This window comes from Hemitrygon akajei, chromosome 16 (assembly GCF_048418815.1).
Source record: "Hemitrygon akajei chromosome 16, sHemAka1.3, whole genome shotgun sequence".
NCBI classification, from domain to species: Eukaryota; Metazoa; Chordata; class Chondrichthyes; order Myliobatiformes; family Dasyatidae; genus Hemitrygon; species Hemitrygon akajei.
This window is the reverse complement of record NC_133139.1, coordinates 32757110-32901288: the sequence shown is the minus strand read 5'-3', so window position 1 is coordinate 32901288 and position 144179 is coordinate 32757110. Positions and strand designations below refer to the sequence as shown.

Here is a 144179-nt window from a genome sequence, read left to right as displayed (position 1 = left end):
GGAGGAACTCAGCAAATCAAGCAGCTACATCAGATTTCAAGCGATGACAGGGAGATGAATTCAATTTGTTAACATGCACACTTGCTGCATACGGAATAAATACCCTTGATGATTTGCAATAGGCAGCATTTCAATCAACACTGCTTCAAGAAAGGAGACCAAACCCAACAATAGTCCAAGGTCTCCCCTCACCATTTATGTACTGAAACGTTAAAAATGTAGACCTAATTAACATGTGTATAGAAACTTGTATATTAAAGCAAAGAAGATGGCAACTCTATTGGAATTATTTCAAAATAAATTAGCGGAACCCTCGATTAAACCGCCAAGGCAGGGAACCACACCAGACCCCACCCACGCCACTATCATCGGCTGAATCACCGTGCTAATATAAAGACAGGCGCCTGAATATGTAGCGGAAATACACATACATTGATGATAAATTTATTTTTTATAAGTCTCTTAAGATTTTTGCAAAATCGGTAGCGAAGCAGAGGCAGCTAATTCGTTCTTATAATTTACACTCGCCGCTCATCTAGAACATAAACGTACAGTGTTGATGGGAAAGCATCCGAAGACGGTGTGAACTACAGTCGTTTCCGCACGCCAGGTCAAAAGGAATTATGAATGGGTTTAAGGGAGAATGCACGGATATTAATATCTCACCTTTGAATAAATAGTCATATTCATCCTCTCGGCTCCCCATCGCACTACCCCCGCTCGCTCACTCGGCTCTGCGCAATGGGTGAAGAAATTACCAAGATCCTGTATTAGGAAGGAAGCGGAGACCTTCCGAGATCAAGCAGGAGGAGCTAGCGCCACGTTTAAAGCTGTACTGTTCCCTACCCACTTACTGTGCAGTACCACAAATCATGGGAACATATTGGCATTGCCTCGGCATTTCTAGCCCTAGAGAGTGTACCCAGAATGTTCACAAATCATCATGAAAGGGTAAATGGATCAACTCTTGAATAGTTATTTCTACTCTTAGCGATGATATTATAGTCAATGTCGAATATTGACTTATGCTCCCCATCTCGATGAACGAAGAGCCAGACAAATCCCTAGGATCATCATAATCTTTAACAATATCCTGGCGTCAGGTTCCCTAAACTGATAACAGTTCTCCCCACCATCATCAAACCCCAAGAACACCTTAGTTTTCTGACCGACTCACTACTATCGGTCTTCAATGAACCAAAATGTCCACTGCCTGTGTACTGGAAGAACAAAGTCAAAGCCTTCATCCCATACAAGTTCCATATTGTGATCACTAATTCCTGAGTCTTCCCCAGAAACACCTCAGGCTTTTCTAGATTGTTTGCAGCTTCACTGTGCATTTTATTGCAGATTGCACATTCTCTTAAATGTGGCTTCCTGCTAAAACGTGGCTGTACAGCAGCACTGCACTGAATAGTGCTGCAACCTCAGAACTCCAGGGATTGACTTAGAATTGGACATACTATGCTTAATTATTCCATATATCTTGTTGGAAGGCATCATTCTGGGTTGTGAAGGTTTTGTCATCATTGTGAAACAGTTCAATATATATTATTACAGTTTGAAGCATATAAGGTTGCAAGAAATCAAATGTAGGCTTCATTACTATCTTTGGGGTTGATAGTTTTCATTTAGAAAACTTTGTTAAGTTATGGGGGTGACTTTAATTTAATTCACAGTATTGTCTTTCACTACTTACAATCTGTAGGGCTTTTTAGGATAATTTTGCTTTCATTTGAAAAGTAGTAAGGGTTTTTCCTCATTCTCTACACCACACTCCAGTCCAGTTGGTGGCAGTAATGTGCCTCTAAATTGGACTGCCAACTGCCACTATAAGTCAAAAGAAGAACTCCAAGGATCTCAGTTCAGTTCTGACCTTGAGCGGGAGAAGTTAGTGTATAGTTTGCATGTTCCTGTTGCGGTTGTGTGTGTTTCTGCCTATATTCCAGTTTCCCTCCACATGTTGATAGATTAACTAGTAACTGTAACCTATGTCTTACTATCAAAGTGGGAAAAAGATCATAGGAAATCAATTGCTATTCACATCATTTGTAAGGCTGCAGGGAAATAGAGGGGTCTAAGATTGAAAAGTTTGCATTGCTTTAAGCTAACATAGATCTAATAAGTCAACTAGTCTTCTATTTTATCATAAAAGATATTTTATAATATATATAATTTTGTCAATCTCTTTTTAAAATTATTCTGTACCTATCTCTTCAAATGAGGTGCTTCCTGAGTAAATGAGCCAAGTAAAGAACTGGTCACAATTTGTCAGAATTCTTAGATATACAGGTACCAAGAGTTAGGAGGATTGCAGATATTACACTACTCAAGATCAAAGAGGCAAGTACAATACAGTCCACCTAATATTGGTGGTGGGAAAACAATTGGTGATTGGGAGCCTTTAACCTTTAATGAAGTCCATTAAAGAGAGTAGAAATAGATATACATGAAACAAGAAGCTCAAATAAAGTGTATGCATTACATTTAAGGATTCTTCACAGATTGTCTATGTACTCAGCATGCCCATAATACATCAAAATGCTATGACATATTTACAAATATTGCACTGCTTTCACTCCTAGTAAAACATTAAACTGATTTAACATTTATGAATTTTACAAATTTGCAAAGTACAAATGTTCACACTCTCTGTGATCTTTGCAGTAGAGGTGGTATTATTTGTATTGATCTTAGTTTCATCAGGTACTTTATCAGGATGTTCTATGTCTAGATGAAAGAATATTGTCTTATTTGTTGAGAACATTACATGTTGACTCTTCTTGAACAATTGTGGGGTTTACATCATGTACATCTTTGATCTCATGGTCTTGCTATTCACCTCTGAATTGTCAGTGAGGAACAAATGATCCTTGTGAACTTTTCTGAACGCTTGCTAATCCTTGCAAGATAATTCTTAGAACAACCTATGACTACATCTTTTTCAATAAGCCAACTTTTTATTTTTGGTAGCTGGAGAGTCGTTATATAATTCCATCATGTAAATCGCACCACTGTAATAGTTACTTTGATTGATCTGCATTTCTTTCAGCTTTCTTTTCAAATTGGACTGAACAAGACTCAGTCACATCCTGAATCTTCACTGTGTCAGCATTCTGCAGGAATTTACCAGCCTCTGTCTGGAGTGTGTCATTGTTTTATAGCTTACAAGAAGCATGTGAGGGTATGGTTTAATGGTGATGTTTGATCATCCTTTCATGGCCTGTTTCTCCAATGCCTCATTAACTATCATGTCTCCCTAATCTAAAGTTATCACTAATGTTGTCTTCAACCATATACAGTGGCATATTGTATGAAACAGATACCAAATGTTTTGCCATCCAGTAATACATAAATTCAAAACAACATACACAAAATGCTGGAGGAACTCAATAGGTCAGGTCAGGCAGCATCCATGGAAACAGTCGATCTTTCAGGTCAAGACCCTTCTTCGGTGTCCTCCTGCATTTTGAGTATGTTGCTGTGGATTTCCTCCATCTGCAGAATTTCTTGCATATATATAAATGGCTCAAAGGGCCAGAAGGGCCTATTACATGCTGTATCTCAAATAAATAAATAAACAAACAAACAAACAACACATTTAGTATTAATCTACTCCCTCTGCAGCATTATTGGTTTCCTTTTTCTTACACCCCCTTTTGTATCTTTATTGAAAGTTCTAAATATTGACTTAATTAATAGTCCAAACTTACTCAACTTTAAAGATTACAATTATGTTAGACAAACCTTTCACCTAAGTGGGTTGAAATTTCAGTGGTCTAACCTATTTCATCTTCCATTTCTTAACATCCTCATCAAATTCTTAATTAGATGTATGGAGGGGTGTATGGGGTGTGTTGGGAGGGATAGCACCTCATGTCTATTCAGGAGGGGTTCACTCACCTTTGGGCCCCACCGGAAACTCAGCTCTCATCTATGGCTCCAAGTAGCAGTTTGTATGTAACAGCACCCACAATCCGGTACAACGCTTCAATAGGCAGGATAAACCAGGTGAGGGCACATACCCCAGTGAGATAGGGACATGCCTGTCCTAGCATGTGAAGTCAGCACCAGTAGACTGGGTGGATAAGATCAACAGTGAGATCCAATGGCTAAGAAGGTAGATCCATGAAGCTTCGTGGAGAGTGGAGAGCACGACAAGATACAGAAGTCATGGTCAGTGATTGGAACAAGGAAAACCCCAGTTTGAGATAACTACTTGTACCACTGGCCCCAGACCTCCGAGGGCAAGAGTGGAATTGCCTCAATGCAATGGCTTTTCCACTTTAAAAAATTTCCTGCACAGGTCTCCTGTAATTGTTGGATACAATACACAACAATATTTGGATACAATACTTAGGGAACACATTTTTGGCCTAGACTTTGTTTTGGCTTTGAGAATGGAATAGTAATTTATTTAATCTACTAAGTATCTGATCTATAGCATAAAATTTATCAAAAGGAACAGAACACCATCAATACTCTCAGAAGTAATCACAGATGAATTTCAGAATTTGCCTTGAACTTTTAAATCTTTAGCTTGTCTTTTTATTCAATGAATTGATAATAATTACTGACTGTAAGGTTAAATACAACATAGAATATTCGTACATCTAATATGATAAAATAATAATGGTCATACAACATTGAAAGAAGCCTTTCAGCCCACTAAGTTTGTGTTATCAATCCAACATGAAGCTCAACTTATTTTTCCTGGATTTCATGAACTTTTACAGTTTTGTTAACTTCTGACTATCAACTCTCATTTGTAGGTTAGCATATCAGAAATATTTCAGCAATTAATTATGTCATATTAAATTATTATATCAAGACTTTTGCTTTTTCTCCTGATGGATCTAATAAATAAAACATCATTCTCAGCTGTCTTTCCAGAATTGCACAACCCTCAACTACACATAAGGATAGTGTGTGGATGTTTTTTGTACAAAGGATAAATCAAATGTGAAATAATTAACATTTAACACAAACTTTATTTAAAGAATCCCATAAAATTATCTGCAAAAATCCTAGCATTCTATGATTGCATATGGTAATGTAGCAACATTATATATAATTATAGTTTTTCCTACTTCTTGATATTTCTTCCATCTGTTAGAAGCCATGTCTTCTTTTGTTTAATGGTAAGTTTGCATGTAAAATGTGGCTAATGCAAAATAACTGTAGGTATAATTTTTGTGAATGTGAAGTGCATTCATAAGAAATAGAGAGGCCTCTATACTATTGATTACTTGCTAACATTTTCATAATTACTTTCCATCAATGCAGAGGTGATTTTCTTTTGAACTGACAATAGCAACTTCTCATCTATTTGCCGACTTAAATAAATTGCTTCTTTCTGCCCAGAGGCAAAATGATCTTTTTTAGGCTTGATGTTATGATGATGAAAATAGTTTAAACACTTCTTCAAATATCCAAATGTTTTGCTCTTCCTTTATTGTTTCAATTCGAATGTCAACCCGATTGGTAAATAATTCTGGCCCTCTGCAGTGACTTGTTCATTGTCATCTAGAATATTTATAAGGATTACTTTATCACATATGGTGGTTTGGTTTACAGTAAAATCTCTTGTGGGTATTGATTGTAAAGTAGTATTAGATTCCCTTGTCTACATTAAGTTGGGTATAGGTACAACAAAGCTGTACCATAGGAAAGACCTTAGCTCTTGTCATTTCAGTATACAAATCTTGAGATGTGTGCTAAAGATACTGCTTGTTGTACACCTGCCCAATCTTTCCATCACACTTCCACTAATATCTTCTGTTGTTCCAGCTTATTTAGCCTTTCTTTTACCTGAGTTTTAGTGTATACTGTGCTGGCCTAGGTTTACAATAGATCAGCTTGACATTTGGCTTAATGCATGTGAGTTTACTGCCCTGTATGGTCTATGTATGATTCCTCAAATATATCCTCAAAATCTTCCATAAGCCTCTTTAAACATAATTGTAAAGTATTCATATCAAATATAATTTTTCAATAGTTTCTCGACCTTGGAAAAGTGGTCTGTTCCCATAATCAGCAAATATAATTGACAATTTTGCCTTTTAACCACTATGGAGGACTATAAATTTCATTTGTCCTACTGTTTTCAGTCTTTCCAGAATACATTCTTAACTTCAATGTGCTTCTTGCTACTGACACCTTGTTGAGCTTGTAGCTAACCTGGCCATATCTGTACGAAATCAGAAGCTGTGACAATATCCATAACAATGTTATAGAAACATAGAAAACCTACAGCAGAATACAGGCCCTTCGGCCCACAAAGTTGTGCCGAACATGTCCCTACCTCAGAAATTACTAGGCTTACCTATAGCCCTCTATTTTTCTAAGCTCCATGTACCTATACAAAAGTCTCTTAAAAGACCTTATCGTATCCGCTTCCACCACCATTGCCGGCAGCCCATTCCACTCACTCACCACTCTCTGAGTAAAAAACTTACAATAGACAATAGGAGCAGGAGTAGGCTATTCGGCCCTTCAAGCCAGCACCACCATTCACTGTGATCATGGCTGATCATCTACAATCATTACCCTGTGCCTGCCTTCTCCCCATATCCCTTGATTCTGCTGTCTTTAAGAGCTCTATCCATCTCTTTCTTGAAAGAATCCAGAGAATTGGCCTCCACTGCCTTCTGAGGCAGAGCATTCCACAGATCCACAACTCTCTGGGTGAAAAAGTTTTTCCTCAACCCCGTTCTAAATGGCCTACCCCTTATTCTTAAACTGTGGCCTCTAGTTCTGGACTCCCCCAACATCGGAAACGTTTCCTGCCTCTAGTGTGTCCAGTCCCTTAATAATCTTGTGTTTCAATCAGATCCCCTCTCATCCTTCTAAATTCCAGTGTATATAAGCCCAGTCACTCCAATCTTTCAACATATGAGAGTCCCGCCATCCTGGGAATTAACCTCGTGAACTTATGCTGCACTCCCTCAATAGCAAGAATGTCCTTCCTCAAATTTGGAGACCAAAACTGTACACAATACTCCAGGTGTGGTTTCACCAGGGCCCTGTACAACTGCAGAAGGACCTCTTTGCTCCTATACTCAACTCTCCTTGTTATGAAGGCCAACATGTCATTAGCTTTCTTCACTGCCTGCTGTACCTGCATGCTTACTTTCAGTGACTGATGAAATTCCCTCTGTACCTACCCCTGACATCTCCTCTGTACCTACTCCCCAGCACCTTAAACCTGTGTCTTCTTGTGGCAACCATTTCAGCCCTGGGAAAAAGCCTCTGACTACCACACGATCAATGCCTCTCATCATCTTATACACCTCTATCAGGTCACCTCTCATCCTCTGTCGCTCCAAGGAAAAAAGGCTGAGTTCACTCAACCTATTCTCATGAGCAATGCTCCCCAATCCAAGCAATATCCTTGCAAATCTCCTATGCACCCTTTCTATGGCTTCCACACCCTTCCTGTAGTGAGGCGACCAGAACTGAGAACAGTACTCCAAGTGTCAATATAGCTGCAACATTACCTCTCGGCTCCTAAATTCAATTCTAAGATTGATGAAGGCCAATACACCGTACGCCTTCTTAACCACAGCGCAGCTGCTTTGAGCGTCCTATGGACTCAGACCCCAAGATCCCTCTGATCCCCCACACTGCCAAGAGTCTTACCATTAATACTATATTCTGCCATCATATTTAGCCTACCAAAATGAACCACTTCACACTTACCTGGGTTGAACTCCATCTGCCACTTCTCAGTCCAGTTTTGCATCCTATCAATGTCCTGCTGTAACCTCTGACAGCCCTCCACACTATCCACAACACCCCCAACCTGCGTGTCATCAGCAAATTTACTAACCCATCCCTCCACTTCCTCATCCAGGTCATTTATAAAAATCACAAAGAGTAGGGGTCCCAGAACAGATCCCTGAGGCACACCACTAGTCACCGGCCTCCATGCAGAATATGACCCGCCTACAACCACTCTTTGCCTTCTGTGAGCAAACCAGTTCTGGATCCACAAAGCAACGTCCCCTTGGATCCCATGCCTCCTTACTTTCTCAATAAGCCTTGCATGGGGTACCTTATCAAATGCCTTGCTAAAATCCATATACACTACATCTACTGCTCTTCCTTCATCAACGTGTTTAATCACATCCTCAAAAAATTCAATCAAGCTCGTACAGCACGACCTGCCCTTGACAAAGCCATGCTGACTATTCCTAAGCATATTATACCTCTCCAAATGTTCATAAATCCTGCCTCTCAGGATCTTCTCCATCAACTTCCAACCACTGAGGTAAGACTCACTGGTCTATAATTTTCTGCATTACCTGTACTCTCTTTCTTGAATAAAGGAACAACATCTGCAACCCTCCAATCCTCCGGAACCTCTCCCATCCCCATTGATGGTGCAAAGATCATCACCAGAGGCTCAGCAATATCCTCCCTTGCCTCCCACAGTAGAGAGGGGTACACCTCCTCTGGTCCCGGCATCTTATCCAACTTGATGCTTTCCAAGAACTCCAGCACATCCTATTGTCGTATCTTCGGGCAGCACTTTACAAAATGTAAAATCCACTCCCTCATCTCTGTGTTCTGCCTCTCCACATCTCAGTTGATCTCTGTTGAATTTTCGACCTCTTCTTGGCTGTCCTCTCTTGCCTCTCGAATTCTACTTCCTTAGTATCTTCCTGTACTCCGCTGATCTCACATCCATGGACCTCCTTCGTTTAAATATTGGCCTTCCTCCTACAAATTCAAGTCTTCTGCTCAACGGTGCTCTTCCCTCTCCCATCAGCACCATTGGGGCGTCACCTGACCCACAAACTGGGCTCTCTTCATCGTTCTGCACTTATTCTTCACCACCCACTGCTTAATCCTTACTTTCACATCTCACTTTCTCTTCTGTGACAATTACATTGTCTTTGTTTTCATTTTCCACTTTCTTCACTGCAACCATTCCTTCTTTGTGGCTTCCATTTATCATATTCTTATCCCAGGTATTCTCATTTTCACCCACTTGGGTTGTTGTTGGGCTGGCCACCTCTGGAAGAAAATTCCCGAGAGCTGGCTCAGGACCTGGCTTTCCATCTGGCTGTTCCTGAGGACTAATTCCATGCTGCTTTCCTTCGTCCCTTTCTACCATATTATCAGCCCCAATATTCTGGCTCCCCAATTCTGTATTCAGATTCCCAGTGCTGAGCTCTGAATAATCTGCCTGTAAATCCAGGTTACTCTCACTTGGACACAGATTTCCCATTTCATGTTCTGACTCTCTAACCTCTGGATCTGAGCTTCCAGCCTCCAGCTCTGTCTTGATTATGACTACTAGACCACAGCATCTCCAGCTATCAGCCTCCATTCACTCAACACTGGGCACCATTCCCTAAATTTCCTGCAGGGCTGCGTCTGCTCCTAGTTCAGCTGCTCCTGTGAGGGGGTCCTTCCTGGCATTTTTCCTGCGGGCCCACAGGCTGAAGGCAACTGCAGCCCCAGCAGCCGACAAGCCGAGGAGTAGCAGTGCAGAGAGTTTACAGTGGTTCATTAGGATGTTCCGAGGGAAAACAGTTATGCTGTACGTTAACTTCATACTGGCTGATTTTACCTCTACTAGCATAGTGGGTGCAATTTAGGAGGTGTTTCTCACAATGCTCATCCATCTATAAACCTGACTTCTGTGGTTTTTAGCTGGCAATTGTTTTCCTACTAGGGCACAACTTGACTATGGATTCCAATACCTTATTTAACTCTGCATATTAAGGCTTTGGGCTCGTTTTCTGTAATTAAATAATCCTGCTGCTCTGACATTTGTATTGAGTAATACCTGTTATGATGGTGGGAAGGTTTCCTTCCAGGACTTCTTTTTTTTGTCAGCCATGCTCACTTGACTCAGCCTCTTGCCATTATTCCTGCCATTGGTCCATATACCATGCTTAGACTATTGTTCTATAAGAGAAAAACCCTTCACATTTTCACTGGATTAGGTTCTTAAATATTAGATTTACTGTGTTTAGTAACAGACTAGACTGCTTATCAGTTAGTCTGTACACAAACTTATCTTGCAGTTTACAACTGAAACAGGCCAGATCTGAAATGTCATAACAGATTTTTCACAATTCTGCAACAGTAATTGATTTAACTGATCTTATTTACTGAGTTTGAGACATGAAGCTTTCTAGGATCTTTGATGGTGTTGAATTAAAATAGTTTTGTAGTTTTGATGTTATTTCATTAAAGACTACATCCTTTATCCCATGAAGTTACGTAAGTGTTTGTGCTTTTTCTATTGACTTCCTTGCACTCGCATGCGGCCTGATTCTTGGAATCTACGTCTTTACCCTTTATTTTTACAATGATATTTGCTCTAAAATGAAACAATGCATTCAACATATGAAATGAAGAAATCCTGTTTTTTGTAACTAGCAAAATCACAAATATAGATGGTTTGAGACTGGATTGCCATGTTGTGCTGTTTTCTATTAGTATAGCATACTTGGCTTTCTATTAGGAGAACATTTTGTGCTATACTTTTCATTTGTCTTCCTTGGTTTAAAATTGGTGCCTAAGGCTTGCCAGGATTAACTGTGAATTTGCTGGACTTACTCAACCAACATAGTCATGTAGGATGATATCTTCATTAATTTTGCCACTTCATGCCCTTGTTTACAGAGTACCATGTGCACATTAAGTTCTTAACCTCATTGTCAATGGACTTCATTGTCCAGTATATGGGTTATTAGAAGCTCCAGGATTCTTCACTGATTCCCAGGTAAACAATACTATATGTATATTTACTTATATGTTGTCCGTTCTACATTTGTAAGATTTCATGGAGACAGTGTTACTGATACTCACATAGATTGTCTTCTTTTGCATATTGGTTGTTTGTCAGTCTTTGTCTGTTTATCTACAGTTTTTCATAAATTCTATTGTACTTCTTTTTTCCCTGTAAATGCCTGCAAAAAATTAATCTCAAGACAGTATGTGGTAACAAACACTCAGCGGCAACTTTATTAGGTTCACCTGCTTGTTAATGCAAATATCCAATCAGCCAATCATGTTACAGCAACTCAAAGCATGCAGACTTGGTCAAGAGGTTCAGTTGTTTTTCAGACCAAGGATCAGAATGGAGAAAAAATGGCTTTGATTAAATGATTGTTGGTGCCATATAGGGTGGTTTGAGTGCCTTCGAAACTGCTGATCTCCTGGTATTTTCACACATAAGTCTCAGAAGAGCATCCCTGTACTCACATGTTGAAACTTAAAATGGATGGGCTACAGCAGCAGAAGACCACAAATATAACCCCACTAGCCACTTTACTATGTGTAGGAGGTACATAATAAAGTGGCCACTGAACGTATGTGTACTTTGATATTAAATTTACTTTGGACTTTGGTGCTTTAAAATGCTTACTTCAAAAAAATGTCTCTAAAGCATATAGGAGACCAGGGGCTGATGGTGCTTTGTGCCTTTTCATTGGCTGCCCAAGTGCCAAATTTCTTCAGTGACATCTGTTTCTGTTGTAACTCCCAAAATATAGTAAGTGACTTCACATTGTGGATCTTAATTTTTGATTGGGGGTCATGTTGAATAGGAGGGGATAGATTAGTCAAGAACCTTTCACATCCAGATATTTAGTGTAAGACTCATTTAGTGTATGCTTCACTAAGAGAGTTAAAAATGACTTGGAGCTCATCATCCAAAAATGCACACACACAAGTATTATCAACTTGTTATAATTCAATGGCTGGGATTGGGTGACCCTGATTCTGGTGTAGGTCTGTCCTGCAGATTAACTCCACTAATGGGAAATCCACTAGCCATGAAGTATAGCACCTCAGTGAAAAACCTGGTAGTGTCAATTGGAATCAGGCGAGGCTATGTCATAGAATATGAAGTGATAGACCAACACAGCATAGATACAGGCCCTTTGGCTTAACCAGTCCATGCCATCCACAGTTCCCTCCCAGCTAGTCCCAATTTGCTGCATTCAGACCATATCCCTCCAAACCCCACCACTCCATGTGCCTATATTTTCAGTCGACACACCAAATGCTGGAAGAACTCATCTATGGAGAAGAGTAAACAGTTGACTTCCAGGCTGAAACCAAAGTGAAAAGGAAAAGGTCAGAAGCCAGGGCAAGAAGGTTGGGGGGGGGGGGGAAGGGGAGAGTGAAAGAAGGTGATAGGTGTGGGTGGTAGAGGAGGGTAGCTGGAGTAAGATTTGGCCTGAAATGTTGACTGTTTAATCCTTTAGGATTCTGATGTTTTAATCCAAGATTCTTTCAGAAGTTGAAAAGAGGCACAAAACATGCTGCTTCATGATCATTTTATTAAGTGCTAATAGAACAAAGAGAGAGTTGAAAATTAACAGTGATAGAGGTTTACTAGTTGAAGAGAGTGTGTGTCAAAAGATCTAAGATGGCACTGTCTCATGGTGCAGCTTTTTACACTACAGGTATATAGAAAAGGAAAATGTCATTCAAATTCATAGATTTAACCAATGAGAAAGCTCTTATTCAAATAATGTATTACCAAGCGAAGATTTCAGAACTTTCCAGAATTACACTAAAATAACCACTAGCGAACACATTGAATAACTGCAGATACATACTGTGGCCATTAGGGAGCATAATAAACTGTTCCACGTATATAAAATACAAGCAGGACAATTAATTGTTAAACTGCAAAGAAAATAACAGTTCAACAGTCTAACAGTCTAATCTTAAGAATTAAACAGTTGGGTCCAACATTACCCTCCATTGATGCTGCCTAACTTGCCGAGTTCCTGTAGCAGTTTGTGTGTGTTGCTCAAGATGTCCAACATCTGCAAAATCTCTTGTTTTTTTATCTTTTTGGTCACCTGTTATGTGAAAGATATGGTTAAACTGGAAAGAGTACAGAGGCTTATGAAGATGTTGTCAAGACTCCATGGCCTGAATTTTCAGGACTAGTTGGCCAGGCTAGATTTTATTCTGTAGACTTTAGGAGCTTATACAAATGTTCAAAATTATGGGAGGCACAGATAAGGTGATGATAGAAGTCTTTTTTCTTAGGGTAGGGGAGTCCAAAACTAAGGGGCATAGTTCTAGGGTGAGAGGAGAAAGATTTTAAAGGGACCCAAGGAGCAACTTTTTCACCCAGAAAAACAAGGAGGCAGGGGCAGTGATTGAGGAAGGTACACTGCAATGTTGTTACTTCATCAAAGCCTTCAGCAACAGGGCTGGCATGATTTACCTTCAATAATCTATGCTATAATTTAATTATTTGGCCTTATTTAAAATGCTAATTATTTACCCAAGGTCAGGTTCACAGCTCAATAATTCCTCCCCCTGTTCTGCATAGTTAAGTATTGCCTGCATATGACACAATCCTCATATCAATGAAGAATTAGATGACTTCTTACAGCATTTAACATCCTTTTATAACAGATGAATATAATTCAGACTGAGAATCTTCTCTACATTGAGAATGTCCATGCTTTTAAGTACAAATAGATCTAGTCCTGGACCAATTGCCAGATCAAGCAGCAGCAATTCTGCTTAAAGGTAATCGACTGAAACATGAATGACTTTTAAATGCACACACCTCACAAATCATGGTGAGTATTTTTTAGTATTATATTTTATTTCCAATTACCAGATCTACAGTGCTTTATTTCTGTAACATTTCAAGTACCTGCTCTTTATTTCTAATGTATCCATGGTCACTTCCATTTCCTCCTTCACCGCTACATTGTCAACAAAGATTGACAACTACTTCAATAAAGATACAAAGTACCCATTCAGCACTGCATCATATCCCTATCCTCCACAAGAATATATATTTTTGCTCCATTTGGCCTCATCCTTCGACTACAAAATCAGATGCAAGATGAGTGAGGAAGTTGAATGATCTCTAGTCTTGACATGGTCCATAACTGCCTGTCTGTATTTTTGTCCGAATATGAGTAATTCTGGAGAAGCAGAATATAGTCTCTGTGACACTTGAGACCTTCCCTGAAACGTGGCTGCTGCCAAGATTAAAGCTTGCAGTTAATGCTAGAGGTACTACTAGTTAACTAGTTACATTTTGTTTACCACCTTAATCATAGGATTTTATTAGATATGCTTAAACATGAGATCTGTTGCAATTGGCAAAAGATAGTTCATGAACAATATTGAAACTATGGCAACTTCCGCACTTCCTCATGTGAGCCTTTCCATGCTTTGAATGTCTCTTTCTGCCTCAAGAAGGAAGGCCTAAAGTGTTGGCTGCAATGTGCTTTTTCAGAATGCACCAGCCACCACTCAGTGACTATTTCAAACATAGAGAAACCAGGAGGTGACCTGATTGCTCACATGTTGCATTTGATACATACAAAAATGTATTTATACCTTTTGTTGAGTTCATCTATTTTTATGTACAGTATCTCTATAACACTCTACTGTATAGTTACCTTTAGAAGGCAACTAAAAAGCAATTAGGAAAGAAAAGATAAAAAATGAAGTAAGCTAGCCATTAATATAAAAGAGGATACAAAAAGTTTTTTTCAGATATATAAAAAGTAAAAGAGAGGGAAGAGTGGATATTGGACTGCTGGAAAATGATGCTGGAGAGGTAGTGATGGGGAGGGGGAAGAACAAAGAAATGGCATTCAAACTCAGTAAGTCTTTTGCATCAGTCTTCATTGTAGAAGACACTAGCCGCATGTCAGAAATTCGAGGGTAACTGGGCAGAAATGACTGTGGCCACATTGTTAAGAAGGTGCTTGAGAAGCTGAAAGGTCTGTAGGTAAATAAGTCACCTGGACGTCACCCTAGGGTTTTGAAAGACGTAGCTGATGGGATTGTAGAGACATTAATAGTGATCTTTTAGGAATCAACAGATTTTAGAATAGTTCTGGAGGACTGAAAAATTGCATATGTCACTCCAGGGAGACAAAAGACATAAAGTTATAAGCCAGTTAGCCTAATTTCAGTGGTTGGGAAGATGTTGGAGTCTATTATTTAGGATGAGGTTTTGGGATACTCAGAAACAAACAATAAAATGGACTGAAGTCAGCACGTTTTCTTTAAGGGGGAAATCTTCCCTGATAAATCTGTTGGAATTCTTTGAGGAAATAACAGGCAGGATGACAAAGGAGACTCAGTGGATGTTGTTTACTTAGATTTTCTGAAAGCCTTTGACAAGGTGCCACACATGAGGCTGCTAAACAAAATAGGAATTTATGCTAGTATAGGAATGAGTATAGCATTGGCTGACTGGCAGGAGGCAAAGAGTGGGTATAGAAGAGGCCTAAAGTAGTGCTACTGCATCAAGGTACCAGAGAACCAGGTTCAATTATAACCTCAGGTGCTGTCTGCTTGGAGTCTGTATGTTCTCCCTGTGACTGGATGGGTTTCCTCTCTGTGCTGTTTTTCTTCCACATCCCAAAGACATGTTAATTGGCCATTACAAATTGCCTGTACATGTACGTAGGTGGAGTAGGGGTGGATTTGAAGGCACTGTGCAGTAAATAAAAAATGTAAGATTAATATAAAACGGGCGTGGAATCAATGGTACAGCCCGTTTCTGCGCCATTTCCACCCATAGGGCTAAAAGAGTAGAGATAAATGGTTCCTTCTAAGATTTGCAGTTTATAACACAAGGTACGGAGAGACTTAATTAGGCTCCACCTACTCACAATTATTATCAACATATTGGCTGAGGGCAGCAAAGAAACATATTTCTAACTCTGCTGAAAAACTAAGTGGGAATGCAAGAAGTACAGAGAATGAAGAGATTTCAAAGGGATATAGGCAAACCAATTGAGTGGATAATATCATGGCAGATGGAGGGGATGAAGATACAATGTGGAAAAATGACTAAGTATTCACTTCCAGGTAAGCTGATATGTTTTTTTAATGATGATGTACAAAGATATGGAAGCGCTCTTGTACACCTCAGTATAGGCATACACATAAGTGCAACAGATATGTAGGAAAGCAAAGGGTATGCTGGCCATTGTAGCTCTCACCTAAATACAGATGTATTATCATGATTACAAAGGGTGTTGGTGAGACCAAAGTTGATTCTTAAAGGTTATAATAGAGAGGCTGTTTCCCTACACTAGCGAGTCTGGAGTAAGAGACTCAGAACAGCAACAAGCCATTTAAGAGTGAGGAGAAATTGTTTCACTCTGATCGTAGTAGCCTCTCTACCCTAGATAGATTTGGTGGGTTAGTCATTGTGTATAAGACAAGGATTGATAACTTGTGGATATTAAAGGCATCGAGTGACACCGTACAAGTAGGCGGTGCTTGAGACAGAAATCGACCATAATCTTGTTGAGTGGCGGAGTTACTAGTCCGCATGTTAAATACCCGTGTAATGTGGGTCTCATGGTCAGCTACATGCAAGGCCCCACCGAAGGAAGGGAGCAACTTTGTAACCCAGCTACCGATGCACATTGCTCGATCTCTTACTGCATTGCGGACACCCCCACCTGTCGCCTTCGGTTGTCAGGTAGACGAGACGTGCGCACGTGGGATAGTCGCCGCGGCAATTTGGCGCTGAAACCCAGTATGTCGTCACTTGAGTGAAAGACGGTGGGGGAAGGGGAGGGGCGGGGCTTACAGCGCGGCAGTACCCAGAAACCTTCACGCGTCACTACGCGGCGGCCATTTGGACTTCAGCAGCGCGAGTTGGTCGTTTTGTTCCTGCGTCGATGGCGGAATTGGAGCCTACGTCCCAAGAACCTGCGATCGCCAACATTGAGTTGGAAGAAAAGCAAGAGGAGAACATCCCAAGCGGTGGCGATGAAGATCAGAACCAGAGGTGCGTATTTGTGAGGAAAAAACTCGGCCCAAGAAGGCCGTGTGTCTATGGCAACGGTACAGGCTTCAACAAGGATGTAGGCCGCGGCCTTGGCGCCGAACAAAAGGGCGGCGCGGCGCTTATGATTCGGAGTCAACTCCGGTAGCTCTTCAAACCAAGAGAAAAGTCTATTTCCTTCCTAAAGAGAATGGAATTGGAACTAATAATTAAAGGCATGCCAACGTAATTTAGTTTTGTAGATTTCTTTTATAGTTCAATTTTTTGTATATTTTTATTTTCCACACTATCGAGATACTTGAGGTTAATCTACACATGAGGCAATAAAACCTCGCTGTTTATCTTCCTTGCGTGAAATAATTGTATTACAATTTATTGTTTTGTCCTCCTGTCTGGTTCACTTAGAGCCTCATCGTTCCCATTTAAACCATGCCGGTACTGTTCCACCGCATGTTAATCGTCTCCTACTCTTTGTGTGTTGAGCTTCGATTTTTTAATCGGTGCTATATTTTCTAAACCCGCTAGTACTGGAGTCTCATTCCCAACCGCATGCTTCCCTTTAACCAGCTAAATGCTAGCACCGGATCTTTGCATTTCTCGACGGCGCCCCTCATTTCTCTTTGCACATCAAACCCGCGTATCTCTTTCTTGCTGAGATTTTCTCTTTCCCACTCACTACGTGCAGCATCCCACCCCAAGACTGGTACCATATCTTGCCTTAAGGCACTTCCTACCTTTTCTTCGTCCTCCAAAAGAACTTAACTGTTTTCTTTATTTCTTGCCCCTTTCCCCTAAAACTTGAGTATTTTTCATTACGCTGTTCCTTTTAGTCACTTAATTGAAACCGATCATTTTTCTACTCGCCCACCAACAAATCAGCCTTTCAGGTTAAAAGTAAATATTCTTTAAACATCTGTCATGATTTTTAATAAGTTCTTGCTTTCTCTAAAAAGATATTTAAATTTTTCAGTATTGATGCAATGTGCCATGGGTAAAGTTCGTTAAATCTTTGCAGAGGTAGCTTTGGGCAAAATGTACGAATGCAAAATAAATTAATATTGAAATTGATTTTTTTTCCTACAGTGAAACAAATGAAGCTCCACTTAAGAGTGATAAAAATGATAAGCTAAAGGAAAAAAGCAGCAAGCGTGGAGGAAACCGTTTTGAGCCATATTCAACCAACCGAAATGCAAGATTCCGGGTTTTTGTGAGCAATATTCCATTTGAAATGAAATGGCAGACACTTAAAGATTTAATGAGAGAGAAAGGTAAAGTCAGGTGTAATGTGTACTCATTGGAAATTAAAATTAGTTTCAGTTGTTTCATTGATCAGTATTACATGTACTAACTAAATTTGCTTTTATTTTTACTTCAATCCTTGATGCTGAGTATGGATCGTCTTGAAGAACCTCTTTTGTCCAGAGGAAATGTTTGTTGAATTTTAACTAAATGTCTCTTTACAGCATTTCTGAGGAGTAATTGTGAATCAAATTTAGCAGAATGTTGTTGATTACAAAAAATTTGGCATCAAGGGCAGGTGACTTCATCCTTTTAAGCCTCTTTCACCATTCCACAAAATCATCACAGATCAAATTGTAAATTCATTTTATGAGGTGGGAGAAACACAATTTTTGTGGCTTTTTTGCCTTGTTATTGAAAGTTTAGGTGTGTGGACATGTGAACTAATCAAACATAACTTTTTTTTCTACTGTGGACCCAGATTGGTAGGTCAAATACAGGATGTGTTCGTTTTTTTTCCTTCCTGAATGTTCCTGTCAGTTTTATTTGGGGGAGGCAAGATTATTGCGGTAGAAAACAAATGTTACTTCTATTTAATCTTCCCTGGGCCATGCCAGTTCATTTTGTTGCCGATAAGTAATTTGTATTTGATAAACAATTTGTGCCAGTCAATTAAATTACATGCATATTTTGCACTTTGTCTTCTGCCAACTAGGAGGAAATCAATCATGAGACTGGTCGATAGTATTTAGATTTAGGTGATTGTGAAATTGGTATAAATGAAAATTGGCACCATAATATTTAAGACTTTTAAGGATGTTACCCTAAATTGTCTGATGTTTCAGTGACTTTCTAGGTATTCTCCAATGCTTCTAACTAGCTGATTTACTTAGAAAGTGTGCAAACCATTTCTATTCTTTTGTGTGAATGTAACTTTAATTTGAGAGAATTAGTTGAGATTGTGAGGAACCATGGGTATGAACCCTCATCCCATTTGCAATACTTTGGAAATATTCAAACATGGACAATACTCAATTTGCTGTTCTGATTGCTGTTTTTCTACTGTAACACCATGATACAAATATTGGAAATGTAACAAAATGGATAAAGTTTAAATTAGCATGTCATTCTTTGTGGGGAGGATGGACTTAAACATTTTAGAGGTGTTCGTTTTTTTCAAACCACCTTTTTTTTCTGTTTTAAAATATCTAATTGTGGTAAAGGTGCACCCCTGAAATAATAGCTTGACCTTCCTTAACTACAGGTGCCAGTTTGACTGTGTTAAGAGGGGTTGATGCCTTTGTTGCATTCAATACCCACTAATGTTCATTAGTATAGTATGTTAAAATAAACAGATGGATCTGATCTTGATATTGTTGTTCATTGAAAGAGACATAACAGATTTGGGTGTAAGGCTTCAATTATCAGTTAAATCAGCACTAAATGTAACCTAGTACTAGAATTTGTTTTTTTTAAACTACTTGTGTATATTGCAGCAAGTTTGCATTTAACAATTTTTCAAGCACTCCACAATTCTATTGGTTAGGAATGGCTTTTTAAAAGAGCATCCCCTGAACTTGGAACCTATTTTAGTTGGGTAATAGTGTAGTTGAGAGAGATTTCTAGTTTTAAAATTTGTTCTTTACAAATTACACAATAGTCTTTGTACTTTCACAGACACATGCATTGTACTTTTTAGAATCTTTTTGCTTGTTTAACCAATAGAGGTTGGAGTACCTGTGCTGGATAGAACCAGTTTAATTCCATGATTCCATTGAATTGATGGCTGACAGGAAATTTGATCCTGAAAGTGCAAACTCTATCAAGGCTGCATTATAAAATTGTTGAGCATACTTTGCTTTAAAGAAATCACACCCTGTATCTGAGAATCTTGCGTGTTGATTGTTTTATCCTATAAGATCGTATTTCTCAATCCCCATTAACAGCTAAACCAGATTTCCTGAATCAGTGGTTGCAATGTGCATATTACTGTGATTTTATTTATTGTTAAAAGTATCATTGCTTTAAGAATAATTTGTGGGTGCACTTAATTACATGATTGTTTTGCACATTTGGAGTTTTGTTAACTTGTAACTTTTCTGAAACAGTAGCAATGCTGAAGAAAATATTTTGTCATTTTGCAATTTAGTTGAAGGTCAGTGAGGAAATGCCATCATTTCGTAAGTTCACAAATTTGGTAAGGAGTTGGTGTTATATACAAAGTGATGCATTGAATGTTTGAAGATTGGTAATTTGAACAGCCTGACACAATGGATATTGTCTTAACATTTGGAACTCGGGAGTAAAGTTGAACAAAGTTTCGAACATATGTCCTTAAGTTGAGGAAAGTGTTTTGACCATTGAACTACATTTAGCTCATTAAAATGAGTTGTCACTACAGCAAGAAGTCTTAACTAGCTGAAAGTGTTGCTGCATCCATGGAAGAGACAGAAGTGCTACTTTGTCTCATCTACCACAACCACACTTCCTTCCTACTGCCCCATCAGCCCTATGAATATCTGATCATTTGCTTTAGAGTTGGACAGTGCAAGCTTACTAAATTGTGGGCAGAAGTTCCATTTACTTGATTATATGCTTTCTGCTGTTTGGAGTAAATATTTTAAACAAAATGTTTAACATCGCCTCATTTTTGGTATATTAACGAAATTCTATAATTCTTCCAATAACCATCTGATTCACTTGACTCTGGAAAGCCATTCTTGACTTTTCCTTGAAATTGACATTCAATTGTGTGTTCAGCAACTGCGTAAAAAAGGATTATTGGTCATTCAGAACAGAAGTGTGAACAGTCCACCATGGTGCATGCTGCTGCTGAATAGCACTACTTGATGTTACCAGTATTTAGTAGTCTGACAGGAAAGAAGCATCAGCAGACTTTGTTTTACATGTGAAATCACAAAGTGTCAATTTTAGGTTTGTGTAGACTCCTGCCTTTCTTGATGTAGTGATGGCTTCAAGCGGTAAGACTCAAAAGTTGGTGGCCTAAAATTGGTGTAATACTGGGAATGTGCCCATTCAGTTTCACATGTCTTTGGTATTGTAGATTACTGATGATGTCTAAATGATTTAGATAGTAGAATGATGGGATTATTGTGGTACAGGTGTGTAGGAAACCTAACTCTGTATTCAGCCTAAATGTAGTCTTTGTACTGCACTAAGCCAAGTTAAGAACAGTTGAGACCCACTGCCTAGTGCAGGAGAGTTATTAGAGTGCAGGCAATTCTTTTTAAAAGCAAGTTTGACTCTACACATTTTTTCATTTGGGAAATACTTAAATTTCTTAATAGCATTATGATGCAGGGTGGATTTACAGTTTAATTCCCTGCTTCGGCATGTTGCCACGATTACAGTAATTGTAGATGTTTTTTCAAAAAGAAAGTAACATTGAAGGAAATCTTATGGAATTGATTGCTGCTTAGTCTCCATCATACGTTCAGATTTATGTACTTAACTCATGAGAATAGATTATAGTTATTTGTACTAGCTCCTGCCCTTTTTTTTGTGCCTCTTCATCCCTTTTCCAGTCCAAGTGAAGTTTTATCCCATTAGTATTAACAGAACATAAACATGGGATGTATTCTGGGTTCAGTGTAAGTGTTAATATCCCTGCAGTACTGTCTTAATTGCTGAGTGGATACATCTAGGAAACAGTATTCTTAGTTTTTATATGTATAAAGTAACCTATTCAAAATTGATCATTGCAAAATTAAAATTTTGTAAATCTTAAGAATTCTCATCTTGCATGAACAGAAAGACAGTACAAATTGATTGCAGCAATATTTGTTTTCTCTTACTGGTCCTTTGTTCTATTCAAGAAAGCTTGGCTTCCTTTATTTTTGTCAGAATAAGAATAATGAATTAAAATTAAATTGTGAAGGTATATTTTGATATCCTGTGAAGCTGAGAAATATACCGTTCAAAGTCTGAGGGTTGGGGTAGAGGTAAAGGAAAGGACCTTGATGGCAGCAAACATTTTGAAACCTCAGCTTGCTATTAACAGGGACTGTCTGTGCTAAAAGTTGTCTTGGCTGATGGCTTAGTGTTTGTACGTGTAAATGGATACTAGTCATGTAGCAGGTGGGAACTCTTGAGATCAGATCTAATTAGGTTTATTTTTAAAAAAGAACTTGGTCATATAACAGATTGATTCTTATCACAGTTGATTAAAAGTCATGAAGGTGATAATGGAAGCAGACTCTGCTGCTATTGGTGGTTGCTGGTGGGGATGTCACAATATATAATGCAATAGTTTGTTTATCAATATTATAAACCTCAATTTGTTGAATGTTTATGGCTTTCATGTTTGATTTTTGATCATTTTGTTATTTAATTGGTTGTGGATTAGGGAGAGAGGAAGATGTGTATTTTGCATATTATAACGTGACATCCTTATTGGCTGGGCACACTTGAGAAGAGTTCCAGTTTGGGAAGTATGTGTTCAGAACACTGGGCAGACGTAAAAGGGCTTGTTGTATGTAATATTGTTAGTAACTGGTAACAATGTTATTAAGGGTTGTAGTTTAATATGACCATTCTAGATTGGGTTAGACTTGGGATCACTGCACACCTGTACATAGCATAGTAAGAAGGTTTAGGAATGTGGAATGATATTCTGGGCTTTTAGAGGGCTCAGGTTACTACATAACGTTGTCAATGTTTTTGCTGAATTCCAATTGTTTTCTTGGCTTTTCTCCTTCCGTGTATGTTTCGTCTGGGATCTGGTTTGTAGTTGGTGAGGTTACTTACGTGGAACTCTTTATGGATGCGGATGGAAAGTCGAGGGTAAGTGATAAAGAATGAGTTCTTCTGTGGTTTCATTGCAAATGTAAAATGCACAGGATATGGAATACTGGAAGTGGGCTTTGTTAGACTTTGAATTTTGAAGCTTAGAAATGTGATGTGGTTAGGTGGGGGTGGGGGGAGAGAAGAGGATGTGAATGTAAAGCTATTGACTATAGCAGGCATATTTGGTGCTATTTTGTCAAAGTTGAACTAATTAGTGCATTTTAATATTTTGGTTGTCTTTGATAGTTTCCATGTTTTTCAAAAGTACTTGAAAATGTGATACAGTATGTTAAGTAGTCAAAGGTTTATGCAATGGATTTATTATTTTCCCCTCACCAACATTACATTTGCTCCTATGCCTTCTGAACGCAGTGATAAGGTAGACAATCATTTTGCTACAGCTGGCACCAGTCTGGTGCCTGCCAAAATTGTATATGTGTACGCCTTGACAGTAAGTCATTTGATTGGAAAGCCTCGTAGTGAAGTCTGAAATGTCCATTGTATCATATCTGCACTTTTCAACTGGAATTGTTGTAGTTGTCAGAGGTGATTGATTTTCCCCCCTAACTTTTTTGACATTGTCCCCTCCAGTTAGTTCAACACTTGATCAGAATCTGGACCTTTATGCTTGTATGGCTAAGCATTGTGCTATATTCGCTTTTTGCCCACCACAAAATGTGGTTTATGAACCTTAAAGGTTTATAAGACGACCCCTGTGCATTATGTAAAGTGAATGGATTATCCGTAATGTTGTTTGCCCCCCTGAATCATTGTAGCCTTTATTTGGCACTTTGAATTTAGTGTGGGAAGATTGAAGGATGTTCACTTTGTCAAATAATGTCAAAAAGAAACATTACCAAATATATCTGCTATACAGCTTAAACAAGCAACTGTTCAGGGATGTCAGGTATTTTTGTCTTTCCTGATGTTATGCTAACCAGGGCTGTAATCGTCAAAACGGGGAATATTTTGGTTCTGATCCTTAATGGTGTTAAGCATAGAATGGGATGTTGAATAAGTTGTCAATGGAAATGTGAAAGTGGATGGATTTTAGACACATGGTGGAAGTGAGTTTGATGTAAGGTTTATGAAAATCATGTATATTTGGTTAATGCTGTAGAGCTGCCACTATCCACAATATGAAGTCTTGCTTGGAATAATTTTTAAAGTATCTTAGTTTGAGAGTTAAATCAGGAATTTTTCTGTATAGTCCCCATTTTGAAATAACTGGGTTTAGATGGGAAAACGATGACATTTCAATCAGAACTTTAATATATACACCAGTATGTTTTTCTCTGAATTTACCCATGGGTCCTAGTGAGTTGAAGGCTGGAAATGTTTAAAAGAGCCTGGCAAAATACCATGAGTTATTTTTGGAGAGATCATTTAGTGTCTCACTTTCTGATCTGTGTGCAAATTTATTAACATACAACCTGCTCCCAGGTCTCTTAAATCAGCCATTGGGTGCTCTAAAGAGTGGCCTGTGGCGGTGGTTTTACAAAATTTGCTTCCGGCTCTGAGTGGTGATGTCCAGCTTGTGCTTGGTATGTCCCACCTATTATGCCCATTGTTGGGTATTTGGTGGGATTGTATTGGTTCTCTGGAACCTCTGTTCCTTGTGCATTGTTACTAGCTCATGATCTTCCTTTTGCATTACACGATGCAAGAACAAATTTTAGAGGGTACACAGCAGAGGACCAATCTTTAGTCAAATGGTGATGAAGTTACTCCCCCTGTATTGTCAATATAGGTTATTTCAATTTTGTATGGATATCAATATTCTTTATTTAATTTTTACATTTTTTTCCTTCTTTACATGCTATCATCTGTGACCAAAGGGATGTGGGTAAGTTTCCCTTCAGTCTTCTCAGTTCTCTTTCCTAATAAGATATTTAAACCAAGTTTGATCCATACATGTGTTGTGTAAGAATGCTGCTGGGAGATGGAATGGGTATTAATAGTTGCCATGTTTCTGTGATGAGACAAAAATGTTCCTGTGGTTTCTGGTGCTAATACCCATTCTTTGATTACTGGCTAAACTGCATGTTTTTAGATTTTGAATATAGATGTATGAGTTCGGTTGTGAAACTCCCTGCATATTATCTATTACTAGATTTGAATAAGGATTTGAAATGTATGAAAGGAACAGGTGCATGGATATGTAAGCTTAAGTTAAGCCCTAACTGGGTGGTGGGTGAATTTGAGAAATACAAAACTGATTGGGAAGGTGGCAAAGAGATTCGAGATGCTGGAATCTGGACAAAGTAAACAGTTGAAAGAACTGTGGGTCAAACAGCATGCTACATACTAGAAAGCAAGTATATTGAATTGAGGCAGGGAATGAGAAAAGAGCCTGGTAGGTGGATACATGTTTGGGGCGGGGGAATTGTTAAAGTAGACTGGTGACAGGTGGAGCTGGATTGGGGAGGGAGTATTCAGGCCATGTGTGAGTGGGGATGGGTGAACCAAGGCTATACCAGTGTTAAACCGCAGGTAGATAAGAATGTTGGTTTTGGGCAGTCACAAGCAACTATGTAGGTGAGGTAATGGGTTTACATGGGGGGGGGTTGAACAAAAGGGAGGAGAATCTGGGGTTCCCGCATCATCCTTCTGAACTCCCAAGTACAGAGCCAGAGCTATCAAATGCTCCTCAAACGTTAATTTGTACTCTTGTGTTCTTTACTACTGCTGGCGGTCCACCCAGGTTCTCTCTCCTTGTTCACTTTATCTCTTTCCACCTTCCCTGCCCTGTGTTAAACAGTGATCATTCTCCCTTGATCTGGTTCCCATTGTTATCTACTGACCCCCCCCCCCCCCCCCCCCCCCATCTCACCTTTCTTCATTTCTATTCTGACTGTCATCCCTCAACAGCCTCAATCCTGAAGCTGGGTACAATCTGAAATTGAGACTATCCCTTTGCCTCAGCAGATGCTGCTTGACCTATTAATTTTTTCCAGTTGTTTTATAATTTTTTGGACAGGCTGCTGCATAGTAATTACCGCATTTACAAGCAGTGATGGAAAGGTTAACTAGATGTATAGTTCCAAGCCAAAGTATTGTCTGGAAGGATTTGTGTAATGTGCACTTCTCTTTCAGTGTTGTGGAGTTCAAAAGTGAAGATAACATGAAGAAGGCTGTAGAGGTAATGGACAAGCAGAGTTTTAGTGGAAGACCTCTTAAAGTAAAAGAGGTAAGTGATTCAAATTTGAAGCAGATTTAAGTGGGGATGGGCTGTATCAGTTGGGACAATTGACCTTGGGAAAAGATGGGTCTAAAAGATTAGCATTACAGTTGCATCATTGCTGCTCCCACATTAGTTATGAAGTAGTATTTATATTTATTATCTCATTTTGTTCTGTTCTACCTACAGTGGACCATTCTATGGTACTTTTAATTCACAGCTTAGCCTGTAAGCAAGCCTTTTTTGTGCTGTCAAAATAGGGCCAAGGAAGTACCTATTTATTTGGCTGCATTATTAAGATTCAAGATTGTTTACTGTCCATTCCAGTATTCAAGGGCAAAGGAGACCTGATGCAGCTCAATAAAATACAATAAGATAAAAAAAACTATAAATATAAATACATAAAATGTTTTATATAAACAGATTAATTGTATGTGCAGTTGCAAGAAAAAGTTTGTGAACCCTTTGCAATTACTTGGTTTTCTGCATTAAATATAAAATGTCAGATCTTCATCTAGGTCACAAAAATAGACATACACAATCTGCCTAAACTAATAATGCACAATCGTTTTTTTTCCCAAGTCTTTATTAAACACATTGCTTACTCATTCACAGTCCAGACTGGAAAAAGTATGTGCACCCTTGTATTTAATAATTGGTAGAAACTCCTTTAGCAGCAATAACCACACTAAACGTTCCTTGCCGCTGCTAATCAGACTTGCACAACGGTGAGGAGGAATTTTAGACCATATCTCCATTCAAGTTGTTTCATTTAAGGTCTGGATTCTGACTCGGGCCATTCCAAACCACAATTATTTTTCTTTTTAAACTATTGTGTTGATTTACTCGTGTGTTTCAGATTATTGTTGCATCGTCCCGCTTCTATTAGCTTCAGATGACAGACTGCTACCCCAATATTCTCCTGTCTTAATAATAAAATGTCTTAATACAATTTTGAATTCATTGTTCCCTCAACGATTGCAAGCTGTCTGAAGCAGCAAAGCAGCCCCAAATCATGAGGTTCTTGCCACCTTGCTTCACAGTTGGGATAAGGTTTTGGTGTTAGTGTGCGGTGCCCTTCTTCCTCCAAACATAGTGGTGCGCATTTCTGCCAAAGTTCAACTCTTGTCTCATTTGTCCACAGAACTTTGTCCCAGAAGCATTGTGGAACATCCAGGTGGTCTTTTGCAAACTTGAGACGTGCAGCAATGTTTATTTTTTTTGGAGAACACTAGTTTCCTCTGTGGTGTCCTTCCATGAACACCATTCAGTGTTTTTCCTATAGTGGACACATGAACAGACTTCAGCAAATTCTAGAGATTTCTGCAGGTCTTTTGCTGTTATCGTTGGGTTCTTTTTTTGCCGCCTTTAACATTGCATGTTATGCTTTTGGTGTGATCTTTGCAGGATGCCTGCTCTTAGGGAGAATAGCAACAGTATTGAATTTCTTCTATTTAAAGACATTTTCTCTTACTGTGGACTGTACATTCAGGTCTTTAGACATGCTTTTGTAGCCTTTACCAGCTTCATGCATCTCTTCAATTCTTCTAAGGTCCTCTGAAAATGGTTTTGATTGAGGCATGGTCCACATAAATAGATCTTTCTTGAGAACAGCAGGCTTTGTCAGTAAACTAATTTTGTGTAACCTGTCTTTTTTTAATAGAGCAGGATCACCTGGCTCCAAATAGCTTTTGTAGAGGGCATTACCCCAGAGGTTCACTTTTTTTGAACCTGGGCTGTGATAGCTTAAATGGTGTACTCCGTGTTGATGAGGAATAGTGCAATTGTGTTGTTAGTTTAGGCAGATTTTTTTGTCTGTTTTTGCGATTAGACCACAATTTGAGTAATTAATGCAGAAAGCAATGTAATTGCAAAGGGTTCACAAGCTTTGTTGCAGCTCTAAATAAAGTGACCAGTATGTTGCTTTATATTAAATATACTGGAGTGTCTGTCCATAAGGTGTCTCTGACAGATATAAGTAGTGGTGGTAGGGGGTGTTGTGGGGTGGTTTAGTAGGCGGAGGAACAGATCATAAACACAACAGATTTTGTAGAAATCGCCATGATATTGCTGGACTTTATTTTGTTCCTTTCTGTCCTTGATAGCTGGTGATGCGGTGAACGATTTTGACTACCTTTGCAGAGCCTTCCTCTCTGCTATAGTACAACTTCTGTAGTATTCAGTGATGTAGCATGTTATGATGCTTTACTGCACATTTGTAGAAGGTTGTGAGTATTGGTGCATTAGGTCCAGCTCTCCAGCCTCAGAAACTAGAGGCATCGATGAGATTTGATTGTATAGGATGTGTTCTGGAGCCATGTGAAGTTTCTGCAGTTGTGCCGCCAATGTACAAAAGACTGTGAGTGGTGAGAGTTCTTCTTTCTCTTGAGATTCAGAGACTATTTGCCTGGCACCAATTCACACAACATAGTAATGTAACCCAAGGCCTTGTTGGTCTCTTTTTTTAAAAAAAAAAGCCATGATGTAAAGGAATGTTAACAGTTTTTTTTAGATGAATGTTGACTGTTTATTCAGTAGTTTAACTTCATTTATGCTTAGGATCTGGATGGTGAGCATGCAAGACGGATGATGCAGAAGTTTGGTGGCTTCGACAGGATGGGAATGGTTGGAGGTGGCATTGGAGGTGGTCCTGGAATGAATATCCCTCCAGCTCTCTTGAATAACCCTAATGTCCCCAGGGATGTTCTCAGTGCACTGCAAGCTGGCAGACTTGGAAGCACCATCTTTATTGTTAATGTGAGTTAAAATTAAAATGTTTATCTGCTAAATTATGTTGTAGGTAACAGCATTAATGAAATTATTTTTGTAAACATTTGACCTTTTCTTAAACGTGCATAAGTTGTAGTACAATTAATTGTTTGATGTACCAGTCATAAGTGCAGTAGTTTTCAGTTATAATTTTTAAATATGTAGTATGCTAAATATAGTTTGTTTTAAAAACGCTAAACACAACACTCTAGCTTTTTAAAAATGTTGCTTGTGGTTTGAGTTTTTTTTGTGTGAAGAGATATAGGGAGCTCTTGTTGCTTAAGTATGATTTGTGGTTTCATTTGCGATTAGCGATCACTTACATCGGGTTTAAGTGTATAAGATTATTTTAATTGAGCTAGTTTGAGAAAGGTTGTAATAATTTCCTTTGTGGCAGAGAATGCTATAAACAGTACTGACTTTGGTAGCATAATGAATCACTAACAGCAGCTTCAAACAGTTCAATGATCTTTGCATCACCAATGAGAACGGGAGAGGTTCCGGAGGATTGGAGGGATGCGGATGTTCCCTTATTCAAGAAAAGGAGTAGGGATAGCCCAGGAAATTATAGACCAGTGAGTCTTACTTCAGTGGTTGGTAAGTTGATGGAGAAGATCCTGAGAGGCAGGATTTATGAACATTTGCAGAGGCATAATATGATTAGGAATAGTCAGCATGGCTTTGTGAAAGGCAGATCGTGCCTTATGAGCCTGATTGAATTTTTTGAGGATGTGACTAAACACATTGATGAAGGTAGAGCTGTAGATGTAGTGTGTATGGATTTTAGCAAGGCATTTGATAAGGTACCCCATGCAAGGCTGATTGAGAAAGTAAGGAGGCATGGGATCCAAGGGGATGTTGCTTTGTGGATCCAGAACTGGCTTACTCACAGAAGGCAAAGAGTGGTTGTGGACGGGTCATATTCTGCATGGAGGCCGGTGACTAGTGGTGTGCCTCGGGGATCTGTTCTGGGACCCCTTCTCCTTGTGATTTTTATAAATGACCTGGATGAGGAATTGGAGGGATGAGATACTGATGACACGCAGGTTGGGAGTGTTGTGGATAGTGTGGAGGGCTGTCAGAGGTTACAGCAGGTCATTGATAGGATGCAAAACTGGGCTGAGAAGTGGCAGATGGAGTTCAATCCAGATAAGTGTGGGGTGGTTCATCTTGGTAGTTCAAATATGGTAGAATGTAGTATTAATGATAAGACTCTTAGCAGTGTGGAGGATCAGAGTGATCTTGGGGTCCATGTCTATATGACACTCAAAGCTGCTGCACAGGTTGACTGTGGTTAAGAAGGCATACGGTGCATTGGCCTTCATCGATCATGGGATTTAGCCGAGAGGAAAATCCCACTTGGAGTACTTTACTCAATTCTGGTCGCCTCTCTATAGGAAGGACGTGGAAACCAAAGAAAGGGTGCAGAGGAGATCTACAAGGATCTCCCTAGGGCTGAAATGGCTAGCACGAGAGGGCATAGTTTTAAGGTGCTTGGAAGTAGGTACAGAGGAGATGTCAGGGGTAAGTTTTTTTTACGCAGAGAGTGGTGAGTGCATGGAATGGGCTACTGGTGGAGGTGGAAACAATAGGGTTTTTTAAGACTCCTGGATGGCTACATGGAGCTTGGAAAAAGGGCTATGTGTAAAGCCTAGGTAGTTCTAAGGTAGGGACATGTGTGGCACAGCTTTGTGGGCCGAAAGGCCTGTATTGTGCTGTATGTTTTCTGCTTCTGTGTTATATTACCATACCTAACAATCTTGCAGTTGGTGTTTAATTTGAGGATTATTAAGAATTAATATAATCTTCTCTTCGTTAGTATAAAATGTGTACCATTGGAGATAATATAGGAATTTGTGATTGGCAACAGCGTCTCCTCCACCATCTCCATTAGTACAAGAGAACCACAAGACTGTGCTTAGCCCTCTGCTCTACTCACTTCATACCTGTGAGGTTAAGTACAGCTCCAATGCCATATTTAAGTTTGCTGATGACTATGCTATTATTGGACAAATCAGTGGTGGTGACAAGTCAGCATATTGGAGGGAGATTGAAAATCTGGCTGAATAGTGCCGCATTGACTGGTTGTACATTGGCCTGATATGGAAACACCAATGCCCTTGAATGGAAAAGCCTGCAAAAGGTAGTGGATATCGCCCAACCCATCATGGGTAAACCCATTGGCCTTTGATATTAGGAAAAATTATTTTGGCTAAGTGCTATCCAGGATTCAAGTATTTTTATTCAGCCTAGCCCCCAGAATTAGATTTACAAAGTTTTGGGGTAAATACTGCAACACTTTTAGGTGTTTCATTCTAAGTAGATTATACTGAATACTGTTCAGTGAAAGCTATTATCTGCCAATAAATCTTTGCATTACTTTTACTCAAGGAAAAATTCTTGCTTTTGACATTTTTTGAAATTGTATTTAGTCATGATTGAAATGTATGCATGGCAGCATTTTGAGATCAATTCTAGTATATCCTGAAACTTTAAACGTTGATTTAAGATTAAATTCCACCACCTATCTCTGAGATAAATTGATAAGATGGGTGTAATCTTAAATCTGTGTACAGTAAGTCTATTCCAGAAGTAGTAGTAATTCAAAAATTAATTTAAGCAAAACAGCTAACTATATTCTGAACAGTTGGTAGTTGACGATATTGGCCACATGAAAACTCGTAAATTACCCAATGGAGCATTCTTTGTCATTGGATAGGAAAAGCATATTTATATAGAATCCTTACCTTTTTTATTTGAGGCATGCTAATTTCATGATTATTTTACAGCTTGATTTCAAAGTTGGGTGGAAGAAGTTGAAAGAAGTATTTTCCATGGCAGGCAATGTAGTACGGGCTGATATTGTTGAAGACAAAGATGGGAAGAGCCGTGGAATGGGCACAGTAACCTTTGAACGTCCAATTGAATCAGTTCAAGCTCTTTGTATCCTTTATGAAACTCTGTCTTGGTTGGTTAGATTTGCAGTAGGGATTTTCAACTGCTCGGCCATTTTGTTTCTTGATTATAAAATAACTTTACTGGGATCTTAGTTCATGAAGTCTTAAAATTATAAACCCAAGAGCAATTTGTTGTTACATCTGAATCTTTTAAGTGATGCATATTTTGGAAATATTTGAGGTTGATAAAACCTGCGTATTCTCAAGATATATATAATGTTTAAGATTCCTTAATTGTTTTCAGCAATGTTCAATGGACAGCTTTTGTTCGACAGGCCAATGCACATCAAAATGGTTAGTTTGGATTATGGTGTGTGAAATCTGAATGATCAAGCTTGCTTTCACAGTATTAATGTTGGGCATGATTTTAAGGTTATCTTTGAAGGATTATTTTAAAAATAATTTAAAGTATTAATTTTAAGTAGTGTGATTACAATTAAGGCTGCTGAAATTTGGCTTCTACTTTTCCCACTCCTTTTCTTACAATGTATTGGATTGAATTTCATTGAGAATTTGGTGTGGGGTCTTGGTAATCTGGTGACTTGTATGAAGCTTTGCTATTGGGTGTGTTCTCGGCATGTTTTTTCACTGTTAAACCGAATAGAAAAGTCAACTGGTACAATTCATCTAAATCAGGGGTTCCTAACCTTTTTTTGTGCCATGGATCAATACCATTCAGCAGTGCTCCATGGACCACCAGGTTGGGAATCCCTGATCTAAATTAAGAAACTCACTTCCTCAGAAAGACCTGGCTTACTAAGACCAATAGTTGCAATGGCTCTGAGTTGGCTAGCTTCGCATATGATTGTGACCATATAGTCTTATGTGGAGTAATATGTACAGTACCTCTAAGTCAGATCTTACTTAATAGTTGTTTGCAAACCATCTGCTGTTACAGTTAGCTCCAAAGTTTTGATACTTGTTTGTTTTTACAGGATGACAAATCCATGCCCAAGAATAACTTCTATGCTGGAGATCGTTCTCCGCAACTTCCTAGTATGTATTGTTTTTTGACTAAGCACTATAAACTTGCATTTCAATGGTCAAGGAAATGCTAACATAAAACGATCTTTAGTAGTATATACTGGAATTGTAGCTTAAAAAAATCCCAATTTAGCAATGTTCCTTGCCTAAAGCTAAAAAAAAACTACCCTATATTTTTTTTAGTTACTCCTTTCCATATTGTTGGCAATTGCATTTGGAAGTGTCTTCCACAGGCTAATATTCTAAAATATGTTGCTCTTAAATCATGTTCATGGTCATATAATTGGAACACTTCTATTACTGGATGTTGAAAATGCAAATTTTCTGTCTAACCCCATCTTTGATTTACTTAATGTCTATTGCCCCGCAGTCTGCTTGTACAAACAGTTTTTTAAAAACTTCATTTTCAGTTAAAAACAGTCATTTGACACTGATTTTTTTGATGCTGTAATGGGCAAAGTGCCTGTTGTGTAAGTAATCATAGTGATAATCATGACTTTGCTATTCTGATGTGTTTGGAGACCAAATTTAGTGATACCTCTGTCATGTTGCCAAGTTTAAAAGTATTCAACAGAGGGATTGTTCTGATGGCTTGTTGTAATACTGGAGGCTAGTAGATACTGTAATAAATTAATAAATTGAAGTCTGAATTGAACTGTAATCCTTGCATTGTTAATTCATTCAATGCAATAATTATGACTGAGGGGAGATGTTAGTAGTGCTATACTGTTGCTTGTAATGTGAGGGTCTGGATGTGTTCAAAAATACTTTGCAAATATTGGACATGGGGCCAATATCAAGGGATCTATGAAAAGAGATTTTTTAATTATTTAAAAGCTGCAGCCTCCCAAAGTGAAAATTTGTAGTAAATCAGGGCTTAAAATGAAGATCTCATTGTTGAACTATGAATATTTTATATCATATTTTTTCACTACAATGGCCCTGTTGCAATTTGGTAATAAATAGCACTTTAAATTTGGGATAAGAAGGAAATTAACAAAATATAGTTCAATTTCCTAATAATTGAATTTGAACATTCAGAATAACTGAGTTTAAATTTTTGCTATTATTTTACACTTGTGAAATTGGTTAAATGGAATGATTTGGAGAATGCTATTGTCATTATAAAAGCTCTTGTACAATTGCAAAATGCATTGAAAACTTAAGTGCCAGTGTTCTTAAGTAATGCAATTGGTAAATTAATGAAAACCAATTTAGCAAACTGGATGTATTAGGAGTTTAGATTCTAACGAGGAATCTGTAAAAAGATGTTACACTAAATGAAGATGGATGCATTTATTAAATTTTCAGACTATTGCATACTTACTCTGCTTTTGAAGGCACGGTGTTGCAAAGATTAAATTGAGGCTTTAGATGATTCTTGTGAACCTTTGTAAATAATAGAATTTGCATGCTCACTAATATTGTGGAATATTTTATGGTTGTGCTATTACCCAAGTTATAGTTTTACATTAATAATACTTGAATCTGGTAGTAAATTTTCCAGAAGTATCAGTTCCTGAGTATTTTTTCACTTTCTGGAAAATATGTTTGTGAACTTAAACTTTTCTTCTCTCTTTTCCCCCTCCCCCAATAGAGGGACTTGGTGGGGTGGGTATGGGCTTGGGACCTGGTGGCCAACCTCTTGATGCCAGAGATCTGAACACAGGAATGGGGAATGCTCGACCTAGGGATATGGGCCCTGGAATGGGAGGTAAGAACAGTAATTTTCAAAGCTTGTAGAGATAATTGAATATAGCTGCTTTCTTCCTAAAATACGCTGACGTTGATATTTTGAACCTTTTGGTAGATATGTTCTCTTCCCCCCCCCCCCCCCCCCCCCCTCCAGATTTAGTACAAGCTGGCCACCACAAACCTAGAATAATTGGGACCTGTACAGTGCAGGATTAGTGATTTTTTTTCAGAATCATCGGTGATTGGTTTAGGATTAAATAAACATCTCTAACCCACTTGATGATCACCTCACTAGTAGGTAATGAAGGAAAAAAGAAACAAAGTGAAATTTATTGAGTTACAGTACAGGCAAAATATTCTGAGGTATCTATTTCCATCAGAAGATTGGTTACTGCCACTTCCAAAGTAAAGAGTTGGATTATACAAATAAGCAGAGGGACATGTCTGAAAGTGGGGTTATCGGGACTTGTGTTGTCGTGTTTCATCTCCCCAATGGGCATTCGGCTACCTATTCTTTGTTTTTTATCAACTTTCTCCTCCACTGTCTTTTGTGTCTGGACTTAATCTTCTGCACAATTTCAGCAAGGAATTTTGTATTATGTTGCTGCTTGAAATGCTGAAGCCACCCTTCACTGTAATCACACTTTTAATCCAATCCTAATTCTTCATGAAATAATTTCACTTGTTGCTTCATCTCTCCTAACAGTTCTACACCTTCACTGACGTGGAGTTTAAACCACTTTGAAAACTTTTATCTAGTTGTAAACATCTTCCATCTTGATGTAAAATTGTGTTAGAAAAAAAATTAAGAGCCAATGTTATACAAGTTGCATAGGCTTTTCACAGGCACACCACCATCAAAGTTATTTAAAACTTCCACCTCAGCTTGTATAGATAACGTGTTTGTGCTTTACACCACAGAAAGCACTTCCTTTATTCAATGAAGACATGATGGGCTAGATAGCACCGATTTTAAAAATAAATACAAAATAACAAAGGAACTACTTTTAAAGACTGAGCTGCACATTCTGCTAATAGCAATGGGTTGGAGCGGTGACAAGTGTAATTCAAGGCTAGGCTCGCGAAAATTGTGTTCGTACCTTTGGTGATCTGATTACTGGATTCAAAATGGTTGATCTGTTATTGCAAATCCACTTGTGAAGTTAAAGCAAGAAATTGGGTATGACAAGTTGGTAGTAAGTTGGGCATGACTATATATGTAACTATATTGGTAGGCTAGGTGTCTCTTGTGTACAACATCACCATGGCTAGTCTTTGCTTACACTCAAGATTCCCTTGGTGTCAAAGTGTTTCAGATCCAAACTCTCCAGCTAAGTTCTTCAAACACTTCTGAATCTGCACTTCCTTTGCACCATTTGCAAATATGACAGCTTCTTTGTGCACAATATGTTAGAAGAACTCGGCAGCTCAGGTACCATCCATGGAAATCAAACAGTCGATGTTTCTGACTGAGGCCCTTCTTCAGGACTAGAAAGGAAGAGGGAATGTGCTGGAATAAAGAGGTGGAGGGAGGAATTGCTAGAAAATGATAGGTGAAGCCGGGTGGGTGGGAAATGTGATGGGCTAGAGTTCGTCTAGTATTTTTGTATTGCAATGGATTTCTAGAATCAGCACAATCTCTTGAGTTTCTTTATATAATCAAGGATAGTAGCTAGCCTAAGTCTCCAGTATTGACCCATGTGCAGTAAACATTTTCACGGATCCATTTGTTCAAATGAAAGGTTTCAACCTAAAAGTTGACTCTTGTTTCTCCACTGATGCCTGCCAAGTTCCACCTGATGAGTATTTCCTGCAATTTTTTGTTTCTACAGATGCCAGTATTGGCAGAGTTTTGTCTTGGTCTTTCATTGTCATCTATCTGATAGTGTAGTACTTTTCTCTATCATATCCCATAAATAAATGAATTAAATATAATTTGGCCAGCCAGCAAGAGTGGCTATTAAGGTTGTTATTAAGGCCATGAAGGTATCTGTCAAAATGTCTATTAATAAGTGACTACTTGCCATTAATGTACTCATTGGTATTCAGTTAGGACTGTTGACAAGCATGGATTATGCTGTGTGCTGGGGAAAATAGTTAAATACGTTATGTCAAGTCAAGTCACTTTTATTGTCATTTCGACCATAACTGCTATGTACAGTACATAGTAAAAATGAGATGTTTTTCAGGACCATGGTGTTACGTGACACAGTACAAAAACTAGACTGAACTACGTAAAAAACAACAGAGAAAAAAAAACTACAGACCTACCCGGGACTGCATAAAGTGCACAAAACAGTGCAGGCATTACAATAAATAATAAACAGGACAATAGGAGCAGTAAGGTGTCAGTCCAGGGTCTGGGTATTAAGGAGTCTGATAGCTTGGGGGAAGAAACTGTTACACAGTCTGGTCGTGAGAGCCCGAATGCTTTGGTGCCTTTTCCCAGACGGCAGGAGGGATAAGAGTTTGCACGAGGGGTGCGTGGGGTCCTTCACAATGCTGTTTTCTTTACGGATACAGCGTGTAGTGTAAATGTCCATAATGGCGCGAAGAGAGACCCTGATGATCATCTCAGCTGACCTCACTATCCACTGCAGGGTCTTGCAATCCAAGATGGTGCAATTTCTGAACCAGGCAGTGATGCAGCTGCTCAGGATGCTCTCAATACAACTCCTGTAGAATGTGATGAGGATGGGGGGGTGGGAGATGGACTTTACTCAGCCTTCACAGAAAGTAGAGAAGCTGCTGGGCTTTCTTTGCTATGGAGCTGGTGTTGAGACACCAGGTGAGATTCTCCGCCAGGTGAACACAAGAAATTTGGTGCTCTTAACAATCTCTACCGAGAAGCCGTCAGTGTTCAACGGGGAGTGGTCGCTCCGTGCCCTCCTGAAGTCAATATCCATCTCTTTTGTTTTTTTCACATTCAGAGCCAGGTTGTTGGCTCTGCACCAGCCTGTTAGCCGCTGCACCTCCTCTGTGTAAGCTGACTCGTTCTTGCTGATGAGACCCACCACGGTCGTGTCATCAGCAAACTTGATGTGGTTCGAGCTGTGTTACAGCATAGTCGTGGGTCAGCAGAGTGAACAGCAGTGGACTGAGCATGCAGCCCTGGGGGGCCCCTGTGCTCAGTGTGATGGTGTTGGAGATGCTGCTCCTGATCCGGACTGACTAAGGTCTCCCAGTCAAGAAGTCTAGGATCTAGTTGCAGAGGGAGGTGTTCAGGCCCAGTAGGCTCATCTTTCCAATCAGTTTCTGAGGGATGATTGTGTTGAATGCTAAACTGAAGTCTATGAACAGCATTTGAACGTGTGTGTCTTTTTTATCCAGGTGGGTTAGGGCCAGGTGGAGGGTGATGGCAATGGCGTCGTCTGTTGAGTGGTTGGGACGGTGCGCAAACTGCAGGGGTTCCAGTGAGGGGGGCAGCAGGGTCTTAATATGCCTCATGATGAGCCTCTTGAAACACTTCATGATGATGGAAGTGAGTGCAGTGGGATGGTACATATTTAGGCAGGACACTAAAGACTACTTCTGCATGGGGACGATGGTGGTGGCCTTGAACCACGTTGGAACAGTGGCGCTTCTCAGGGAAATGTTGAAGATGTCAGTGAGAACATCTGCTAGCAGGCCTGCACATCCTTTAAGCACTCTACCAGGAATGTTACATTAACAAAGTTCTATCACGATCAGATCTATAGGACTTTGAAGGGCATGCCAGGGATTCTGAATGCTCATCAGACATCTAGATCAGTGCATTTTTTTAATTAACAGAAATTCTTATGAGCCTCTGGTGTCTTAAGTGAAGGAAAGTTCACTACCCATCTCTGGTTTGCAAGCAGGATACTTAAATACCAGATTTTGTAGTCTAGCTGTTTTGATGATAACTATATTTGAAATTGTCTACAGATATAGTCATGAAAATAAACTAAATTTTATTTTAAGGATGCAAAGTCGTTTCTAAGTGCATCCAAATGTCCAAATTTTGTTTGTATTTTACACTTTTTACAGGTTTCTGGGGTCAAATTTAATCATTTTTTAACAGCCTTTGTTATTCTCTTTAATGTATACTTTAAAAGGAATAGGTTTTGAAAAATGCATATTTTTAATTGGTGATTAGAGTGTTTCTACCTTGACAGGCATGGGAATGGATGGAATGGGTTTTGGAGGAATGAACCGAATGGCCGGAGGGGGTAAGTGTTGGAGAATGCTTTGTGGGTTTTATACTTCATTACTGGTACGTTGGCTAATACTGCAGATGATTACCTGGTTTGTGATCTGGTTCGTTAAGAATTTGTAGAATGAGCATGGAAAATTTTTAGACATTTTGCAGCAGAATTCCTCAAGTCCATACTTTAGTCCTTTTAAACAATCCAAGACTGATTTTCATTGTTTTGTCAGTGGCATCCAATGTAATCCATCTGCCACTGGAGACAATTTACATGTCAGTTATATGCAGATGCAAAAGCCATTTTAAACCAGATGCTAACCCATTTAAATTAAAATATGCACTGCATTTTTAATCTCACTTTTAACACACTGAATTTTGACATGTAACTAAAGAATAACTATCATCCTCTAGCTTTTTCTTTACCTTGTATTTGAAGTACTCTGGTGGCTTCGTGCTGTGTTTCTGTTGTGCTATTACATCTTGCTCTTTGTTTCTATTGGATTGTTGATCAATCATGAGTCCCATTTGTATTTTGTGATAGAGCTGATCTGTTAAACTTATAAGTTCCAAGCTATGGGAATTTATATCCATTGGAAGTAACTTGGGTGCAATTGTTTTTTGCTTGTAGTTAGTTTAATTTTATGGGTTGCCCCTTTACAGCTAAGGCATTGGAAGTGCTAAGGGGGATATTGTTTGGAGTTCTGCAGTTCTCCAAATTTCTAATCTAGTTATAATCCATTGCCTCTGCAGTAATTAAATTCTATTTTCTATCCACAAATCTAAATTTTGCATTATAATTGGCTTGTATTAGAAAAACGGAGTACATTCCAGCATGTTATTTTTGCAGTTACGACAATTTTAGGCTGACGGTGCACAACGCCATGGGCGGCCTACTGTTTGCTAAATTATTATGGCTGTGTAATAATCCAACATCTTGGATTAAAATTTGGCACTAACTTTCAGGCATGGATGGTCCATATGGTGGTGGCGGAGGTGGGATGGACAGGATGGATAACATGGGGAGATTTGGTCCAGGAATGAACATGGGGAGAATGGGAGGTAAGAATTTTAGTGTATTAATTTGAATTCTGAGCAAAGTAAAGTTCCTTTCTACTCAGCTCTGCTGGGCAGTAAGGATGATGTGCTTTCTAAGAGAGAAGAGATGCAGCTTTGCCTTATACTTGTTAATGCTTCAGTGGCACAGCAAATACTTGGCAGCAGGGCCCTGTCCATCCTGATTTTGGGGAAGTTTTTTTCCCCAAAATCCTTTCTGAAGATTTGAAGTTTACCCTTGAGGTTGTAGGAGAGTAAATGCAGGATATGACAACTAATCACGACTGAAAAATGTTTGATGTAAACAGAATTACCACTAGTTATTTTAAGTCATCCTTGGGTTTTGAATGGGGCTTCCAGAAGTAGTATTTATTGTAGTGTGTAGCCTTAACCAATATTCAAATAGGATGATCACTGGAGATTGCCATTAGACTCCTGGCCAGGTGAATATGTATGAGGCTCTGTAATGATGAATAGCTCCATTTTTGAGCCCGAGAAATCATGGACAAGTTTGGACTCTTGCCCAGAATATAAATTTGAATATTTTGACTAAGCCTCCAATACCCATCTTCATGTAACTTTCTGCCCAGGATCAGGAGGAATGGATGATTACAGAGGAGCTGGTGGAGGAGGAATGGGTGGTGGCATGGGAGGTAAGTTGAAATGGGCTACAAAATATGTAACATTCATAGCAGTTCTGAGATTTGCATACAAACACCTGAGGCTAGAGTTGGCCTGTATGACTGACCTCTATCTTCATTGATACATCTTCATATAGATGTCTGTCAGACACTATTCATTTGTAAAACTGCCTCCAGCTAAGAACAAGAGTTAAATGTGGATCTTAGAGAGCCCACAGTTCATGTGCAAGTTTCTGAAGGTTTTTATTAAATTGCTATAATGAACAGTATCATCTGAGCTGCATTGAATATTCTAGTTTCGTTAACTGTATGTTCCTTCTCTCAAAATGAGATGTAGTTTTGGTAGTTTCTCCTACACTTAGTCTTGCAATGTGATTTTCAAAACTTTAATTGATACCGGGTGGAGTGCACCACAGCAGAGCGCACACAAATCTTTTGAGTACTTATTTGGAACCAGGAATTGGATCAGATTTGGGTACCTAGCTGCACTTAATTCAGCAACAATTGAAAGTACCGATGAGATCTGCTAATTTTCAGACTATGACTTTTATCTGGCTCAAGTGGGACTTTGGTGCTGAAGTAGCAGGTTTTCCAGATATTTGTGTGTTATTAGTTCCTCAACACTTTAAATTTCTATTAACATTTTACATAATATTATAAATTCTCCAATTAATTTAGTAGTGTGGGGATCAATGAGGCTTGCAAGAGTGCGAAATGTTACCTGATGAGTTAGATCCTAAACCATCAGCATTTCAGAATGATTGGGTAGTAGTTCTAGTTTTACTGTGCTTGCTGAATTGGCTTGGCTGCTTTGGGAAGGTCCTAAAATCTGATGCAAACTTGCAAATAAACTAGATTAACTCAGACTGGGATTTTTAATAACTCTTGCATGAGATGAGTTATGTGTGAAAGGATATTGAGGCTTGGATGTACATGTAAAATAATTTTGTAAAGTAACATTTGAGTGTACAAGAATGTATAAGATAAAACCTGCTGATTACTAGGTATGTAAAAGGGAACATTGATAACTGTGTGTCAGAAGGATAATGATGACACCAGTATTTTTTTGGATAAAATGTTTAATTGAATTAAATTTGTATATGGTATGCATATCTCCTGAACATATATTACCAGAAAGCTTTGGAATTAGAATAAAAACACAGTACTGGAAACGCTCGAGTGGTCAGGCAATGTAATCAGCAGGGTCTTCAACCTGTGATGTTTATTGTCTCCGTACAAATTCCTGACCTGTGCCTTTCCAGGATTTTGTTTGGTTCAGATTTCCAGCATCTGAGGTTCTGTTGATTTCCATCTGAGTTTGGTGATAATTCAAAAATGTGTACCTGTTCACGGAGCTTTTTATTTTGCTGCTTATAGACATGTATCAAGGTGGAATGTATGGACCTGGCAGTGGAGGAGGAATGGGTGGCAGTGGTTTTGACCGAGATTTTGGTAGAAATGAAATGGGAATGTCTCGTGGATATGGCGATTCATTTGGAGGGATGGGTAAGTTTGAGAAGTCATTGCAAAACTGCAGATATTTTAATATAGTTCCATTTTAATATGCAACATTGTGCTCAATTCTGAAAGTCTCACAAAAATATACCTGAATTTATTTGTAGCGTCCTTTGAGATCTGGGTTTTTGTAGCTCTTGGCATTAAACATTTTTATTCCTTTTCATTTAAGTGCAAATTGCTGATGGGAAGGATGATTGGTTCATACTTGAAATACATCATTCTAAATATTCTAAAAATGCACTTACCAACTTTCTCATCAATAATTTCTGCTCCTGAACCCATTCTTTAATGTTTGATTTCTGGAAACTAATCCCTGAGATTTTAATGAGTTAGCACTTAAAGTGAGGTTAAGTCACTTAAACAGTGACGGCCATCTTCGTCTGATTTTGTACAAGTCATTTTTAAGATGCAAGTTGTGCAGTTCTGTGCTTTTATTTGCCTTAAAATATCTAAGCAACTTGTACTTTTGATTAGATTCCCAAATTTAGATGTATTTTATTTGTTTTATTTGATAAATTTAAACATTTTCAATTTGTTTAGCTATGGGAAATACCATGTCGGGTGTATTGCATCCTTTCCTACAATCCACAAGCTTCCTTGGTGATGCTGGATAGCAGTTGGGAATACCCCCACAATTAGTGTCTCTAATTTGGATGTTCCTGGAATTGTAATACCTTGCCTTTCAGACTAAGGATAGCTCAAATTTCCTGATTCATAAGGATCTAAATTATTTGGACAAAATATAGGTCAAAATAAATTTAAGGTTTCCCCCCCCCCCCCCCCCAAACTTGGATGTACACATTTGGAACTGTAAATGGGTTCCTAGAGTAGCACTTAAACTTTGGGAGAATAGTGTACTTTAATTCTAATTTGCACATAATCTATTTAGCTGGCGGAATGAGCGCTGGTGGTGGAATGGCTGCTGGTACACCAGGCATGGCATCTGGAATGGGTAAGAACATTTGTGAAACATGGTTGATGTTTGAAGATCCAAATTCGATGATAAGGTTTGTTCATTGTTTTAACCTGATAGTATTGCAGACATTAAGAGATGTTGGGGTACATCTAGAAAGTAATTATAAGGTACACAGCAGCTTTGAGGCTATAGTTTGAGAAATAAGCTGTTTCATTATTGAACATATGTAGATGTTCCTCCTGGCTTCTATTGAGCCAAGGGACATGTTGAATTTTGCCAAAAGAAACTTCAAATTGAATTAACTTGGATGCTGGTAGATCAGGCTGGTGATTGAAATTGCATAGGAGTTTTGAACTTTGCACTTGCTGTTTTAGATAGGTGGTTATGCATTTCTACAGTTGGCGAGGTCAACTCAGTGCAGAATTAAAATCCGACCCCACTGCTGACCTGCACCGATTTCAGTGATTAAAAGTTTTATCAGGCCCCTATTAAGAGCTCTTAACTAATGCTATGAACCCACTGACCAAGCATTGTGATGCCCTACTGCTTATCCAACTTTTAAATCTTGTAACACAATCAACCATTAGTTTCTTTAAGATCCAGTAGTTTTCAGTCTGAGGGCACACATTTTCCTTGGGCTGAGTCAATGAGCTAACTGTAACACTTTTAAGCTTGGCTAATTTACCTAGGCTCCAAATTGCAGTAAATATCCATGCATTAGTTAAATTGTTGTTTCTGTTTGGATTTGTCTGCTGGAGGTTTGCAGCAATTAGTGATGTTGTTACATCCTTGTGAAATGCAGTAATTTAAGTTAGGAAATGTATCATTTATAATCTTGCAGAATCAGTGGTGCAGCCCCCATTTCAGTACCTTGGTTTTTGTCATTCTTATAACTATATCCTGCCACTTGGTGGAGCTTCAGCTTCCAGAAAGTGAAGTTTCCATGCTGATGCACTTAGACAACTTTGCTTCAACCTGACTAAGGCTATTTTTAAAAACGTCACATACTTGCCCTTGTGTTAAAATTGAGCACAATTCTCTACACTGGAATTATTTTATTGAATTTTACTTTGTTAAAATACTTTTCCTTTCTTAGGTATTGGAATGGGTGCAATGAATAAAATGGGTGGAGGTATTGGCATGGAAAACATGGATCGCATGGGACCTGGAATGGATCGTGCTGGTTTGGGAATGGACAGGATTGGATCGAATATGCCTTCTGGGATGACATCAAATATTGATCGCATGGGAGCTGGAATGGATTGGATGGGTCAAAGTACCGATAGAATGGGTGGCGGTATGGATCGTATGGGTACTGGAATGGGTGGAGGTTTTGACAAGCCCACAGATATGGATCGTAATCGTTTCAGTGGGAACTATGGAGGATCCATGGGCAGTGCTACAGGAAATCTTAATTCAAGAAGAATCTGTCAAATATTTGTTCGAAATGTGAGTATATGATCAATTTTTAAGAATGGTAAAGATAATTTAGATGGGGAAGTTGTAAACTGCTTTGTGAAAGTAAAGATAGAAAAGAAAAATGTTAATTTCAGTTGGAAGTTTTTTTAAAGTTAAGGTCTCAATTTCTAATGCTTTTCTAATGTTTAATATTAAGTCTGACATCAATTAAATTCAGTCTTTTACTAGTAATGTGAGTAGTTTCTGTAAAAAAAAAGAAAACATTTTTGTTTGTAATATTATCCCCTCTTTAAATGGTTCCTCATTATGGTGTATAATTGACTCTTAATTTTGATATTCCATGCTATGATTGGATCGTGCCCTGTGGGTTTCAGCTCTATCTATTTCTAACTATTGAATGGTTTTCATCAAAGCTCTGAAGTTACATTTTCCTCCCTTAAATCAATACTTTGTATATTGGTTTACATTTGTCTTAATACTTGTAATTTCCCCCATATATCTAAACCAGTTTGGAATTAAGGTTACACTAAGCCAATCCTTCTATTTTGAATGGGTGCAAAGCAGTCATTTATCTAGCTCAATGATCGGTAGTGCTGACAACCTGCTCATATGTACTCACTCATGACACGTACTTGGCTATTCACAAGTGTACAAAGGCTTTGGAACAAATATATTTTACTTTGACTGTTTCCTACCCTACAGTTGATCTCCCAATGCCAGCAGTGCTACCTGATCTTGAACACCCTTCACTTCCTTCCACTTCTATCTTGCTCTCTGAAATGCTGGTTAGTTTGGGCTTTTTAAACTGCTTAATTCAGAACTGTATCCTTTATTGTGTAGGATCAAGAAAGTTCTAAATACTTCAGAATTTTCTCCCCTTCTATAGAATTCTGTCAATCATTTTTCGTTCAGTATCATAGTAAGCTTCCCATTATCACAACCGAGTCTTGAATGTCAGTAGTTTCCTTGTAAAATGGAACCAAGATCATACTACAGTGAACAATTCTGGCAAATGTCTGATTGGGACCTTGTTCTAAAGGTTTCTTTTGAAGTTTCATGGTGAAATGAAGGACAGCCTTTAAAAAATATATGAACTCATTTATTTTTCCACTCTCCTATTAATTGTTGATTTATTTTCTTCAGCTTCCATATGACATCACCTGGCAAATGCTGAAAGACAAATTCAGTGAATTTGGTAAGTTTGTAGATTTTTTAAGTAAAACTGCAATTTATGTTTGGAAAATCAGTTAATTGAACCACATTTAAATCTACCCTCAGCTCGGAATTTTGTTTTAATGATCGACTTTGAGATGGTTGAGGTTCAAATAGCAGTTGTTTCCTGTCAACTGCTGGTTTGTTGCCGGATAATAATCCATTTGTCAGAATTGGTTGTGATACTTAATCCCAAATATTTTGATGATAAGTGTCACGTTGTACCTGCTTGCCCATTACAGTTGTTCACACCACTCTAGAATGAGAAAATTCTTTCATTGTTTAATGTCAATAAAGTAGTCATGAAATGAGCAAATGTCCTCATTTTTAAATTCCAGTAACTCAGTGAAAAGTCAAAAGGTTAATCATTCTATTCCTTTTTGCAGGATCTGGTTGTATTTATGATCGCTGCCATAGAAATGTATATAGTGTGTGTGTGTGTGTGTTTTCTGCACTTGAGTCACCAATTTGCTTGGAGACACCTTTACATTTTGAATTATGTGGCTGGGTTTCTTAAATTTGTACAGAAATTTTCTGTGAAGCCTTAATGTAACCAATATTGTCCCTGTAGTTAAACTTATTCATTTTTTTAAACTAGGATATGTACATTATGCAGACATTAAGATGGAAAATGGCAAGTCCAAAGGCTGTGGTGTGGTTCGTTTTGAGAGTCCAGATTCTGCAGAGCGTGCCTGCAGGATGATGAATGGAATCCGACTTTATGGCAGAGAAATTGATGTTAGACTTGACAGAAATGTGTAAAATCAATTTTTAGTAGAATTTTAAGAACGACCAAACAGTAAAACTGTCCCTTTTTAGTGTTGTTTTTGTTCCATTCTTTAAAACAAAATTGAATGGACAGTTTAACAATGTGCACATTGCATTTTGTTTTTATTTAGTAAAAAAAATACACACTTGCTTCTGTACTAGTGATTCAATAAATGTGATTTGAGGACATTTTTGAGTTTTGTCATTGCATTTTTAGTGCAAGTTAAATATAAGTGTTCCTGTCAAGTACATTGTAGTAGCTAATGAGTGTATATTTTGAACTTCATCACATTTAAACTTGGCATCTATAGAAGTCTCATTCTGCAGTTAGATTTGTACAACACATTAATTCCATTTATGGTGTCTGAAATCTACAGCGTTTGGTATTGATTATAGAACTTGTGGATTTTTGAATAAATTCTGTTCAGCTACATCTTGTACAATGAGTGATATCTATACTTCTATAAGATTTGGTAGATGGGGGAGGGTCCTTGTTTTGAGGGGTTATTTTGCCCAATTTTCCTGTTGCGAATGTTTAAAATTAACTCAAATTCTTCACTTCCAACTGATCAAGTTGGATGCAGAAAATTGAAAGCATTCTTCCACAAATTGCATTGTACAGTGGTAAGTACAGCCGGCCCTTATCTGTGAGGGATTGGTTGCAGGACCCCTTGCGGATACCAAAATTCACAGATGCTCAAGTCCCTTACTCAACTTGTCTCAATGCGGTGGATCTTAGGACCCAGCGAAACCCCAGACCTTATTTAACCTGTCTCAGTGCGGTAGACGTTAGGACCCGGCTGTAGAACTCTGAATCCGCGGTGTTTCTGTTCATGAAAATAATCACGATCATGATTGGAAATAATAAAGCGATTGGAAAGAGGTGAAACGCCATCAGTCATTGGAAAAGCGTTAGGCTACGTCGGTCAACGATGGGAACAATTTTAAAGGATAAAGTGAGAAAGGCTCTGCTCCAAATGAAAGCTACAATTATTACTCAGCAACGCAGTGGTTTAATTATTGGGTTCTGGGGTTTTGGATTTTTGATCCTCCACATCGACCCAGCACAGTGGAGAGCACACTCGGGAGTGGTCTGTCACTGAATTGAACTCAAGAACTCCTGTTCCCGAGCCCAGCGCTCTTAAGTGTTTTATATGCATAGAAAGGTAAAATACTATATACTAAGACAAACGTTCGACTGACACTAAATAATACCGGATGTACCTGTTCCAACTTGCTTAGTAAGAGAACTTCAGACTTTTTTTGATCCAGATCCACGATAACCCACGCACATCCTCCCGTATACTTTAAATCATCTCTAGATTACTTATAATACCTAATACAATATAAATGCTATGTAAAATAGTTGTTATACTGCATTATTTAGGGAATAATGACAAGAAAAAGTGTACATGCTCGAACAACAAGTGCTGGAAGAGCACTTCCGGGTTTTCGTAATTTGCGGTTGGTTGAATTCGCGGATAGGAGGGCGGATTGTACATTGCCATTCCTCCTTTGTTGCTGAGCCAAATCTTGGAATTAAACTCAAAAAGCAACGTAGGTCCACGTACAAGGTGACTCCAAAAGCACTGGCTCACCATTATCTACTGGACAGGAAGATGGGGAACTTGATTTTTAAAACAAAAGTACTTCACATTTAAATAACAAGGTTAACCTTGCACTATATACTTGGGTTGAAGCATTAAATGAATGCTTTATGCGACTTGAATGAGAATTAAATGAGATATTTTGCTGCTTCTGTGTGAAATTAGTTTTCTACCTCAAGTACCTCAGGGTAAAATAACATTGATCTATCAACATTTTATGACACCAAAACTGAAGTGTAGCCTGAAAGCATATAGTATCGATGGGGTTAATTTTGACGCATTTTATTACAAGTTTCCATAAGACATACTGCAAGAGCAGAAGTAGGCCTCTTGGCCCATCATGTCTATTCAACCACTTAAGCATGACTGATCATCCTTATCAAACCCACTCTTATCTTCTCCCCATAACTTTGACATCATTACTAATCAAGAACTTAACAATTTTTGCTTTAAATATACCCAATTACTTGGTCTCCATAGCTGACTATGGCAATGGAATTCCATTGATTAACCACTCTCTGCCTTAAGCTGAGATTCCCAACTTTTCTGCCATGTACCCTGGCCTAAAGAAATACCTCCTCTGTTTTGAAGGGATGTCTTTGTATTCCTAGACTCCCCCACTGTTGGAAACATACTCTCTATCCTACTTTATCTGGGTGTTTCTATGAAAAATCCTGCACACCACTCCTCAGATATCCATACAGGAGTGAGAAACGCCAACTAGTGTAGTGTCGCAGCAACAACTTTGCGCTCAACGTCGGTAAGACAAAAGAACTGATTGTGGACTTCAGGAAGGGTAAGACAAAGGAGCATACCAATCCTCAGAGAGATCCGAAGTAGAGAGAGTGAGTAGATTCAGGTTCATGGGTGTCAAAATCTCTGAGGACCTAACCTGGTCCCATTGATGCAATTATAAAGAAGGCAAGACAGCGACTACTTAATTTGGAGTTTGAAAAGATTTGGTATGTCAACAAATACACTTAAAAGCTTCTATAGATGTACCATAGAGAGCATTCTGAAAGGCTCCATCACTGGTATGGAAGGGCTACTGCAAAGGACTGAAAGAAGCTGCAGAGGGTTGTAAATTTAGTAGGCTCCATCTTGGGTACTAGCTTACAAAGTAGCCAGGGCATTGTCAAGAATGTCCTCAGGTGTCTCAGAAAGGCAGCATCCATTATTAAGGACCTCACATGCCCTTTGCTCATTGTTACCATCAGATAGGAACAGAAACCTGAAGGCACACACTCGGCAATTCAGGAACAGCTTCTTCCCCTCTGCCATCTGATTCCTAAATGGATATTGAACCCATGAACACGATTGTTTCTATTTTTGCACAATTTTAACCTGTTCAATATATGTATACTGTAATTGATTTACTTATTACTTTTTCCTTCTATATTATGTATTGCATTGAACTGCTGCTGCTGAATTAACAAATTTCATGACACGTGCTGGTGATAATAAACCTGATTCTGATTCATCATTCTGAGCTCCAGTGAGTACAGACTCAGCCATCCAAAGTGCTCTTGTAAGTTTCATACCTGGTATCATTCTCATAAATTACCTCTGGTTTTGCCCAGAAGCTTGAAACTTGTAACTTCCATGTCGTTAGTTGGATTGTTTTAGAACCTATTATGTTCATGACTCCTGATGAACTAATCTAAAACAAAAAGTAACTTACCAATAATTCATTTTTTTCTTACTGAGGCGTTGTTTCTCTTAGTGACACCTTATTTTAGTAGGTTTAGTTATCTGAGCCCTGTTGGGTACTTGCATGATTTAATCTATTAATATTAAAGAGCTACCATCCTTAACTTTATATTCAGAAGCCCTAATTATGTCCAAAATAAAAATTGAATTTACCAAAAGCAAACTAAGTTCAATGGATTTAATGGTGTTGGTATCTGCAAAATTTCCTGCTCTGATACATAAGGAATTGCACCTAAGGCTGCCTGGGGGAGAAACGTTCCTTTTCCTGTTTTTTTGTAGATTTATTGTGATGTGGAAATCTGTTACCCTTCCACTTCCTCTTGGTAGAACCTCCATCTTTGCCTTTGGCTCCCTTTGCATCCTGTAGTCATATTTTACAGCTAAGCATCAGAATCTGGAAATTCACTACCAATCTCCATTTCTGTTACCGTTAATTGTTCTCACTGAAAGTATTTTAATTTGCCTATGTCATGTTCCCTTTAGCCACATTAATTAATAATCGCATGGTACTTGAATTAACTTGTAATTTCTTAGATGCCACTTTCTCTTATTTTAAACTTGCTTACCCAGCCACTGTCAGAGCACCTACCAATGGCTTGTCATTACCCTCTGCTCTCTGCTAAACATACTGCTTTCCTAAGGTTGTGATAGCCGGGCGTGGTAATGAGGACAAGCTTTCACTACCTATTAAATGCTCCCAAAGCTGTGTGACTCAAATAGCCTCTGACAACCAAGTTCAGCTCCTGGCCTTCTCATGTGGCTTGGTTACTAAGCCCAGCAGAATGGTTTCTACTGACAGAAGGGGCAAAGGAGAACTACTGATGCCTTAAAAAACCAGTCACTTTTGTTACACCCATGGCCCCCTCCTTTTTGAGAATGGCAGGATCGCTATTGATTCGAGTCAGGAGACCCAGGAAATGAGAGAAAGACATGCAGAATCCACAAAGAGGTTGGAATGTGTCCTGGCCTCCGAAAGGTGGAACCATTGATAACGGCTATTGTCTCTTGGAGACGGACTTGTGTATTGAATCCTGTACGATGCATCGAAGCCCCAGGCAATGAACCGAAGGGGGGGGGGGGGGGGGTTGGTGGAGGGATTGCATCATCCCACCCTGATTGACATCTGAGACCCTGTGAGTCAGGATAAAAGAGGGTCTGAGGAACAGCCCCTTCAGACGCACCAGAAGAAATGCTAGAACTCCTGTAACAGCGTAACAGCGAAAGCCAGTGGAACCAGCCTACGTGCGTTCTTTTCCATTTGCCTCAGAATTGGTGGGTCTTGCCACGGAAGCACGGCTTTAGCTAACCTCGGTCAGTTCCCCAACGACTCTCGAAGGATTGACATCATAAAAGGAATGGGCAAGTTAAACCTCTGTCTTTCTCTCCAACCAAAAAGGCTGCAGCCTACAGCTTGACTGAACTAAAGTGACTTTTATATTTCCATCGGACAATACATTATCCCCTAGACAGCGATAGAGCTATTTCTTATTGATTATTATTATACACGCGCTTTTTAGATTTAGTATTGACGACGTATATTATCTGTGTGTTTGCATTGATATTATTTTTATGTATTTTTATCAATGAATACTGTTAAAAATAGTACCATCAGACTTCAACGGACCTCTCTATCTTTGCTGGTAAGTGACCCAGTTACGGGGTACGTAACACTTTGAGCAGATGGGGCTTGTCAGCTGTGGTTGGCAGCTCACCTAGGAGAAGGAAAACTGATCTCAAGCCTTCTCTTGTCTTCCAGCTATACCCACTCATGAAGAAGGCTTCAGGAGTAAACCCTGAGGGGAAAATTCCAGAACTGGAGTCGCTAAGGCAGTCCTATGTTGAGTTTAACACTGACTGGCAACTCCTGTGGCACTACTGGTACCAATCTGTATTGGTCCTTGCTGTTCCTTTGAGTTCATCGGATGCCGGGAGAGGGGGAGCTTGTTACATGGGTAACAGCTTGCTCTCCATATGGTACTGCCCTGGCTTGCGTATCTAGACAGCTAGGATGCAACATTCATAGTTGACCCCAACTGATGGAGGCCTCATCTCATCATCATCCTTGTGCTAATAACCAATATGTATGTCTACTCCAGCCTATTTACTTGTAGACTTGGGACTCAAATGTTTAGTTGGATTGACAAAACAACCATTAATGCCTCCAGTACAAATCCTTAGAATAGCTGAATCAAGCTACTTGACCTTGAGACCTTAAGATATCCTATACCTCAAGCAACAAATTACCCATGATACCTAAAGCAGAGGCTAAAATCTCTAACTTGTTCAATGTTATCTTTTGGATACCCACAGAACATTTCAGATGAGATTTCATTGCTTTATTAATTGTTTTTTCTCTCCCCACAGAAGCTGCTTGACTAGAGAATACCCCGTATCTTGTTTATATGAGAAATAGAAGCACAAGCATGCCATTTAACATGACAATCCTCCTCTCTTGCCAAGAACTGCAGAAGTGTTTACTACCCTTGGGTGAAAAAAGATGAATTCTCAGTCCTGAAAAGGCAGCTCCTTATTTTGATTGTGGCCAATTGCCAAGATAGATCTATTCTATCAAGCCTCTGAAGATTTTCGTTCTAAGTATAGTATAGGCTTAAACTGCTAAATTTTGTTATCCTAGGAATGAATATGGTTAATCTTCCCTGCAGTACCTTTATGTGAGTTCTAACTTTGTTTAATCTTTTGTTTGGCCTTTTGTGACCTGCTAAAAGTCCACATATATCAATTGCTTTGCCTTTATTCATTTAAAGATGCAGCTCAGAACAGGCACTTCCAGACCATTGAGCTGTACTACCCAGCAACCCTAATTACAGGACACTTTATAATGATCAGTTACCCTACCCTACTAACCAGTATGTTTCTGGACTGGGAGGAAACTGTTGCTTATTTGTAGCCACCCTGGGGGAAGCATTGAATCGGGTGTCCCACTGCAGTGTTGGAGGCAGTGTGGCATGGTGTTCCCCAGTGTTCACTCAGCAGGAGACAGACTTTATTGCGTTCATCTTACAGAAAGAATACTGCAACATTCATGGACCTGGGTACTTGGACTATGTTTTTTTTTGTGTAACTCTGTTTTACTGCCATCTTTTGCATTATATGCATCTTGTGGTGTGCATGTCTGTTGGTATTGCGTTTTGTGTCTTGGCCCCGGAGTAATGCTGTTTCGTTTGACTGTATTCATAGGTAATCATGTATGGTTGAATGACAATAAACTTGAAGTTGAAATGAGATCGAAGCGACTTTGACCATGGAATGATGGTTGGTGCCAGATGGGGTGGTTTGAGTATCTCAGGAACTGCTGATTTTGGATTTTCATGCACACTAGTCTCTAGTTTACAGAGAATAGTGCAAAAAAAAACAAACAAGAAAAACAACATCTAGTGAGCGGCAGTTTTGTAGGTGGAAATGCCTTGTTAATGAAAGAGGTCAGAGGAGGAGGGACAGACTGGTTCAAGCTGACAGGAAGGTGACAGTAACTCAAATAAACCACATGTTACAACAGTGGTGTGTAAAGTTTCAGCTGAACACACAATACGTTGAACCTTGAAGTGGATGGGTACAGCAGCAGGGGATCATACTGGGTTCTACCTCTATACCTAATAAAGTGGCCACTGAGTGTAAAGAAATTGTTATAAACAGACCAATTTTTACAAGACAATCATCATCTCCATAGCAACTTCCATAAACCCTAAGATGCAGGAATTAGGTGCTGGAGCTTGTTTAAATTCAAAAGTTTTTTTTACTATTACTTATTTCTTTGATCTACTGATTCACAACACATCTTTCCATGAGCAGACCTGAATTAACGAATTGCCTAGGATTCTGTGCAGAGACGCTACTTATGAGGACAAAAATTAGCAAGCATGCACCTACATATGGAGCTCAGGGTTGGGCCTTGGTTGACAACAGCAGGACAATGCTGGATAGTTTTAGCATCTGCTTCACGTGTTGACTGTCTAGATTCTACCTTCTCTTTCTTCACTTCCCATTGAAGATGATTGAAGCATCTGTCAATGGATCGGATGGTGACAAGTTCAACGGTGGCCAAAGGATATTGACCCTGGTAATTTAAAAATCTCTTGGCTTTGACGATGTGTGTGGTCAAACTAAGGGCAAGAGGCAGCAGTTTCTACCATATCCAATTGGACACAGAGACAAAGGAAGAGTAGGATCACTGCATGTGGGGTAGCCGCCAGTCCCAACAATGATTCGCAGTCACCATGCCAACCAAGGTGCAGCCACTGCATCGATCACCCTGGCCTGCTTAACACCAGCCTGCTGGGGCAAAAACAAAATTGTCTGCTGGAGGAGCTCAGTGGATCAGGCAATATCTGGTGCAAAATGTACAGTTGCCATTTTGAGTCAAGACCTTTCATCTGGATGATACTCCCTTTGGCATATAAATGTGGGTAGTAGATTTCATATTTGGGTGGTACATCTTTCCTGTTTCCTGGTTCCATGTCAATTCTGTGTGTAAGCCATTAAATCCCGACTTTATCAATGATTTGGATGAAAACATAGATGGGTGGGTTAGTGGGTTTGCAAACTATACAAAGATTTGTGGCATTCTGAATTAAAAAAAAGATTGGTGGCATTCTGGATAGTGTAGTAGATTGCCAAAGGGTAATACAGGATATAGATTGGTTGCAGATATGGGTGGAGAAATGGCTGGTAAGAGGTTAATCTGGTCAAATGTTAGGTGCTGCACTTTGGGAGGTCAAATGTAAAGGGATAGTACACAACAAGATCTGTAACAATGTTGCTATATTGAGGGATTTTAGTGTCCAAGTCTGTGGAAGTGGGTACACAGATTGAGAGGTTGGTAAAGAAGTCAAGTGAATTCAGGGGTCTGGAAGTTATGTTGCAGTTACATAAAACTCTATTTTGGCTGCATCTGGAATATTGCATTTAGTTTTGGTCGCCCCATTATGGGAAAGGTTTGGAAACTTTGGAGGGGGTTTAGAAGAGGTTTACGAAAATTCTGTCTGGATTAGAGTGTATGTGCTATAAGAAAATGTTGGACAAATCTTGTTTGTTCTATGTAGAACAGAGGAGGTTGAGAGGAAACCTGGGTGAAGTTTGTAAGATTATGAGAGGCATAAGGTATACAGCCTGTATCTCTTCCCAGTGTTCAAATGTCTAATACTAGAGAGCATTCATTTAAGGAAAGAGAGAGAGGTTATGTTCAAAGAGCTATACTTCCATCAGCACAGGAGCACCACAGGGCTGTGCTTAGACCCCTGCTCTACTCATTTTGCAACTCTGTGTGTCTAAGTACAGCTCCAACACCACACACAGTACTGATGCACCATCAATAACTCTCGGAGACAGGAAATGAACGATAGGCTTTTATTAGCAGAAAAAGGGACCAGGACATCTTGGAGACTGAGGGAGGAGCAGTGCTCCAATCGCCTTTATACAGGGGTCTGTGGGAGGAGCTACAGGAGCAGTCAGCAGAGGGGCGTGTCCAGGCAGGTATACATAGTTTACCACAAGAACGTTTGCTGTTGTGGGCTGTATCAAAGGTGGTGATGAATCAGCATACAGGAGGAAGACTGAAAATTTGGCTGAGTGGTGTAATAACCACAACCTCTCACTCAATGCCAATAAGACCAAGAAACTGATTGTAGACTTCAGGAGAGGGAAACCAGAGGTCCATAGGCCAGTAATCATTGGAGGATCAGAGGGGGAGATGGTTAGCAACTTTAAATTCCTGGGTGTCACTATCGCAGAGAAGCAGTCCTGGAAACGTCATATAAATATAACTGCAAAGAAAGTACAACAGCAGCTCTACTTCCACAGGAGTTTGTGAAGATTTGGCATGTCAACAGAAACTTGTTTTGATGCATGGTGGAAAGTGATGCACTATTAATAATTCCAAAAGACTGGAAGTAGAGTAAATACTGAAGGCTTTTATTAGCAGTAAAATGGAGCATGTCCATGCCGGATGACTGCCCTGGACTGTGGGAGGAGCAGTGACACTATCACCTTTATCCAGGGGTCTGTGGGATGGCTTGTCCAGACAGATATACATGGTTTACCACAGAAAGTGTGCTGATTGGCTGCATTATGGCCTGGTATGGGAACACTAATGCCTTTTAGTAGAAAATCCTGCAAAAGGTAGTGGATTTGGCCCAGTATATCATGGGTAAAACCTTCCCAACCATTGAACACATCTACACGAAAAGTTGCTGTAAGAAAGCACCATCCATAATCTAAGATCCTCACCACCCAGGCCATTCACTTTTCTCCCTGTTGCCATCAGGTAGAAGGACTTGGACCACCAGTTTCAAGCAACAGCTATTACCCCTCAACCATCAGGTTCTTGAACAAAAGAGGATAGCCACTCATTCTATTTCTGGCGTTCCCACAACTGATGGTCTCACTTTAAGGACTCTTTTTCTTGTTATTTCATGCTCGTTATTTATTGCTATTTATTTATATTTGCGTTTGCACGGTTTGTTGTTCATTGATCCTGTTTACAGTTACTTTTCCATAGATTTGCTAAGTATGCTCGCCGGAAAAGGAATCTCAGGGTTGTATGTAGAGGCATATGTGTACTCCTGATAATACATTTTACTTTGAAGACTTCCCCACACAGTGTAGGAATGCGCTGCCTGGGGTAGTGGTGGAACCAAAGACATTTAAAGGGCTCTTAAAATAGACACATATATGTGCAGAATATGGTCATTGTGAAGGCAGAAGGGATTAGTTTAGTTCGATGTTTAAATTAGTGCGGTATAACATTGCTCTGTTCTATGGTAATATTCATATTTTGGCGCTAATCCGGTTGCTCCTTTGTCGCCATGACGCGTCCTCGACTGACGTCATGCAAATGAATTTACGTCATTTCCGCCATAGAAGGTCATCCAACGGTAACATGGCGGCGGCCGGGAGCCGCGGCTACCAGGTAAGAGTGTGCTTCCCAGGATTGTTCCAATCTCCTGGCATCAGAGATCTGCGGCTTGACTGAGAATGAGCATCCTGTCAAATTCAAATGGCTCTCCCGTTAGCGGTGGAGAGTTGGTGGAGCAGGCTCTAGTGATGAGTCGCATAACGTGGGGAATGATGTCAGGGAAAGTCAGCGTTGAGGGTGAAGGAGACGGGGTAGGAAGAATGAAGCCGCGCAACTCTTTCAGAGTAGGTCCCAGTCTCACCAATGGTAACAACAGGAACAGGTCCATTACTATCAGTGTTAATTGCTTCTTTTGTTACGGTGGTATCGGTGCCCTATGTAAAAGGCCCACGTTAGTCTTCAGCATCGAGCACCTGACCGATTCGGTACGGTGTTCAGAGCGGAATGAGATACCTGAGGACACCTGGGAGATACACTAATCTGTATGATTCGTCAAAATGCACTTGACCTTTATTTCAACCGCGTGGCTCGTGGCAACCTATTTCACGCATTGTTTAAAATAGAAGTGGAAATATTTGGACAGTGTTAAGGTATTAAGTGGTGTCAAGACCAATGGTATGCTACCACTTATCCTTCAGTTTGGAATTGGCCACCTGAGATGATTAAACTAGAAACTTTTGTGTGCAATGTTGGTATGCACTGAGCTAAAATAGAGTAGTTAGAGTATAAATCCATTTGCGCTATTTGTTGAAACAAATATGCAACCATTCTTATTAACTTTTAGAGATACACACTTGTGATTCTTTATTCACCTTGAGGTAACTGAAGATGTTTGTTATATAGAGGCCCATTGGCCATGAGTTGCTTCCACTGACTTCTATCTGAACACAGGTTAATTCTAGAGTATAACTCCAATGTGTAGCAAAGGTATTTGTAGTGCATGCAGAAATAAAAACATAGAAAACCTACAGCACAATACAGACCATTCAGCCCATGATGCTGTGCCGAACATGTACTTTAGAAGTTACCTAGGGTTACCCATAGCTGTTTATTTTTCTAAGTTCCATATACCTATCCAAGAGTCTCTTAAAAGATTCTTAATCAATTCTGCTAGGTTCCTGAGTAATAACTTTGATGCTTTAAAAACACATTTGCAAGAATTGTTTCAAAGAATGAGAAAGATAGTTGGAAAATTACTTTTAATACATCTGGCACTGTCAGGCTGAACCAGATCTTGGCCTCTTTCCTCTGTTTGACTCTGAGCTGATGATTCTTTATTGTAGAATCTTAAGAGTCATAGAAAACAGAAGTCTTTTGGCTGTTTATTAAATACTTACTGGTATTTGGTCCATAATTTTGTATGCCTGGGTGATTCAAGTGTCCATTTAGATATGTGTTGTGAGAGTTTCTCCCTTCTCCACCTGCCAATCAGTGTGTTGCAGATTCTAACCATGCAGTGGATGTAAAATGTCCCAAACCTTTTACTCTAAATGTTTATCTATCACACCTATGCTGTGATGAAAAGTTTCCTACCACCAATCCTACTCTGTGTCTCATTGTTTACCTCTGTCAGGATTAGCACTACCACAACCCACCCCCCAGCCTCCTCCCACTCCATGGAAAACAAATCCAGCCACCCCTCATAATGCAAAATACCATCTAAGGCAATATCCTGGATGGAGGTCCTCTGCATTCTCTCCAGTGTACCTTAAAGATTGTATTCCCACTTTCCCCATCCTTGCCTCAGCCTGTGCTGCTGTGACTCAGATCCTGAATTGTTACCTCCAGGCCTGATTATTCCAACCTTTAATAGCTTCCTGTCCTGCATCCTCCAAAAACTTACCCTTATCTAAAACTCAGCCATCCAAATCCATATTCTTAAAGTCTTTAAAAGTACAGGGAAAACTTTGTTTTGCATGTTATCCACACAGATCATTTTGTCACATCTGTACATTTAGGTAGTATAAAGGACAAATGCAGAATAAAGTATTACAGATACAGAGAAAGTGGAGACATTATGGTGCAAAGTCATAACCAGGTGGTTATGACCTTAGTGGTTTGTGATATATATAATTAACCTGGAATGTGAATGGATGGGTGAGTTAGTTTGCAGCTGATACAATGATCGGTGGTGTTCTGGGTAGTGTAGAAAATTGCTAAAGGATACAACAGGAGATAGATCAGTTTGCTGATAAAGGCAGAGAAGGGGCAATGGAGTTTAATCTAGCCAAATGAGAAGTGTTGTACTTTGGGAGATCAATTGTAAAGGGACAGTACACTGTTAATGGCAAGACCCTTAACATTGTTGAGGTGAAATGGATCTTGGGGTCCAAATCCATAGCTTGCCTTGATTTATTTGTCAAGGCATTAAGTTCAAGAGTAGGGAACATCATTTGTGCTCCCCTTCTCCCTCCGCCCCCCCCCCCCCCCACACACACACACACACACGTGTTGGAGAGGGTTCAGAAAAGGTTCATCAGGGCACTGCCTGGATTAGAGAGCATAAGCTAAAAGGAGAGGTTAGATATCAATATCTGAGATAGAAATAATTTTATTAAAGCTATTGTAAAGATTAGCTTTGTCACATGTACATCGAAACATACAGTGAAATACTTCATTTGCATCAGTACTGAAGGCTTAAAGGGTTTGGAGTTAGATCATAAATTTCATGGTTTTGAAGACTAAATGCTCTCCTACTCTTTTTGAAAGCTGTTGTAAAAAGGAAACATTTCAAAATTACCACCAAGAGTTTTTTTTTCCTTTGGAGTGGCAGGGGTTGAAAGGATTTGTTTATAAGATTATGAGAGGCACAGATAGAGTAGGCAACCAGTATCTTTTTCCTAGGGTCCCTTTCCAACTCCCTTATCCACTCAACCCTCCCTACGCTCCATCCGCCAGAAAAAGCAGGATCTCCTAGTGGCCATCCATTTCAATTCCACATCCCATTCCCATTCCGACATGTCAGTCCATGGCCTCGTCTATTGCCTCGAGGAGGCCTCACTCAGGTTGGAGGACCAACACCTTATATTCTGTCTGGGTAGCCTCCAACCTGATGGCATGAACTTTGATATCTCAAATTTCTCAAACCTTATCTCTTTACCTGCCCTTGTCATCTCCTTCTGGTGCTCTGCCCCCTTTCCTTGATGTTCATCTGTCCTCTCCTGTCAGATTCCTCCTTCTCCAGCCCTTTATCTCTTTTACCAAACAACTTCACAGCTCTTTACTTCATTCCCCCCTGGTTTCACCTATCACCTGCCACCTTGTACTTTATCCTCCCCTCCCCCCCATCTTCTTACTCTGACTTTCTTTCAGTCCTGAAATGACAACTGTTTACTTTTTCCATGGATGCTGCCTGGCCTGCTGAGTTCCTCCAGCATTTTGTGTGTGTTCCTAATAACCAGCTTAATTAGTTCAGCACAACATTGTGGACTGAAGGACCTGTCGTGTGCTTGTCATTCTATGTTCTACACCTTCCTCTCTAGTAGAAATCTACATACCACTCCAAAAAACTCTTCTTAGATCCACCTAAGCCTCTTGCACTCAGACACCAATGGATGAGATTTGCTGTTGTTGCCTGGTCTGGCTCTGTAATTCCGGGCACATCAGTGTGACTGGGTGAGTGACCTCAAAAGTCAATCTGAGCATGGATAATCAGAGACTGCCGATGAATGCTCATCTTCCTGAAAGAGTGAGTAAAATACTTAGTTTTAAGTTCACCTTTTTGTTATAGGCAGTTTAGCTATCAATACAGGTGACCTTTGTATTGCAGGGTAACAGGCATTTACAATTGCCAAATTCACAAATCACTGCTGAAAGATTTTGAGATCTGGAATAAAATTCACGCTCTCAGAACTTACATGACAAGAAGAAATTTGTGTGTTTCTTGACACATGCACATACAACGCAGCTTTGTGTAACAGAAAATCATAATGCAGACTTTTCATGGAACACAATCCCCTCTATTAACTCAGGGATCACCTGTACCATCATAATTTTAAAACAAACCTCAGTGGTAGTACCCCTGCATTCTTTGCTCTTGATGGTCATAGTCAGTGTCTTGAAACTTTTCTTCGTACTGTAGCCTTCAGAAAGAGTAGGAGAAGATTTAATCCTTAAGCACGAGATTTATGATCTAACGCCAAATTCCTTTAAGGCTCCAGTTAATAAAAATATGTCAATGTTAGATTTTGGATTAACATTAGGTGCCAGGAAGGAATTTGTTGGGATTGCATCCGATCTATGAAACATTGTTAATTTTCTAAGGATACTTGACTCACTGTTCCAAACTTGTAAATATTGATGCAAAATAATTAATCAATGTTTCCACGTTTTCATTGGCACCTTTCGTTCTTTGTATTTCTCCCGGTAACCAGGATTTTTGTAACATAAGCATTTTTGTATGCTCATTTTTCTTCTATTTCCTTTCATCAGCTAGAAGAGCTCTTGCATCACAAAGGAAGCTACTTTTTTGTGTGTGCATATCCATTAGGTGTATTGTTCTACCTTTTAATGTTGTCAAGGTTACTGTATGTCTCTGTGTCATTACAGAGACATAAGGCTGACATAAGGTCAGCCTTGCCTAAATCTTGAATCTAAGTAATTGTTTTGTGTTTCACCCTTTCAAACATTGCATTTGGATTTGGACACAATATCCCAGTTATTGATAGGCATATGCTTAGAAATTCTAGTTCACATTAATGGGTATGTAAAATGGTGCAGCACAGACTTGCTAATGGCTGTGTCACTCCTTGGCCTTCCTCTGAAAACTTTGACTCATTGGGGGCATACTTTTGGAGTCTGAATTTCTTCATGGTTTTCTTTTTAAGTTTGAATTTTGCTTTAACTTTAGTAATCATGAATTTGAATATGAGGACGTAAGTAGGCATATGTTATATCACCTGTAAAACATACCTTGCCATTCAATAAGATCATGATCTGATCTTAATCTCAACACATTTCCGCCTGGTCTGCATAATTGTTTCCTCTAAAGACTATAAATGTACCTTAGCCTTAAATATTCTGGTTCCATAGTTCTCTGGGCTAGAGATTTACAGTCTTTTGAGATAAGGAGACATTCTTTGCTTCTTTCTGAAATGGGTGACCCATTATCCCTGAGAGTCTGCTCCCTCATTTTAGATTTATGCCAGAGGCAGCATTCTCAGCATTTAGGCTGTCAAATACTCTCAGAAAATTACGTGCCTTAGAAGGTCACTTTTCTTCATTTCGGGCTCCACAGAATATATGCTCATTATGCTCAAATTTGTCTTGTAAAGTAATTTACTTGTACATAGAGTAACTCTGGTGAACTTTCTTTGCATTGCCTCCATGTCCTGTATACTCTTACTTTAATAAAGAGATCAGAACTGTGCACAGTTCTTAGAAGTGGTGTCTCCAAAGTCCTTTGCAATTGCAGCAAAATATCCCATTTTTGCACTCACTCCTTTGCAATAATGACTACCATAGCACTTCCCGCCCTAATTACTTGCTATGCTTATATGTAAAATATTTCAAATTTGTGAAGGTATCTCTTCAATATTTTATGATGTAGTCTTGAAAGTAAGTTAACACAAATATGAAACAAATACTATTTTAAATAAGTGGCCTTAACCATTTCCATTAACATCAAAATATTGTAATAGTTTTGACTCTTTGGACATTAATATTAATATTTTTTTTAAAAGCTTAATGTTTTAATTCTTTTCCTGACTGCATTTGTTGGCTTGGAGCAGAGCTTGAAGCTTGGAAGTGATGGTCATAACAATTAGGGTGTCATATTTTATGGCAGATTAAAATTTCACTTTTTGATACTGTAATAAATAAAGTTATGAATTCTTGCAGCAAAAAGAAAATATAGCAGTTGGAGATCTGTGCACTGGAGACATTGGTCCTTATGCTTCAGAAAGAGGCTAACAGTTTTGCTTCTGAATAATAACACCATGAACAGCATACAAACTATATTTAGAAAAGTTTTGACTTGCACTTGATGACCCTAATGTCGACCTCAAAGGGAAAACAGGTTAATAAAATTACTGTTCCATTGGAGAAATGAATTTCAGGTACCAATCTCGAAAAGTTTCACCAATAGCTCTAATTGGCCTTGGGGATGTGCAGCTTTTGGATTAAATGAAATAAAAAAGGACAGGCCTAGTTAAGTACAGCTCTGCTTTAACATGGAAAAAATCTTTATGGAAACATTATTCTCTTCTCTGGTTGGTAAACATTATTATCATTGAACTCTCAGCAGGCAACATAATGAGAGATTTCTGGCTCATTAATTACATTTTTATTCCTAGAAAACAAAACTCTGTCCTTCCTGTTATGGAGTTTACCAGATGCTTCAATTAAATTTTTCATTCTCTCTCCTAAGTAACATAAATTAATAGATATTTCAGTTTGGTATCCTTCCCTTTGATTTCTGATAGTAAAACTTGTTACATAATGGACAGAGCAATTTAGCTCTGACTCCATTAGTATAAAGGTGGCTGTCCATCCATGATGAGAATGTAATAGTGTTGTTATATGTAGAATGTTAACAGCTGTGTATTTAATATTTAAGTAATATTCGAGTAATCTTGTAAATATATTGTTTGATTAAGCATTCTTTGTTGTTTATATAATTAATTATGGTTATATGTAAAAATATATGAATTGCAAACATTGTCATGCTACCACATGATACATGTGCACCTTGCTTAAAGTAAAAGACAAAATTAGACTCACATTTCAGACTCCTGTGTCTTCCTTTGAATTAGTTTAATGTTTTGAAGTTACAAAGCATTTAACTATAACAAGTCACAACTAATAAATTTCATAAGAGCTGATGTGAATTGAAGTAAGGTAAAAGCAGAATGGTTTTAAATGTTAACATGTCTTTGAGAAGTACGGAGTTTTCATCACATTATATTCTCTGTCCCTTAATGAACTTGGTGAGATCTTAAGTGTAAACATGTTTTTGAAAATTTTAGAGCAGTGACTCAGTCCTAAAGAAATCAATTAAATGTTGAGATTTTCCTTTCAACATTGAGGTGTCTAGACATGTTGTCTAGTGTTTCTAATCTATTAGTGTCAGTTTCATTTAGAATATTGCATTCATCTGTGGTCAATGTTGTTCAAAATGACATTGAGTTGTACAAGTTTGGGAGAGCAAAAGAAAAACAAGGTAACGTGCCTTGATGTCTGCTGCCCAGTGGCTCTGACGTCCATTATCATGAAGTGCTTTGAGAAGCTGTCGTATTTCTCTTTAATTCCAACCTCCCAGACAACCTCGACTCACTGCATTTCTTCTACTGCTGGAACAGGTCCCTGGTCCTACACTCATCTCTGGAGCATCTGGACAGTACATAGATAGTACAGGCCCTTCAGCCTTTTTTTTTAACCTACTCCCAATCAATTTAACCCCTTCCATATAATCCTCCATTTTACTTTCATCCATGTGTCTATCTGAGGGAGCCATCTATGTTACCTACAACTCTGCCTTCAATACTATAATTCCAGGCAAACTCATTACTAAACACCAAGATGTGGGAATCAACACCTTCCTCTGAGCTGGGTTGTTGACCTTCTGACCAACAGGCTGCAATCAGTAAGGATAGACAACAACACTTATGCCACGATTATTCTCGACACTGGTGCTCCATAAGGTCATGTGCTCAGCTTCTTACTGTACTCCCTGTGCACTAATGACTGTGTGGCCAGATTTGTCTCCAACTCCATCTACAAGTTTGCAGGTGATACCACCATAGGAGACCCTATCTCAATAACAATGAGTTGGAGTGCAGGAAAGAGATAGAGAGCTTAGTAACATGGCATCATATGACTTTTCCCTCAATGTCCCCAAAACAGAAGAGCTGGTCGTTAGCTTCAGGAAAGGGGTAGTGAACATGCTCCTTGTTACATCAATGGTGCTGAGGTTGAGACCTTCAGGTTCCTCGGGGTAATAGTCTGTCCTGGTCCAACTACGTACATGCCACATTCAATAAAGCTCACCAATACCTCTGCTTAAGAGGCTAAAGAAATTTGACATGTTCCTGTCAGCCCTTACCAGTTTTTATCGATGCACCATAGAAAACATCATATCTGCATGCATCAAGGTTTGATAACTTCTCTGCCCACGATCACAAGAAACTGCAGAGAAGTTTGGACGTAGCTCAGCGTGTCATGGGGACCAGACTCATTTCCATAGACTTTGCTATACTTCTCACTGCCTCAGTAAAACAGCCAGCACCATCCCAGATATTTTTTCTTCTCTCCTCTCCCATTGGGCAGAAGATAGTAAAGCTGAAAACATGTACTGTCAGTTGCAACCCCACTATTATTTAATGATTCTTTTGTTCAATAAGAATGATATTCATCTCATAATCCACGTCATTATAATGTTGCACCTTTTTGTCTACCTGCATTGCACTTTCTCTGTAGTAGTTGCACTTAGTTGTACAATCTGTTATTGTTTTAACTTGTAATACTCAACGCACAGTGTAATGAATTGATCTGTATGAACAGTATGCAAAACAAGCTTTTCACTGTGCCTCAGTATATGTGACGATAACTTTCCAGTTCTGAGAAGGATAATTTTCTTGCTCTGTTGCAATAAAACAAAGATTTTTGCTGTAGCTAAAGGATTAATTAGATGCTTTTTAAAAAAAATAGCAGGAACAAATAATGATAAAAAGCTTCAAAGTAAATAAGGCAGCCAGGGTCTCAGTCCAGTTTAAAAACTAAGACACTATAAATGGAGTATGGCAGTTTAACTTGAGACAGTGATGGAAGTTCAAAGCAATTCAGGCAGTCTCTGCGAGGATAGGTATGTACAGTAATTGGTTCCTGAGTAGTACCACTGGAAACATGGACCAGTTCTGCTGTTATTAGCACAATGCGATGTACTTGCTGTTTCTTTAGTTTTTAATTACAATTTTTGAATTTTTATGATTTTCTCCTCTGCTTGTTTTTAGTAATAATATAATTGCAATTATGTTTAGTAATGCATTTGTTTAGTCCTTGTCTCCGGTGGTGGGTAACCAATAATGTTATATTATTTTTAATTTTTACTGGAGCATTTAATCTAAAATTCCAGCTAAAATATCTAAACGTTAGAGCAGAAAGCACAGCAATCTTCACCTCTCCACCTATCACTCCACCTTCCCCATACACCAATAGTTGAGCCAGATAGCAATCACTTGTATTGACTTGTCATTTATCACATCTGAGATCAAATTGCTGTTTAGGATGGCTTGAAATCTGATCTCTATAACTCATAACTAGATCAGTGAGGGGATTACTTACTATTTACAAAATCTTAATCTTGGTATGTATTTAGGTTGCCAACCCAAGTATCTGGTGAGTCTTTCTGGAGTTGGAGTACTGAAGCAAAAACTGCAGGTGTTGTCTTAAATGTCATTTGTGCGGTATTTGTTTATTGACCTGAGCTAGATCCTTTATGCACTAGAATTAGCCTCTGATCCCTGGCATGACAGGAAGAAGTCATAATACTGATCACAATCCAGCAATTCTAGCTGGAAAATATTTATAAGATGCCGAGATTTGAACAATGACCATCTGAGGAATTTACACCAATAAATCTCAAGACTAATACACAATGACTAACTTAAAGAGTGGAGGAATTAGACAAATGTAAATTGGAAATGAATTTGTCCTTTCAAGATTTTTCTTCATTTAAGTTAATGAAGTTTCTTCATTTAATATGCCTGAATGGCATCCTGACACACTTATCTCAATAATAGGCAAATGCTTTGAGAGGCTGGTCAAAGACTACATCTGCAGCATGCTGCCACCCACACTGGACCCCCTACAATTCGTCTACGGACAAAACCGATCGACAGACGACGCAATAGCCATTGCTCTTGGTTCTTACACACCTGGAGAAGAAGGATGCTTATGTGAGAATGCTGTTCTTGAACTACAGTTCAGCATTCAACACCATAATTCCATCCAGGCTTGACAGGAAGCTCAGAGACCTCGGCCTTGACCCTGCCTTGTGCAGCTGGATCCTGGACTTCCTGTCAGATTGCCACAGGTGGTAAGAGTGGGCTTCCTCACCTCCACCCCTCTGAATTATAACACAGGAGCCCTTTAGGCCTGGGTACTAAGTCCCCTCCTTTACCCCCTGTATACCCATGACTGTGTCACCACCCACAGCTGTAATCCACAGGAAGAAGTCATCTCTCTGACACAGTGGTGTCAAGAAAACAACAAAGGAGCTGGTTGTGGATTACAGGAGGAATGGAGACGGGTCAATCCATTGACAACAATGGATCTAGGGTTGAGAGGGTAAACAGCTTTAAGTTCCTTGGCATCCACATCACCGAAGACCTCACGTGGTCTATACACACCAGCTGTGTGGTGGAAAAGGCACAACAGTGCCTCTTTCACCTCAGATGGTTGAGGAAGTTTGGTATTGGCCCCCAAATCCTAAGAACTTTCTACAGAGGCACAATTGAGAGCATCCTGACTGGCTGCATCACTGCCTGGTATGGGAGCTGTACCTCCCTTAATCACAGGATTCTGCAGAGCGTCGTGCGGACAGCCCAGTGCATCTGTAGTTGTGAACTTCGCATGATTCAGGCAATTTACAAAGACAGGTGTAAAAAAAAGGGCTCTGAGGATCATTGGGGATCTGAGTCACCCCAACCACAATCTATTCTAGCTGCTACTATCCAGGAAATGGTACTGCAGCATAAAAGCCAGGACCAACAGGGTCCGGGACAGCTTCTTCCACCAGGCCATCAGACTTATTAACTCATGTTGATTTGAGTGTATTTCTATGTTACATTGACTGTTCTATTTATTATAAATTATTATAAAATACTATGATTGCACATTGTACATTTAATCGGAGACATAATGTAAAGATTTTTACTCCTCATGTACGTGAAGGATGTAAGAAATAAAGTCAATTCAATTAACTTAATTTGAAGTTAGTTTTAAATTAATATCTTTTTTTGTCATTTTTCACTAAAAAAACTACTGAGATTGAGAATTATTTTTAACAATAAATAATATTGAGCTGGGCTTATGAGTGATTTGCAATGTGACTTTATCCTTTGTTGTTTGGGTGGTTAAGCCTGGCATAGCAAAAGAACAGCACAGTACAGTCCTATTGGTTATAAATAATGGCCTATTCTAAAATGACTTGTTGCCAGAATTCACAATGAAAAGACACACTAAGACACAATATACCAATCTTTGATACTCTAGTATCAATTTGTTGGGAATTGAAATGTGTTTCTAACTTCTGAGTTGACTAAGATATTTAATTACAAAATAGTTGCTGCTTTTTCCTTTTGATACATTTTAGCACCATGCACAATAGAAATGCAAATATTTGTATCTCCTTTAGGTTTGTTTTACATTGCTAGGATTTGTTCGTTGGTACACTTCCATCATAGATTAGAAAGTCCATTTAGTGCTCTGTATATTAGGATTTCTCAGAATTCTGTACATTTTTTAGTGAACAACAAAAAAAAACACAAGGTTAATTGTTGATAGATTCAATGCTCTTTGAGTCTGTTGTGCTAAAAGTCATCCATTCTTTTCACTTAACAGTGACTAGAAATTAAAATAATTCATTCAATATTAGATGTTTTTGGGGATATTGAAGTGTATTAACATGCTGTAAAATTAAAGCACTCTATTTGTTAATTATAAATCTGTCATTTCCAGATATGTCTATCAACAAGTATTAAGCTTTTGTGCACAAGATCTCAAGTTCCAGCACTCAACAGAACTCATATTTACAGTATATGCAACCGTTCTTCTACAAAGCAATGTCAGGTAATGCAAACTTGAAATCAAGGAAAGAAGATACAATAAAATTACTTTGTATTGCACCCTGTGAGTGCCCAGTTACAGCTGGTCATCTCTAGGCAAATGGTTATTGGCCCGATACCTCATTTTGAATATAAAGAAAACCTGGCTACGAATTTACTCATCTTTGAGTAATAGTTTGACTCTGACATAATGATGCTTTAGTCTGGTAATACTGGCACATAACTCTGAGCCAGTGAGGGGATTACTTACAAAAACCTATTATCAATTTCCTTTTATAACTTTTGATAATTTTCTTTGAAGGTGGGATTAGAAGAAGAAGCCCCATTAGCTTCTTGAGCTTATTTCATTATTATGTTTGGTTATTGTCTGTTCTTTGGCTCTAGTTAATAATCTTATATCTTTAATCTCTAATAACATTAACTAATAATTGATTTAGACTTCTTATAACTTTTGAGAAATAATACTGTATTTCCATTAACTGCATTCTTAATATGAAAAGAAGCTCTCTAATTTCATTTGTAAATGCCTGCTTCTTCTGATTGTGCCTCTTTTCCTCTTCAGATGAAACCTATGCTTTATAATTCACTCTCTTTGATCATGTTGTCATTCTGAACTTAATTAGATAGATACACATAGTTCTAAATTCAAGGTAATATACGTCAAGGTTATGTATCGGTTCTCTGAATTTAATCCTTTTAAGCCTTGGTATCCTTCTGATGATCTGTATGATATTCTGCTCGAGTAGGTAAAACATGATGAAGTTTTGGAGTCTGAACAAGTTATGGTAGATTTTCTTCCTCTGCCTTAATGCTGTGCATGTGCAGTGTTAATGATCCAACTCACTGATGAGACTTTATCAATGTAAGTGGATTCTCAAATGGCAAAGTCTTCACCTCAGTCCATTACTCTGTAACGAGTTTCACACCATCCCTGTGCCTTTAAAAAGGTGAGAGAATCTATCTGTAGGATAGGAACAGGAGCAGGCCAATTGGTCTGTCAAGCCTGCTCTGCCATTCAATAAGATCTTTGACTGTCTGGCCATGGACAGCCCCACCTATCTGCCTTTTTCTATAAAAATGTGCAAAAATCTATCTTACTGTGTTTTAAATATATTTCATGAGATAGCCTCTACTGCTTTCCAGGGCAGAGAATTCCACAGTTTGGGAAAAAACAGTTCCTCCTCACCTCCATTTATGCCATGAGCCTTCAGGTCATGTCCCCCTAGTTCTTGTCTTGCCTACCAATGGAAACAACTTTCCTGCCTCCATCTTATCTATCCCTTTTCATATTTTAATGTTTTTATAAGATCTGCTCTCATTCTTATGAATTCAAGTGAGTAATCCCAGATGACTCAATCTCTCCTCATCTTCAGAATCAACCTGATGAACCTTTTCTGTCCTGCTTCTAAAGTCAGTGTATCTGTTCTCAAGGAGACCAGAACTGTGGATGCAGTACTCCAGATGCAGTATCACTATTACTCAGTACAATGCAGCATATTTCCCTTGCTCTCAAATTGAATCCCTTTAGGAATGAAGGCCAATATTCTATTTGCCTTCTTTATCATCTGCTGCGCCTGCGAGGCAACCTTTTGTGATTTCTGCACACTGATTATCCAAGTTTATAAAAATACAGCTACTGAATTTCACTTGAAGTTTCTAATTTCTTTATAGGTTCGAAGTTACACATCAGATGGGAGGAGGGGCTTTCTTGGTGGTTTATTGGACAATATCAAACAAGAACTAGCAAAAAACAAAGAAATGAAAGATAGCATTAAGAAATTTCGAGACGAAGCAAAGAAGTTAGAAGAATCAGAAGCTTTACAAAGGGCACGGAAAAAATATGTAAGTATTTAAAACTTTTCTGTGATGCACAATTCTGAATATTACAGTGATTAAATAGTTTTAATTTTTTTTAGAAAACCATTGAATCTGAAACAGTCAAAACCTCAGAAGTTTTAAAGAAAAAGCTGGAAGAGTTTTCAGAAACAGTAAAAGAGGTGAGTTCATTTTATGGGCTAACCAAGAATATTAGGCAACTGTATAAAGAGTTTGGAATTTTCTGAATTACTGCTTCTATAAATTTTGCAGCATGAGTGTTATGTCATTTCATCAGGTAGTGGCATTGATTGATTAGTTTTCTCCTGTTATGCCATGAACACATCATGCTGGACTTTGATGCCTACTAATTCGAAGTCCTATGAACACAAGAGCAGGGAAAAAGGGCACATTACCTCTCTAGCATATGACATCATTAAATCAGATGATGGCTGATCTGAGACCTGACTCTCCAAACTAGTCTTGGTTAATAAAGTTATCAGCCTCAATTTTTCAACCTCAATTAACAATTAACCCAGCATTATTTTCACCAACTTCTGTCTATGGGTGTGTCTCTGAATGCCATTCCTGAAAGATCTGACTAATTTTCAACAACTATGATCTTTCATCCTAGATTCTCCAAACAGCAGAAAAGGCATTATTAAATGGAATTGCAGGAAGAATGAGAATAAGTGGGTAGGCAAGCCAGTGCTCGTTAATGGCAGCTTCATGTCATATTAACTTTGTTAATTCCAGGATGTAATTATGATTTCTCCTGCAAAGGCATATGAATGTTGGAAGAAGCCAGGATAAGATGGTGATATTCATGGCTGAATAGAATACCAATATTTTTCATGTTGAGCCTTGTAAAGTGAACACATGCTTACCAGCAATACGCAAGTTGCTGGAAGAACACAGTAGGTTGGGCAGTGTCTGTGGAGGGAAACAAACAGTTGTTGTTTCGGGTTGAGATCCTTTGTCAAGAGGAAGGGCCTTCGACTTGAAATATCTACTGACTATTTCCCTCTATAGTTGCTACCTGTCTCACTGAGTTTCTCAAGTATCTTGTATGTTCTAGATACCAACATTAACAGTCTCTTGTGGCTTCATTTTGGTTATCAGCACCTACAGGCTATAGTTCTGGAAGTGTTAAGTTAAGTATTTATCTGCCCCATTCATGTGTGTCTGATGTTAGTGGAGTTTGACTATTTGTTTCACATGCTATTGAAACCTGTTTATAGTAAGTATATTCATGCACTGCTTTCTGCACTACAGAGCCTCGATGAAGTTGGTAAATCTGATATTGGTAAAAAAATAAGGGAAGGAGTAGAAGAAGCAGCAAAATCAGCCAAACAGTCTGCGGAAACTGTCAGCAGGAGCGGGGAGAAAATTGGGAAAACTACTGCTTTCAAAGCAATATCTCAGGTAAATAAACCTAAAGTTTACTTCAATGACTCTAATGCATGTGAGATATAACCATATTCAAAACTGCATTCCACTTTTATTTGATTTAACCATGAAAATGAAGCCACGTGGGATATGCCTAGAGACAAATCAAGGTTCTGCAGAAAAGCAAGTTCTTGCAGTAGTTCAGCTAACACATATAGAAATGTTGTGTGGAACCCTTTGACACCCAAAAGTTTAAACTAATCTTTACTTTAGTTATAATTCATTTTCTGAAATAGTTGAATTAAAATTAACCTATAATTTGATAATAATGATAAATATAACCTCTCCGATTCAGATAAACAACCAGTAAATTAGATATTGCAAGTGGATGAAAAAATGCCATTCATCTTTCACACATTAAAAAGCAAAATCACTGACCAAAAATACTAGCTCGGGAAAAATTAATTTAAATAATCTTTTCCAATTCTTTTCCTTGCCAGGAAGTGCTGGTTCTTGCTAGAACAATACCCTTTAGTTGTGCAGGTACCTCTAACACTTCATTGTCCGTTCTATTGGTATAACTAATTTATGTTAAAGAGCATGGCAGATTATGGGACATTACAAATTAACTGATCTTCACTCAGACCTTCTTTATTTTTGATAATTCAATTTTAACACCATCCAGATTAGAATTTAAAAGCCACCTAATCTGTGGTTGACTACAATAGAGAGTAGCACAAATCACATTGAGCACCAGGGGGCACTAATGCTCTCTTCAAATCAGTTTCAGTTTTCATTTTGAACTGTTGAATTAATGTTTAAGATGCAATTGCTTGATATTTTGCATAAACTTCGCCATTGTTCTGTTTAAAATGATTCTTTATTATGCAAGCTTTGGAGTAGCTTGTGTTGATATATTTGGTGTTTCACCAAAGGTGATTTCTTGTAATTCACAATTTTCTCTCAATGGAGAAAATCTCGTATTGAAGTACATGCTGTAATCTGAAAGACATTGAGCAGAATTTCGCCATTTAGCACATTGAGCCTGTTATGCCATTCCATCATGGCTGATCCATTTCCCTCTCAACCCCATTCTCCTGTCTTCTCCCCGTAACCTTTCATGTCCTGACTAATCAAGAACCTATCAACCTCTGTCTTAAATATACCAAATGACCTGGCCTCCACAGCTGCCTGTGGCAAAGAATTTCACAGATTCGCTACACACTGGCTAAAGAAATTCCTCCTCATCTCCATTCTAAATGGACGTCCCTTTATTCTGAGGCTGTGCCCTCTGGTTCTAGACTCCCACTATAAACATCCTCTCTATATCTACTCTGTCGAGGCCTTTCAACATTCAATAGGTTTCAATGAGATCCCCCCTCATTCTTATAAATTCCAGTGAGTAAAGACGCAGAGCCATCAATCGCTCCTCATCCCATAATCATTCCTGGAATCATTCTTGTGTACCTCCTCTGATGTCTCTCCAATGTCAGCACATCTTTTCTTAAATAAGGGGCCCAAAACTGCTGACAGTATTCCAAGTGAGACCACACCAGTGCCTTATAAAGTCTCAGCATTACATCTTTGTTTTTATATTCTAGTCCTCTTGAGATATATGCTAACTATTGTTCATCAGTCTCCAATTTCCCCGGTAGAGAGGCCACCCATATCCCTCAAGCTCGCAACCATCACCCATCAATCTGTCAAACACAAGACCCCATCCTCAATTACCTGCCCCAATACCCCAACTGCCTAGCTATAATCATGCAACCCAACTGTTAATTGCAACCCTCTATTGCACAATGACTTCCCCAATCAGGAACTCCCAATAATAATCCTAATTTAGTGCCCAATTTTCTAGACTGAACATTATCAAAACTCAGCAACCACACTCACAACACCAGCAATTTCATCTGCAACCAGTCTGAGCCCAAAACCTCACCCCTGACCTGAATTCCCATCACCATTTATGTGCATCAGTTGAACCTCTCCTTTCATGTGACCCTGCCCCCACTTCCAAACACCAACTCCTGCTCTCATCATCCCTGTGACTTCCATTGGGTCTGGTCCTTGAACCTACTGGTGTCATTCAGGCTCTCTACACATAAGCAACAAGAAAACCTACATAAGAAATTGGTCCAGGACCAAAATGGGAATTATGTTCCTCTGTGGCAGCCAATAAAATTCTGGGGCAGTGCTTTATGACAGTAGCACCCTTGTCCTGTCCTCCTACTTCTGGGCCTTTGGAGAGTGTTGACCAATGCACCATTCATTAACTTGGATGCTTTTTCATTGATGAAAGAAGACAAGATGGTTAACAATGTAATTGTTTCACTGCTGTGCATGTGTAATTTCCTCAAAATCAAACTTGAGAGGCTGTCATAAACCTCAATTTGATGTGCATCTCTTTTGTGAATCTGGTGAAATTTGTTTTGCAGCCTCCTCCGTCCTCCTCCCATTAAAAAGAAATGTTACTTCCTGGCATATGGGCTCCAAAGATGCCAGCTCCAAAGAAAGCAATTTCAATTTGTAAATGCACCTTTAAAGTACATGTACAGCCTAAGGCACCTTGCAAATGTGAAGTAAAGCAAATGGATACTGAGGCAAAAAGATGCATAAAATTAGAAACATGGTCTAAAAGCTAGATTAATTTAGATGAACATAAAGTGGAGGTGCAGGTGTTTGAGAATGTGTGGAATTGGAGATAAATACCAGTTATGGAAACTCAATTGTGAGGGGGGCCTGACATGAGACTATGCTTTAGGCATGATAGAGGATCAGATAAAGGAGGAGGGGATGTTGGCTTTTTAATAAGAGAATATATTACAACAGTATTTAGAGAGGAAATTCTTGAGAGATAATGTAACGAGACCATTTGGTTAGAACTTAGAAATAAGAAGGGGATAGTCACCTTGGTAGGGCTATATTTTGGACACCTTCCCCATCCACCTATAGCCAGCAAGTATTTGAGCATATGTGTCAAGAAATTGCAAGTAGCTCTGAGAATAGTAGGGTAGTGCTGGTGGGAGATTTCAATTTTCCTCGTGTCAACTAGGCTACTAGGGTGAAAAGAACATGGGTGGGGTGGTATCTGTGTGATGTGTCCAAGTCAGTTTTATCACAATATATAGATGAACCAACTCAGGGTTTCCTCTTAGGGAACAATACAACCAAGTAACAGAAATAGGAGCATTCTGGGTCCAGTGACCACAGTTTTATAATAGTTATGGAAAAAGATAGAACTGGACAACAGATTAAACTCCTGAACTGGAGCAGGGTGAACTTTGAAGGATTGAGGCAGGATCTATCTGAGCTTGACTGGATGATTCTATTTAAAAGCAAAGAAACAGCTGGAAAATGGGAGGTGTTTAAAATGGTCATATCAAAAGTCTAGAAGCAGCATATTACTGTCAGGGTGAAGGATAGACATACCGAGTTCAGTGAACTTTTGTTGACAAAAGAACTTAATGTACTGGTGCAGAACACCTCAGCATTCAACACTCCTACCAAACTTGCTACACTGCTTTATGGCACATTCATAAAGGGCACAGGTAGTACTTATCGAGTGCTGTGCTGTTTGCTGCAAAACTGAGCCATTCAAAACAAACGAGGATCTGCTGGGATATGTTAGGAAGCTTTTGATTATGCAAACCAATCAACCTGGATTGTCATTTTGGTCATTGGCAAAAAAATATAAAGGGAAGGATTGAGAAATGTATGACTAGAATGATATCAAAAATGCCAAAGCAAAATAAATAATTTTTACTGTAGGAAAGACTAAAGGGAAAAAGTTTGCAATAAATAAATTTCTTTGTATTGAATATGGAGCCTTGTGGGCTGCCTGCCTCACATTTATGTGTTGGTTTCTAATACAAATAATGTATTTGAGTCTAAATGTGTTTTACCAATTACAGAATCCTTCCTGATGTATAAGGATTTCCATACTAGACTGAATAAACAGTGAAAATTTGATACAGACTTGATTCCTCTCTCAGTGCAAATGTTTCTCTTACTCAGCAGTTTGCACATCAATCTTTTTTTGCATATCTCTTAGTGTCTGAGCCTCAAAGACTAACTATTAGAACAGATCATAAGATACGAGAAACTTGAACACAAGGGCTTCTGCAGATGCCGGAAATCTAAAGCAACATACACAAAATACTGGAGGAACTCAGCAGGTCAGGCACTATCTATGGAAATGAATAAACAATCGAAGTTTTGGGCTGAGACCCGTCATCAGATCTGGAAATGAAGGAAGAAGAAACCAGAATGTGGGATGGGAGAGTGGGACACTAGAGGGAGATAGGTGAAGCCAGGAAGTTGGGGAGGAAGTAAGAATTAGGGAGGTAATAAAAGGATAAAAGGCTGGAGAAGGAATCTGATAGGAGAGGAGAGTGGACCATGGGAGAAAGGGTAGGAGGAGAGGCATCAGAAGAAGGTGATAGGTAGGTGAGTAGAGAAGAGGTGAGAAGGGACCCAGAGTAGGGAATGGAAGAAGAGGAAAGCGGGAGAGGGACAAATGACCACAAGTTAGAGAAATTGATGTTCATGCCATCCGGTTGGAGCTACCCAGATGGAATATGAGGTGTTACTCCTCCACCCTGAAAGTGGTCTCATTTTGGCTGTAGATGTGGTCAAGGACTAACATGTTGGAATGGGGATGGTCACTGAGAAATCCTTCCTTTTGAGCATGGAGAAAAGGTGCTCAACAAAGTATTCCCCTAATCTACGCCAGGTCTCACCAATGTAGAGAGGCCACATTGGGATCACTGAGTATAGTAGACGACCCTAAGGGATTTGCAGGTGAAGTGTTGCCTCACATGGAAGGACTGTTTGGGGCCCTGAATGAAGGTGAGGGAGGAGGTGATGACCATGTGTAGCACTTCTTCTGCTTGTAGGGATCAGTGCCTCTGGAAAGTGAAGAGTCAGAGGGGGAGGTAAAGATGTGTTTGGTGGTAGGATCCTGTTGAAGATGGCAGAAATTGCAGAGAATGATGTGCTGGATACAGAGGCTCATGGGGTGGTAGGTGAGGACAAGAGGAACTTTATTCCTGTTAAGGTGACAGAAAAAAAAAACCAAGTGGTCCCTTTCCTAGCAGCCTAGGATAATTTGTATCTTTTAAAATTGGTTTCTGCTAGAAGTGTAATAAAGGGCATAAAGACTATTTAGTTAACAAAATTAACAAAATGACTAAGCACTTGGACTAGCATAATCAAATTAGAGGTTGGAAATACAATTCCACAGGAGAATGGATATAGAGCAGAATCTTTGATTCCAAATCCATCTTGGATGTTTTGAATTGCGTATTTTAAAGCAATTTTCACCTGAAAGTGTTCTTGGTTGTTAGCTGTAGAGAATAAGAAAGGCTAAAGGACTTTTAACAGCATTGTTTAATTTATTTTAAGAGAAGCAGTGAAGAAACTTCAGAATTTCATGAAGTGAGAGAATTCACTGAGTCCATTATAAAATAATCAAACAGAAGACTTGAAAGTGTTAGGTTGATCATTATGTCACCAAAGGCAGTCGCAAATTTCTACAGACATACTGTGAAGAGCATTCTAACTGGCTGCATTACTGTTTGGTATGGAGGGGCCACTGCACAGGATTGAAAGAAATTGCAGAAAGTTGTTAACTTGGGTAGTTCCATCACGGGCACTAGTCTTAGTATCATCCAGATCATCTTCAAGGAGCGATACCTGAAAAAGGTGGCCCCCATCATCCAGGACATGTCCTCTTCTCATTGCTTCCATCAGGGACGAGGCACAGGAGCCTGAAGGCTCGCACACTCAACAGTTGAGGAACAGCTTCTTTCCCTCTGCCATCAGATTTCTGAATAGCCAATTGAGCCCATGAACACTACTTTTTTGCACTACTTATTTAATTTATCTGTTTAATATATATATTTACTTAATTTACAGTTTTTATTATGTATCGCTGCCGCATAACAATACATTTCATGACATATGCCGGTGATATTAAACCTGGTTTTGGTTCTGATTCTGATTCCATGAAAACGGTATGTGGTACATCAGCCTCAATCGAAGCTTGATGTTTTGATCTAAGATAGAACAGCAGTAGAAATTAGCCAGCAGTTAGGCAGATACCAACAAGCTATGCTGCCAGCTCCTGTTTCATGCTCAGGAGAATCTTAACCATGATATTTATCTGGTTTAGAACATGCTAAGATTCAAAGCATGAATAATAGTCATTGTGGTGAAATAGGACACAACATATTATCACCATGTAAACAATCCAGGTAATTTCACTTGTGTCATGGTCAATTTCTTTCTACATTTTTAATGTAGTGGAACACAGAAATTTCTACTTTAATCAAGTATTCAAATTGGGAAGGACTAATTACCAAGCAGTAAATTTACCTGAACATGTTCTGCTGATTTGAGCTTTGCAGTTTATTTAAATTTAAGAAATCACCTCCAGTATTCAATTTACTGTGGCCATAGACTCCCAGAAGGCATGAAGTCCTCTTAAAACATGGGATGGCCTCCCATTGATACAGAGACAATAACTTCCTGCTTGTACATATAAATTTGTAGTTTCTAAAAAACCTTGTCTGGGTTGCCACAGGAGTTCAGGGAAATTGGTCATTGATGATCTAGCAAAGGCCGCAGTTAAATCTCCCAATCACGGACAAGTCCTTTCTGTTGAAGAAAAGTTTGGTCAATTGAAATAATAAGTTGTTCCTATATGAGATTTGATACAGTATATTTTCTCACCATGAACTTCATTTGCATCAGTAAACAATTGATATATTGATTAAAAGTTGTCCATGATACCAGGGGAACTTCCCAACCTTTCTCTGGAGAGGTGCCATGAAATCCTATGTGAAACCAGGGTCTTGATTTAACATCTCACCCAAAAGACAGCACCTCTGACAGTGCGTCATTCCCCGGTATTGTGATGGGGTGAAAGCCTTGGGTCTATTCTCATCTTAAAGTGAGCTTTAATCCATATTAGCAACAGGCTGTTCGCACAACATCACTAGCAAATTCAGCAAAATAGTTCTCGTTCTTGATTTTTTTTTTACTTTCTTGACCTCCTGCAATCTTTATGGCAATGGTGATTGTTGTGCCTGTTGTGCAAGTTACCTTTATTTTCTGTGAGGAAAATAAAAGTAACATGTAAGGTCACTAAGGAGAGTCACATTCTGAAAAAAAAACCATGAGCAACTCAGATTGGGTGTTATATCCAAAGGCCATTAGCAAAACAAATTAGAAGTTTTCAAAATCTCCCAGTGCTTCAGCTGGGACAACATTCCAGAAATTAAAGTGACAGTGAGACTGACAGTCACAGATCCATTGTGTGTAATATCAAATTTCCGTAGTTGCTTCCATGGAAATGGTAGAATAAATATCGAGGCAAATAAATTAGGATAGGTCTCAAAGGAAACTTGAATGCTGGGACAGAAGTAACTCTCGAGAATAAGTGCCATTATCTGAACTGGCTGAATATCAACACTTGGATTTGCAGTACATGTGCATTTTGAGAATTGAGTCACAGAGGCAGAAACTGACTACCCTGGGAATAGTGTGTGGCAGGTAAAATAAAATAGAAATTTGGACCAGTGTTTATATTTGAATCAATAACAATTTAAACGTCTCTGCAGAATCTTTGTAGTGTAGCAGCTATTTGGCAGATTTTCTCCTTGTCTTGGAGCAAATGCAATATTTAAGGAAGACAAATAGTGCATGAATATCTAGATTTTATTGAAATGAGATCTATCTAATGACTTTTATTCACTTGTGTATATTTCAAGTCAATAAGTATGACAGAATCAGTATATTGATGCTGCTTGTCTCCCGGGGAACAGTGCCAGTGAATATAGACTCCATCTGGTAAAGAAGCTAAATAACCAAAAAAGAGACATTAGACACAGTACGACATTAAGGCAGAGTTGGTTTTTAACACTTTGCTCCATCCCTTGAAGCTGTTTAACGTATGGGTTTACGATTCTGTTGGAACTCTGACCCAGCATTACTTCACTCATGGTGTTCATCATTAAGTTATTTAAATATGGGCAAATTGCCCTATTTCTAGTTTATTCAGTTCACTTGAATATTCCAGAATCATCAGTCAGCACACGTTTGTAAGAGTGCTCTCTGATTATTGTTTCCCTTTTGTTAACCCAAGGGAACTGCATACAGTTGTCATAGCTTGACCTTTTCCTACTTTAGACTCATGAGAGTGAAAATAAATAGATTTGTATGATGAAACACAGTCTTGAAAAGCTGTAAACAGGAGGAAAACTGCAGATGCTGGAAATTCAAGCAGCACACACAAAATGCTGGTGGAACACAGCAGTCCAGGCAGCATCTATAGGAAGAAGTACAGTCAACGTTTTGGGCCGAGACCCTTTATCAGGACTAACTGAAAGAAAAGATAGTAAGAGATTTGAAAGTGGGAGGGTGAGGGGGAAATCTGAAATGATAGGAGAAGACAGGAGGGGGTGGGGTGGAGCTGAGAGCCAGAAAGTTGATTGGCAAAAGGGATACACAGCTGGAGAAGGGAAAGGATCATGGGATGGGAGGCCTGGGGAGAAAGAAAGGGGGAGGGGAGCACCAGAGGGAGATGGAGAACAGGCAAGGAGTGATTGTGAGAGGGGCAGAGAGAGAAAAAAAGGGAGAGAAAAAAAAGTATAATAAATAAATAAGGGATGGGGTAAGAAGGGGAGGAGGGGCATTAACGGAAGTTAGAGAAATCAATGTTTATGCCATCAGGTTGGAGGCTACCCAGATGGAATATAAAGTGTTGTTCCTCCAACCTGAGCGTGGCTTCATCTTGACAGTAGAGGAGGCCATGGATCGACATACCAGAATGGGAATGGGACGTCGAATTAAAGTGTGTGGCCACTGGGAGATCCTGCTTTCTCTGGCGGACAGAATGTGGGTGTTCAGCGAAAAGCTGTGATAGCTTTGAATTTTTCACTGGTGAGTTGGAACATGTGTAGATGCTCCAATTCTAACCCATTGTGTTCAGTAATGCAGGAGAAAGCAAGAAGGGGGAAACTTTCATCAACATCCCAATCCTTGACTAGAGCAAATGTGATTTGAAATATTCTTCTGAATTTTACAACAGTTGCAAGAAAAAGTTTGTGAACACTTTGCAGCTACCTGGTTTTCTGCATTAATTACTCTTAAAATGTAGTCTGATCTTCATCTAAGTCACAATAATAGGCAAACACAATCTGCCTAAACTAATAACACACGAACAATTACACGTTTCCTGTCTTTATTGAACACATTGTTTAATCATTCACAGTCCAGGCTGGAAAAAAATGTGAACCTTTGTATTTAATAACTGGTAATACCTCCTTTAGTAGCAATAACCTCCACCAAACATTTCCTGTAGCTGCTGATCAGACTTGCACAATGGTGAGGAGGAATTTTAGACCATTTCTCCATACAAAGCTGCTTCAGTTCATCAATATTTCTGAGATACCTTGCATGAACCGCCCTGTTCAGATCATGACCTCTCTTGTGTTTAGGATCATTGTTTTGTTGCATCATTAACTTCTATTAAACTTCAGATGATGGAGTGTTTCCCTGACATTCTCCTGTAAAATGTCTTGATAAAACTTTGAATTCATTGTTCCCTCAATGATTGCAAAATGTCCAGGCCCTGGGTAGCAAATCAAACCCAAGCGTTGAGACCCCTTCCACCATACTTCACAGTTGGGATGAGGTTTTGGTGTTGGTCTGCAGTGCCCTTTTTCTTCCAAACAAAGTGGTGTACATTTTTGCCAAAAAGTTCAACTTTTGTTTCATCTGCCACAGAACATTGCCCCAGGAGCGTTGTGGAACATCCAGGTGGTGTTTTGCAAATTTGAGACATGCAGTAATGTTTATTTTTGGAGAGCCGTGGTTTCCTCCATGGTGTCCTTCAATGAACACCATTCTCATTCAGTATTTTTCTTATATTGGAAACATGAACAGAAACTTTAGTAAGTTCCAGAGATTTCTGCAGATCTTTTGCTCTTATCCTTGGGTTCTTTTTCACCTCCTTCAGCATTGCTTGTTGTGCTCTTGGTGTGATCTTTGCAGGGCGCCCACTCTTAGGGAGAGTAACAACAGTACTGAATTTCCTCCATTTATAGACAGTTTCTCTTGTTGTGGACTGAGAACACTCAGGTCTTTAGAAATGTTCTTGTAGCTTCTTCCAGCTTCATACATCTCTACAGTTCTTCTAAGGTCCTCTGAAAGTTGATTTGATGGAGGCATAGTGCACATAAACAGATCTTTCTTGAGAAGAGCAGGCTCTGTCAGTAACCTGACTTTGTGTGTCTTTTTTTTATAGGGCAGGGCACCTCCAATTTCGTCTCATTGATGGAACACCTGACTCCAAATAGCTTTTGTAGAAGGCATTACCCCAGAGGGTCACATACCTTTTTGAACCTAGACTGTGATTGTTTAAATGGTATACTCAGTATTGTCAAGAAAATGTACAATTGTTTGTGTGTTATTAGTTTAGTCAGATTGTGTTTGTCTATTATTGTGATGTAGATGAAGATCAGACCACATTTTATGAGTAATTAATGCAGAAAACCAGGTGATTGCAAAGGGTTCACAAGCTGTTTCTTGCAACTGCATATCATTCTACTGTGTCACAAGTTGCTTATCATTAAATAATGGGACAGATCCTTTTTGCAGAATATCACTTTTTTTCCACTTGTTTCTTTGCATGATGTTAGAATGGAGGAGTTCAGTAGTAGACTTCAACAGTTTCTTACTAAATAAAACTTGACCAGACACATCCGAGTAAAAGAAAGATTGGTAGCATTTTTGACCTTACAGTATATATTGAGTTCTGGATTGGACAAACCCTGTCTGCACTTCTGAGGCTAAGGATACAGCAGGTGCGACTGAACCAGGGTGCCCTGTTATTCTGTGATCACTTCTCTAAGAAAAAAATGTAAAATTCTACAATGACCTAGCCAGATAAATCATTATTTCTGTTATATATTGAATTTATATAAAAAGTGCAGTAATCTACTTCAATCAACTTTGTTTTCACTTCTTTATTATTTCATATAATTAATTTAAATTAAATTTTAGTAAACCTGGATTACTCTGACACCATTCCTGTTGATATCCTGTTTTGTTATGGGGTCACTTATTGATAAAAATTGAGGGGAATGATATAACTTAGAAAATTGTGGCTATAAGAATAGAATGGTTATAGATTTTTCTGCCATGACCCTATCACACTAACCTGACCTATCCTCCTTTGCTTCTTTCAGGGTGTTGAATCTGTTAAGAAGGAACTAGATGAGAGTGTCCTTGGGCAGAGTGGGACCTACCGGTCACCGTCATTGCTGAGGAAAAGAAGTGACTTTTCAAAAGCTAAAGCCACGGAGGAAAAAGTATTTGAAGCAAATGAGTATGTGATACTTTGGTATTTCAGTAGCAGGTTTTCTCCCCACATCTCCTGAAGGTGTTAATTATCTATCTGTCATTCTCTGCTAGCTCATTCAGGTGACCGTTCTTAAAGTATGATAGTCATCAACAAGCCATTCATTTGCATTTCAAAACTAAATCACTGGCTTATATATCAGCTTCTCTATATCAACCTCACATTTTAAAGGTAGAACAGGAAAACAGAGCCTTAACAAAAGGAAGGAGGAGATTGCTGATCCTCTGGCGATGATCTTTGCCTCATCAATAGGGATGGGAGAGGTTCCCGAGGATTAGAAGGTTGTGGATGTTGTTCTTTTATTCAAGAAAGGGAGTAGAGATAGCCCAGGAAATTATAGACCAGTGAGTCTTACCTCAGTGGTTGGTAAGTTGATGGAGAAGATCCTGAGAGGCAGGATTTATGAACATTTGGAGAGGTATAATGTGGTTAGGAGTAGTCAGCATGGCTTTGTCAAGGGCAGGTCATGCCTTATGAGCCTGATTGAATTTTTTGAGGATGTGACTAAACACATTGATGAAGGAAGAGCAGTAGATGTAGTGTATATGGATTTCATCAAGGCATTTGCTGAGGTACCCCATGCAAGGCTTATTGAGAAAGTAAGGAGGCATGGGATCCAAGGGGACATTGCTTTGTGGATCCAGAACTAGCTTGCCCACAGAAGGCAAAGAGTGGTTATAGATGGGTCATATTCTGCATGGAGGTCAGTGACTAGTGGAGTTCCTCAGGGATCTGTTAGGACCCTTACTCTTCGTGATTTTTATAAATGACCTGGATGAGGAAGTGGAGGGATGGGTTAGTAAATTTGCTGATGACACACAGGTTGGGGGTGTTGTGGATAGTGTGGAGGGCTGTCTAGAGGTTACAGTGGGACATTGATAGGATGCAAAACTGGGCTGAGAAGTGGTAGATGAAGTTCAACCCAGATAATTGTGAAGCGGTTCATTTTGGTAGGTCAAATATGATGGCAGAATATAGTATTAATGGTAAGACTCTTGGCAGTGTGGAGGATCAGGGGGATCTTGGGGTCCGAGTCCATAGAACACTCAAAGCAGCTGCGCAGGTTGACTCAGTGGTTAAGAAGGCATATGGTGTATTGGCCTTAATCAATCGTGGAGTTGAATTTAGGAGCCGAGAGGTAATGTTGCAGCTACATAGGACCCTGGTCAGACCCCACTTGGAGCACTGTGCTCAGTTTTGGTTGCCTCACTACAGGAAGGATGTGGAAGACATAGAAAGAGTGTAGAAGAGATTTAGACGGATGTTGCCTGGATTGGGGAGCATGTCTTATGAGGATAGGTTGAGTGAACTCAGCCTCTTCTCCTTGGAGTGACAGAGGATGAGAGGTGACCTGATAGAGGTGTATAAGATGTTGAGAGGTGTTGATCGTGTGGATAGTCAGAGGCTTTTTCCCAGGGCTGAAATTGTTGCCACAAGAGGACACGTTTAAGGTGCTGGGGAGTAGGTACAGAGGAGATGTCAGGGGTAAGTTTTTTACTCAGAGAGTGGTGAGTGCGTGGAATGGGCTGCTGGCAAAGGTGGTGGAGGCAGATACAACAGGGTCTTTTAAGAGACTTTTGGATAGGTACATGGAGCTTAGAAAAATAGAGGGCTATAGGTAAGCCTAGTAATTTCTAGGGTAGGGACATGTTCAGCACAACCTTGTGGGCTGAAGGGCCTGTATTGTGCAGTATGTTTTCTATGTTTCTAAAAGGTAAACATCATCTAGTACAATTTGAGTAAAAGGATGAGGGTGAGGAGGAGGGTTGTAAGACTTGAAGAATGATTTATAAAAAATGACTTTTAAATGGGTTATGAATAGGGAAAAACAGGTAGGTTTCATGATCATTCCCAGTAAAGACATTGTTGTTAAAAGAAAATGAAATATTTATATACTGCAGTCTTTGAAGATGGCAGAACTAGGTGATGTGGTTATTAGGAAAGCATGTGAAATCTTTGTTTTGATATTAATGGTGTAGAATATAAAAGTGACAAAATCATGCAAAGGAATAGAAGCAGGCTACGTGGTCTCTCAATCCCTCTTGCCATTCATTTAGATTGTAGCCAATTCTGCCACTTCACATTCTTGTTCTTGCTTGATAAATATTTTCATTAATTCGCTTGCTCTCTAAAAATGTATTTTCTCCACCTCAAATAATCTCAATAACTGAGCATTCATGGCCAGTTCCTGACCTTTTATTTTGAAGCCTTCTGAACACTACAGTCAAAGCAAACAGTTTCTCAGTGCCTTCAATGTGAATTCTTCCCTAGCTTCTCTTCTATTAGTTCCCTTCTCGTTCTTCTGAACTATACAGAGTATAGCCCATATTCTATTTGTAAGATGAGCTCTTCGTTCTAAGGGTCAGTCACTACATTACCTGACTTTGGTGTGGAGAATAAAACTGCACACAGTATTGTAAGTACAATCTCACCATAAGTAGTACAATCTGGCGATATTTCCTTACTCTTGTATTTCAACCTGCTTACAATGTACAGTACTGTGCAAAAGTCTTAGCACGTGTATATAACTAGGGTACCTGAAACTTTTGCATGGTATGGTAGTAATTTTATGTATTGCACTGTACTGCTGCCGCAAAAGAAAAAAAAGCTAACTTTATGACATATGAGGATTGATAAACCTGATTGTGATATGGGTCTCTGTTGTGGACTGAGAATGGGAAGAGGGCAGGGAGAGCGCAATAATGGTTGGGAAAAGGGGAAGGGAGAGGGGCGGGAGAGGAAAACACCAGAGAGACATTCTGTAATGATCAATAAACCAATTGCTTGGAATCAAATGACCTTGCCTGGTGTCTCAGGGTTGGGTGTGTCTGCACCCATGCCACACCCCTGCCCTTGGCGCTCCTTCTCTGCCACCTGTCCCACACCCCTCCCACAGTGCTCCACCCTCACCACTCTCAACAACCTTTGCTCCCACCAGATTTGCAAACTAGCCCTCCACTCTACATTGACAAATACAGTATTGTGCAAAAATCTAAGGCACCCTGGCTATATATACAGTGCCTATAAAAAGTATTCACACCCCTTGGAAGTTTTCATGTTTTATTGTTTTACAACACTAATTCACAGTGGATTTAATATGGCTTTTTTGACACTGATCAACAGAAAAGGATTCTTTCATGTCAAAGTAAAAACAGATCTCTATAAAGTAATCTATATTAGAAATATAAAACACAAAATAATTAATTGTTTAAGTATTCACTGCCTTTAATATGACACACCAAATCATCACTGGTGCAGCCAATTGGCTTTAGAAGTCACATAATTAGTTAAATGGATATCTGTTTTTGGAGACTTGTGTGCAGTCAAGGTATTTCAATTGATTGTAGTAAAAATACACCTGTATCTGGAAGGTCCAGCTGCTGGTGAGTCAGTATCCTGGCAAAAACTACACCATGAAGACTAAAGAACTCTCCAAGGTTATTGAAAAGCACAAGTCAGGAGATGGAGATGAGGAAATTTCCAAGTCACTGAAAATATCTCATGAAGTACAGTTAAGTCAATCATCAAGAAACGGAAAGAATATGGCACAGCTGTAAATCTGCATAGTGCAGGCAGTCCTCAAAAACTGAGTGACCATGCAAGAAGGAGACTAGTGAGGGAGGCCACCAAGAGACCTATGACAACTCTGGAGGAGTTACAATCTTCAGTGACTGAGATGGAAGAGACTGTGCATACAACAACTGTTGCCTGGCTGCTTCACCAGTCCCACCTTTACGGGAGAGTGGCAAAGAGAAAGCCACTGTTGAAAAAAAACCTTACATGAAAACTTGGCTAGAATTTGCCAGAAGGCATGTGGGAGTCAGCTGGAAGAAGGTTCTATGGTCTGATGAAACCAAAATTGAGCTTTTTGACCATCAGACTAAGTGCTATCATCAAAACACAGTATTCCTATCGTGAAGCATGGTGGTGGCGCCATCATGCTGTGGAGATGCGTCACTGCACCAGGCCCTGGAAGGCTGGTGAAGGTAGAGGGTAAAATCAACGCAGCAAAATACAGGGAAATCCTGGAGGAAAACCTCATGCAGTCTGAAAGGGAACTGCGACTTGGGAGAACATTTGTTTTCCAGCAAGACAATGACCCCAAGCATTAATCCACAATTACAGAGGAATGGTTTAAAAACAATAAAGTCAATGTCCTAGAGTGGCCAAGTCAGAGTCCAGACCTCAATCCAATTAAGAATTTGTGGCTGGACATGGAAAAAGTCTTTTCATTCATGATTCCCATGCAATCTGACAGAGCTTGAGCACTTTTGTAAAGAAGAGTAGGGAAAAACTGCAGTGTCCAGATGCACAAAGCTGATAGATAGATAGATAGATAGATACTTTATTCATCCCCATGGGGAAATTCAACATTTTTTCCAATGTCCCATACACTTGTTGTAGCAAAACTAATTACATACAATACTTAACTCAGTAAAAATATGATATGCATCTAAATCACTCTCTCAAAAAGCATTAATAATAGCTTTTAAAAAGTTCTTAAGTAGTTTACTTAAATACATTAAATACAATCAACCCCGGCACTTTAACATATCTTACTCCTGGCGGTTGAATTGTAAAGCCTAATGGCATTGGGGAGTATTGACCTCTTCATCCTGTCTGAGGAGCATTGCATCGATAGCAACCTGTCGCTGAAACTGCTTCTCTGTCTCTGGATGGTGCTATGTAGAGGTTCAGGGTTTTCCATAATTGACCGTAGCCTACTCAGCGCCTTTCGCTCAGCTACCGATGTTATACTCTCCAGTACTTTGCCCACGACAGAGCCCGCCTTCCTTACCAGCTTATTAAGACGTGAGGTGTCCCTCTTCTTAATGCTGCCTCCCCAACACGCCACCACAAAGAAGAGGGCGCTCTCCACAACTGACCTATAGAACATCTTCAGCATCTCACTACAGACATTGAATGACGCCAACCTTCTAAGGAAGTACAGTCGACTCTGTGCCTTCCTGCACAAGGCATCTGTGTTGGCAGTCCAGTCTAGCTTCTCGTCTAACTGTACTCCCAGATACTTGTAAGTCTTAACCTGCTCCACACATTCTCCATTAATGATCACTGGCTCCATATGAGGCCTAGGTCTCCTAAAGTCCACCACCATCTCCTTGGTCTTGGTGATATTGAGACGCAGGATAGAGACCTATCCTCACAGACTCAAGGCTGTAATTGCTGCCAAAGGTGCATCTACTAAATACTGACTTGAAGGGAGTGAGTAATTATGCAATCAATTATTTTGTGTTTAATAATTGCAATAAGTTTAGACCAATTTGTAGAAATTTGTTTTCACGTTGACATGAAAGTCTTTTCTGTTGATCAGTGTCAAAAAAACTAAACTTAATCCACTGTGATTCAATGTTGTAAAATAATAAAACTTGAAAACTTTCAAGGGGAGGTGAATACTTATAGGCACTACAGTACTATAGATGGGCCAACATTTTCCATGCCATATCCCATATTTGCTTCTTGTGTTTCGTGGATTAATACAACACATCCAGGTCTGTCCTTGCACCAACATGTATGAACTTACCATTTGGAAGATATTCCATTTTTCAATTCTTCCAATCAAAGTGAATAACCCTACTTTGTTTCTCACATTATACTTCACCTCACATATTTTTGCCATTCAGTTAATCCGTTTTTATTTCTCTGTATTCATTTACCTTTTTGCATCTCACTTCCCCCACCTGTCTTCACATCAAGAGAAAGTATGGATGCATTGCACTTTTTTTTCTCCTTTCGTCTGAATTACTGACATGGATTGTATGTAGCCAAATTCCCAGAACTGATACTTGTGGCACTTCACTATGTTTGTTTCCACTTTTTTGCCTTTTGTTCTTTAACCGGCATGATCCTAGATTCTGTCTTTTGCTGAAAGTCTGGCTTCTGATACTTCAGCATGGCTGACTGCAGCAGAGGGGTAGTCTCAGTGCGGGCAGCTTGTTGCATTTTCAAACAGCTTTTCATAGTGACACCCTACGCCCATTCTTGTCTAGATGTCAGGGTGATCGGGGCAACTAAATGACTGATTAATTGACACTGGTACTGTAAAAGGTGTGGTTATTTTTAATTAAATATCTAATATACTAAAACTCTAAAAACAATATAATAAAACATTTGATGATAACCCCTATTCATTTACATGGGGGTTGCTGTGGTTGGTACATGGCTACAGGGTAGGCTTCTTAGTTAGATAGATCCTGAGAGGGTTGTGCTGTCCATTGGGCATTCAAGGTCCCAAATTGCAGCATAGGGGCTATAGACACTGACATTGTCCCATGCTAGCATTACAAATTGGGACTAACACAAGGAATCCTGGCAGTATGGTATATCCTTTTATGCTCACTTTGACCATCAAAACATGGAGGTGCCTTCACTCATTCCCACAAACCCCCCCCCCCCCCCCCCCCCGGATGAGCACTTGATTTCAGTCTCTGAGTGCATCCTTCAGGTGGGTAGCTCAGACAGAGTATCTGGCTGAGTACTAAAGACCTGTGCTGATCACTGGCTGGAGTGTTCCCCAATATCTTTAACCTTTTGCTTCAGCAGTCTGATTTAGCCAGCTGCTTCAAGCAGGCTTCAATTATGCTGCTGCCTAAGAAGAACATGGTAATTTGCTAAGATGTCTATCTTCTAGTAGCACTTACATCCACTGTGATGAAGTACTTTGAGAGGTTGGTGATGAAACATATCAACTCCTGCCTGAAAAGTGACTAGGATCCACTTTAATATGCCTACCGTCACAACAGGTCAAAATCAGATGCCATTTCATTGGCTCTTCACTCAATCTTGGACATCTGGACAGTGAAGATGCATATGACAGGATACCCTTCAGTGACTACAGCTTGGCGTTTAATACTATTATCCCCTCAAAACTAATCAATAAGCTTCAAGTACTAGTCCTCAATACCTTCTTGTGCAAATGGATCCTCGTTTTCCTCACTTGCAGACACCAGCCAGTCTGGATTGGCAACAACATCTCTCTCAGTACAGGTGCACCACAAGGCTGTGTGCTCAGTCCCCTGCTTTCCTTGCTTTATAATGATTTCTTTGAGGTTAGCACAACCTCAATACCATATTTAAGTTTGTTGACAGCATCACTGGTCGACTTAAAGGTGGTGACGAACCAGTATATAGGAGGGAGATTAAAAATCTGGCAGAGTGGTGCCACAACAACATCTCACTCAGTGTCATCAAACCCAAGGAGCTGATTATTGATTTCAGGAGGAGAAAACCAGAGGTCGATGAGCCAGTCCTCATTTGGGGAAGCAGAGGTGGAGAGAGTCAGTAACTTTAAAGTTCATTGGTGTCCTCATTTCAGAGGATCTCTCTTGAGTCCAGCACATAAGTGCCATTTTGAAGAAAGCACAGCAGCACCTTTACTTTCTTAGAAGTTAACAAAGATTCGGCATGTCATCTGAAACTTCTACAAAATTCTATAGAGAGTAAATTGACTGGTTGCATAATGCCCTGGTATGGACACACCAAACTTCTTGTATGGAAAAGCCTGCAAAATGTAGTGGATACACCCCAGTCCATCATGGATAAAACCTTTTCCACCATTGAGCATGTCTACACAGAGCGCTGTTGCAGGAAAGCAGCATCCATCAATAAGGACTCCCACCATTCAGGCCATTCTCTCTTTTTGTTGCTGAAATCAGGAAGAAGTTTCTGGAGCCTCAGGACCCACAACACCCAGTTCAGGAACCCATCAACCATCAGGCTGTTTAACCAAAGGGGATAACTTCACTGTCACTACTGAACAAGACTCACCTTCAAGGACTCTTTATCTCATGTTCTCAATATTTATTGTTTAGTTAGTTAATATGGTTGTTTTTTCTTTTTTTTCTCTTTATATTTGCACAGTTTGTTTTGTTTAGCACATTGGTTGTTTTCTGTCCTGTGGGGTGTAGTCTTTCATTGATTCTATTGCATTTCTTGTGATTGCCCGCAAGAAAATGAATCTCAGGATTATATATGGTGACGTATATGTACTTTGATAATAAATTTACTTTGAACTTTGATATCCATTGGTTCTCCTTTATCTACCTGCTGGGTGCTTCTTCAGGAGATCTTGTAGATTAGGCAAACATGACCTCCCTTTCAGAAAGCAATATTGATGCTGTCTAATCAAATTCTGATTTTCTAAGTATCAAGTTGCTTTATTCTCAATGAAGGATTCAAGTTTTCCTGACAATTCCAGGAATGATTATCTTCACTAATGATTAGGCTGATAAAAGGGGCATATGAATTAAACCTAATTTGTGAAAAAGGTCTCGAGTGAGATGAGAAGAAAAACTTTACATGGTTATGTAGAGCTTGTTCAATACCAGCTTTCAGAAGGGTACTGGATAATTACTTCCAGCATATAAAATAATTGAATTAAAAAATAAAAGTGCAGATGGTGGAAATCTAAAATTAAAGCAGAAAATGCATGAAATGCTCCCCAGGGCAGGCCATATCTGAGGAAAAAGAAAAAAAGTTAACATTTCATGTTGAAGGCCCTTCACTAGGAATGCAGAATTGGCCTGAGACCAATTGAATAGGCCTTTAAATGATGAATGTTGAATGGCTTCCAGTGTTAAGAGTTTCAGTTCACGAAAGATGAAAATGAAATAGCAAGGTGAAGAAGGAGTTCCAAGCTATCATGTGGCGATAATAGGGAAGATCTCATATTATATGGTATGTGGTGGCCAGTGCTATCATGTTTGCTGTTGTGTGCTGGGGCAGCAGGCTGAGGGTAGCAGACACCAACAGAATCAACAAACTCATTTGTAAGGCCAGTGATGTTGTGGGGGTGGAACTGGTCTCTCTGACAGTGGTGTCTGAAAAGAGGATGCTGTCCAAGTTGCATGCCATTTTGGACAATGTCTCCCATCCACTCCATAATGTACTGGTTAGGCACAGGAGTACATTCAGCCAGAGACTCGTTCCACTGAGATGCAACACTGAGCGTCATAGGAAGTCATTCCTGCCTGTGGCCATTAAACTTTACAACTCCTCCCTCCGAGTATCAGACACCCTGAGCCAATAGGCTGGTCCTGGACTTATTTCCACTTGGAATAACTTACTTATTATTTAATTATTTATGATTTTATATTGCTGTATTTCTACACTATTCTCGGTTGGTGCGACTGTAACGAAACCGAATTTCCCTCGGGATCAACAAAATATGTCTGTCTGTATATTTGGAGGAAGTATGAATGGAACTAAAAGAATACAAATACAACCATAATGGATCATATTTGTAACTTGGAGCACCACACATTAAATGCCAAGTTCTCATCAGTAACTAGTGTTTATTACAGAATGTAGGGAAATGGTCAGTGGACTATTGATTAAAAATACTATTTTCTTTAACCAAATGACATTCAGCAAATCTATCCCCAGGATCTTAGAAATGAGACCTTAATGTTGTGGCTTATTGGTAGCACTGACTAACATTTGCTGATATTGGCTAGTTGACCACAGGTTAGCAATTGAATATTGCAACTACGTAACCTTAACTGTAATCCTCTGTGTACTTTCTCAGAAGCTTTTACAGCCAAAGCCATCCTAGCTGCAAAGAATTTGTTATTCAGATGTTGAAATGCATTCATAGAGTCAAATAATGATAGTTTATTTGCAGTAGCTAGCTGCATTTTAACCTAATTTTTAAATGTTAATTACTCTGTTACAGAGAAGCAATGGGGATGGTGCTGCATAAAGACTCAAAATGGTACCAGCAATGGAAGGAATTCAAGGATAATAATATTGTCTTTAACAGTTAAGGCCTATTTCTTTGTGTTTATCTATTTTCTCTTAGAATTGGATGGACTTATTAGGCTATCAGCTGAATATTCTCAGATAGTGATTTAAATGCTCTTCTGCTTTTCCTTTACAGGATTCTTTGAAATGAAAATGAAATATGATGAAAGTGATAACACATTTATTAGAGCATCACGAGCCTTAACTGACAAAGTGACCGATTTGATAGGTAAGTGAGGCGAGGGAGCTATCTCTGGTATAAAGCTGGAAGCTGATTATACTCAGGTTTTTAACAGTAGAGGTCACCGTATGGGTTCATCAGCAACTCAGACTATACCAAATATGCAGCAATTTCTGTCAAAGTACTATAGTGTGGACATAGAGCACAGAACAATAGAGTCACAGGAACAGGCCCTTTGGCACACTGTGTTGTGCAGAACCAGCTAAAAGGCAAGTCAAAAACACCCAGAAACTATTCTCTCCTACTTACACAATGTCCATGTTGCTTTATCTTCCTCACATTCATGTGGCTACCTAATCATCTGTTAAAAGCTTCTAATATATTTGCCTCTAGCACCATAGCAGGCAGCGCATTCCAGGTATCCACCCCTCTCTTAACCCTCACATCCCCTTTGAATCTAAACTCTCTCAGTTTCAACGCATGCCCTCTGGTATTAGACATTTCTGCCTTGGGAAGCAGATACCTCTGTACTGTATCTGTGCCTCTCATAATCATATAAACCTCAGCCTCCACAGCTCCAAAGAAAACACCCCAAGTTTGTTCAGCCTCTCATGATAGCACATGCCCTCTAAACCAGGCAGCATCCTGGTAAACCTCTTCTGCACCCTCTCCAAAGTCTCAACATCCTTCCCACAGTGAGGTGGCCAGAACTGCACGCAATACTCCAGATGTGATAAATTAATCTTTGCTGTTTGCAGCCTTTTCTTCTCTTCTGCTATATTGTTCCATAGTAGTACACATTTTATTGAATCAGTTTGCATTTATATTGCAAGATGACATTGTATAGGTGGCAAATGGATAATGATTGACAGATGTGACTGAAGAAATGGTGCAAGTGGTAGGTTTCAGGTAGGCTTTGAGGTTAAAAATTAGGGACTGCATCTAGGAGATGTTTGTGGTGGGGGATATTGGGATGCTGACGACCTGCCAAAGATGTAGGGTAATGTATGAATATGGACATAAGTAATTTTGATGTATCTTTGACGAGGAGTCTGATTATTGAGAGGATTAGTGAGGAGGCTGCGTAGTTACTATATCTTTCGATAGATGTAGGGAGATGGAATTTAGTAGGTTAAGTGTAAGGTATTGAGGGAGTTGAGTCTAGAGCAGAGACATATGTTAGCATTTACAAGGCACTCTATATAAATCTGGTTATTGTGAACATTCCCAAGTCTATATTACAAGTCTTTGAATAATATTATAGAAAAGTTTGAGGTTGTGCCATATTTAATGTGACTTGGAAACTCTTTAGTTGTGCTCTGCTAACTTTGTGTTGCATGCTGTCTATGAACAATGGAAGTTAGAAAGGAGCACAGTGCATTTTTTGGTGGAATGAATTCAGTGCTCTCTTGTATGACCTTAATTCAATTTCATGTGACAAAACTAAATTAAACTAGACATGTTTCATTGATATATTGATTGAGGTGGTGCAGAACTGAAGACTGCAATACCTTAACCAAGAAAGAAGAAAGCTCTGGTGTTGTTCACACTGTTACTGGAGTCCCAACATAGAACTCCTCCCTTAATATATTTCACTACTTTCTGCAATTTTTTTAATAGTCAATTCCTTCACTGCTAACTTTCTATATTTTACTGGTTGTTTCTTATTTCCCAGCAAGAAGGCTTTCAAGATGACTGGATAAAGAAAGAATATTTTTGTTAAAGTGGAATGTGTTTTGTCTTTCTGCTGCTCCACTCAATCATTTTTATAGTTCATTGTTTTCCACTTGTTTCTGCTTTATTGCATTTCTCAGATGTTTCTTCTCTCTCTCTTTCCTCTCTGTTCCATTTTTTAAAACTATCTCCTCCACTTGAGTTTGAACTATATCTGCTATAGTGCTGATCTCTTCAACTATGCACACGTTACTTGCTCGTTCACAAACTTCAACTAGTGCAGTGGATAAATTGCTATGCCTTGATTTCTACTATAGGTTAACGGCAGTTCTTCATTTTCTTAATTCTATCAACATCTTCCCTTACTTGCCTTGGATGACATCACCTTTAGCCATTCATCAATTAATATTCATAATATTATTGTTTCCCATATCAAATGAAGTTCCCACCTCTGATCTTCAGACTATCTCCAAGAAGCTTTGCTCCTTCCTCTGTACCTAACAACTTTTAGTTTTCCCAAAAGTTTAATGTGACCGGTGTACATACTGTATATTTAAGGAGCTTGTTTTACCACATTTTGTATAAGCAGATCTGTGATTCAGTGGCTGAATAAACTGAAAGAATTACTGTTGAAGCTTAACTTCCCTTTTCAGTTGCTCATAACATGTAAACAGTTTATAAAGCGATTATCTCTCACTGCTAAATTGTTCTCCAGTTTAATTTCCTCTGCCTTTAATTTCTTATGAAATTTTGTTCAGTTTTAACAACTTCTCTTGCTAGTGAATTAAATCCGTTATAATCCTTTTGGATGATCTCCACTTCCCCATTAGAATTAACTAAGCTTCACAATTTTCTAATATCAGCAAATACACTTCTGATCTTGTATCAGAGTTGCTAATAAAAATATGAAAATAAGCACTCTGAGAAATTAGCCTCCGAGGAACTCTGAGTCAGCACTCCCCTATGTTAGTCACATCAAATTAATGGGGCTGAAAAATGTATTGATGGAATGTATATATTCATTTGGTTGTTCAGAGTCTGAAAAAAAATTCATGTTTACAGGTATTGTGATATAAGGTGTTGAAATCCACAATTTTAAGTTGACCTTAACATCTTCTGGTTAGGCATTAACACTACAATGCAAGTTTGCACTCTTACTTGTGATTCAGGATGCTCTTGTGGTGCAGGATGGTTCAGGAAAGTGGCTGTAAAAGTCATATGAAAACATAACTCTATAGAACTGAGGTACCCTCCTAAATCGAGTGATTGGTAAATACAGACTACCCCGGTAGTAGGATTCATGAGGAATGGCCAATTAGGTGGGTTGTCTGTGGTCTGAAACTAGCCTGAGGTTATATATTCAGGGGACAATCTTGTAATTGGGGGAAGGAAGTTGCTTGTCATTCACTATGTTAACTAGTTAAGTCGTTCATCGAACAGCTAAAAAATAGTTGAACTTCACACCAAAGCACTTCTGATTTGCTTCATTGTCATCATCATCATCACCATCATAAAAAAGTAGTCTCTGAATTTTAGTTTATTTGCACTTTTAAATTCATGCATTCTGAGAATTCGTTTTCTTTTCCTGGTTGGTGACATTTTAGAAGACATGTCTCTGCTGGGCCATTTTATTCGTGTGTTATTATCCACTAGCTTTAAAATTGTGTAGTCTCAACCCACCCACTATCCGTTGAAAGCTCACGCTGCTGAGTATGATTAATCTGCAGGTACACTTCATTCAGAATCTAACACTGCTTCATTTAATCCTAAAATGATTGAATGTGCATATATTTTAGAATGCTTTCAAAGACAAGAACCCCTCAAGAGGGCTAAGCTAAATAAAAAAAAAACCAGATTCAATAGAGGTCTGATTGCTACTATGGTGCCCTTGCTGAGTGGAGAGATGATGATGGATAGAATGGTTGAGCTTCTGATCCATTCTGAACTCCTTTATTCCTCAGTTCTGTCATTAAGTGCAACCAGATATAATTTTTGAGCATAATAGGCTGACTGCTAGATATATCTGTATCATTATTTCCAAATAAAATTGGACTTTTAATGGGATTATTTATCCAGTAGTTTTAAATTGCAATTTTGCCTGACTTGAAGCCCTTTGACATTTTGTTTTTGTTATCTATGTCTTGAAAGGTTTCATGTAGCCATTTCTGCTCATTTTTGGGTTTAGAAATAATATTCTTGGTTTGATTGAGTAAATCTTTGCTGATGTTGTATTTGTTCTTTTCCCAGGGGGGCTGTTTTCTAAGACTGAAATGTCAGAGGTACTGACAGAGATTCTGAAAGTTGACCCCCACTTTGATAAAGACACATTTTTAAAGCAGTGCGAGAGGGACATCATTCCCAATGTTCTCGAGGTACCTGGCGATGTTTCATATTTTTTAGTGGGTGGGGGGGATGAATCTGCGGAATGTAATTCATGTAAAGAAAAATCTGTGAATTAAATGTAGAGGTGTTATAGTTTTTGATTTTGCTTGGACGTTTAAGTTTTCACTAAGTTTTTTTCATTTTCATATTTAATTAAATTTTATTTTGAGTTACCATGGTTAAGTGCATATTCCTGTAGTGGAGAGTACATCATCCAGCATGTCCTGAGCTCTTTGGACATGCTTGATGCCTGATCTGTGGTGAGGTAGCTGATCTTAGCGAGAGAGTGGTTATAGTTTTGTTACTTCCACCTTAGATGTAAAAAAAAATCAGCCAGTTCCTGGTTATTTTAGTTGGCACCCAATACTGGAAGATAATTTTTTTAAAAGTTGGAACAGACTCTGCTGAGAAGCACTTTGAACTCCTTCTGTAGGCTGATTTTAACAGTCGATGTAGATTAAGGCTGTAATTTTCCAACAAGTTCTCATAATTTCTTCCATTATACTTAGTGTGCTTATTATTTGGGGCTTGTATGTGTCACTCACAGAAACAAACTTGTCTTTACTATATTACATCTCTATCCAAACAACTTCTACAATGTGGTTTTCTGAGCTTAGGTCATCTCTCTTCATGGCACCAATTTTATTAATTAGCAGTTACTCCTTTGTCTCTTTCTAGCGTCCTGTCTGTTCTAAATGTGCTTTTCAAAGTTCAGGTCCCAGTTTGTGTCATTTTTCAGCCATATTTTAGTATTGATTGGCAGATCATACTTACTTCTAATTATGCTGTCATTTCATCTGCTTTTATTTAAACACGACATGCAATCAAATACAGAGCCTTTAGTTTTGTCCTTTTATTATTATTGTAACCTTTAGCCTTATCCATTGACTTAGAATCTGAATCAGAATTAGGTTTATATTTTATACAGATTGAATGTGTGGAAAGAAAGGAAAATGAAATAGTGTTCACAGGTTCATTCCTAAATTGTTAAGTGAGGTCTTGAGGCTCCTGTACCTCCTCCCTGGTGGTAGTAATGAGAAGAGGGCATGTCCTAGATGGTGAGAGCTGGCTGAGTTTGCGATCCTGTCCACCGGAGGCTCCATACCAGGCTGTGATGCAAGTAGTTAGAATGCTCACTACTGTACATCTATAGAAATTCCCAAGAGTCTTCGGTGGCATATAAACTCTTCTTAAACTCCTAACAAAATAGAGCAGTTAGCATGCTTTCTTCATGATGCATCAGTGTGGTGGGCCCAGGAAAGATCCTCAAGATGTTGCCCAGGAGCTCAAAGCTGCTCACCACTTCTACTGCTGACCTTTTAATGAGGACTGATGTGTGTTCTCCCAACTTCCTCTTCCTGAAGTCCACAATCAATTCCTTGGTCCTGCTGACATTAAGTGCAAGGTTGTTGTTGAAACATCACTTAGATAGATTCACTCAATCAGCCAATCTATCTTACTCCTGTACGCTGCCTCGTCGCTACCTGGAGATTTTACCGACAGTGGTATCATCTGTGAATTTTTAAATGCCATTTGAGCTGTGCCAGTCATCAGTATAGAGAAAAGAGCAGTGGGCTAAATCCTTGAAGTGTGCCTGTGTTGATTGTCAGCAAGAAGATGTTATTACTGATCCACTACGACTTGTGTTGTGATAATGAAGTTGATGATTCAGTTGCAGAGGGAGTACAGAGGCTCAGCTTTTGAAGCTTGTTGATAAATAATAATGAGGGGATTCATACTCTCCTTCCTGTCGGTCTGTTTATCTTTTCCCATATTATTTCTTATCAAGATTCAAGACTGCTTATAGTCTTTCTTCAATACAGGAGTGTAAAGGAGAATGAAATGATTGTTACTCTGGATACCATACAGCAAAAAAAACCCAATAAGCATAAAGAACACATTATAAAAGCAAGCAAAACCATAGACACATTAGATATAAAAGCAATCCTGTAAAACACAATGTACAAGTAACTTATATACTAGATTGGCTGTATGTACATAGAGTGATGCTAGGTGATGTGTGCTGGAGGAGTGGGTTAATGGTTGGCAGTGTTGATCAGCCTGATAACTTGGAGGAAGTAACTGTTTTTGAGCTTAGTGGTCCTGTGAGAGTGCTGATGGGAGTGGGACAAATAGTCCATGAGCAGGATGAGTGGAATCCTTCATATTGCTAGTCTTTTTCCAGTACCTTTCAGTATATATGTTCTCCTATAGATGTATAGTGGAGAGTATATTAACTGGCTGCATCACAGCTTGGTATGGAAATATTAATGTCCTTGAATGAAAAATCCAACAAAAAGTTGTGGATGCAGCTCAGTCCATCATGGGTAAAGCCCTCCCAACCTTTGAGCACATCTACACGAACAGGAATGCAGCATCAATGATCAGGGACCCCCACCATCTAGGACATGATCTCTTCCTGCTGCTGCCATCAGGAAGAAGGTACAAGAGCTCCAGGACTTACACCACCAGGTTCAGCAACAGTTACTACCCCTCAACCATCAGACTCTTAAACCAAAAGGGATAACTTCAATTTACTTTGCTTGCCCTAACATTGAACTGTTCTCACAACCTATGGACTCTCTTTCAAGGCTCTTGATATAAATTTTTTTGAGACCAAGAGAGGTTGTGCAAGATGTTCACTCCCAGGGGTTTGAAACAGCTTGCAGTTTCCACTGATGTGCCACTGACGTGAAAAGGGATGTGAGTGGTGCGGGTTTTCCTGAAGTCGATAATTGCCCTTATTGACCTTGAGGGCAAGGCTACTTGCCTGGCACCAGGCCTCGAGCTCTTCCCCTTCCTCCCTGTAGACTATCTCATTGTTGTTGGTGATGAGCCTCACCACAACTGTGTCATCGGTGAACATGACAATGTGATTGCTCGGGTGTTTGGTTGTGCAGTTGTGTGTGACTAGAGTGTACAGCAGTGAGCTCTGCTCAGAGCCCTGAGGGCACCCATGTTGAGGATGATGGGGAGGGAGGAGTGCTTCTGCATCCTGACCTTTCTCTTCAATTTAACATCTCAGTTTTGATCTTTTATCCCTACTACTATAAATGCCTGTTTCTCTAGCTGTATAGCTCATTACGGCACTGATCCCAGCCCAGTTCATGTATAAAGCATTCTAAAGGTACAACTGCCACTCCTGGTATCCCATAAATTGAAGCCCACTTCTATCTCACCAGTCTTAGAGTCACTTGTTTGTTATTCTGTGAATGCTGTTCAGGCAAATATCCAGGAAATTATTTCTGAAATTCTGTTAATTTGATGCCTAGCTCCTCACACTGATTATGCAGAATCACCTTCTTTGTCCAGCCAATGTCTTTAGTACATCATGTTACCATGACTAATGAATCCTTCTCCTCCTACTGTGTGCTCTTCTATGGCCTGAACACTGGCAGTGAGACAAGCAACACAGCCTTCTGGAGTCTTAGCTGTTTGCTGCAGTGTCAGTCCTCCTTAATATACTAAAATAAAAATGCAAAAGCCAGGCGCAGTCAGGCATTATCTGTGAAAAAAGAAACAGAACTGATGAAGTATCTTTAACTTCAGTTGTTAACTCTGCTTCTCTTTCCACTTCATCTGCTGAGTGTTCACAGTAATTTCTGTTTTTATTTTAGATTTCAATGTCTTTTTTTTTGTTTGTTTGAATTTCCCTCACTAAGCTATTTTTACAATCACAACACTGTCATTTGCTTTCCCCACTTGAATTAACAGTTGCAAATGTTAATCCTTTTGGTTCCCTTATCTTCATTCACATTGCAATTCCTGACCAAATCAGATGACCTCTCATGGGATGTGATGTGTACTTGGTATAAAGTGCCTATAAACGTTCTTCTATCTGATGGATCACATTGGCTGCAGCTTGACCTCCTACTCAATGACTGTGAGCTGAAGTTCAAGTTTAATTCTCATTCAATCGTACATGAATATCCGTGAATACAGCAAAACAAAATAGCCTTACTCCAGGGCCAAGGTGCACAACATAGTACCAAACGTCATACACAGCACAAGGCCCATAGAAGATAGCAAGCACATTTAAGATATCAGTAGAATACAGTCACATGAAAAAAAATTGTCCAAGACCCTGAGTCTGTGAATGTTTCAGGAGTCTGCAGTCGAACACAATATGGCTTACCTTCTTGCTGAGCAAATACTGGGGGAAGCAACGACACCAGCTTGGACACTACACCACACTGCCTCCCGTGGAGCGCTCTGACGTCGAAGCATCTCTCCTGGGTAGCTGTTAACCCGTGACACCATGTCTTGAAGCCTAATTCTATCTTTGACAAGGCCAGGCAGCTCCCCTGCCATCTGCCAATAAATCAGTGAATTGGACTTCCAGCATTCGACATTAATGTCCAATAGGGTCTTGCGATCACAAGAAAAGTGACTAAGGCAATAACTCACTGTTAGACTGCACGCTTCTTTCGCACACCGACTCCTCTGATACCACTCTGACTCAGGCAGCAGCACGGTCTTTACCAAGTCCAGCTCCAGTTTCTCCACCAATGAGCAACTCACTGATTGGGTAGACCTGCAGTACTTTAAGTTCTTAATGTCCAGCAGGATCTTGTGATGGTAAAAATATGCTTAAAAAGCATATTTGGTTGACCCCATTGAAGCAGTTGTAATCGAATGGACAACCATGTTGGTATCCAGGAACTACCACATGCCTCATCATGACGCATCACCTTTTTGACCATGTCTCATATATTAACTTGCCACTTACATGTTAGAATAGTCTGTAAACATTTGCCAAACATTCTATAAGGAGCTAATTTCTTTGTCTAACTCCAACACTGAAAGCTCATAAAGCAGAGATGTATCAGAAAAAACGAGAAACTCTTCAGCTACTCGACAATTACCTTGACCTGCACCAATGTCACACTTTCCAGCTAATGCCAGCACTGAGTCACTGTAACTGTCCCTGCTCACTGTCTCTACCCACAACTTGCCACAAATCTGCTTTGTTGAAATTATGTTGTGCTTCAGGAGCCAAACCAAAGCTAAAGTCATCTGAATTCAATTGACTGGTCTCTGATAGTAACAATGCACTTCCCAATTACAATGGGACCCCCTTCCAAGTTTACTTGTTTACCTGGAACTGAAAACTATAGCTAAAAGCACTAAGTAAAAATAAATCATTCTACAAAATAACTGAGTACAAACTGTTGAAAGTAGTGTTCTAAGGTTTCTACCTATAAAATCAACAATTTGTGTATAATAAAAACAGAAAACGTTGGAAGCACTCAGCAGGTCAAGCAACATCTATGAAAAGAAAAACAAGTTAATGTTTCTGAGAAACAACTTTGACCTGAAACATTAATTGTCCTTTTTCCATGGATGCTGCCTAACCTGCTGAAAGTTTACAGAATTATTTGCTTTTATTTCAGACTGCCTGCAATCTCTTTTTTTCCTGATTTTCATTTATTGCTCATGTTTATTTGATTCATGAAATTTTCCTTGTGAAATTGTGCGGTGTCAAGAACATAAGATATTTCCCAAAGCATTGCAGAAGATACTCATTCTCATATTACAGTGGCCCAAAGTACACAACATAAAGGTCAGTTAATGTTATTTTTAAATGTTCTCATTGAATGTGAACAATGCTGGAAAGGTCAGCATTTAATGCCCTTTCAATGATTGGCCTTGAGAAGATGGTGGTAAACCATTCTCTTAAAATGTCAGAGTCCTTGTGATGAAGACCCTCCAAAAATGGCAGAAGTTCTCTCTTTGTCAGGAAATATTTTGGAGTAGCAACAAGGCATTTAGCCAACGAAGTCATCTGGTATTCTGAAATTCACAAGGCATCAAGGGAGCTAAATTGGATTGCTCCCCAACTCAAAACTGGTGTAGGGTTTGCTGTACTGCGAGCACATTGACTTCCTGCTGTTTGTGCATTATAATGATTAATGTGGGCAACCAGAACAAATAACATGTTGATTGGCTGCATGTATCATAAAAATCTTAACCTTCTAACAGGAGTAAAATTAGTCTATGATGCTAGTGGAGGTGCAGTGCGTTATACCAGATTCTGGCAGCCATGAAGAAAAGGAATCTGACCAACAAAAAAATGAGAAATGGCACAACATTGAAAGGAGAGGGGTTTAGGGTTTTCCGAAGTTGCACATTTGTCCTTGACAGAGGAGCCGGAATATTGGAAGTGTGTTCAAGCAGACTATCCCAGACGTGGTGAAAAATTAATGAGAGCAGATAGTCCTTGAGGGCAATGTCAGAAATCTAGCATGATGTCCTGAATGCAGTGCCCCAGGAGTTTCAAGGATCTCCCAAATGTGATAAAGAGCAATTAATGTATCTGCATTGTTATCATGTCATATCATGCCAATTACGCCACAAGCCACAGACACCAATTAATTAATTGCATCAGTGACACCCTCCATCAATAACCTCTGTCAGGTAGTACACCTTACATCTATATGCTCCACTACTTCATCACACAATTAACATTCTGTGAGCCTCTTACCTACAGCTTGCACAAACTGGTAACTTTTAGAACATGGAACAGTACTGCACAGAAACAGGCATTTCAGCCCACAATGTCAACACTGAATGCAATATCAAGTTAAACTTTTTCTGTGTAAATAAAAACCTGCCCCACACAACTCATTTTATTCCATCCCTCCCCTACACCTTAGATGCTTATCCTGTTGTATTTAACCATGATGTTGCATCAACCAGATTACAAAAAAGAAGTGATGTTTAATTTGAGGCATCAGGACTGAAGATAGATGAACAGGGATGATCTGATCCATGTGGAGATGACACTGCCATTTATTCTCCCCAAAGACGGGTGAAACCATCAAAAATGAAACCACCAGATGTTGCCCTCAAACGTGGTATTTTCTCCTCATCCAGAATTTTTTCAAGAATGGTGGTAGATAATTGAGCGGCTGAAGACTCCATGAATAAATCCACCCTCAATGATGGCAGAGCCTACCCAAAACATGGGGCAGGAATAGACCACTTGGCCTTTCAAGCACGTTCTACTATTCAATAAGATTACAGCTGATATAATTGTAACCTCACCTCTATATTCCCACTACCCCACTTTCAAGGACCATGGAGGAGTCTGGCTCTATCTTGGTACGTGCCTGCACAGAACTTGGCAGATCCCTTCTAATGTGATGAGTTGCAGACTTAGTTAATATTATGGCCAAAGTTGCACATTCCATTGCTGCATATGGGACAGTCATCTGCCAGTGCTACAGGCGAATCTTTTGAATTCATCAGTACTTGATCAGTCTTCAATCATGCATACTTAAGGCACTTGCATTCGAGGCTGTTATTATTTCTTTGCAAGGAACTTGTGAGATGTCACAACAGTTCACATTCTGACCCCAGCCAATAACTAGGATAGCTGAGATAACGTGATAAGGGGTTGGCTGTGGCTTTATAACACCTCCATTTCTCTCCTACCACAGCATTCATCTTCCAATCACTGCCATCCTTGCTGTCACATTTACTTTTTTCAACCACCCAGATCAGAACTTTATTGTTTAATTAGATCTTATCATCTGTAGGGTGGCTTCATAGTCCAGAACGGCTTCAGAAGGTCCTCCAAGGCTACGCAGAGGAGTTCACTGAAAGTCAACCAGCCATTATTGTCCATTGAAGAAGTCACTGAGATGTAGTATTCAAAAATTGGGTCTTTCACAGTTTTTGTTTTTATTTGCCAAGGCCTTCAATTTGCGTTTACCAGTAACTTTTTATAGTTTTTCTTTAATTCCTAAATGTAAATGGTTTATTTCTGTCATTAATAAAATGGTTATAATATTTTTATAAATTTAATATGTATTTGTTTAGTTATGATGTAAGTTATTTGGATTTTGCAAGGCATTTAGATGAAAGTTACAATGGATCTGTAAATCATTACACTGTTCAGGGGAGTGGTAGTGAGATGGTGCAAATTTAATTTAATCACATAAAAATCAAAATGATGGTTAGAATATGGAATTCTGAGGCAGAAGTTGCTATAAAAGCATCCAACAAATTCCTTTAATATTCATTCCAGGATTACTTCTTTCACTATCCTTTATTTTAGCTTCCTAAGCATTTTTTCCAAGAAAGCATTTTCCACAAATAGTATCTTATAGATTTCCAAAATTAATGTTTCATATCAAGTATATATCCATTATGTTTTCCTTATCCTTTCTTTACCTCCTTTTTAAAAAATATCAGACTACGTTTTTATGTAGTCTAAACATAACAATTAAAAACTATGAATTACTTGATGGCTCCTGAAAGGTAATCCTTGAGTTACAGTTAGGAAGCATTTCTGTCCAGTAAGCAGACCAGCTGTAATATGTGCAAGATAATTATTCTTTTGTTAATTGAATTGAATTAATACATTCAGGAGGATCATATTTCTGTTTTCGTATTCGTCGTTGACTGTTACGTTACTTCAAGGTTGCTTTTTATTTGTCAGCTTTGCCTTGTTTTCTTGTATGGTAAATTATTATGTTTCTCATAGTTAAGGAGACTGAACAAATATTTTGCGTTTAAAATGATCATTTTTATAATGGGATCAGTGATCAATATTTATGGACATGGACATAGTATTTATAGACAAGATCTTTTATTATGGATCAAAACCTTGAAATAAGTTATTTATTGGAGATGCATTAAAAAGATATTCCAGGTATAATTGCATTTATTTTGCTAATGTAGAACAAACGTAACTGATAATCTCTTTTGCCTTATAGGCTATGATGAGAGGTGAACTCGATGTTCTGAAGGATTGGTGTTATGAAGCAGTATGTATTAACAAAATTCCATTTGTTTCTGTTATATTCCTGTTCAGCTATTGGTTCTCAAATACAAACGAGAAGGGATTGCGATCTAATCTCTAGACTAAGTTAATTCAGCTCATTGCAACCAGGACAATCATAGGTGTTCTCCAACAGCCTCTGGAGAATAAGATCAGACAACTATTCCTCTGTCTCGCAATCATTAATGGTGACTCCTATGATGTGGGATTTTTTTTTTGTGGATGTTTTCTTCAGAATTGGGAATTAGGTTTGGTTCTAATGTTCCCCTTTCTGAATGAACTGCCTTTTGTAATTGAGCAAGATACCAGGCCACCAGCAGAGACAAAATCCAGCAGGATTCAGTTTCAGTAGAGGTGAAGTAGAGAGAGGATTTAAAAAAAACATATAAAGCCTCTCATTGTTGGTTCCATAATTGGAATGTTTATGGTGATTTATTTTTAATGTAATGGCACTTGAGTTGATAGCTGATGCATATCATTGATTGAATGCAGTTTGCATGAACATAACATCTGAAATACAGTTGTTCGCATAATGAGCTTGTCAATTGTGAATTATTTTTGCTAACAAGGTGCATGTTTCTGCTCCCTGTGGAGAAAAGAACTGTTCTGTGTTTGATAATGAGTCTAATGTAAGAGAGTTTTTGATTACTTCTTGATACCAAGTTGGTCTCCAAGGAATTTTGACATTTAAGATCACACATCACCGTAGGTTGGGACTACAAGATGGGATTTAGTAATGACTACAATAAGAGGAGATGTTTAAAAGTAATTTATTTTTTTACAGCTCATTTACTGTTACTCAGCATTGAAACTCCAGAGTGTATGCTTGCAGCCTACAATTAATTGTCCTGAGTTGTACAGTTGTCTGGTCATTTGTGATTATTTTGGGAAACTGAGCAAATTTAAGAGGAAATATGGTTCATGAAGTTGCTCTGAAAATTCAAGAAGAGCAAGAGGTTGCCTTCATGTCATACCTTTCACATTGTTAGGACATCTCAAAGTCCTTCACATCAATAGCTTCCCTTTGAAGCCCTGGTCACAACCATATCTGTAGGTACAAGCAGCCAGTTTGTTACAATAAAGTTTCATGAAGAGAAATGAGAGTCTTCTCACCATATTTTTAAATCCCTCCTTGCTATTTGTTTTGTTGTTTGATTTTTTAAATTCAGAAATTCAGTTGTTAGACTGCATGAGAAATAGACGGATTTATGAAATGTCATTGAACATGTGGAATTTCAATGTAGCAGTTTTGGGTCAAAATTCTACCCTCTCCACAGCCATCACCAGCAGCTATAATTCCTTACATTTTTTAAATTCTGCTTTCTCCAACTGATAAGGTGCTGGGCTTATGTCAACCACCATTCAACACCTAATCTGTCATTCCTGTTCTGTTGACTTGTCTGGCGATGCTGATCGAGCAATCCTTCATAACTGATTCCTTAGCCACTACAAACCTAAAAAAGACTGGCCTTTTACTTTGCATCTGGTCAAGGGAGAGCATGAGGTGAATTAGGTTGAAAGGAAATGCATCAATAATCACTTTTAAGCTTGCTACAAATGATGTTGGGACACAAAATGGTGAGCGATATAAAGACTATCTTGTGGTACCGCAAGTTGCTGCTTCGCCAAATGAATAGTGTGCAATTCATCTTCATGTCTTTTGTCACGTTTCCCGGTCTAATGGGGTGTGGAATAATTCAATTCTATTCAACAGTAACAATAAATCAAAAATCATGTAAATAGCACAACTTACTTCTTGGGGTGTGACTGAATCCATTTTCTCTGACATTTATGTGTTCTGCTTTGCTCCTGACTGAGTAGCAAATAAACAGACAAAATGTGGTGCACACTGCAAGCAGCAAGTGACATTGAGAATGAGTGGTGTAGGAAATGGTCTGAGTCATGACTGGACAAAACAGTTCTGTTTATGTTTTGATGCTTAGGTGGTCTTGGTATGCTGATAGACATGATAGTAAGGAGGTGGGAGAAATAAGGGAAGAGATACTTTTGAGATAGAACCTTATGTTATTCAAGCTTTATTGCAGAACTGTGGATATTTCATAAGCAAACCCGTAGAAGCCTTACCTATTTTTTATCAATGCCGTTATCAGATCAAGGACTACTTCGTGCTGATACAGAGTACTTAGTAATTGAAATGGTACACTGGGATACTCCACTTGTATGAGAATAAAAATAATCCTTTGACAGAGTCAACTTTTGGTTGAGCTGAAATCTGTATTAATGTAGAGCAAAGAAAATAGCCAGTATGTACGGCCTTCTCAGAAAATTAAATGGGTTGGTATTTAATGATAACCTTTCTGTGTTTCTTCATCTTACATGCAGACTTATAGCCAGCTTGCACAACCCATTCAACAAGCCAAGGCCATGAACCTTCAGTTCCGATCCAAAATACTTGACATTGACAATATCGATGTAAGTAACTGGCTTCATTAACAATCTTTAACTTCGCACTGTGTAACGGCAGATTTACTCAGTATAGGGTATATTGCATCAAAGTTGTGCTGTTGGTGACCTGGTTATTGGATTTCTGGAATAAAAAGTGCTTCATTGACCAAGCTAGCATCCCTCTCAGTTATAATTTTATTATAATAAAGGAAGATATTTGGGGAAATAAGTAGTGGATGATTTTCCTCCTAAAGTAGCGTCAGAGCAAACTATTGCATGGGCTTCTTTATAGCTGAGTGAAATGGGTGTTTCTAACTGTATTTTTTCTATATACTTCTTAGTCATCTATTTACTATTACTGATTTAACATAAACTGTCACAATTTTTATGGTTTATTCCAAAAATACTGTTTATGTCCTTGAGATTGGGCAATTAAGGTCATTTGTCATTGTCATAGCAATGTGAACAGCATAGAGGGATTGGGTCACAAGTTATGTATGATAGCTGTTAAATTATTTCTGTCACTGCGCTGTTGGTATTTATTATTTCAAGACAGTTGACTCAAGTTCATCCCCAGCTGTATGAAACAAGTCAGTAAAATGATTTCCAAAAGGCAGGCTTCACCAGCACTGAAGCTACTATGCATAATAATTGAAAGTCAGACACATCTAAAATGAATTGCAAGCATGCCTTAACCTAATGCTTGAGCACTATTGTGGCCATGAATGCAAACAGTCTTTAACTGAGTCCTTGGATGCATGGCAGCCAAGTATTCAATACTTAACTGAAAACATCAACAATCTTACATTGAATGTTTAAACATGCCATATCTGAATAAAGAAATACTATTTTGAAAAATACTGTTTTTCAAATATTGATAGATAATGATCTGTAGTTGATTTTTTTTACACGGGAAAATTCACATCATCATCAGTAGGATATTCATTTAAGGCATGACTGAATACCTAGTTATTGTACTTGTGTATTCGATTGAATGACATTCTAATACTTGAAGGAGTGTCTGAGGATATGGTTATGGTACATCCAGATACTCAGATGTTCTTAATAAGAAGAGGGACTGGCCCAGATGGTGAGGGTACTTTGTGATGGATGCTGCCTTTTGAGGCACTACCTTTTGAAGATGTCCTCAATGGTGGGAGGCTTGTGCCTGAAATAGAGCTGGCTGAGTCTACAACCCCCTGAAACTTCTTACGATCCTCTGAATTGGTTCCTTCTTACCAGATGATGATACAACTAGTCAGAACGCTCTCCACTATACATCTGTAGAAATTTGCTGGAGTCTTTGGTGACATAACAGACCTCCTTATACTCCTAATGAAGTATAGCTGTGGGCATGCTTTTGTAGTGATTGCATCAGTGTGTTGGGTCCAGGATTGATCCTCTGAGATGTTGACACTTAGGAACTAAAAGCTGCTGTTAGCCCATTGTATCTATAGTAATGGAAGCTCTTTATTTAAGCTGCTTGCTTTAGTTTCATTTTCTTATTAATTGGTTACTGGATCCTGATCTTTCTTTTGAAGCAGCTATTTGATTGATTACTCCATCTATTTTAGAAAATACCAAGATGGGTAGAATCCTCATAGCTCTTTCCCTTCTTTCTTTCTGTATTTTTATAGCCAGGCTCCTTTATATTAAAGCAAACTTTCTACGTTTCCTTTGTAGACTCTTAGCTCATTGCACCTCTCTAAAGAGCAAAAAGGAAATCCTTTCTGTCTGCCAGGCATTGCTGTCAGTTAGATGTTTGGAGCTGTCTTGTGATTTTCAGTCACATTCCCAACCCCACAACTACATATCAGCTGTTTTGTTTTCTCTTTCTTCCACCAGGATTTGCTAGATTTCTCATGGGAAGTAATTTTACTTATACATAAAATGTGTTACAGGAAATCTCAGAAAATATACATGTATTTTCATGTTATTCTAATCACTTTCTCCTGTGAAATACACAAGTTGATTATTTTACTGAAAATAATACCGGGCAGTGAGGTTGAGAAAATGAAAATTACTGATTTACTTTCTGAGAATGACTTTCATTCTGTTTAGTGGTCACATACCTGTTTTAATCTTCTTAATGGCCAATTTCCCAAGGTGCTTAAAATTAATACTTTCCTTTAAAAGAGCTTTGGGATGATGCCTTAACTGAATTTATCCATCCAAATTCACCCTTGAAGGCAATGTCAAGAACTTAATGGCAATTAGAAAGTAGAGATAGTAGTTTGTACAGTACACTGTTCACTGCTGTGCAGTATCCTGCATCTCATTTCAATCTATTATATTGGCGAATTAATGGAAGTTGGTATCCAAAATTTGGTATAATGTTTGTGTTCAACATGTTGTCATGAAAATGAAACTAAACAGAAGACAGAAGAATGAAACTAAATGTTAAAGACCAGGATACTCAACTAGTAAGGTACCATCTTCATAGAAACATGTCAGTCAGATAATAATTCTCAAAATGGTCTTTCCTCAACATTGAAGAAAGTACCTTTAACTGCCCTAGCTTAATCCTGTTGGCAATTCTGCTCAGCATTTGGAGCCTGAGATTGTTGAGATTGTTTTTTGAGATTTTTGTTTGAGATTGATAGTATTTTAGTTGTTTTGATTTACTTTTTAGAAACTAAATTGAAGTAGTGAACTTTGAGGTTTATATCAGAAAAAAAAATTGTTATATAGGCTGTATTGAAGTAATTGCAGTTTTCCTAGTTATTATTTTTAATGTCCTGGCATACACTGTGTAATTATGAAAAAAACCTATGTTGACTTGGCATGTAATTTTTCCTTTCACTCTCTTTCTATTATTCTTTTGAATGGTTTTACCTGGTAACAGATCTATTTGGTCTATGAAGATTTCTCCCCTTTGGCATAATGAAGAATTTGTAGGACTAAATGTTAATGTATTTTGCAATTATTTAACCTCAAGTTCTTCTGTGAAATAAAATCTCTCACATTCTTCAGATTACAACCTTCCTGACGGTCCAGCTTAATGTCTGTGCCCTCTTTCAAAGACAGTAATATCCAGCTGTGCTGTATTGACAGAATACTAGATGGGGAAATCTGACAAATGTGTTGTATAGAGTAATAGTGTATGACTGCAATTTTTTCCATGCTTACAGCTATACAAAAATTCTCTGTTCTTCTGATTCTTTCTTGTTTCATGCTACCCTTGGTAATGGTATCTTCAGTGGACTTCTCCCTAAGCTTTGAAGTTACTTTTCTTTTAAACTTCTAGATCTCTTCTCCCTTAAGAAGCTATGTAAATGCTATCTATTTGACAAAGTGTTTGGATACCTAATTTTTCCTGTTGCGTCTCAATGTTAAATTTTATTCAATTCCATGGTTGAGAAGCACCTTGAAGGTTTTTGTTAAATCAGTGTGTTCCATACATATGAGCTCTTCCTGTACTCTGATTTCAGATGCAGCCCTTTGTTCATTATTTTACACACACCCACTATAGCATTTTGACTCTTATTCTACAAAGGCGGAAGACAGCCTTTGGCTGCTGTGTCTAGATCCAACAATGAATGTTTGCTTACAGATGGGACCTTAGACTTGAACTTGGCATTAGAAGAAAATAATAAGCAGGAGCTTGTTCTTTATTTTTCTTTCAAGCTATGGCTTATTGAGTAGAAGGGATGAATTTGCAAATATCCAGCTGTGATTAAAGAGTTTATAGTGCTTAGCTGTTGTTTGTTTGACAGCTGTGTTCCAAACATTCTTTGCATCCAAGTCACTGAATTGCATCGATAATAAAAAATGATCACAGCATTCATCTTTGATAATGAGCCTGCCAGTGACATCTCCTGCCGATCAAGACATTCCCATCTAATGTTCTAAAATATTTTGCAGCCAAAGTTCAGTAAATCATGACTTTGTTATTTAGTGAGTTATTGAGAGTTTTGAGCATTTTCTCTGAAGCTGGTGAATGTTTGAGGTGGCAATATAGACTTTAGTAAACTTGATGAGGCCTCCCTGCATGATGTGCACTTAATAGCACAATACTGACAAGCAGCATGAATACTAAAGTCACAATTGTGAGAATTACGAATGAAGAGAAGTTGAATTTAGCCTCAATGAGAAATTTAAAGTCTGGAAATAGAATCATAGTAATGACAGATTGTTATTTTAAATAGAGATTTCTGTTGAAGCATATCTATCTGTAATTTATTTTCTTATTTATCGTTAAGTTTCCAGTACATTTTAAAATTACGCCTTGAATTACTGCTTGCACTCAACTGGGTCCAGCTTCCTTCTCATATATAAACCCGTCCCAGCTCAGCAAATGACAGAAACCAGTCTCCACTCTAAGGACTCTGATTTCTTACTGTCTCAGCAAAGTAGCCAGTGTAATGAAAGACCCCACCCACCCTGGACATTCTCTCTCCTCCCTCTTCCATCAGGCAGAAAGTGCAAAAGCCTGAAAGCATATGCCATCAGGTTCAAGGGCAGTTTCTGTCTTACTGTTATATAACAATTCTCTAGTGCAATAAATTGGATTTTTGACCTCACAATCCACTTTGTTACGATCTTGCACCTGTTTGTTTGCCTGCACTGCAATTTCTCTGTAGCTGTTATACTTTATTCTGAATTGTTATTGTTTCCCTTTGTTCTACCTCAATGTGCTGTGTAATGATCTATATGAGCAGTACGCAAGGCAAGCTTCTCACTGTATTTTGGTACGTGTGATAATAATAAACCAATTCACATTCCGATGTAATGTCCGCGGTTGGGAATTAGAGTGGGAGGAAATTGGAGGGATGGAGAGAAAACAACAAGAGGTGTAAGGTAAAACATAATTAAATATAATATCATTTACATGATTCTGCTTTAGTTATGAAATTAAAACAATTACTTTTATTAGGCATCACTGGCAGTCCATTATCTGCACTAGGTGTTCACACTGATGTATATTGTGAATTAATATAGTGCTTTATTTTAATTATTTTTTAATTGATTTATGTTAATTGTTATAAATAAATTTATAATTATTTTTAGTTTTCATTTGTTTCTAAAGGTCTCTAATCATTAGAGATATTTGGAAACCGTGGAGGCTTTCTAACTTCATATTGCAGACAGAACGTCTGAGTCCCATTTCCTACACAACACGCACTCCACGAAACTAGTCAATGTCAAAAGATTTACAGTGGCCAAAAGGCTAGTACTTGGGGCAAACCACTGATACTTTCTTATCTGTTAGATCTTTCCGATATAATATGTCCTCGGCTGATAAGCTTAGTTCTTTTTTTCAATATACAATTGGCCCTCCTTATCCGCGGATTCCGCATGTGCAGATTCAACCAACCGGGGATCGGGAAAATCCGGAAGTTCTCTCTCCAGCACTCTTTGCTTGAGCATGTAGAAACTATTTTTTCTTATCATTATTCCCTAAACAATACAGTATAACAACTATTTACATTGTATTAGGTATTATAAATAATCTAGAAATAACTTAAAAGTACAGGCAGTCCCCAGGTTATGAATGAGTTCCATTCCTGAGTCCATCTTGAAGTTGGATTTGAAGTCGGAACAGGTACATCTGGTATTATTTAGTGTCAGTTAGTCAAACGTTTTTCTTAGTATATAGTGCATATTTTACCTTTCTATGCATATAAAACACTTAAGAAACATATGTATTTCAATAATTTAACCACTGCGTTGCTTAGTAATAATTGTAGCTTTCATTGGGGCAGGGCCTTTCATATGCTCCATTAAAATTGTTTCGATCGTTGACCGACTGTAGCCTAACGCTTTTCCGATGACCAATGGCGTTTCACCTCTTTCTGATCGCTTTATTACTTCCACCTTATTTTCAATCGCGATCGTGATTATTTTCGTAAACAGAAACACTGTGGATTCAGAGCTGTGCCAGGTCCTAATGTCCACCGCACGGAAGCATGTTAAATAAAGTCCGGGATTCCGCTGGGTCCTAAAGACCGCCGCACTGAGACATGTTAAATAAAGGACTTCAGCATCTGCGAATTTTGGTATCTGCGGGGGGTCCTGGAACCAATCTCCCGCGGATAAGGGGGCTACTGTAGAATTGATTCCATTTAATTGGGACCAGTATGTTTTGGCCCAATTAAGCAGCTGCCCCAATTAGCCAGAGTTTCATGGAAATAGTTAAAAAGCTATTAAAAAAAGACAAACCACTATTTAACTGAGTAACAAGTTATGTATTTAAATAAATACAGAACAAATTAGAACACCACCAAAACTACTACAGTATTACAAAACTGTATTAGTTCCTAACAGTTATCGACAGAGGAATGAATCCAGTGTGTGCTGAGTGTTTTTTGATTGAGTATAAATGAACAAAATCAGTGTAGACACCTAGTGCAGATAATGGACTGCCTTCTAACAATGTTTTCAATGGTTGCATCCTCCAAATCTTCATTTTCATTGTAATATTCAAGATTGGCCACTTTTTAGCAAGTGAGAATTAGTGGAATGTTCCTTGTGTGAGATATTGGAAATTTGGGAGACCTTCAGTCTCCCTGATAACTACATCTGCATGAAGTGTACCGAACTGCAGTTCCTTAGACACTGTGTTAAGGAACTGGAGCTGATCTTGTTAACCTTTGGCTCATATGGGAGAATAAGGAGGTGATGGATACTGTAGGATCTACAGGGACCTATGTTGCAGGAGGCAGGTAGCTGGGTGATTATCAGGAAAGGGAAAGGGAATAGGCAGCCATTACAGAGTACCCCTTTGGCCATTCCCTTCAATAATAAGTGTACCATTTTGGATACTATTGGGAAGGATGATCTACCAGAGAGAAGCTGTAGCAAACAGTTCTCTGGCACTTTGAGTCTGGCTTGGCGGCTCAGAAGGGAAGTGGGGGAAGAAGAGGTGAGCTGTAGTGATTGGGGATTTGTTGGCTAGGGGAACAGGAAGGAGGTTTTGTGGACGACAATGAGATTTCTGGAAGGTGTGTTGCCTCCTGGGTGCCAGGGTCAGAGACATCTCGGATGGAGTCCACAGAATTCTCATGTGGGAGGTGGAGCAGCCAGAGTTTGTAGTCCATACTGGTATCAAAGATATGGGTAGGATCGCTAATGAGGTCCTGCAAGGTGAATTCAGGGAGTTAGGTGTTAAGTTAAAGAACAGAAAATCCAGGGCTGTGATCTCAGGATTGCTATCCATGCCTTATGTTAGTGAGGCTAGAAATAGGAAGATCATACAGCTTAACATGTGGCTAAGGAATTGGTGCAGGAGGGAAGGTTTCGGATTTTAGATTATTGGGATCTCTTCCAGGGAAGGTGAGACCTGTACAGAAGGGATGGTTTGCACCTGAACTGGAGGGGGAATAATATCCTGGCAGTAAAGTTTGCTAGTGCTGCACAGAGGGTGGCAGCTTAAATTAGAGTTGCTGGGGGATGGGAACCAGAGCACCAGAACATGTAGTGGAGTGATTGAGGAGAAAGATGTCGTTAAGCTTACATACAAGGTCAGGAATCAAAAGTTCGAGCATGGTGGAACTAATGTTCTGAGCTGCGTATATTTCAATTAAAAACTATTGTAAGAAAGATGGATGAGCTCAGGACATGGATCAACACATGGAATTATGACATTGTACCCATTAGTGAGACATTGCGCCAGGAGGGGAAGGACTGGCAGCTCAATGTTCTGGGGTTCCGGTGCTTTAGACATGATAGAGCAGGTGGCATTATTAGTCAGGGAAAATGTCACGGTAGCTCTCAGTCACAACAGACTGGAGAGGTTTTCTAGTGAGGCTTTATGGATAGAACTAATGATTAAGAAAGGTATGACTATGTGAATGGGATTATATTATAAACCACCCAACAGTCCATGAGATTTAGAAGAGCAGATTTGTAGAGAGATTACAGACTGTTGCAAAATATGTAAGGTTGTAATAGGTGATTTTAATAGACATATTGCTTGGGACTCCCATACTGTAAAAGGGCAGGATGGGAAGAAGTTTGTGAACTGTGTTCGGGAAAGTTTCCTTAATCAGTACATAGATGTCCCAACTAGAGGGAGTGCAATACTAGATCTCCTATTAGGGAATGAGACAAGGCAGGTGACAGGAGAACACGTTGCATCAAGTGATCAAAATGCCTTTAGTTTCAAGGTAATTATGGAAAAGGATAGGTCTGATCCTCAGGTTGAGATTCTGAATCAGAGAAAGGCAAACTTTGATGGTACCAGAAAGGATCTGTCAAATGTGGATTGGGACAGGTTGCTTTCTGGCAAAGTACTTGGTAAGTGGGAGGCCTTCAGAAGTGCAACTTTGAGAGTACAAACTTTGTATGTTCTCGTCAGAATTAAAGACAAAGTGAACAGCTTTAACAAACTTTGGCTTTTGAGAAATATTGAGGCTGTGGTTAAGAGAGAGAAGGAGGTGCCTAGCAGGTATAGGCAGGCAGGAACAAATGAGGTACTTGAGGAGCATAAGAAATGCAAGAGAATCCTTAAGAAGGAAATCAGGAGGGCTGAAAGAAGACATGAAGTTGCTCGAGCAGAGAAGGTGAAGGAGAATCATAAGGGCTTCTACAGATTTATGAAAAGCAAAAGGATAGCAAAAGAAGAGCAAAAGGACAGAATTGGCCCTCTGGAAGATCAGAATGGTAATCTGTGTGCAGCCAAAGAAATACAGCAGTGAAGTCAAGGATCCAGAAGAGGAGGTGTTTGCTGTCTTGAGACAAGTTACGGCGGATAATTTCTGCACTAGGCTGGTGCAGAAATTGCAGTGACCCTAGCAGAAACACATCCAGAGCCACAGGTGAGGTGCTGGAGGATTGGAGGATAGCTAATGTTGTTCTGTTGTTTAAGAAAGGCTCTAAAAATAAGCCAAGAAATTATCGGCCGGTGAGCCTGACATCAGTAGTGGAAAAGTTATTGGAAGGTATTCTAAGGGACAGGATATATAAGTATTTGGATAGCCAGGGACTGATTCAGGTTAGTCAACATGGCTTTGTACGTGTCTAAGAGTTTTTCGAGGAAATTACCTGGAAAGCTGATGTTGTCTATATGGACTTTAGCAAGGCCTTTGAAAAGGTCCCACATGGAAGGTTGGTCAAGAGAGTTTATTCGCTCGGCATTCAAGTTAAGCTGGCAAATTGCATTAGACTTTGGCTTTGTGGGATAAGCCAATGAGTGGTTGTAGATGGTTGCCTCTCTGACTGGAGGCTGACGAGTGGTGTCCCACAGGGATCGGTGCTAGGTCCATTGTTTGTCATCTATATCAACAACCTGGATGATAATGTGGTAAACTGGATCAGCAGATTTGCCTATCACATCAAGATCGGGGCTGTAGTGGATAGCGAGAAAGGCTGTCAAAGCTTGCTGTGGGCTCTGGACTAGCTGGAAAAAATGAGCTGAAATGGTAGATGGAATTTAATGCATACAAGTGTGAGATTTTGCACTTTGGGAGGACCAACCAGGGTAGCTCCCACATGATGAGAGATAGGGCACAGAGGAATCTGGTAGAATAGAGGGAATACTGATCCATAATTTGTTGAAAGTGGCATCACAGGTAGATAGGATCGTAAAGAAAGCTTTTGGTACATTTGCCTTCATAAATAAATGTTTTGAGTACTGGACTTGGGATGTTATGTTGAAATTGTTTAATAAGTTACTGAGGCCTGATTTGGAGTATTGTGTACAGTTTTGATCACCTAGCTTCAGGAAAGATGTAAATAAGATTAAGAGTGCAGTGAAAATTTTTCAAGACTTGAAGAACTGAGTCATAGGGAAAGTTTGAAAAGGTTAGGACTGTATTCTTTAGAGCATAGAAGATTGAGAGGAGATTTGATAGAGGGAGACAGAATTATGAGAGTGAAAGGTTACATTTAATGGGAATGAGGAGGATCTTCTTCGCTCAGTGGGTGGTGAGAGTGTGCAGAGAGCTGCCAGTGCAAGCGGTGGATGTGGGGTCGATTTCAATAGCTATAAAAATGTGTAAAATATACATCCTGAAATTCTTCTTCTTTGCAAACATCCATGAAAACAGAGGATTGCCCCAAAGAATGACAATTAAATGTTAGAACCCCAAAGCCCCCCCAACTCACCCCCCACATACAAACAGCAGCAAAGCAACAACCCCCCCACCAGCAAAAAAGCATGGGTATCCCCCACCGAACGCTCATAAAGACAGACTTGCAGTACCCCAAAGACTACTCGTTCACCCGGTACTCGACATACCACAGGCATTCTCTCTCTCTCCCCCATAAGGGAAAAAGAGATGTCCCCGTTTCACAGCGAGAGGGGAGACATAATAAAGCAACTCGCTGATTTATGGTGTTAAAAGTCTGTTGCATTTCTTCTTCCGAGCTCTGTGCCCAAAGAACTTGGATCTCTGAGCACACAGCCAGCAGCCAGCTCGCTGCTTACAATCTTCCATCTCCCATGACCCATCAGGCAGCGGTGGCACGAACCTTGAATCCACTCGCCTCCAGAGCCACGAGAATCCGATACCCTGAAGGTGCGCTAGTCTTTCAGGCTGTGTCCTTGGCATATCAAAAAGGGGCCAGTCATGAGGCCCCGAGAGCAGGTCCCATTTCCACAAAGAACTGAAGTCAGCGTGTAACTCCAGGTCAGGGATTTCAAAAGAACCTTGAAAAGGAAAAAATGAGATATCAAAGATAAAAGTAGAGCTGTTTCTGAAGATGCAAGGAAAGGAGTGGCCGTTAGGCACCATCGTCCTCCTAATCTTTCAATATTTGAGAGATCTTTGGATAGGTACATGGATGAGAGGGGTGTGGAGGGCTATGGTCTAGGTGCAGGCTGATGGAACTAGGCAGATTAATGGTTCAGCACAGACCAGATGGGCTGAAGGCCTGTTTCTATTTTGTCATGTTTTATGACTCCATGACAATGATTGTTCATATCTTCAAATTCTTTGTAGTTCCTAACTTGTTGAAGTAGTTAGATCATTTCATTTTCACCCCCAACTGTTTCTGCCATCTCCAAGCTTAAATGCTTGAAACCTCAGTGAGCAAAACAGTTCTGAATTGTCTTACTGTTTATTACTTATCAACTGTTGGTGACAAAAAAAATCACTGCTTTTTGAACACAAATACACACAAGTGATGTTATTGGATACTTTTTGGGGTTCATTTGATCCTGTTGACTTGATTTTGTTCAAATGACGCATTCTAACTTTCCAAATGTTGCATTGCATTTATTAACCAATTGATAGTTCTTGAAGTTCTTAGCTGATTTAAATAATGACATTTTTAATTAATGTTTTCCATTACAAAATGGAATAGTAACTGCTTTGGATCGTGCAGGATGATGTTGGTGTTTAATTGAAAATTGAAATCTGTTTTCTGGATAAAATCCAAAAGCTAAGCATAATGAAATATTTAAATTCTCTGTGCTTGGTGTGGTTAATATTCTGGTGCTCACAACTCTGAATTAGAAATTCTTTAAATTATAAAACTTCAAAGCATAAAGAAAATCTTGGAAATTTAGTCAATGCTGGTTATACTTTGCACATGTCCTCAGGAAACATGTTCTTAGTGGGGAAGCACAGTTAAAATGACCACAGTTTGATAAAATAGTTCACTTCTGCTTACAGATCTCCCATGGCAACCCAGCTGAGATAAAAATTTTACTTCGTTATGAATTGTCTCTAGGATGCCCACTCTATGCTACTATGCTAGCTGTGTTTTATCCTCTGCAGTGTTCCATTTTGAAGTCTGATTTCTTTCGACTTATTTTTAGCTTTTTTTTAACTCACTTTCCATTTCTTCAAGTGAGAGGTCTAGACAGTGAACATTAGCAGCCAGAGTCTCCTTTATAGGCCATATCCTGTCATTATCTGATAGCATATTGCAGTCACCAGCAGACACCTTTGAACAGTGAACAGAAACTCTCACAGATTTATTCTCTCATTTCCTAATCCACATGCTATTTGAGGTATTCCTACCAATAGTACAATGGAGGTCTGCTAACTCAACACAGATTTGAAATTCAATCTGACACTTCTGGTTAATATGACTCAACTACTCATTTCATACAGCTGAGATAACAAGAAATTAGAAAAATAATATTGCCATCACATTGTAAAAGCACATCCCAGTCTGAAATCAGTGCAGCACACGATGTTATGTTTGTAACCACTAAGAAAACCCTCATTCTGCCCACTGATTGATTTATTCCATTCTGGTGTCACAAGAGTGAAAATGCGTTTCACGCTACATAACTAAGGCAGTCATTCCAACTAGCCTGTATGAACTGATGATTGAATTGAAGTGTCAAGGGAGCTTCTTTGCAAGGTGTTGATGATTTGTGTTTCTGTAGGAGTGACTATTCCATACTTGCTCACTCTGGTCTTTTTTTATGGTGTTCTTTGTGGTGACCTGTTTCTCTTTGATTGCAGCTGGCAATGGGGAAAATGATGGAGCAGGGACCTGTTCTAATTATCACCTTCCAGGCTCAGCTAGTCATGGTTATCAAGAATCACAATGGAGAAGTGGTGGAGGGGAACCCGGTATGTATACTTATTCTCTGTGATGAATAAAAGTGATGAGCATAACATAAATTACCTTTCTATACAGGATTAATTGGAGATCCATGTGTGCCTTTGTAAAACTATAATTATAACTGACACATAGAATGAATTTCCTCTGTTGAAGATTAGCAGTTCACAATTGAGTTTTTAAAATAAATCAACTCATTTCTATAAAGCAACTAAATTTTGAAGACTGAAATATCAAGGTAACAAGTTTAAAACAGTTTTAGGAATTAGTTAATTGGAATGGATTGTCAGGGAAGGACATTCAAGTTGAAATCAGGGAACAATTTGCTGTAGAGAAAGGGGGTTAGGGAATGGGGATGTGGCCTGAGAACCTCTGTCCTTAAAATTTCTAGTGCAGCACACACAAAAAGTTGGAGGAACTCTGCAAGTCAGATTTCCAGCATCTGTAGATTTTCTCTTGTTAGCATTTTGTGTGAGTTGCTCAAGATTTCCAACATCTACAGAATCTTTTGTGTTCCTAAAATTTATTGTGTTTTCTGTGTCAAAGTTGGTTAGCTTGTGTGCTAACAGTGAGAATGGTATTAGTCTTGGTTGCTATTCTCTCCCCTTTAACTTTTGCTGGCCAGATTTGTATTCAGTGTTTAGGTTTGAACAGACAGAATGGGCAATAGGCTCAAACTGAGAGAAGAGAAAGCAACACTAGTTTTCATCTTGAAGGCCATGTCAGGAAAGTGTTCAATTTACAAATAAATGAAGGAAATCTTTACACGTAGAGATGCTGAGGACAGATTCAAATCAGGTGAGGGCATTACTTGAGCTGTGGTCTCAAGTAACAAGGCACACTAAATCAATAGCCCAGGATTTCCTGCTGGCATCAATCTGCCTACTGACTAATCTGATATGATCAAATATACCTTTTACAGATCAATTATGTAAATGCCCAGCAAAGTGCCGGCCTAATCCTCAATGGTGAGGCCCTGTGAGGTGGTTGGATGTTTGAAGAACAAATGGCTTCATTTGGTGGAGTAGTTATAAAAAAAAATCTCATCCATAAATTAACAGAGAAATTTCAACAGCCAGCTAAGCCATGTCATTTGGATTTACCAGTTGAACATTTCTTAATCTAGGCATATTGTTTAAAAAAAGCCACTTAGTCTCTCTTATAGATACAACAGTAAAACATATAGTTGACTTGATCAGGGACGTACTAGGTTGATTTTCTTGTGATTCTATCCAAGTGGAATTATTGAATTTTGCAGGAGGTAATCATTCAGCGTTTCTACTGTTCCTATCTCTCTGAAGGAACAATCCAATTCAGTTCCACATCCCAACTTTTCAATATAACTGCAATTTACCCCCTAACAATAATGTGTTCATTTACCTTTCAAAAGTGCCTGTAGAGGGCATCTAGATTTTGACTATCAACGTGAAGACACTTCTCCTTATTTCCTCTTTAGTTTTACCAATTATTTTACTTTTGATTGCTTTCTGCTGGCTAGAAAAACAGTCATTTTCTACTCATGGTGCAATACTTTTGGTTACGGAATTTTTACCTCCCATTGATTATTTTCTATGTTAAGAGGGAATTTCCAAACTCTCCAGTTAGCCTGTGTAATCAAAGAACGTCATCCCAATTGTTATTCTGGTAAACGCCCGCCACGGTATTCCTTACAAATGCAGCGATCTACAGGTTCATTATTCTCTGCATCAGTCACTCCATCCAGGAAGGATGGACGCAGGCAGGAATGACTTGCATTAATTCATCTCTCTTCGTGACCTCAGGATGTACCGGAACACTGTTATCAAAGGAGTACTTTTGAAGTGTAGTCACTGTTTGCATGTGATCATTATAGGCAACTCAATCACTGCAAATTCCCAAGACTGAAATGTGCTTTAGTTGTATTGATCAAGGAATTAATATTAGCCATGCAGGAAGGCTTCATTGATATTCTTCTGATATTGCTCCTCTGCCAGGGGAGGCAGAATTAAACTCAAACCTATTCAACTGCACTGAATTCAATGGGATCGTAATTTAGAGAGAAACTAAATATGCAGTTACCACTATGCAGTGTATTTAATTCCATCAATCAGGGGTGAATTTCTAGGAATGGACTCATCGTAGCACCTCATCCAAGAGGCAATTATGAAAGTGCAGTGCTTTCTCGCTGTCAGCCTAAATATTTTTCAGTGTTCTGGGGCTGTCTCCGTTGCTCCTATTATTCCAAAACAGAAAGAATTTGTACAGAAATATGCTGTAACATCTTTAAAATTATTTAATTTACTCTGTGGAGGATACAACCCTTAGACTTGTGTGTGCTGCTTCTAAATTCCAATTTCTTGTCTAGATAATTTAGTATGAAAGTACATTTCAGTACTGTCCACTTAAAATGTCCACATTTTTGTAGACAATCACTTAAATCGAACAGAAAGAAGCGCAAAAGTTGTCAATTATAATTTCTTAAGTGGTCTGTGCAATTTTAGACAGAAAAGGCTGTGTTTACTTGCTAGTGCGTGCTTTAGTTAAAGTGCACTCTAGAATCTTTCCACTGTCTACAAGAGCTGAGATGGAGTCCTCTCCACTGCCTGGATGAGTGAACTTCCAACAACACTCAAGAAGGACAAATAAACTCGCTTGATTTGCACTTCCATTCCTTCCTTCCAACACAATGATTGCAGTGTTATCCATTCATAAAGTGCACTGCACCTGTTCTGGCACCATCTCTCAGACTTGCAACTTCTGCCACCAAAGACAAAGTCAGCAACTCCTTCTGGCCCCTACTTTCACTCTCCCTGTAGTTTCCCTTAAGCAGAAGAGATTCTGCAGATGCTGGAGATCTTGAGCACCACACACGGAGTGCTAGAGGAACTCAGCAGGCCAGACAGCATCTATGGAGCAGGAATGAATAGTCAGCATTTTGGGACAAGATCCTTCATCTGAAGTGTGTGCGTTTGCAAGTTTCCCTCCAAGTCACGAATCATTCTGACTTGAAAATATATCAGTATTCTTGCATTGTTGCTGGATATAAATTATGTTACCTTATTCAATAACTTTGGGAATATCATCACCAGATGGTCCACATTGGGTATGAATATTATCAACAATGGGCAATAAATGCGAATCTTGCCAGTGTTGCCCCAGTTCTGTATTGAATTTTTGTAAAGAAAAGTAAACAATATCTTGTTAATGTCCCATGCAACAAGTGCTCAGCTTTGTGAAAGGGAGTTTAGTTAGCTAATCATGTCATAAATTTAGAGCCTTATCTGAGAAACATATTTGTCCAAATTTTGTGGTAAGGAACTTACCACTGACCTACTTAGAAAGTCTGTATTTGCCTTTTGTGAATCCCCTCAGCCTTACTTGCTTCATGAAGGTGGCACCATTCTCAATGACGAGTCCTTAAGTGGTAGCATGGCCTTTCTCAGAGGTGGGGCTGAGCGGCAGGGATAGCATGGGATAGGACAGGAAAGACAGCAGAACCAAACTATGCCCATTAAAATGCTTAAAAGATATCAGCAGTTGAAATAGTGCTCATCGGTGCAGGTTGTTCAGGTTCACTCACCTGTAAAGCTAATGGGGAATTACAGCAATATTTTATCCTGCTGCTGGACTTCAGGAATCCAGCTGGGAAACAGGTGCTGGAAACTGGAGGCTTCACATATGTGTACTAAATGTAGGTGAGAATCAATAAGTAAATGGAGTCTGAATCAGGTTTAGTTCAAAATATAAAAACATATAGTAAAAGTTATTGTAATTACAGTGGCATGCAAAAGTTTGGGCACCCCTGGTCAAAATTTCTGTTACTGTGAGTAGAAGATGAACTGATCTCCAAAAGTCATAAAGTTAAAGATGACACATTCTTGTCAACATTTTAAGCAAGATCAGTGTATTATTTTTGTTTTATGCAATTTTAGAGTAGAAAAAAAGGAAAAGAGCACCATGGGTACCCCAAGAGATTTGAGCTCTCAGATGACCTTTACCAAGGTCTCAGACCTTAATTAGCTTGTTAGGGCTATGACTTGTTCACACATCGTTAGGAAAGGCCAGGTGATGCAAATTTCAAAGCTTTATAAATACCCTGACTCCTCAAACCTTGTCCCAACAATCAGCAGCCATGGGCTCCTCTAAGCAGCTGCCTAGCACTCTGAAAATTAAAATAGATGATGCCCACAAAGCAGGAGAAGGCTACAAGAAGATAGCAAAGTGTTTTCAGATAACTGTTTCCTCAGATAGTAATGTAATTAAGAAATGGCAGTTAACAGGAATGGTGGAGGTCAAGTTGAGGTCTGGAAGACCAGGAAAACTTTCCCAGAGAACTGCTTGTGGGATTGCTAGAAAGGCAAATCAAAACCCTTCTGATGGAAGAGTAATCAGAAGAAAACCTTTCCTAGCGTCCTCACCACAAAAGGTGGCATCAGAAGTTTGCAAAGGAACATCTAAACAAGCCTGATACATTTTGTAAACAAGTCCTGTGGACTGATGAAGTTAAAATAGAACTTTTTTGCTGCAATGAGCAAAGGTATGTTTGGAGATGAAAGGGTGCAGAATTTCATGAAAAGAAAACCTCTCGAACTGTTAAACACGTGTGTGGATCGATCATGCTTTGGGCTTGTGTTGCAGCCAGTGGCTTGGAGAACATTTCACTGGTAGAGGGAAGAATGAATTCAATTAAATACCAGCAAATTCTGGAAGCAAACATCACACCGTTTGTAAAACAGCTGAAGATGAAAAGAAGATGGCTTCTACAACAGGATAATGATCCTAAACACACCTCAAAAGAGCAGTACATGCAAGACGGCCCAAGAATCTCACAGAACTAGAAGCCTTTTGCAAGGAAGAATAGGTGAAAATCCCCCAAACAAGAATTGAAAGACTCTTAACTGGCTACAGAAAGCGTCTAAAAGCTGTGATACTTGCCAAAGGGGGTGTTACTAAGTACTGACCATGCAGGGTGCCCAAACTTTTGCTTCAGGCTCTTTTCCTTTTTTGTTATTTTGAAACTGTAAAAGATGGAAATAAAAATGTAATCTTGCTTAAAATATTAAATATGTCATCTTTCACGCTATGCCTTTTGGAAATCAGGTCTTCTTTTACTCGCTTAGCTATTCACAGTAACAAATTTTGACCAGGGGTGCCCAAACTTTTGCATGCCACTGTATATAAAGCAGAAAAATGTGGGTAAGATGAATGTAGGTCCCTTGGAAGATGAGAAGATGCATGGATATTGGGTAATGTGGAAATGGCCAAGGCTTTAAATGACTTACCATGTGTCAATCTTCATGTTGGTGGGCACATCTAATATGTCAAAGGGAAATGTTACGGATGTGATGGGAAGTGAGGACCTTGAATTACAATTGCTATCAGTAAAGCACGGTGCTGAGCAAACTAAAGGGGTTGAAGGTAGACAAGTCCTCTGGTCCTGATGGAATGCATCCCAGTGTACTGAAAAAAAAGGCAGATGTTATAATAGAGACATTTGTGATAATTTACCAAAGTTTTCTGGACTCTGGGCAGGTCTCAATGGATTGGAAGACAGTGAATGTCATGTCACTACTTAAAAAAGGATATAGGCTAAAGGCAGTTAACTATAGGTCAGTTATTCCTTCCTTCAGGATATCAAGCATTTTCTCGTTGTCACCTTCTGTAGTTTAAAAAATGCTTGAAGCTATCTTTAAGGAATAGCGAGACATCTGAATAGGAGTGGTTCCATCAGGCAAGCACAGCATGGATGTATGAACGCTGATCCTGTTTAACAAGATTACTGGAGTTCTTTGATGATATAATGAGTACAGTTAATAGAGGAAAGCAAATGGATGTTGTATTTCCAGAAGATGTTTGGTAAGTGTCTCATAAAAGACAATCCAAAAGATAACGATGCATGGAGTTGGGGACAACATTAAAATGAATAGAGGATTGTTTAACTGATAAAGGTTGATAGTTGGGATAAAGGGATTTTTCTCAGCTTGGCGCTGAATGATGAGTGGAGTATTGCAGGGGTTGGTGCTGAGCCCACGACTGTTTGTGATATACATTAATGATTTGGAAGAGGGAGTGAGTGTAGCATATCTAAGTTTGCTGATGTCACTAAACTGAGTCTGCAGTTAAGTGAGTGGGTGAAGGTCTGACAGATGAGGTGCAATCAATGCTGGTAAATGCAAGGTCATCCATTTTGGATGGAAAAATAGAAGATAAGATTATTATTTAAATGGTGAAAATTTGCAGCATGTTATTCTGAGGGACTCAAGAGTGCTTGTATATGAATTGTAAAATGTTGGTTTGCAGGTGCAACAGGTTAACAAAGAAAAGTGGAGTGTTGGCCTTCATTGCTAGAGGGATTGAATTTAAGAGCAGGGAGGTTATGCTGCAACTGTACAGGTATTGGTGAGACTGTACCTGGAGTACTGTGTGTAGGTGATGGTGCCGTGGAAGTACACTAGGTTGATTCTGATAATGAGGGGGTTATCCTATGATTTGCTTGGACTGTACTCACTGGAATTCAGAAGCATAAGAAGGGATCTTACAGAAATGTGTAAAATTATGAAAGGGGATAGATAAGATGGAGGTTGGAAAGTTGTTTCCACTGGTAAATGAGAATAGAACTAGGGGACCTGGCCTCATGATTCGAGGAAGTAGATTTAAGACAAAGATGAGGAGGAATACTCATAAAATGCTGTAGAAACTCAGCAGGTCAGGCAGCATCCATGGAAGAAAAAAATAAAATGACAATGACCCCCAAAACACAGCAAAGGTCATAAAGAACTATCTTTAGCGAAAAGGTGAACAAGGAGTTCTGCCACAGATGGTATGGCCTCTACAGTGCCTGAACTCAACAGCATTAAAGCTGTCTGGGATTACCTGGCGATACAGAAGCAAGCAAGACTGCCAAAGTCTGCAGCAGGACTGTGACAAGTTCTCAAAGATGCTTGAACAACCTACCAGCCAATTTTCTTATAAATTTGCATGACAGTGTACCTAAGAGAAATGGTGCAGTTTTAAAGACAAAGGGTGGTCACACCAAACACAGATTTGATTTAGGTTTTATTTTACGGTTTACTGCTCTTCACAGTAATTTTTTTGATATTTAGTAACTTTTACATTTCATTATTTTTTGAAGCCATCTTTGCTTTACAGAATTATTTTTACATGTACTGAAGATTTTCGCACAGTACTGTAAACTACCACACTATTTCCCCCTTTTTTGCACTACTTAATTTAATCTTTATATATAGTTTATTATAATTTATAGTTTTTATTATTATGTATTGGACAGTATTGCTACCTCAGAACAACAAATTCCATGACATATTTCAGTGATATTAAACCTGATTCTGACTCTGTCATTAAAAGACTCTTAGGTCAATACATGGGCGAAAGAAAAATGGATGGTATGGGTTATGTAGAAGGGAAGGGTTAGATTGATTGTGGAATAAATTTATATAGGTTGGCACAACATCATGGGCCAAGGGGCCCATACTGTGCTGTACTGTACTGTGTTCTATCTCTGGATTTTGAAATAGTTTTATGCAGGTCTATACCAAAAATTACATCTGCATGCATCTCCTGTTGCCTTTTTCCATCAGGTGGACGTATATACACGCAGTATGTCAGTTTTATTTTTGGGTCATGTAATTACACTTTTGACCTAGCAGAGGCACTCTAGCACCACCCGTGGGAGGGAGGATGGAAAACAGTGTTACCAATTTACATGAGGAATTCTGTTTACAGGCGGCCCTCTCATTTAGGTGTTGAGTTCCTTGTAAATGCCCCCTATCACAATTTTCTGTAACATCTGTGCATATAGCATGCAAAGTTGTTTACTATTTTCACATCAGTTCTGTGAGGGTGAACTTTATTTTATATCTTATTTTTTGGGTGGTGATTTGTGAATTCTTTAAGGGCTAATTTCCATTACACAACTGACCATAATGCAGGAGTCACCTGTAAAGAGTGGACATAGATTTAATGACCAAATTATAGAAGCTACGTTATAGTTGGGACTGATTTGTACCTATGCACAATGATCCTGCTTGCCAGTCTTCCCAAGTAAAAGAACCTAGAAGATTAATTGTAATGTATATTTTTCTGCTGTACGATTATCAAGTTTTACATTATTTTAATAACACTGACATATGTTTTCTTATTTTCAAACTAGTGGCTATTTGGAAATAATAATTGGTATTAAATTTAAGACTGAAAGATACAAATGTCCAAATGTATTAAAAATTGGTACTCAGTTTCATAACAGTGGTAACCAGCTTAATGTATAATGTACCAGGATAGAAAACTAAGATTTGTTATTGCTTTATATGCCTCTTAAATGCAAAGAAATCATTTTCTTTTGATTAGTATATATCCCAGTGCAGCATTTGGAACAATTCGGAAGAGGTATTCAAAAGCTGCATCTGCTGAAAGTTTGGATTAAAATGCTAGAAATATTCAACAGGACAGGCAGCATCTGATTGGCTGACTGTGACCAGAGGTGTTCCGCAGCTGGTGGTGTTGGTGCTGCTTCTTTTTACGTTGTATGTCAATAATTTGGATGACGGAATTGATGGCTTTGTGGCTTTGTGAGTTTGCTGGCAATACGAATATAGGCGGAGGCACAGGTAGTTTTGAAGACGCATTGAAGCTGCAGAAGAACTTGGATAGGTTAGGAGAATGGGCAAAGAAGTAGCAAATGGAATACAGTGTCAGGAAATGTATGGTCATGCACTTTGGTAGAAGGAATAAAAGCATAGGCTATTTTCTAAATAGAGAGAACATTTAAAAATCTGAGGTGCAAAAGGACGGATGTCTGTGTGCAGGATTCCCTAGAGGTTAATTTGTCGATTGAGTCAGCGGTGAGGAAGGCAAATGCAATTCAGTTTGAGAGGACTAGAATATAAAAGCAAGGATGTAATGCTGAACTTCATGTGGAGTATTGTGAACAGTTTTGGGCCCCTTATTTAAGGAAGGATATTCTGACATTGGAGAGGGTTCAGAGGAGGTTCACAGGAATGATTCCGGGAATGAAAAATGCTTATCATATGAGGAGCAACTTCTAGCCCTGAGTCTTTACTCACTGGAATCTAGAAGAATGAGGGGGATCTTATGGAAACCTATCGAATGTTGAAAGGTCTAGATAGAGTGAATGTAGAGAGGATGCTTTTTCTGGTAGGGGAGTCTAGGACCAGAGGGCACAGCCTCAGAATAGAAGGGTGTTGCTTTAGAATGGAGATGAGGATTCTTTTCAGCTAGGGAGTGGTGAATCTGTGGAATTCATTGCCACGGGTAGCTGTGGAGGCCAGGTCATTGGGTGTATTTAAGGTGGAGATCGATAGGTTCTTGATTAGTCAGGGTATGAAAGACTGTGGGACGAAGGCAGGAGAATGGGTTTGAGAGGGGAATGGATCAGCCATGATGAAATGGCAGAGCAGACTCGGGTCGAAGGGCCTAGTTCTGGCCCTATGTCTTATGGCCTTATGGTCTATTTCTGAGAGAAAATGTGTGGTTTGATGAGAAGATCATTGGCTCTGTTTCCCTCCAGATGCTGCTAACCTGAGCATTGTATAATTTCCCGTTTTTTTTAATTTCGGAAAAGATACTGTTCTTTTGTGATGAGAACTTTATAGGTTGCATTTAACAATAGTTTGGTTGTAACTTTGTGGTACATCACCTGTCACTTTATAGTTTAAAAATATAATTGTTGTAATTAAGCACATCCTGAGGTCAGTTATTCAGCCATCATAAAGAAAATGTCCAGCACTTTAATTTGTGGTTAAATTAGTTTTTATCTGCAACAAACTGCGCTACTTAAAATGTTAGAGATTGCACTTCTTGTCTCTCGGTCTTGACATTGACTAATTATGCGTGATCTAAATTATATCCTCCAGTCATTTCAAATGGCTGGGAAAGGAAAGTACTGGAGTCTGCAAGTTCTTAACCAAGCTTTCCATAAACACCCACAGCTATATTTCCATCCTGCATATTTGCCTTTTAATGAGCTCATCTAGCCTCTGTAACTTTTAAAGTAACACAATTTCACATTAGCAGTAGAATGCATTTATATGGGGCATGGACTTTTACTTCTAACAGTTGAACAACAAAAAAACACCTGGACAACCACTCTAGCAGAAATCTCTCTTTATCTTTACATGCCAGTAAAACTCTGTGTTGGGAATACATACATACACTTTGTTTTAAGTACGTGATTTTAAAATTGGAGATATAATACATAGGCTCCTAACCAATGTTTATGGACTAGTACTAGTGTACACTAGTTAATGATTTGACTTGGTAACTCGAGATGGGACTGGAATAAAACCCTTATTAATAAAAACCTGAGTGGCAGTAAACAGCTTTGAATGTGGTTAGTTCTTTTCTTTTGGTTGTAACTATATTTTTGCATACCCAACTTTTGATATTAAAGTAAAGAACCTGAATTGGAAAACAATCTGAAAATAGATATTTGGTATTGTTTATTGCCATATACACCAGGGTATAGTGAAATTCTTTTCCCATGTGTAGTACAGAGTAAACAGTATGCTTGGAGCTAATAAATACAGTGACAAGTGCAAAAACAATAGAACGGTGCAGAGTTCAATAGTGCAGACAGAGGTAGAACAAAAAGGAAATAGAAATAATTGTGGAGATGTTGTTATAAAAATTTAGGTACAGAATGTAATAACAGAATTGGACAGATGGCCATAGACTATGCTGATGTGCAAAAACTTTTGCTAGCTTCTAGCAACTTGAGTTTAAATTAATTTATTTAATAATTAATTTTCCATGTGAGATTCGGGAAAGTTGGATTGGTCCATTGTGCTGACTGCCAGAATGGTGATAGAGATATTGAAACTTTTCTTCAATTGAATTTTTTAAAATCAAATAAATCCAGGACTTTAAAGTTCAAGAATATTTAAAGTTGCGAATAAAATTATTTATGATTTGTCTCTTGGGTGTGCAGCAACGTCAATGATTTGAATGTTTATTGTAATTTATATATGTGTTTAATAATTATGAGTAGTTTCTGGAAGCCTGTGATTTTTCAGTAATTGAAGAGGTGGGTAGGCTGATTTGATTTACATTTGAGTATATGGGATGTCTGCTTTAAGAATGCTGTGTCAACTTTTAATATTAGATTAGTCTTCTCTTAAGAGGTCTCTATTGACAGAATAATTTTAAGATCGTATATAAGGTTCCATTTATGTTATTTCACTTGGATATCAATAAATTAGCAAATTAGATAAGTGCTTTAATGATAAAAGCTGTAATGTTTTGTAGTAAGCTCTGTCTTCATTTCTTTCACTCCCTTTTTTCCTCTCCCAGGATAAAGTGTTGAAGATGCTTTATGTGTGGGCTCTTTGTAGAGATCAGGATGAGCTGAACCCATATGCTGCCTGGAGACTTCTAGATATTTCTGCATCAAGCTCTGAGCAAATCCTATAAAGGAGGGACCTGGTTTTGGGGATTTTTGCATTCTTCCATTGTGGACCCGTCTCTGGGTGTCCATTGGAAAGTGAACATACTAAGTCAGCAGAGCCTTAAGACTCTAGGTGCTAATGTGTCAAAAGACTGCTGAGGTTTTGATGCCATTATCAGTCCTATATAAAAAGACAAGCAAATTAAACAAAGCATGGCTGCTGTCTTGTAAATAATTTGTATTAAATAAACAATAGAACTGGTATTTTCTACCAGCAAGATCAGAGTATGTTCCTTTTTTTCTGACTTTTTATTACATCTGCTCTAACATTGTACTTTGATATTTGACGTTAAATTATGGCCACAGAACATGGCGGGATGCTTTAATTTGATTCATGTTCCCTGAGCTAGGATATACAAAAAATCTCCCTATTTGTTGGATTTGGAAGTTCACATATGTGGATGTTGGGCTGCCAGATTAGACACTGTGGATGTCACATTCCTTGTTTCTATGGTAACTTGTTGGCACTTGGTTAAATTTACCTGCAGAACAGCCAATGCCTGTATCTCATTAAGAATCAAAGGCTTTGTGATTGGAGAACTAAAATGGTAGAAGGATATAACAGCCTTGGATTAGATATCTTATTGCCATGTTTTTATGCAACTTAATGATCCAAATTCAATAAAAAAAAATCAAACACCATTGAAAATTGGGGACTTGAACTGCCTGGTCTGTGACTTTATTGTGATTCTTCCATGCATCTGATGCACTAAAGAACTACTCGGGCACTACCATCATAATCTACCACCCATTACCAAATCTACTTCCACATGTAGGGAGTCCCATCCAACCAACTAGGCAAGTGAGCAAGATTACTGATTCTACTTGTTAGGAGCAATTGATGTTTGCCTGGTGTTCCTATCCCTACACAGCCATGTTTTACAATGAAGGAGAGCAGGATGGATAGACCTGCTAAAACGTGTCATGGGCTTGAATTATCTAGCAGCAGACCTTGTATTGAATTACTTATTTTCCCATTTCAAACTAAATAAATAGGATTGCTGTAGAGGTGTCAGTCTTTCTGCACACAGATTTCAGCTGAGGATAGCATGTAAATTCTAGATGGGGATTGGGAGGAAATTGAGGAATTGAGAATGGAATTGAAGTGCAGAGAAATGAAAGAAGCTGAAGGACTTGGATAATTCAAAATGGGGAATAAAATAGCAGGTCAAATGTAGAGGTGGAATGGGAAAGACAGATGGTTGTATTAGGAGAAGTTATTGGCATGCAGCATTGATAGGGTAAAGAAAGAATGAAGGATGGGTAATACCACACACCCTTAATACTGTGTATATCTGTTACAGTAACTCTTCATAATTGTACTTAACTAAATTTAATTATTGAAATATAAATCCTCAAATCTATAAAATGAAAAAGCATCTGAGTGCAACAAAAATTGTACAAATTATGATTCTTGTTATCACTGAGGTGTGAAGATTGAATTCGCCTCATCCTCAGCCTTGCTGTTCCAACTCAAGCTTCCGAAAAACTCAAGTATATTCTGTATATAAAAAGACAAATCCCACTGAGGCATTATATTCTTATACATAGCTAAGTTATTGACGAAGTCACAATTAGATTTGGATTTATGATCCAGACGGTCCATGTTGATGTTTACAATCAACTTGAGCCTCCTCACAGTTTTTAATCAGCCAAGACGATCAATCTTACTCTCTCCCTAACGCGTTTGTCCAGCCTCATCTTAAATGGATCGATATTACTCAGCCACACACTGGTAGTGAGTTCCACTTCTCAAAACCAAAGATAAGTTTCTTCTGAAATCCCTGTTGAATTTTTTTGGGTGATGACTTTGTATTGATAATGTCTAGTTACGCTCTTCTCTATCTCTTTATCCACTTCATCAAAATCTTTAATACTGTCAAGGATCTTGATTAGGTAACATCTCTATTTACTCAGAAGAGATCCATTCTGTGTTTCCTACCCTTATTCTTTATAATACTTAATGATTCCTGTCTAGTGATGCCATATCCTTTTATAAAATGGTGACCAGACCTGCAGCAGTCTTATTAGGGATTATTTAAGATTTATACAAGTTTAGCATAATTCTACTTTTCAAAATACGTATTACCTCAACATGCCTTTGTCTTCACAAGGATATTATTTTTGGTTGCTAGTTGCCCCTATCCATTGCTGACCCTTTTACAGCTGTGTTTATAAAAGACATTGTGGCTCCCTCTTATGTTAGCCATCAGTCTTTGCCCCCCCCATTTCAAATGGTTCTGTTTCTTATCAGAGAATGTTTACAGTATACAGCCTGAGATACTTAGTCTTTGCAGAACATCCGCGAAAAACAGAAGAATCCCAAAAGAATGAATGACAGAGAAAAATTAGAACCCCAAAGCCCCCTCTTCCCTCATACCCTGCACAAGCAGCAGCAAAGCATCAACCTGCCCCTCCCCGACCCATTTCAGCAAAAAGCATCTGCAACCACCACCCATCAAGCAACAGCAAAGCACCCAAAGAGAGACCATGATCTGTAGTCAACAAGAACTATTGTTTACCCGACAGTTCGACCTGCCACTGGCTCTCCCTCACTAACAAGGGACAGAGAGATGTCACTCATTTCACAGCGAAAACGGAGACTAACGGTGGCTGTTACCCTTTTTAAAAAAATTATTCTGCCCCTTAAATATTCAGTTTTGTTCTTTACCAAATTATAAGCCTCCCCTTTGCTATAAACATTCCTCTGACTAACTTAAATGATCTCTGTCCAGCCAGTGAACTCTGGGTTTGGATATACCTTTATACTTAAGAGGAAACATCCCTGACCTGGAGTAGTCTCTTTTTTCAATGCTTCCCATTACTTAACGATTATTTTATCTTACTAATTCTTGTTTTCAATACTTTGGAGCTAGATCCATCTTCTATGCAATAAAATTAGTTTTATTTAGTTAAGTATTCTGTGTTTTTTCTCTCTCTCTAATAGCCTTGTGTTGATTTTCCTCAAATATGATGCTTGCTCAACTTAATTTCCCAGAGTTTGACCCAGCACTGCTGTTTGCCTTATTGGACTGGAAGCCCATTCATCAAATAAGTCTATCTATGCACATTTTAAGCAATTAATTTACTACTTTGGGTTTTATGTTGTTGCTATCCCAGTGTGTATTAGGTTAATTGAAATTTTTTTTCCCATTATCACCACTGCAATCATTTATTCTGCTACACTAGCAGCATCCTCTAAATACAGATGCAAAAATGCCTTTTGCGCCTTTCTGTAAATGAGCTGCAAATTTACTCCATATCTTTCTTATTGGTTTTTGATCTACAATGGCATAAGCCCACTAATGTAGCAACCCTGCTACTTTTCTTTAATCTAGCCAAAAAAGATTCAGACTAAGGGCATTCAATTAAATTATCTCTCTCCAGTGCTACAATACTTCCCCGGACTAATACTGACCCTGTTTCTTTCCATCACAATCTTCCTGAATGCCTCATGGCCAAGAATATTGCAGTATCCAATTTTCCCATTCATTGAGTCTGTTCTCTGTTGCATGATATTGTAATTCTATGTGATGACAAGTGCCCAAGGCAGAAAAACATTATTTACCATCCTATGTCCATCGTACGCTGACGCTCCAAATTCATCTGAGACCCCTGATTGATTCCTCCCAGTTTCTTTTATTTGGTACTATCTGTCTTGGATGTTTCTTCCTGGTTACACATCATTGTTATTCCATGACCAATGGCTTTTTAAGTCACCTCTGTAACTCGAAGTGGAGGCAGAACAGTTGGCTCGGTAATCAATGATTTAAGGTGATATTTTCTGTACTATAAAAGGCACCATTTTCTGGGAGCTCATCCTTAATTTTCCATCTCCTGCTGTCACTGTAAGTCATGTTGAGTCTATCTCATTATTTCAGAAGTGCTCTTGGCTTTGTTCCATTTCTCATCTTCCTGAATGAATTGAAAGATGTAACAAAATTGACATTCTCTTTGCAACAAAAGTGACATTCCAGAGTGTCCTTCAGAATGAGTGGTAATTGAATATCTGATGAAGAAATTGTCAAATATCACCAATAATAAAGAGCTAAATTATTAATCGACAGGATAGATCTGAGATACCATTCTCAGTTAGGATGCTATTCTGCCTTCAGTTTAACTTCCTTGCTTTTTAATGATATTAGTTATCAAAATAACTATTTTAAATCCACTGGGTCAGTAGAGCAAATTTACTTCTGAAGTAAAATGATTCTAATTTCCCCAGCCTATGATCTTACCATTCTGTGCCCATCTCTGGATATCAACATCCTGCCAATTAATGTGTATATTGCATGGTTCTTCTATATTCAGTACAGACCAAAGCACTGGGACTAATAGGCCTAAGGAGGGTGGGCTGTTGTATTCCAAAATCTCCCTTGGAGTTGGAGCCTTGCTTGATTCCAAATGTTGGAATGATGTGATCGAAGATTCTGGGACTGCATGCCATATTACAAGATGGGAAATTCATAAGATGCACATTGCTCTCAAGGTTGTTTTTATTTCCAGGGAACAGCACAAACCTGCAAGGTGTTACCCTCAGCTTCGCCTAAGACTGAAGAAAAATTAGGCTCTCGGCTCAATGTTTTTCACCTTTAACTTTGATTTAAAACTGGTGTCTCTACAATATAAGGTTTCCTTTGGTGATCACTCAGCACTTTGTGCAATTTCTGTTCAAAGTTACAAAGAAAGAAAACGTATCAATAGTTGGTTCCCTCTCATTGAGTGCATACCAAAAGGTTAAGATGTCACAGGGAACTTAAAAAATTGTTTCAGGACTGAGCCTTCACTGACTTTGATATTCTATTCAAACTCTAAAAAGAGTTATAAAAGCTCTATTAATACTGAAAAGTGAGCAAAGAAGTTTCCACTAAGTAATTACTACTCAATGTGAAGAACAATCAATTAAAAAACATTGTTGACAATGTTTATCTCATCAACATTTTGATTGCTGTGTGAGTATTTCAACTATTTTGGTGAATTTCAATGACCATGCATGGCTTCTAACAAAGATACTTGGAAAATTTCTGAGCTGATATTGTGCCATAGGGCAGGAATGTGACTGGTCCAGATTGAACTGAGTCCGCCAAGCTCAGTTGGCCATTAGTATGATAACTTTGGTAATTTAGGTAACACACACAAAATGCTGGAGGAACTCAGCAGGCCAAGCTGCATCTGTGGAAAAAAGTACAGATGACGTTTCGGGCCGAGATCCTTCGGCAGGGCTGGAGAGAAAAAAAGATGAGGAGTTGATTTAAAAGGTGGTGGATTTCTTGAAAGCCTCCAACCTGATGGCATGAATCTCAATTTCTTCAAATTCTGGTAATTGGACCACCCCCCCCTTCACCATTCCCCTTCCTCTTTTCCCTCTCTCATCTTATCTCCTTGCCTACCCATCACCTCCCTCCGGTGCTCCTCCCCCCTTTTCTTTCTTCCATGATCTTCTGTCCTCTCCTATTAGATACCCCCTTCTCCAGCCCTGTATCTCTTTCACCAATCAACCTCCCAGCTCTTTACTTCACCCTCCCCCTCTCCCAGTTTCACCCATCACCTTGTGTTTCTCCCTCCCTTCCTCCCACCTTTTAAATTTACTCATCTTTTTCCACAGTCCTGCTGAAGGGTCTCGGTCCAAAACGTAAACTACTTTTTTCCATAGATGCTGCCTAGTCTGCTGAGTTCCTCCAGCATTTTGTGTGTGTTACTCTATCTATGAGGAAACGTTTCTTCTGTACTGTTAGCAAAATGTTGTGCCTGTGTGACTAATTTCTAAATAGGGAGAGAATTCCCAAATCTGAGATACAAAGGAACCTGGGAATCGTCGTGCAGGATTTCCTAAAGGTTAACTTGCAGGTTGAGTTGGTGGTGTTGAAGACAAATGCAATGTTAGCATTCATTTCGAGAGGACTAGAATACAAAAGTAAGGAGGTAATTCTGAGCAAACATGAGGAAATCTGCAGATGCTGGAAATTCAAACAACACACACAAAATGCTGGTGGAACACAGCAGGCCAGGCAGCATCTATAGGGAGAAGCGCTGTCGACGTTTTGGGCCAAGACCCTTCGTCAGGACTAACTGAAAGGAAAGATAGTAAGAGATTTGAAAGTAGTGGGGGAGGGGGAAATGCGAAATGATAGGAGAAGACCGGAGGGGTTGGGGTGAAGCTAAGAGCTGGAAAGGTGATTGGCGAAAGTGATACAGAGCTGGAGAAGGGAAAGGATCATGGGATGGGAGGCCTCAGGAGAAAGAAAGGAGGGGGGGAGCACCAGAGGGAGATGGAGAACAGGCAGTGTGATGGGCAGAGACAGAGAGCAAAAACAAACAACTAAATATGTCAGGGTTGGGGTAAGAAGGGGAGGAGGGGCATTAACGGAAGTTAGAGAAGTCAATGTTCATGCCATCAGGTTGGAGGTTACTCAGCCGGTATATAAGGTGTTGTTCCTCCAACCTGAGTTTGGATTCATTTTGACAGTAGAGGAGGCCATGGATAGACATATCAGAATGGGAATGGGACGTGGAATTAAAATGTGTGGCCACTGGGAGATCCTGCTTTCTCTGGCAGACCAAGCGTAGGTGTTCAGCGAAACGGTCTCCCAGTCTGTGTCGGGTCTCACCAATATATAAAAGGCCACACTGGGAGCACCGGACGCAGTATACCGCACCAGCCGACTCACAGGTGAAGTGTCGCCTCACCTGGAAGGACTGTCTGGGACCCTGAATGGCGGTGAGGGAGGAAGTGTAAGGGCAGGTGTAGCACTTGTTCCGCTTACAAGGATAAGTGCCAGGAGGGAGATCGGTGGGAAGGGATGGGGGGGACGAGTGGACAAGGGAGTTGCATAGGGAGCGATCCCTGCGGAAAGCAGAAAGGTGGGGAGGGAAAGATGTTCTTGGTAGTGGGATCCTGTTGGAGGTGGTGGAAGTTACGGAGAATTATACGTTGGACCTGCAGGCTGGTGGGGTGGTAGGTGAGGACAAGGGGAACCCTAACCCGAGTGGTGGGCAGATGGGGTGAGGGCAGAGGTAATTCTGAGGCTTTATATTGCATTGGTCAGACCACACTTAGAATATTGTGAGCAGTTTTGGGCCCTTCATCTAAGAAATCTCAACGAAAAGAGGGGGTCCAGAGGAGTTTTACAAGAATGATCCCAGGAATGAAAGCATTAGCATATGAGGAGTGTTTGATGGCTCTGGGTCTGTATTTGCTGGAGTTTAGAAGAGTAACGGGGATCTTGTTGAAACATAGTGAATACTGAAAGGCCTAGACAAAGTGGATGTGGGGAGGATGTTTCCTATAGTGGGCGTGTGTAGGACCATAGCGCACAGACTCAGAATTGAAGGACATCAATTTAGAACAAAGATGAGGAAATCTTTCTTTAGCTAAAGGTTGGTTAATTTGTGGAATTTGTTGCTGCGGCAGGCCAAGTCACTGGGTATGTTTAAAGCAGTTTAGGGGTTCTTGATTAATCAGGGTGTCAAAAGGTACAGGAATAAGACAGGGGAATGGGGTTGAGAGGGATAATAAATCTAGATACCTAGAGAGAGAGGTGAACATCATTTCAAGGGCACTTGGACAGGTACATAGATAGGAAAGGTTTAGAGGGATCTGGGCCAAAGCTTGGTAAATTGCACCAGTGTAGATGGGCGTCTTGGTTAGCAGAGATCAGTTGGACTGAAGTGCCTCGTGTTACCCTATGAACGTATGATGCTTGGAGACTGAGAGAATTGAGGGTGGGTGGCGCCCAAAGACCTGCTAAGGAAAATAAAATAATAGATCAACTGGTGACTAAGGGGCATTAATAAATGCACCGGAATCTCTCACTAGAGAAGTAAGAACTGGGAGTTTTGGAGGAAGTCTGTGGCTGAAGCAGTCAGTACTCCTTACCTACAGGCTCAATGATCTTTAACAGTCAGAAACAATTAACTTTCTGCAGTATTTTGATATTCAAATTCTGAACACACCCACAGCAACTGAGTTGAACATTTTGATTTCTGTACGCCGGCTTGTATATTTGAAGGTTGTGCTGACGTCTACAGATTCTCTCTTGAAGTTTAATTTTAATGAGACTTTTTCCTAAATTAAATATTGAATATTGTAGGCAGCTTCGGGAAGTTGCAAGCACAATATAGCTGCTGATGTTATTTATTCATTCATTAAAGCAAGGAAGGCCGTTCATCCCATTGGGTCTAGGCCACCTCCCATTAGAGTAATCTCATCAGTCTAATTCCTCTCCTTTCCTCCTGTCAGGTTTGAACGTGCTTTCCAGGAGCTTGTTAGAGTAATTGGGTTGTTATTGAACAGAGGCAGCCCAGTTGTCCACCTAGCAGGTGCTGACATTGTAGAACAGCATTTGGTTAGGCCCTTCTCTGAGCTCTTCTCCCCTTAGCTCAATGACTTGATTCTCCTTTTATTCAATTTCTCTCTGGACATCTCAGTTGAATTACTTCCACCAAACTTTCAAGCAGTGCATACCAAATCATAATTATAAACCATATTAAAAAAAAAGCTAAGCTCTGGCTGGACTTTCAGAATTAGAATGAGAATCAGATTTAATGTAACCAACATATGTTGTAAAGTTTGTTAACTTTGTGGCAACAGTACAATGTAATACTGTACATGATAAATGTACAAAAATAGAATTACAGTAAGTATATATATATTAAATAGTTAAATTAAGTAGTGCAAAAACAGAAATAAAAAAAGTAGTGAGGGAGTGTTCATGGGTTCAATGTCCATTCAGAAATCTGATGACAGAGGGGAAGAAGCCGTTCCTGAATCACTGAGTGTGTGCCTTCCAGCTTCTGTACCTCCTACCTGATGGTAACAATAAGAAGAGGACATGTCCTGGATGGTGGGGGTCCTTAATGACGGATGCTGTCTTTCTGAGGCACTGCTCCTTGAAGATGTCTTGGATACTATGGAGGCTAGTACCCATGTTGGAGCTGACTAGGTTTACAACTCTATGTACGTTATTTCAATCCGGTGCTGGAGCCCCCATCCCCCAGTACCAGACAGTGATTCAGCCTGTCATAATGCTCTTCTCAGTACATCTGTAGAAATTTCCAAGTGTTTTTGAACATACCAAATCTCCTCAAACTCCAAATGAAATATAGGTGCCATTGTGCCTTCTTTGTAGCTGTATCAATATGCTTGGTCCAGGTTAGATCCTGAGAGATCTTGACACACAGCAACTTGAATCTCTTCACTTCTGATCCCTCTATGAGGACTGGTGTGTGTTTCCTCGTCTTACCCTTTCTGATGTCCACAATCATTTCTTTGGTCCTACTGATGCTGAGTGCAAGGTTGTTGCTGGGACACCACTCCAACAGCTGTCCACCCTTTCATCTCCATCTGAGATTCTGCCAACAATGGTTCTACCATCAGCAAATTTACAGATGGCATTTGAGCTATACCTATTCACACAGTCATGGGTATTTCAATATAATTACTCATATTATACCTATCAATATAAGATAGAACATACATGAACACAGTACCCGCCTCTTCAGTCCATGATGTTGTGCCAACCTTTTAACATACTCTGAGATTAAACTAGCCCTTCCCTCCAACACAACCTTCCATTTTCTATCATCCATATGCCTATCTAAAGGTTTCTTAAATGTTTCTAATTATCAGGCACCCCTTCCACTCAATAAATAAATGAACAAGTTTGTTGTTTTTGTTATTTACTTAATTGGGTTCTCTTTACCTAGTTTTAGGGCATACATAAAGATCTGATCACATTTTAGGTCATACTTGTGCTGAAAGTGTGAAAATTCTACAGGGTTCACAAACTTTTTAGCAGCACTGTACCTATAGAGTTATTGTTAATAAACAATTTTAAATTCAAAAGCATATATGTATATGCAAGTTTATCTTTCTAATTGAATCCATTTTCACCTCATCAGATGCCCATAACTGTTAATTCCCACACTCAACAAGAGGAAAGAGTTTTGTCATGAACTCTCTACTAGATTTCATTTGCCCTCTTTATGGTCTTTGGTTCTCACTCACACGAGATGTCTATTGAACTTAATAACATTTGTGTATGCTGATTAGGTTTTCCTCTGGTACGATAGGTTACAACTATTATCTCATATGTGTGCAGGTGAACAAATCGAACAATTTCTGAGTTAGTGACTGGCAAAGGGAACTACGATATCCATTGTGCTACAGTGACCTGTGGGAAGATCATTTAAAATGTATCTGTCCTGTAAATATAGGAAGAGATGTGACACAGCTCTTCATCACTTCAGTGGTCTCTGGCATTGCTTTAGGCCTTGGAGGGTTGCCATGGAAACTCTTTCCCCTTCTGATTGAAGCCTCTGGCAGAAAATGGGAGGATTTTCATAGTAGTCAGTGAGGCCAGGGCTGGATAACTACCAGATCGGAGAGTGTACAGTAATGACCAATGTAGGACCAACTATTCCAAAAAAAAAACACTATCACTCTGTTCATGAGAAATATCTGGGTAATTATAGGAATTGTCTGAAAATATGAAAAATCATATACTGGTCTAATACCCACTCTTTCGATATCAGTAAGGCTTGATAGAGATGACAAAGTTGGATCTGAACTGGTCATGTCAGTTGCTGGTGCTGGCTGTACAGCTCATCCAGTTCATCCTATTTCCTAGTTTCCAAAAGGAAAAGAAATCGCTCTCACTCCCCATTTTAAAGGGAATACGGTATGTTTTCCAAAATACGATTAAAGACAGTCATTTGCAGGATAGTGAACAACTTGTTACCGATAAATGCTACCTTTATCTTTCGATAGTAGTTTCTAATGACATTATGGGATGTCTGTATGATCAGTGAATACAGGTGCCTCGGTTTGTTTGTTTGTTCATGACACGATTACAGCTTAGGATGTCACCGTGTTCGGAGTTCAGTTTCAGCCCCGTCTGTGTGGAGATTTATGTTCTCCCTGTGACCGTATAGGTTTCCTCCCACAGTCCACGGTCCATTTAGTAGGTTAAATGGTCATTGTAATCTGTCTTGTGATATGGCTAGTGTAGAATAGGTGGGTTGCTGGGCGCTGTGGCACGAAGGGCTGGACTGGCCTATTAGGTGTTGCATCTCTAGAATAACTAATAAAAAAGATAATTCAGGTAGGATGCTCTGCTTCACCCCTCTCCCCCCCCCACCACTTTCCAACGACATCCAGTTAGGGTTGGTGAGTTGTGTGTATGCTATTTTGGTGACACCTGTGGCCTGTCCAGCACTATTCCCCCACCCACTTGGGTTTACCCATCTAACCGCCGCCCCCCCCCCCCCCCCCATCGACTTGCTTTTTCTGACTTCTTCCCTGTTCCTTTCCAGTACTGATGTAGGGTTTCATCTCAAAATGTCAACTGTTTATTCATTTCCATAGAGGTTGCTTGGCTTGCTGGATTCTGCCACCATTGTGTGTGTGTTGGTCTGGATTTCCAGCATCTGCAGGATCTCTGCTGTTTGCAGGACGATCCTTGTTGATTTGATACAAGGATCTGCTCTACACTCACAACCGTGTGGCTCAAACGACGTTTATAACTTTGCCGATGATACAGCTGTTGGGCAGAATCTCATACAGGAGTGAGGTAGATTGGCTAGTTGAGTGGCGTCATATCAACAACTTTGTCCTCAATAAGACCAAAGAATTGACTGTGGTCTTCAGGAAGGAGAAGGCAGACACACCAGTCCTTATCGAGGGACCAACACTGGAAAGGGTGAGCAGGCTCAAGTTCCTGGGTGTCAACCTCTCTGAGGATCTATCCTGGGCCCAACATATTGATGCAATTGCAAGGAAGGCACGGCAGTGGCTATATTTCATTAGGAGTTTGAGGAGATTTGGTATGTCACATAAGGCTAGTAAATTTCTACAGATGTATCCTGGAGAACATTCTAACTGGTTACATCACTGTTGATGTGGAGGGGTCACTGCAGAGGGTTGCAAACACAGCCAACTCCGTCATGGGCACTAGCCTTGCCAGCATTGAGAACATCTTCAAATGGTAACGTGTCAAAAAGGTGGCAGCCATCATTAAGATCTGCCATCACCCAGGACATGATCCCTTCTTATTGCTATTATCAAAGAGTAGATACAGAAGCCTGAAGACACACACTCGATGTTTTAGGAACAGCTTCTTCTGCTCCACCACCAGATTTCTCAATTGACAATGAACCAACGCTCGCTATTTTGCTCTTGTTTTGAAGTACTGTTCTAATTATTTTAAAAATATATCTATTGTTGTAGTCTAGATATTTTTAATGTATTGCGCTGTACTGCTGCTGCAAAACAACAAATTTCTTGACATATGTCAATGATACTAAAGCTGATTCTGATTCAAATTCTGATTTTGATTTGACATATCAACATATTTCACTGTAAGTTTTGAA

At 39.1% G+C, this 144179-nt stretch overlaps 3 protein-coding genes across 3 annotated transcripts in view; 2 read left to right on the top strand and 1 right to left on the bottom strand.

Annotated features, from left to right (window-relative positions):
- Positions 1–789, bottom strand: part of LOC140739946 (ras-related protein Rab-11B-like) — a 21879-nt gene extending 21090 nt beyond the window's left edge. The window contains exon 1 of the mRNA XM_073068645.1: positions 667–789. Within this exon, the coding sequence (XP_072924746.1) occupies positions 667–706 (40 nt within the window). The 5' untranslated portion in view covers positions 707–789. The remainder of the gene's footprint in view (positions 1–666) is intronic.
- Positions 790–16589: 15800 nt separating this feature from the next.
- LOC140739944 (myelin expression factor 2-like) lies at positions 16590–46528 on the top strand. The gene is made up of 18 exons (XM_073068642.1): positions 16590–16774; positions 17855–18039; positions 22761–22813; positions 24655–24662; positions 25913–26006; positions 28557–28754; positions 31556–31709; positions 31968–32017; positions 32659–32719; positions 34305–34421; positions 38539–38592; positions 39534–39629; positions 40214–40276; positions 41642–41770; positions 42672–42734; positions 43795–44147; positions 45261–45312; positions 45928–46528. Exons 1-18 carry the CDS (start codon positions 16665–16667, stop codon positions 46089–46091), a joined length of 2004 nt encoding a protein of 667 aa, XP_072924743.1. The 5' UTR covers positions 16590–16664; the 3' UTR covers positions 46092–46528.
- Positions 46529–56269: 9741 nt separating this feature from the next.
- On the top strand, positions 56270–132450 carry timm44 (translocase of inner mitochondrial membrane 44 homolog (yeast)). The gene is made up of 13 exons (XM_073068641.1): positions 56270–56339; positions 67962–68072; positions 69740–69910; positions 69985–70065; positions 71159–71308; positions 82528–82667; positions 92392–92477; positions 92596–92688; positions 96562–96686; positions 105420–105470; positions 107828–107917; positions 120253–120363; positions 131657–132450. The coding sequence occupies exons 1-13, from the start codon at positions 56310–56312 to the stop codon at positions 131774–131776; spliced, it is 1359 nt and encodes a 452-aa protein (XP_072924742.1). The 5' UTR covers positions 56270–56309; the 3' UTR covers positions 131777–132450.
- The last annotated feature ends 11729 nt before the right edge of the window (positions 132451–144179 follow it).

What these genes read in the sequence shown, in the direction of transcription:
- LOC140739944 (XM_073068642.1), top strand. Translation starts at nt 16,665, where the DNA reads ATGGCGGAATTGGAGCCTACGTCCCAAGAACCTGCGATCGCCAACATT. An exon ending in AGGCATGGCATCTGGAATGG is followed by an intron (nt 42,735 to 43,794) that starts GTAAGAACATTT and finishes TTCCTTTCTTAG; the next exon opens with GTATTGGAATGGGTGCAATG. An exon ending in GTCAAATATTTGTTCGAAAT is followed by an intron (nt 44,148 to 45,260) that starts GTGAGTATATGA and finishes TATTTTCTTCAG; the next exon opens with CTTCCATATGACATCACCTG.
- timm44 (XM_073068641.1), top strand. Translation starts at nt 56,310, where the DNA reads ATGGCGGCGGCCGGGAGCCGCGGCTACCAG. An exon ending in CCGGGAGCCGCGGCTACCAG is followed by an intron (nt 56,340 to 67,961) that starts GTAAGAGTGTGC and finishes TGTCATTTCCAG; the next exon opens with ATATGTCTATCAACAAGTAT. An exon ending in AAAGGGCACGGAAAAAATAT is followed by an intron (nt 69,911 to 69,984) that starts GTAAGTATTTAA and finishes AATTTTTTTTAG; the next exon opens with AAAACCATTGAATCTGAAAC.